At 38.9% G+C, this 143,449-nt stretch overlaps 9 protein-coding genes and 1 pseudogene across 11 annotated transcripts in view; 5 read left to right on the forward strand and 5 right to left on the reverse strand.

The window, feature by feature from the left end:
* Positions 1 to 21,430: 21,430 nt before the first annotated feature.
* Positions 21,431 to 34,118, forward strand: LOC110763536 (DNA gyrase subunit B, chloroplastic/mitochondrial-like). The gene is made up of 21 exons (XM_021966331.2): positions 21,431 to 21,654; positions 21,915 to 22,059; positions 22,304 to 22,384; positions 22,483 to 22,596; positions 23,824 to 23,880; positions 24,291 to 24,392; positions 25,166 to 25,316; positions 25,462 to 25,538; positions 25,714 to 25,824; positions 26,327 to 26,397; positions 26,590 to 26,731; positions 27,383 to 27,481; positions 27,600 to 27,728; positions 27,827 to 27,941; positions 28,991 to 29,058; positions 29,724 to 29,837; positions 29,923 to 30,039; positions 30,180 to 30,233; positions 30,316 to 30,421; positions 31,782 to 31,912; positions 33,788 to 34,118. Exons 1-21 carry the CDS (start codon positions 21,491 to 21,493, stop codon positions 33,854 to 33,856), a joined length of 2,217 nt encoding a protein of 738 aa, XP_021822023.1. The 5' UTR covers positions 21,431 to 21,490; the 3' UTR covers positions 33,857 to 34,118.
* Positions 34,119 to 35,037: 919 nt separating this feature from the next.
* On the reverse strand, positions 35,038 to 39,725 carry LOC110763530 (uncharacterized; the record flags this gene model as incomplete). The annotated part of the gene is made up of 8 exons (XM_021966322.2): positions 35,038 to 35,406; positions 35,495 to 35,611; positions 36,050 to 36,450; positions 36,964 to 37,216; positions 37,479 to 37,634; positions 37,956 to 38,171; positions 38,475 to 38,607; positions 38,704 to 39,725. Coding segments are annotated over 8 exons (2,634 nt in total), but the record flags the coding sequence as incomplete, so codon positions are not given.
* Positions 39,726 to 42,590: 2,865 nt separating this feature from the next.
* LOC110763535 (pentatricopeptide repeat-containing protein At1g80270, mitochondrial-like) lies at positions 42,591 to 48,303 on the reverse strand. Of its 2 annotated transcripts, none has more exons than XM_021966328.2 (3): positions 48,104 to 48,303; positions 46,773 to 47,367; positions 42,591 to 44,067 (listed from the first exon to the last, which is right to left on the reverse strand). In XM_021966328.2, the coding sequence occupies exons 1-3, from the start codon at positions 48,136 to 48,138 to the stop codon at positions 42,820 to 42,822; spliced, it is 1,878 nt and encodes a 625-aa protein (XP_021822020.1). In that variant the 5' UTR covers positions 48,139 to 48,303; the 3' UTR covers positions 42,591 to 42,819. The 2 variants fall into 2 exon arrangements, with proteins under 2 accessions (XP_021822020.1, XP_021822021.1); XM_021966329.2 differs by having other exon boundaries at positions 46,773 to 47,349; positions 48,104 to 48,302.
* A 198-nt stretch (positions 48,304 to 48,501) lies between these two features.
* Positions 48,502 to 54,962, forward strand: LOC110763532 (pre-mRNA-splicing factor). 2 transcript variants are annotated; one of them, XM_088256121.1, is made up of 7 exons: positions 48,502 to 48,659; positions 48,894 to 49,041; positions 49,433 to 50,323; positions 50,414 to 50,572; positions 53,724 to 53,824; positions 54,202 to 54,270; positions 54,399 to 54,962. In XM_088256121.1, the coding sequence occupies exons 2-7, from the start codon at positions 48,906 to 48,908 to the stop codon at positions 54,936 to 54,938; spliced, it is 1,896 nt and encodes a 631-aa protein (XP_088112247.1). In that variant the 5' UTR covers positions 48,502 to 48,659; positions 48,894 to 48,905; the 3' UTR covers positions 54,939 to 54,962. The 2 variants fall into 2 exon arrangements, with proteins under 2 accessions (XP_088112247.1, XP_021822016.2); XM_021966324.2 differs by having other exon boundaries at positions 54,436 to 54,823.
* Positions 54,963 to 58,320: 3,358 nt separating this feature from the next.
* LOC110763540 (F-box protein At2g26850) lies at positions 58,321 to 62,010 on the forward strand. The gene is made up of 5 exons (XM_021966334.2): positions 58,321 to 59,288; positions 59,406 to 59,485; positions 59,593 to 59,765; positions 59,959 to 60,033; positions 61,279 to 62,010. Exons 1-5 carry the CDS (start codon positions 58,488 to 58,490, stop codon positions 61,464 to 61,466), a joined length of 1,317 nt encoding a protein of 438 aa, XP_021822026.2. The 5' UTR covers positions 58,321 to 58,487; the 3' UTR covers positions 61,467 to 62,010.
* Positions 62,011 to 66,702: 4,692 nt separating this feature from the next.
* On the forward strand, positions 66,703 to 75,835 carry LOC110763537 (Ubiquitin-associated (UBA) protein). The gene is made up of 8 exons (XM_021966332.2): positions 66,703 to 66,893; positions 67,035 to 67,135; positions 69,722 to 69,862; positions 71,961 to 72,027; positions 72,782 to 72,933; positions 73,047 to 73,148; positions 74,140 to 74,262; positions 75,269 to 75,835. Exons 1-8 carry the CDS (start codon positions 66,869 to 66,871, stop codon positions 75,434 to 75,436), a joined length of 879 nt encoding a protein of 292 aa, XP_021822024.2. The 5' UTR covers positions 66,703 to 66,868; the 3' UTR covers positions 75,437 to 75,835.
* A 121-nt stretch (positions 75,836 to 75,956) lies between these two features.
* On the reverse strand, positions 75,957 to 79,681 carry LOC110763539 (uncharacterized). The gene is made up of 6 exons (XM_088243932.1): positions 79,082 to 79,681; positions 78,862 to 78,914; positions 78,382 to 78,446; positions 78,201 to 78,279; positions 77,109 to 77,405; positions 75,957 to 76,640 (listed from the first exon to the last, which is right to left on the reverse strand). Exons 1-6 carry the CDS (start codon positions 79,519 to 79,521, stop codon positions 76,486 to 76,488), a joined length of 1,089 nt encoding a protein of 362 aa, XP_088100058.1. The 5' UTR covers positions 79,522 to 79,681; the 3' UTR covers positions 75,957 to 76,485.
* A 4,684-nt stretch (positions 79,682 to 84,365) lies between these two features.
* LOC110748262 (receptor-like protein EIX1) lies at positions 84,366 to 98,479 on the forward strand (annotated as a pseudogene).
* Positions 98,480 to 107,211: 8,732 nt separating this feature from the next.
* On the reverse strand, positions 107,212 to 115,974 carry LOC110770914 (uncharacterized). Its single transcript, XM_021975147.2, has 6 exons — positions 115,631 to 115,974; positions 115,413 to 115,465; positions 115,227 to 115,291; positions 115,046 to 115,124; positions 108,119 to 108,415; positions 107,212 to 107,615 (listed from the first exon to the last, which is right to left on the reverse strand). The coding sequence occupies exons 1-6, from the start codon at positions 115,972 to 115,974 to the stop codon at positions 107,455 to 107,457; spliced, it is 999 nt and encodes a 332-aa protein (XP_021830839.1). The 3' UTR covers positions 107,212 to 107,454.
* Positions 115,975 to 135,361: 19,387 nt separating this feature from the next.
* Positions 135,362 to 143,449, reverse strand: part of LOC148293101 (putative inactive dual specificity protein phosphatase-like At4g18593) — an 11,481-nt gene continuing 3,393 nt past the window's right edge. Inside the window, exon 3 of the mRNA XM_088244587.1 lies at positions 135,362 to 135,568. Within this exon, the coding sequence (XP_088100713.1) occupies positions 135,414 to 135,568 (155 nt within the window). The 3' untranslated portion in view covers positions 135,362 to 135,413. The remainder of the gene's footprint in view (positions 135,569 to 143,449) is intronic.

The raw sequence follows: 143,449 nt of genomic DNA on the forward strand, positions 1-143,449 counted from the left end.
TTATTTATAGTTTTATGTGGTGTGGTTAGTTAGTTAGTTTTTTTTTTTTTCTTTGAGTGTTAAAAACAAACTTTATTTCACTTCAAACATTGCATTAAAAAAAAAAAAATACATTCAAGTAAATTAAAAACAACAACATCTTCATCATCTTCATCCTCATCATCATGGCATGCCTCTATTTGCTCTTACTTGTAGAATCTGCAGCAGCTCTACATGGTCTTCATTTCTCTTTTGCAGCATTTCTACATGCTGGTTGGCACTGTAGAGCCGCTTCTGCAAGTCCGCTACCTGAGCCTTCAAGGAAGCTACTTCCTCGGTCAGTGCTACACACTCATGTGTCCTCGCTAGTAGGCGCAAGCCTAGATTTGTGGCAGAGACCGCATGTTGCACGATTAAAGTGTGGGACTCCTCCACTGCCACCTTGTCCGACCGCTATGCCACATGTAGATGAACGGCCGGTGTGAGCCTTCTCACAGTCATGCCTTCCGACAGTACAGCTCTAATCGGCACTGCCTCAGAGAAATTTGAGGCCGAGCCATGATGATAAGAGGAATTTGGGAACACAGTGTTTGGAGGAGCCCTTATTTGGGCATTCGGTGGTGCAAGTGATAACTCAAGGTTGAGGTCATCAATGAGCATAGATGAGGATGCCATTGTTTTGTTTCTGGATGTTTTTTATGGTTTTCCTTGAATTTGCAGGAAGAAATGCAGGGTATCATCCGCTTGCCGAGGTGTGGTTTAAATAGACATATGCTGATGAGGGAGTCGACACCATTTTGGATTTCCCGGGCATGTGATCGGTGCATATTTACATATCATTTTGTACCCTTCTAGCTTATGATTTGGTTATGTTTTTTAGTTAAACTTGTGCTTTTAATCCTTTTTGTGTTTATCTTTCAGTTCATTAAGCTTTAGGTAATAATGAGGGCTTTGGATAGTAAATGATGCAATCCATGCATGTTAGGGCCTAATTTGGATGAATGGATGAAGAGCTTAAAGACAAACTCAATTTTGGCTACAGTCCCCTGCCAGCCCAGTTTCGTAGGTCATATTGCAAGCTTTGTTTCAGCAACCTACATAGCTCGGATGAGGCCACATTCTTCATGACAGTTGTTCCAATGGGTGTGTAATATAACATATCCAAAATTCAGCCCCATTGGATAAATATGGAGTCTGTTACCTAGCAAACACAGAGCCATGCTCAGGATGGATTTTATCAGCGCGCAAAATGAGTTAGCAATTTGTTTTGGCCTTAACTTCCTCCTCCGACCTTGGATTGGCCCAAATGATATATGGCTGGAAAGAAGACATTCTGAACTTCAAGTTTGAGTGCTTAAAGTCTTAATTTGCTTAAGGGAAGCCCAATTCGTAAGCCCTTGAAGTTGCTGGTCATGCTGACCTCAGGATGAGCTATTATTTCTGGTTGGAAGCTTGGTCATGGTGACATGAAGATGAGCTAGGGCTGCTGGTGGGATTTATTAGTGAAGTGCATCAACCATTTCAGATTTTATAATGGAAGTGTTGTATGCATTAGTGAAGTGCATCAACCATTTCAGATTTTATAAAACAAGTGTTGTATGCATTAGCCATACTTAATTCAGATTTTCAGCTTCCTTAGGCCTATATATAGTGAGGTTTCCCAAGCTTGTAAACACACCCCAAGGGGGGGAGCTCTCAAACACTTCTCTAGAGCTCCCTTCCCTTCTCTCCCTCAAATTCTCTTAGTTTCTCTTTCTAGTTTTCAATTGTTATAATGAGATCTTTGTGCTGAAATTCTCCTTAAGTTTTTCTTAGTTCCACTTTACTTTTCATTATGTAAATTCTTTTCTTTAGTTTCAAGTTTGATTAGTTTCCAAGTTTCAATTATGGTTTTTGTTCTTATTCATTATGCTTATAAGTTAATATGCTAGTTTGAATGATTGATCACCATTTAGGCTTGCATGTTAGCTATCTTGGTTTGAATTAAGAGTAGACACCATGCTTTAATTCGAATTGAACTATGAATAGGAAGAGTATGTATGGACATTCGACAACAGGGATTAGATACATGCTTGGTTGTTTAAATTGTTCTTCTATGCTTAATGGGTTCCTAATGCTTAATTTTAGGTTAGACAACAAATGATCAAATTAGGGAATTAGGAACACAAGGTTATGACCACACACCATGGCTTAATCATACTTTAGCTAGAACCAATCCATTAATCTAATTGAACTTGGGAACCTATTTGCTTGAGTTAGTTATTTCTTTCTTCCTTGTTTTATTTATTTCCTTTCTTTTTCATTTCTGTTTTGTGTAGGGAAACTAAATTGGATCATTCAATCACCAATCCCTGTGGAATCGACCTCGCACTTACATACGCTAAACTACCAACGGTTCGTGCACTTGCGAGTATCACAAGTTGAGGATGCAACTGAATCCATTTTGGTGCAGCTGTATCCACGCAACAGCATGCTCGACCTAATCACTTCAAGGGGGAGCATTTCTACTTTCACTTTACTTTTTTTTCCCCCCTGTTTTCTAGTGCTTTGTGTTTTTGCCTTTCCCTTTCGGCTGTCATCTTTGTTTTATTTAAGTTTGGGAATTGTGTTTTCTTTTCCGTTTGTCGTCTTTGTTTTATTTAATTTGGGAAGTGTGTTTTCTTTTTCTTTTTCTTTTTCCTTCTGCAACTTTACTCTTTTATTTCCGAAACAAAATAACAATAACAAAAACAACCAAAATAAAAAATAAAAACATGCACACCAATAATACATTAGAAATCACTTTTTCACAGTGCTCGGTGTCTCGACCATAGGAGCCTTTAGTTTGGCCTTCTGGATGTCCTCTTCTGGGCTTTCACGCACAGCCTCTCGGGGCTCATCACTCGAGCTCCCAAAGATCGCACTCTTAGCTTGAGCGTAACTTCTCTCGCGATTTGCTTGCTTGCGTCTAGGTCCTCCAGCTGCTTACGCATGTCTCGAGAGTACAACTCTACCATCTTTGATAGGTTTTTATTCTCGTCCCGCAATACTTCTAGCTGGTGTCGATTCACCTCCACTATCCTTGCCCTCTCCCTTTTCAAACTTTTTATAGCACTCTAACACTCTTCAACCATACTTCGCTCCGCCACCAACTGACCTTTCAGCACCTCTACCTCATGGGACTTCGTAAGTAGGTGATGACCCAAACTTGCGACTGTTGCCGTACTTTGCACGCTTAATGTTAGGGCATCGCTCATGACCCGGTTGTCATCCCTTGTCCCCAGCACAAGTATATCTTTAGGAGTCACTAAATTTCTAGCCACTCCAATGGCAACATCGTTGTCCAGGAGTATTGAGTCAGTTACTGAAACAGGCCCCGTGCGGAGGCAAAGTAGGGCATCCATACTGGTGCTGCTGCTTGGCCCCGTGTCTGAGTCAGTGGAGCTAGGTTGAGATCCAATGAAAATGGGTAGGAAGAGGCCATTTGATTTCTCACTTTCTTTTCTTCTTTCTTTTCTCTTTTGTGTGTTTATGAGCTTGTGTGTTTTCTCCCTCTTTCTCTTTCTCTTTTATAGACTTTGTTTCTGCTTAACCCTAGCCACTGCGCTTCTGAGTTCTGCACGACCCTTACGGCTTATCTCTATTTGTCGCCACACCCGTTCCCCCCCCCCCCCCCCCTCTTAATTGCATTTTCACCTTTCACCACCTTCAAAGTGAAAAAGTCGTCCCGCTTCACCCAAGAGGCCAATAATTCTATCTTGGGAATGTGTGAGGGGCCTCTGCATGTGACACGTTCCTCACTTTGTTGCCCGTGACTCACAGGAGCTGAGACATCAGGGACCACATTCTCTCTTTTCAAAAATCCTGCCTTTGCGCTCCCAATTCACGTGTCATCTTAAAAAATAAAAATAAAAAAATAAAAAAAATAAAAATTCAAAAATAAAAAAAAATTTAAAACGTGTGGGCTTCGGATTTCATTGTGGGTTGGGTTTTCACCGTTGTTTAGGTTTCAAAGTGGGTTAACTTTCTTTTGGGTTGGGCTTTCAATCGTTTGGGTTTTAGTTTGCGTAAGACTGTCTGTTTAGGGCTTACTGTTTTGAGTGTTTTACTGTTTCGTTTTTTTTTTTTTAATTTGTTTGTTTGTTTTGTAATTTTATTTTATAATTATTTTATTTTTGTATTCTTGTGTGTTTTGTGATTTTTATTTTCTTTAATACCTTCATTTTGTTATTATGACATTGCTTGTGCCTAAATTTTAAACATTGAGGACAATGTTCATTTCTAGGTTTGGGGGTATTGGAGTTTAGTAAGTAATTTTTTATTTTTTATTTTTATTATTATTATTTTATCCTTTTTATTTTGAGTCTTGTTTTGTTTTTATTTTTGAGTCACTTTCCGAACACATATGATGAGATTGTGATAAATGTTTGCATGACTTAAATGAAAATTGGATTTCATTTTATAAAAAATAAAAAAAATTTGGCATCATTCTAGCTTGATATGTTCGAAACCTTTGCACTTGCCATTTGTTTCATAATTTTCCAATTAAAGGATTTGCATGACCCAAAGAATTGTATCAAGCATAAATTAGACTTATATAACCATATAATGTGAGCTTTTGAGCCTTATGCTTCATTTCATGAGTGTTATACACATACTCTTATTTTCTTGTCATCAAAGTTGTTGTTTGATCTCATTATTCATTGATTTGGTTGAACACTTAAAAGTCATTCATTCTTATGCAATTTGATTTCATGACATTTAGGAAGTGATATTAAGGCCCTCTTTGGATCGTTTGTGCCTTTCAAGCTAACCTTATGCATGCTTAAGCATGATTTTCCATTGTTAACCATTTTGAGCCTACATGTAAACATTTTCTTTCATTTACCAATTTTATTTCCTTGTCTTAGCCCGAAAAATAAATATTTACCTTTCTAAGGAACTCATGAACTTTAATTGGGGATGTGTTTTTCACACTAAGTTTGGGAAGGGGAGTTACATTTCAAAAAATAAAAAATAAAAAATAAAAAAATAAAAAATAAAAAAAATCACACAATTGGTGAAAGAAAAGAGAAAAGTTGTGATTATGTGGTGGTTGAATGAAATTTCGTTTTTGGGTTTCCTTATTGGCCTCAAAATAAATTGTTGTTTGTTCAATTAAAGGAAATGAGTATGAATCAATGTAAATGAAGGTATAAGGAGTTTTGATCATGTAAAAGAAAAAAAAATCTAATCATGATGATTCGAAGTCTTGTAAACAATTATTTTATGCTCTTACACTGCGAGTTCCTTGGACTTTGTATTATCCATACCTTTCATTTCTTACTCACCTTATACCCTTGGCCCCATTACAACCTATCTTAAAGACCTAAATTGATCTTAAATGTCATGTGGTTGAATTGCATGCATTTTCTTACTTTTAAGTGTTTGGCATCCTTCTTGAGATCACATTAATGCAAGTTCTTCATCTTCCTATTTTGAGTAAAGTCCTTTATGGTTTTACTCTAAACTCATGTTTATAATTGAGTGATGTATTGTAGCCCTCTTCTGAGTGATTCATTTGTGAGAGGACAACTTTGGTGAGATTTGAAGTTGAATTTGTGCTTTGTATGATTTTTTAAATTGTGTGAAAAATAAGATTGGGGAATTTGTTGCATTTGGCTATCACACTACTACACTTTGAGCATGTTGTGTTTTGAACTTTGTCACCCTGTAAATATTGACCAAAAATGAGCTTCTATTGTTAAAACTTTTGAGTCATGTGCATGAGTCATTTCTCTTCAGAAAATGTTCGGGAAGATTGTTTTGAGTCTTATTTTTGTTTTGATTTTATTTCTATTTTTGTTTTTGTTTTTGTTTTTATTTTTGTTGTTTTGCTTAAAGGACTAACACAATTTTTTAAGTTTTCTAATTACTTTGTTTTACAGAGTCAATAAAATGTTTGTGGGTATCGTATCTGTTAAACCCTCAGGAGACACAACTCCTCCTACTAGGGATGCCTAGAGGTTTAAAGGCTTGTTGCATACGCTCAATGCAATCGAGTTACCTACGAAAGTGGTCTAATTAACTTCTTGTTTTACTTTTATTTTTGTTTAGCGTTGTTTTGCTCGAGGACTAGCAAAATCTAGGTTTGGGGGTATTTGATCAGTGCATATTTATATATCATTTTGTACCCTTTTAACTTATGATTTGATTATGTTTTTTAGTTAAACTTGTGCTTTTAATAAATTTTGTGTTTGTTTCAGTGTAATAAGCTTGATACTCATTAAATGCATTTTGGAGGCAAGTTAGCTCAAAACGGTTGTGCAAATCTGTCAACTTCACGGATTGGACTGTACTTGCTCAAGAAGAACCAGATGATGATCCATATATCATTGGAAAGATGCGGAAGTCTAATTTCTGGAGAATTTTACGGTTCATGATTCCGAGTCTTCTAGAGAAAGTTATGCAAGTTTTGGCAGCTTAAGGTCAAATTCGGCAACATCTGCGTTACTGGGCCAAAAATGACATTTGAAGGTCTTTCCAATTTTTTCTTGAGTTGGGCTGCATATGCTTGGAAAGATAATTCAAAGGGTTTGAAGATCCAGATTTTTCCAGATTTTGTAAGAAGGAAGATCAAGCCCAAAAAGAAAGGAAAGAAAAGATATGAAGTCAATTCAGGTCTATTTTCGGCAGTCCACTTGGAAGGCCCAAAACGTACACTTGTACTAGTTAGATGGGAATACATTCTTCATAAAAGTTGTTCCAATGGGTGTCTATTATGATATATCCAAATTTGATCCCCATTGGATACATATTGAAATCTCAGGCCTTCCTACACCAAGCCCGGTTCAGAAGAATCTTTTTTTCCAGCAACCAAAAGAAAACCCACATGGGTTGGCAGAAAAAGGCAGCCACAATTGAACACCTTTGAAATCCCATGTGAAGAAAGCTTGAGGTGCAGCAAAAGAAGTATGGGATGGAATTGATTCCAACCACACTAACATAGACAATATGAAGTGGGAGTTATGGATTGTATTAAAAGAGGAATGGTGGTGTTGGATTTCATCATGATGTTCCTCCCTCTTAGCCCTATAAATAGAGTAGTCTTCAAGCTTCATAACACATCCCCGAAAAGGGGGGAGCTCTCAAACACTTCTCTAGAGCTCCCCTCCCTTCTCTCCCTCAAATTCTCTTAGTTTCTCTTTCTAGTTTTCAATTGTTGTAATGAAATCTTTGTGTTGAAATTCTCCTTAAGTTTTTCTTAGTTCCACTTTACTTTTCATTGTTATGTAAATTCTTTTCTTTAGTTTCAAGTTTGATTAGTTTCCATGTTTCAATTATGGTTTTTGTTCTTATTCATTATGCTTATAAGTTAATATGCTAATTTGAATGATTGATCGCCATTTAGGCTTGCATGTTAGCTACCTTGGTTTGAATTAAGAGTAGACACCATGCTTTAATTCGAATTGAACTATGAATAGGAAGAGTATGTATGGACATTCGACAATAGGGATTAGATACATACTTGATTGTTTAAAATGTTCTTCTATGCTTAATGGATTCCTAATGCTTAGTTTAGGTTAGACAATAGATGATCAAATTAGGGAATTAGGAATACAAGGTTAGGACCAAACACCATGGCTTAATCGTACTTTAGCTAGAATCAATCCGTTAATCTAATTGAACTTGGGAACTTATCTGCTTGAGTTATTTTCTTTTCTTTCTTTTTTGTTTTATTTATTTTCTTTCTTGTTTTTCTGTTTTGTATAGGAAAACTGAATTGGATTATTCAATCACCAATCCCTGTGGAATCGACCTCGCACTTACATATGCTATACTACCGAATGGCTCGTGCACTTGCGAGTATCACAAGTTGAGGATGCAGCTGAATTCATTTTGGTGCAGCTGAATCGACGCAACACTTACTGGTATTACTCACACGGCAATAACTATATTCAAAAGAAGGAATAAAAGCATTTAGATTCAAGTAATCATTCTTGGAAAGTCATAACTATTAATTCCTCGTGACACCCTTGGTGACACGTCCTGCCCTGTAATCCTCGCTGGACTTAGGAGACATCTGGTCAACCTGATCCGCAATCCTCACTCCCCCGGTCCGGACATCTCTAAAACTCGGGGGGGCAAAGTATGCTAGAAATACTTGATCTATTTAATACCATATCCAATAATAAAAAGATCAAGGCAAACAACTTAAAATAAGATAAAATAAACAAGCTTCGAATACCCTGGTATCAAACTCATGTAAGGTTCATAAATAATTAATTATGTATATATTTATCCGTCTTTCTCTTGTGACATAAATATATCGATTAAGAAAATAATAGTAACTGTATAAAGTTCCTCACTTTTACTTTAAAAGCATTTCAAAGCTTAAACTCTCTCCACCTAGGCGTACCCCCATTTCTGATCCGTCAATTCCTTTAATACCGTCAATTCCATCCTCGCAGGTCTCGGAAACATAAAGTTAACCGAGCCGCATTCCTCGCAGGTGTCAGAGATAACTCTTGAGCCGCAATCCTCGCAGGTCTCAGAGATAACTCTTCAATCTGAGCCGCAATCCTCGCGGGTCTCAGAGATAACTCTTCAATCTGAGCCGCCATCCTCGCAGGTCTCGGAGATACCACTTCAATCCGAGCCGCATTCCTCGCAGGTCTCAGAGATAACACTTAAATTTGAGCCGCAATCCTCGCAGGTCTCGGAGATACCACTTCAATCCGAGCCGTATTCCTCGCACCACACGGTTTAGGCGTCCCCAAAGCTCGTGGGGCATTATCAAAATAACCAAACTGTTTCAAAGTAACTAGGGGGCACCCTTGTGGTGGGTTTGAAAACCATAACTCTTCATTTATATCAACTTATATAAAATTTACTACAATCCAACGGTTCAAACGTATTGAACCCGGAAATCGCACAATATGCAAGATCCATTCGGGGTTCAAACGTTGTCCGAATTAATATCCGCGAATTCCTATGCGCTCGTGAGGACCAAGAGATCCTTTTAGGTTCTGAAAGTGACTTCACTATGCTGCCCACGCGCCACCACACGCGCCGCCAGCGCGTGGGTGGCTTGATCAAATTCCGGCAACCGGAAATCTTCAAAACTGGAAACCCAGCTTCCTACCCTAGGTAAAACACCCTATTTGGAACCACTTTTCTTCTTGGACCTACCTGGCGGGAAGTGGCCAGAATCGGGATCCCAAAACCGGCTGAAACCCACTTCGAAAATCGAACTACCTAGGCTCAAAATTCATAGATTCCTACCCAACCATCAGCTAGATCATGAAAAATAGGTGGGAAAGCATACCTCACTCTCATGAAACGGTGGCCGGAGGAGGGAGAACGAGCTCCGTGAAATTCCACCAAAATCTGTCCAAACCGTCATGTTTCATGGCGGTTTCCGTCGATTACGGCGGCGGATCGAGGCTGGGATGGGCTGGAATTGAAAAAGGGAAGTGAGGTGGTGCGTTTGGGACCGATCATGCTTGAAATGGTCACCAGAGTTGGGAGAAATCACCTCTTGAAGTCGGCTGGTCAAGCCCCCTCAAACTGCAGAAATTCTGGGTTTAAAAAAAAACTGAACTTCGAAATATTTACGGTTATGCCATTGAACTTCTTTTGATCACCATTTCTTCGTTACAACTCCGATTCGAGTCCACAGACTCGTTTCGAAGTGCTCTACGCATCGGTCCAATCAAAATTTCCAAATTCCTTCCCGAACTTAAAATGACCTTTTTACCCCTTCTTAATATTAAATAATATTTTACTTTTCAAACACTTTAATTAATTCAAACCATTTTACTGTATTATTTATTTCAATTTATTTTCTCACTTAAACTTATTTCCTTTTATTTTAATTATTTCATCATTCCTGGGATAAAATTATCCTTTTCCTGAATAATTTAATATTTAACTATTAATTTAGGACGGGGTTGTTACACCATTTGTGTTGTCATTCATCTAATCCATGTTCAGGTTAGAGTAATACATAAAAATATCTAGGCTAATTTCGTAAGCCTTTCACTTCATATAATGGCTTGATTTTCATATGCTGTCCAATATAAAATAATAATAATAATAATAATCTCATATTTATAATGATAAAATCATTAAATATTTATCTACTATAATCAGTCATTCATATATATCCTTGTATGTTTTGAGCATAATTGCATATGCTATTCCAATCTAAATATTTCTCATAACTTTAAACATTTGAATACATTGCAACATCTTTAAATTTGAATTCAATCAAAGTACTCTCTAAGGAAATTTATACATATTAATAGTGAGTACAAATTTTTTGCTTCAGGCACATGTCCTTCAGAGACTAGCTTCATGCAATTTTAATCCTTCAGGGATTTTTTTTTAAGGGATTACACTTCATGACACATTATGTAGCTTTATACTCAACTATTTATTCCTCTTATACATCTTTAGGAAATCGCTTCTAGCGATATACTTCCATAATGCATGTGTAAAGAAAAGAAAAGATAAAGGCAATGAGAAAGTGGACTTGCCTGGGAGACTACACCCATATCTGTTTGTTCTCGTATTAAATTCATAGCATTTCAAAATATCTCATTTTTAATCTCTACAAAGTATTTAAAATGTCTCTTTTTATTAGCTAGAAAAGTAAGAAGCAAAAATAATAGGATTAACTACATTTTAGTCCCTAGAGTTTTAGGGTCAGTATTGAAATGGACTCCGAAATTTCAATTTCATCAATTTCTTACCTTACATTTCAAAATATGACCAATTTACACGGGTAGTTACATTGACCATTAGGTCTCAACGTTAAATGCTGACATGGCAGTTGTGGGACCTACCACAAAACCTATTTCTCTTCTTCCCCTTCGATATAGTTATTGTTTGCACAGTGACTGTTCTTCTTCCGAGCTACACAACGCCGCTTTCCGACCAGCTCCGACTACGAGACCGGTCAGAAAATGACCAGCTAACCATGGGAAAAAGTTTTGTTCTCAAACCCCAACCAAAAACTGATCGGAATTGGGTAAATCACGGCCAAAACAGTCGGCCATTTTGGGGGTTTTAGTCCGAACTCTCAATCATGAAATCGATCCAAACTACATATACCAACAGCAAGAACACGTGGAGGGGATGAAAAATCGTACCTTAATTGACGTCAACGGCTGCCGGAGTCTCCCGAATCGGCATCGGAAGGTGTTGTTAATATTATGTTAACTCGCAATTGTACGGGGCAATTAGTAGTATAGCAAGACAAGTACGAGGTTGTACCCACGAAGACTGAGAAGTTAAAACTAGTTATGTACTTAGATTACCAAATTCAAGAAAGTAGGAGGTTATGTCTAAAACAGAATTTAAAGCAAGAGTGGTTGTGATTGTTGAACAAAAGAAGCAAAATGAAATTTCAAACAAAAGCAAAGTAAGTAAGTGTAACAAAGAGTGGTTTTAAGAGCTGGAAAACAGATTTGGAGACTAGGGCATTCGAATCACCATAACAATTCAATTATGGGTTATAAGGCGTCAAGTAACAAGTCTAATTCATATTCAAAGATTGATTCTAGTTAAAATATGATTAGGCCATGGTGTCTGGTTCTAACCTTGTGTTCCTAATTCCCTAACTTGATCATTTGTTGTCTAACCTAAAATTAAGCATTAGGAACCCATTAAACATAGAAGAACAATTTAAACAACCAAGCATGTATCTAATCCCTGTTGTCGAATGTCCATACATACTCTTCCTATTCATAGTTCAATTTGAATCAAAGCATGGTGTATACTCTTGATTCAAACCAAGATAGCTAACATACAAGTTCTAATGTGATCAATCATTCAAACAAGCATATTAACTGATAAACATAATGAATAAGAACATGAATCATGAATCAAACTTGAAACTCCAAACTTCAAACTTATAAACCCAGAATATTCATGTTAGGTTACATCGAAGCCCTAGTTATGAAATTAGCTGCTCATAATGAAAAAGAAACTTAGATAGAAATGAGAAAACATAAGGAATACAATAAGAGTAGAAAAACCCATTTTCTGAAGTTCTTGTGGTGTCCAAGACTTCTTCAAGTGCTTCTCCAAGAGCTTCCCCACGTCTAGAATGATGTATGACAGCTAGTAGGTGATTTGGGATGCGTTTGGGGTGAGTGGTGATGGCTGAGAAAGAGGACATTTGTAGGGAAATGGAAGGGAGGTTTTCTGGAGCTGTTTTGGTGATTTTGGGGCAGTTTAGAGTATTGGGTTGATTGCTGGAGTGTTTGGGGTTGTGAGAATGTATGAGGATGATTTCTGGATGAGTTGATGGAATGATGGAAGTGTGAAGGATGGCTGGAGTGAATTTTGTAGCTTGAAAACCTCTCTATTTATAGGGCTAAGAGGGAGGAACATCATGATGAAATCCAACACCACCATTCCTCTTTTAATACAATCCATAACTCCCACTTCATCCTGTCTATGTTAGTGTGGTTGGAATCAATTACATCCCATACTTCTTTTGCTGCACCTCAAGCTTTCTTCACATGGGTTTTCAAAGCTGTTCAATTGTGGCTGCCTTTTGCTACCAACCCATGTGGGTTTTCTTTTGGTTGTTAGAAAAAACGATTCTTCTGAACCAGGCTTGGTGTACGAAGGCCTGAGGTTTCAATATGTATCCAATGGGGCTCAAATTTGGATATGTCATAATAGACACCCATTGGAACAACCTTTATGAAGAATGCATTCCCATCTGAGCAGTACAAGTGTGCGTTTTGGGCCTTACAAGTTGACTGCCGAAATAGACTGGAATGTATGGTGTGCATTTTGATGGGCCCACGGATTGGGCTTGGCTTCATCAATTGATACGTTTTAGCAGTCCATCTTGCAGTTCTGAATCTCTTCTTTCCAACCACATATTAATTGAGCCAATACAAGTTGGGAGGAGGAAGTTAAGGCCGAAACAAATTGCTAACTCAGTCTGCTCATTTTTGCACCATTTTGCATCTTTTTCTATCCAAAGCCACCATTGTTGCCTAAGGCCCAATGAACTGAATGATAAATAGAAAAGGGATTAAAAACACAAGTTTAACTCAATAATATAACCAAATCATAAGCTAGAGGGGTACAAAATGATATACAATTATGAAATGATCAGAAGGCAAAACCTTCATTCTCCCTTCCCAACCTCGCGCTGGCTTCGTGAGGAACTGGAGAGGTCGGGCCTTGGCCGAGACATGGTCGCCGGAAGTAGCCGGTCATTTTTCGACTAGTCCCGTAGTCGGAGGTGGTCGGACAACGGCGTTGTGTCACAGGGTGATAAGTCCATAAATATACTCATTTATGCACTCTTTTTACTTAGGTTTTGTAAAAGAATTTAGATTTAAAAAGGGCTTATTACTTTACCTTTCTGATTTTTAGCTTTTCTGCACTCTGAGAAGGTTTTTAAGGGAAAATCAACTTTTTGGAGGAATTTTAGCGCAAGGCTAATTGGAGATGAAAGCTAACATCTTGAAGTTCAATATGTGATTTTTCTAAAATTTTCTACCCAGCCAATTGGTATAGTATTACAAGTAAAGTTAGCTCACGTGCAGACAGGATAGTTTCGTACATGTTACATGAATGTGAAGAAACGGAAGCTTTCCCTAATTTTCCAAGTTACATGCTATATATGGTTGGAAATATTAAACATTAATCTTTCTAAAATAAATTTTTACTGATTTTTCTAGAAGGCCGAAGATCCCCAAATCGTGTGACAATTGGGCTGAGCTGTATTTACCTGTGGAGTTAGGAATTGTGATCTTTACTTTCCTATTTGGATTCCTTGTTTACCAAGACTTCTTGGACGACTTTCCAGTCAATTTTAGGGTTTAGGACTCTGATATAAGTCATATAAAAGGCCAGCCAAGGCCCCGATACAAAGGATTCACGTCTTAAGGAGATCAACCTCGCAAGAGGAGAAAGCTGCCAACGAGTTCTTTCTTTTCCATTCTTCTTTTAATTTTCATTTCTTATGTATTTATTTTTGAGTTCATCCAAGAACATGAGTAACTAATTTCTTGTTAGTTAGGGCTTAATATTGAAGCCCTAAACATGATTTCAATTCTATAAACAAGTTCGAATGGATTTTTCAGTTTCTACAAGCGTGATGATTTCAGTTTCTCTATTTTATATGAATTCTGATATTTTGTTTCTTTGAGTATCTAACTTTGAAGCATGTATTGGAATTAAATTGTTGTAGAACATAGGTCAATTGCCATATTGAATGTGTTCTTGTTTGCAACGAATAATTGGGTTAAAACTAGTTATGAGAAATCGATTCTTGAATTCCTAATAACAAATGCCATGTTTTAGGGTTTTTGTGACACTCATATTCTCTTTGATCTTCATGGATTCTTGATTGTAAATTTGAGTAAATGTCATACTGAATTTCAATTAAGAATACACTTATTGATGTAAATGCCATACACTTTACATACACTTAAGAGAGAATCATACAACTCGAGTCAAATGCCATGATCTTGTTGTGAGTGTCGTCATCATATGCTTGCTAGAAATTGATTTTCTATTATTGTTTATGGATTGATTGATTGTTTGGAGGTGGATACTATTGTTCTTGACTGATTTTAAACCAATTTCTCTTAAACTCTAATTTAAATTCTATTTTGTTTTCTTTTCCTTGTTTTGTTTTATTTACAAAATCAAATCAAAACCCCTCTTGGTGTTGGCGTGTGTGTGGAGGTCTTGTAGTTTCAATCTTTATTTTGTTTTCGTGTTTAATTGTGTTTTAGTTTTTGTTGTGTGACATTGATAAACATATCTTTAGATTACAATCTATGTGGGAACAATCCTTGCTTGTTTACTATACTATTATTTGATTTGTGCACTTGCAAGGTGTTAATATTGTTAAAAATTACCAACACAAGGAAGACGAATAGTCACTGTAAGGAGAAGAGAGATACACAGGAAAGAGAGAGAGAAATAAGTTTTGTGGTGGGTCCCACAACTGCCACGTCAGCATTTAACGTCTGACATGACGATCAATGTAACGGCCAGTGTAAAGTGGTCATATTTTGATATGTTAGGTATGAAATTGAAACTTCGCGGCCCATTTCGATACTACCATAAACCTTCATGGACTAAAATGTAGTCAATCCAAAATAATAATAAACAAAGCCCCAAATTTAAATTTGCCCTCTCGGCTTTAGCAACAAGAACGCCCCATCTAAATGGAGCCTACTGGTGGCAGCTGGCTTTCTCCATTTTGGGACTGATAAGATAAGAGACTCACTTTAAGTATATTAACCAAAAAATCGTACCACCACTCTTCAACAAGCACTGTGGTGTTATTAGTTTCCAAAAAAATATTCAAAACAAACTAATATGAATGTGCATCTAAATAATCAATGGGTAATGGCTGTTTTTCTAGTTGTGCCATCACCCTTGAATCTGATGAGAGAGAGAGAGAGAGAAGGTGGAGGGAGGTGGGTTGGCATTGTGGGGCGACAGGTTGGAAGGAAGAGGGCGAGAGAGAGTTTTTTACCTTTTTTTTAATAAAAAAATAAAAAAAACAAGTTTTAATCTTAAATTTTTTTTAAAAAATTAATTTTTTTTTAAAGCCACGTGGCTATATATTATTGGATGTGTGACCCACATATATGCCATGTCAGCTTTTTCATAAAAAATTTGACGGGAGTTGTTGGCAGGAACCATTTTGATGTGTAGAGTATAACCTTAAGAGTATCCACAGTGATAAGGTGTATATAGAGGTGAATGTCAAATATACACATTTGGTTTCCGGAATGTCCTGCAATGGGGAGGTGTATACGAATGTAAATGTACATGATAGTCGTGAGATGGGAAAAAGATGCAAATGTATATCTAATTTTACACCCAGCTAAGTGTTGGAAATTTGGCTCACCTAAGGATACAAAGTCCTCTTTTGTGTGCTATGGATTTCTACCTAAATTCCATGACATGGTTGACTCATTTCTAGAAGAATTTTGGAGTTGCCCATGTGAGTAAATATTGGCTTGCCATCTTTGTCAAAAATAGGTGACTTGTTTGGTGGCACAAAATGGTGGAATGTTTGGTAGCCATCCATGGTTAAGTTTGGTAGCCAACATTTGAATAGTGTGAGGTTGCATTCACACTCTTGCATATTTGGCTATATAAAGGGGTTTAGCATGCAAGAAGCAAATCATGGCTTAAGAGTTCTCTAGTGTATCAAAGTGTAGAGCAAGGGGTGAGAGAGAAAAGAGAGCTTGGGGAGAGAATAGAGTTCTAAGGGGGTTTCTTTGTAAACCAAAGTTGTAACTTATTCTTTCATTAGTGAATTTCTCAAGGGGATCACCAAGAGGATGTAGGCAATTGCTGAACCTCTATAAATTCTTGTGTCATTTTGTGCTCGGTTGGTTTCTCAAGTGTAGTGTGTGTGATTCATCCATAATTGTGTTTGTCACAAAGTCCATCAACAACAAGATCATTAGGGGAGGGTGAGTTGAGTTTTGTGCTCAATTCACAACACTAAGTGGGTCCCGTAACAGAAAAGTTAATAGAGAGGAGAGAGGAAAGCTGCCTAAAAGATGGGGAAGTTATTAAAATGGTGGGCCCAGAGCGCGGATGAGATTTATTGAAATGAGAAAGTTATTAAAATGATGCAAATGTACAAAGTTCTTCTCCAACAACTCTCTAATATATGGCCAGATTTTATTCAAATTGAAATATGAAACTAACAACTACACTGATCAATGGTGAAGAATAAACTCATATCAAGTTCAGATTAATTTTATTACAAATTTAGTTACATACCCAATCTTAGACATAGTCTTATAAAGAAACACTATACCGTTTAAAAACTATAAACACACCAACAACAAAAACCCAAAAATCAACAACTGTATATTTTTTTAATTTAATTAATAAGATGAAATACCTTTATTACCTTTTAACATAAAATTGGAATTCTAATCCCTTTATCTGGCGTTGAAGGTAGAGCATAGCTCATTTCAAGAGCTCCAGTCTTTCATCTTCATCTTCAACCCCAAATTTCAGTTTTTGTTCTTCCATTTCTTGTTTTGAAATCATCTTTCTCTTACACTTTTTCAAGGGACCAAGCCTCAAGTCGCCAAATCGGATCACCTCGATCTCGATCTTGGTCTCTCCAAGTTCGTTCTCCTATACTTTCTTCTTCATCATTTTGTTTTTGCTTGTAGATTTGTGGACAAAGGTATGAGGTTGAGATTATGGTGGAATTTTACAGTGATATCAAAGGAACCTCGATCTTGATCTCGACAAGTCGTCTAAGTGGAAACGATAGCCAAGGACCTGGCCGGTTGTTCAGCTACTCGTCGTCTTCAGTTGTGAAGGAAGATGAGGATTTCGCCGCGTTGTCATTGTCGTTGTTGTTTGGTTAGGTTTGGACTTGAGATTTTCGATCTTTTACTTCAATTATGTATTTCTCTTCGGATTTTAGTTGATTTGAGGAATGTATTTTAAGCTTTGATGATCGATTTATCTTTTGTTACTATTTAAGTTATGGATCTCATTTTTGTCAAGATAGTTCTATGACAGAGTATTAACAATGTACTTCTATGACATCATAGTATTAACAAGATAGTTCTATGAGAGAGTATTAACAATGTACTTCTATGAAGAGCTCCTGCTTGGTTTTCTCGATTTTTTTTAAATAAATTGTCTGGGTTGTTTTTAAACATCTGGGCTGGGCCTGTTTTGGGGGTTTTTTGTTTTTTGTTTTTTTTTTTGAGTTTTTTGTGTTGGACTTTTTTTTAAAGTTAGCAGTGGCAATCATGTAATTTATAGGAACTTCAACTCTCATTTCTTATGTAGTAAATGTGTTTTGAGTGTGTTTCTATAGTGCATTCCATGTGGTTTTTTTTTGGTTTTTTTTTTTATAATAATTTCAGCCCACATTTTTTGTATAATAGTGAGCTCCCTAACTTTATTTACATCATATGGAATGAAATTATCTCTTATCGAAATTTTAAAATTTTTAGGACAATTTGTTTAGAAAAAATAATTAAACCTAACACATAAAAAATTAACATAAAAAAAAATTTTAACACAAAAAATGAATTAATACAAGAAATTTGGATTTACATCTTTGAATTTGCATCCAACTCATTGGAGCAATAATGACATTTGTATCTCCCGGAGGTGTAAAGGAGATGTAAAGGTGGCTTTACACCTCTGATTTACACCTCCCCACTCTAGATGCTCTAAGGCCATCTTCAACCCAAGGACCTAAACCCAAAATATCCCAAATTATTGCCCCAAACCTCTCCCAACCCAAGAAAATGAAGGGGCCAAAATTTGGACCCAAATACCAGTCCACTTATTGCTTGGACCCAAAACTATTTAGTGGAGCCCACCCTGAGGTGGCACAACCCATGTGCATCAGAAAAACAGTGGGGCCCGCGCTGGGCCCAGCTCTGGTGGCTTTGTCTGCTGGGCCATCCCACGTGTCTGCTCCTAGTCAATTGGCCGTTGCAATTCAAATGCCTTTTTAAAAAAAAAAAAAAAAATCATGCAAGTAACTTCAAAAAGGAGTCTGTTTACTTTTTAAATCATGCAATTCAATTGGCCGTTGCAATTCAATCCTCCTTTTGTGTTTTTTTATGTTGTGTGTTTACTTTTGGAATAAAATTAAATTTATGAAATTTCAATTTTTTTAAGGTCAAATTGTTCAAAAAATTAAATTATGACGTTCTTTAAAAAGATAAATGAAGAAAATTTTTCCATAAAAAAAAATAATTAGACTTAAACCATTCTTAAACAATTTAATAAAGTTGCAGACTTAAAATTTGAGTCCGGAGGGTTGGAAGAAAAAACAATTTGAGTCTGGGCAAAACCTAAATAGTCACTTTTTGGAGGGGGGGAAATTTGGGTTTAGCCCCTCATGGGTTGGAGAAGGCCTGAGGACCATTAATATCACAAAAAAAATTAAGGCCCCGTTTGGGATTGCTTTTTTCGCCAAAAACCTGCTTCACTTTAAAGTTAAGCAATTTAAGGTGTTTGGTAAAAATAAAATATCCCAATTATTTTAAAAACAGTGGCCTTTTGATAGCAGCTTTTAAAAGTAGACTCTGGGTTGCTTTTCAAAGTTCTTTCAAAATAAGCAGAGATGAGCCTTTTGTCTGCCGCGCAGATCTCACGGCCTGGGTTTCCGGGCCGAGGAGATATGCGTTGACACGCGGCTTCCTGCTTTTGGGTGCGGTGCGTTTGTGCGCAGGCGTGCCAGCACGGTCTACCGTGCGTCGAGAAGTTGATGTGGATGGAAATGGTTGAGTGGTGCGCCTGTTTGGACTCGTCTTCTAATCAAACGATTGTAGCCGAGAGAGGAACTAATCTCGGCTGTTAGGTTCACGGCCTGAGCTACAAGGCCGTTTAGTGATGGTGTTGGTGGGTTTTGGGCGGTGCTCCGGCGCACTGCTCAGTGAGCGGCGGTCGGATGATATATGGGGTGAATGAATGAGTAACAGAGATGGTGCTCCGGCGCCTTGAAAGTCAAGGGTCGTATGATATATTGATGAATGAATCTTCCTTACAGTCTAGCCCTACTCCTAGGAAAACAAGTAAAGATATTGAAAGTGCATTACAGGAAAATATAAGTTGCTCCGTGGGAGGCTTTGGTTTGGTGTTTGAACCATTTGAAAGTAGTCTTGAGCCTTGTATTTATAGGAAGGGTTCCTGGAGGAGTAATCGAGGCTGAAATCCTGCATAGTGGAGTCTGATTAGAGCAAGTGGGTAGTCCAATCGACATCTAGGATCGTGAAGTATGGTGGTGTGACCCCATAAATCCTGGTGAATCTCGGCCGCTGCCTTGATCGTGGGTTCCTGCGCCTCTGGCCGTGGGGACGCATTTATTACTCTGATGGCTGGTGACCTACTCTCTCAAGCTGCAAGAATTCTTGTGAGAATGTCCACGTCTAATCACTCTTTCTTGTCGCCAAACCCTGACTTCAGTCACTTCCCACCTTCCCTCATGCATTAAATGCTTATTCGTAGCCAGTGGGTTTGCTGCAATAAACAGAGGCATTACTTCATTAAATGAAGCATGGGACCCTGCTATCACGTGATGATTTGATTCTGATATCATTGGCCGCGATTTTGTTCGGCTTCGGCCTCGGCCTATTATCGAGGCCGAGATGATCATGCCTTGGCAACGTTCCTTTTGTCTCCAGGAAGGCAAAACAACTTGGTGAAACGCTGCGTTTGAGCAAATGCCAGGGCCGAGAAAAGGGGCTCCTTTGGTCAGTTCATGGCCGTGATTTATTAGGCACAAACACCTTTAATGAATTTTTTTAATTCCCAAAATACCATAATTCATTTTAATAAAAGACACCACCTCCACTTCCACATCCAATTCCACTACTTACACCACCACATTCACTACCTCCACAACCACTGCCACCACCACCACCACCACCTCCTTCTCCTCCTTCTCCTCCTTCTCCTCCACATCCACCACCACCACCACCACCACCACCACCACAACCACCAACTCCACCTTCTTCACCACCACCTCCACTCCATCACCACCACTACCACTACTCCATCACCACCACTACCACCACATGATTAGTACATAGCACTTTCAACATCATCTATATTTTAGTCATTATTCACAGTTACAACAATTATATATTAAAATTCACCAAACGGTTTTGACACTGCTTTTTGTATTAACAACACTTTAAAAATATTGTTTACCAAACATGGAGCTGCTTTACTTTACATTTAATTATTTTCAAAGCACAACATACACAACTTTTTTAAAAAGTGACAGCAATCTCAAACTGAGCCTAAGGATGAAAGACGATAATTTTGCAAACCTCAGGAACCATTTGTGATTAAAAAAAACCTTTAAAAAAAATTCTTTTGGGGAGTTTTGAAAATTAGGATTTTTAGTCCTTATAATTTTAAAGTTAGTGTCTATAAGTTTTTCAATATTTTCTAAAGTTGTCAAAGTTTATAAATAATTAAAAAATTTGTTTTGTTTTGAGTTGTTTTGTCATGTCGACTCAAAATTTGTTCTCCTTGTATCTATCTATATATATAAAGCAAAAGATAGAGAATGGTAAAACATTCAAAATACCATAAAATGTCCTTAGTTAATGCAAACATTAAGAATTAAAATTGTTAATTAAATGGGGATAATATGATAAATTCACACTTTTTCATATTAAAAAAATTAAAATTAAAAGAAAAATCAGATAATGGATCCTATTTTTATGGAACATAACTACCCATTATCTTTTTTAGTTTTAAAATAAATTTAAACTTTTTGAAAAAAAAACCTCTCACAAGCGCGTGCGGGGAAGTCTAGTATAAAATAAAATAAAATTCTTTTTGGGAGTTTTGAAAGGAGGGAAAGAAGCTTGTGAGAGAGGTAGGGTTTTAGGAGGGAGAGGAGGGAAAGGAGGTTTATTGCGAAAAGGGTTTATCGCTTTACTCAAACAGAATTTACAAGTTTTTATTTTTATTTTTTTTAAAACAAGAGGGTCTAAAAGACAAAGAAAGTAAAACAGAGAGAAAACCAAATCCAATGGCGCTTCTTCTTCTGAGACCTCCTCCTCCTGCTTATCTTCGCTTCATGGCCTTACGCTTTCTCTCGCACTCTTCTCTTCACCCTCACTTCCCCTCCTCTTCTTCTTCTTTCTCGTCTTCCTCTCTTGCTCGTCCCTCCCTCTTGCTCAACCCACAACCCAGGTGCTTTTCCCTTTCATATTTTGCCCCTCATTTTCTGCTTTTTTTCTGTTTGGTTTCCTAGAAAATGCGGCAACTAGGGAATTAAGGCGAATCTATCAGTATTCTTGTTACAACATAACTTTTTCTTTGTTTGAATTTGAGTGATTTTATTTGTTCGTTTGTTGTTTTTGGTGATAAGATACTAGTTTTTGTATTTTGCTACTCGGGTTTTTCCTGGGAAAGTGGAAAGTGTTTAAGGGTTTTGTTATTGGTTGTGACAGGACCCATATTCCACTGAAGGGCGTTCCTAGCTGCTGTGTAGTTCGAAATGCGGTTGCTCCAAGAGCTTTTATGTCGTCCACCCCTGCAACCGAGGCTTTTCAAGGCAGCTCTGGCTCCAATGCTTATGGGTCTGATCAGATTCAGGTAAAATACTCGATTTCAAAAGGGTGTAAATCAAAGTTTTCTATTTTATGTTAGTCATTTGCTAATTTATCTGTACATCATGCTTGTTATTTTTGTTTTTGAAATAGATAAGTTTATTAAGGTGTTTATGTTTGTTGGAAATTGTTGCTTATTGATGGGTTTAGTTAGAAATTGTTGAGTGGGATTTGTACGCTGTCACTCCGACTTAGTTTTGGGTTGATGCTATAATGTCTAACATGTTCAGGTATTGGAAGGCTTAGACCCCGTTAGAAAGAGGCCAGGGATGTATATTGGGAGCACAGGACCTCGTGGTCTTCACCATTTGGTATTGCTTTTCGTCACTTTTATCTTTCCATTTTTAATGACGTGCTCTTGCTAGATTCATCTGAGTCAATAAAGAAGTTTCTAATCATGCTCTTTTAGGTCTATGAAATATTAGATAATGCTGTGGATGAGGCTCAAGCCGGATTTGCTTCAAAGATCGAGGTTGTTTTACTTGCAGATGGTTCTGTGAGCATCGCTGACAATGGTCGTGGGGTATGCTACATCTTCTATGCCTTTTAGTCAAAAGCTTCAAAAATCCTTTTTTTTTATATTATATTAAAGTAGAACAGTGTCATGATTTCTTATAAGGCTTGTTAAGATATTCTAATGTTCACATGTAGTTTGATGTGCTTTTATACCCTATCATGCCTTTCATACTTATATTTCTCATGTATGTAGTCAATATGTCTATAGTCTGTAAATTGTTCATTAAACATTGTTAAGCATGCTACGTAAATTCTGTAACGCAGTAAACATTTTGGAGCAGATAATGAAAATACCTACCAAAAACAAGCAAGAGGTGGAATACCACAAAGAGAAAGTGTACCTATTAAAAAAGCAGTTTTTGTAATAAGTACATGTTTTCTTAAATCCCAAAGCCAATCCCATAGAACAGTGAAGATTCATGTGGTCTTTCTGTCCAGGTGCTGGTAGTTCATGTCTTCACAGACATGTCTGTTTCACCGAGGCCCTCCGGTTTAGGTGGACAGCCCGGCAAATAGACCTCTACAGGAATTAGCTTATCAAATCCCCAAACCGCACTATAAGAATCGTTACTGAACATCCCCCCTGGAATTGTACGTGCTCCCATAGCATTAACATATTTCGGTTTAGGCATTTGTTCACATGTCTGGGATCCTCTGGTCGTTATACACATTCTCATTGACCAATGAGAGTTTAGTCAGTGGTATGGGCTGTGGTTTGCTCCCACATGGTCTGGGGTTTGATTTCTCAAGATACCTCTCTAGCTATTTGCTAAGTTTCCTGCCTCCCAAAGATTGTAGGGTTCGAGGGGAGGCCCCAGTTTTGGAGCCAATTCTGGGAAGTGGGTTTGGGAGGATTTGTAGGTATGGAAAAAAGTTAAATATATCTTAATTGGTATGAAATGGTGATTGCCTGTATCCTTAGTGCACTGTAAATACCCATTGCAAGAGTACTTTTAAGAGAACTGCACTTTAGATGTAGGGACCACAATATTGTGACTTAGTACCCATGCAGTGTTTCTAGATTCAGAAAACTAATTTTTATTATTATTAGTGATTATGGGAACAAATAAAAGAAAATGTGAATTTTTTTCTTCTTCTCATATTGCATTGGTAGTAATCTAGAATTTGCAACCAACCATTAGAAATTTTCCTGAATCAAGAGTTATTTACACTAACTTTAAATATATGTTGCTACTATCTTTACCTACTTTTCTTATTCTCTTGTTCATTGCAGATTCCGACTGATATGCACCCAGCAACCAAGAAATCTGCTCTGGAGACTGTGCTGACGGTATTATTGCATAAATTATCATTCTCATTTCTAATGTTTGCGTAGAGGTAGAATGCAATCCACTTCACATTGCATAGGGTTAGTTACTTTTTTCATTAAAACCAGAAAGATAATATTATATCAAAAAAATTAGGTTATAAACGATTTACAATTTCAGTTATAAAGCTGCTCTAAATAAGTCAAATACTAAGCATATGTTTCAGTGGCACTTTGAAGGTTTGAACCATGAATGATAGAAACTCAACTTCCGGGATTTCTAGTGATAGAAAGACCTTTGGAAATTGATGAGGTTTGAAGTTTTATATGTTTTTCTTAATGAATAAAATATGAAATATGCAACTTGGGAGCTACTTTAAATGCAGGAACATTTTATTGTTTTATAAATGATAGTTCTTATGAAAATTATTCAGGTTTTACATGCTGGTGGCAAATTTGGTGGTTCAAGTAGTGGGTATAGTGTCTCTGGTGGATTACATGGTGTGGGTTTATCTGTCGTCAATGCCTTGTCTGAGGTATGCATTATCTGTTCGTCTTGATTTATTTGGTAAATTTTCCTGCATTTGTGCAAATGTCAACGTTGGAGGAGACCTTCAGGGTTTGCTCGGTGAACTTTAAACCATTTAGGTTTCAACTCAAATTCAAAAATCTCTCCCTCCCTTTGTATGTGTATCTCTATCCCTCCCCTTACAATCAAATAAAACAATAGCACTCTTTTTTTTTTCCTGGAAATTTACTGTTAGTGCTATCTGCTGCATTTGCTTTTAAATCCATGTCTTATAACTCTCATTTTAATGATGTGTGAAATGGACCTGAAATATTATTTAAACTATAAGGCATTCTGGTGGGAGATCAGATTGTAACACCTTGACATTTCTTCGTGATGATGGCTAGAATGAATATATAATTACCTTCTATTCTAATTCAGTTTTAATTGTTTCTGTTATTTTTTTTGCTTATCACCTTGAATTTGTATTAATTCTTTTTTAAAATAAGAAACAAGCAGTCCCTCAAAAGTACATAAAAGATTTCTAACACCCAGCTGGCTACGCGAAATTATCACAGAAAATACATAACACAAAAACACAAACTATCTCAAGAAAGAGCATTCACCCAATCTGCATAAAGAAAGAAAAGTGGTACCTCTAGACTATTTGAAAAAAGATGCCCGCATTGAAGCCCGAAAACCCACTCTTGATCCCTCAAGAAATCCACCTCCTTCACATTTCCTTTCAATACTCTAATTGTCAGTTTCTAGCATACTAAATTGTGATGTCTGGCCTAACAGACATTGGAAGTCACTGTTTGGCGTGATGGAATGGAATATCAGCAAAAATATTCTCGTGGAAAGCCTGTGACAACTCTATCTTGTCATGTGCTTCCAATTGAATCCCAAGATCGGCAAGGAACGCGCATCAGATTTTGGCCTGACAAAGAAGGTTTTTCGTTTATCCTTCTAGTCGTAATGAATTTAATGGTCATTGGCTAAGATTTATTCTCAATTGTTTAGGGTTTAGGGTTTAGGGTGATTATTGTATTTGGTGATTTATGCTTGCTTTATCTGATTGCCATGTCTTCCTGCAGTATTCACAACTGCTATTCAGTTTGACTACAACACAATAGCTGGACGAATTAGGGAGCTAGCTTTTCTAAACCCTAATGTAAAGTCATTACTTTTAATAGTCAATTATCATGTCCTGCTATATATGTATTTATCTTTTAATACGTCTACTTATGGATTTTCATTTCTTTTAATGGTACTCTGGCAGTACAACAAAGGCTTAGTCTTTTTCTGTTCTCAACATCTTATTGTCTTCTGTTGTTTGACATTTGCAGCTCATGATCACTCTTAGACAAGAGGATACAGATCCAGAGAAGAACCATCACAATGAATACTTTTATGCAGGGGGTTTGGTTGAATATGTGAGATGGCTAAATACTGATAAGGTATGTTCGACCTAATAGCTTTGCATTTTTTTGTTCTAATTTGACCTATACATATTTACTATTACTGATGTTGCATAAAGGTTCTCAAGTGAGTGAAGTAGACATGTTAAGATTCAATATTAAACGTCCCACTTCTTTCTTTTGAACTCTGGGCTAGGGCTTCTTGTATACTTCCCGTGTACCTGGATTTGTGTATATTAAGAATTTCATTTGTAAGAAAAGAATACTTTCAGTTACTGGACATCATTCTGTTGTGATCTACATAGGGTTGGTTAGATCTTTTCACCTATATGAATATTCTATAAAAATCACATAATATCAATTTTCTTTGCAACTCTTTGGCATGTAGTTAACTACTTGGCCACATGCCCCTAAGTGGATATGATGTTATGGTATAAAGGATGCAAGCGTGTATCTGTATGGACTATTAACATTTAAAATTTATGGATTTTGGATTTCCATCATTATCTAAAGATTGTTCGTTGACAACTCTTTGATTTAGAAACCGCTTCACGATGTGGTTGGCTTTAGAAAAGAAGTGGATGGAATCACTATTGATGTAGCTCTCCAGTGGTAATTGATTTCATTATCTATTCTTATGTATTTTATGTTCCCTTCATCTAAGAAGTAAATTAAATATTTTCGTTAAGATTTCTTGTTATAAATTATGTTAAAGTGAATTTTACATGGGATAATATTTGGCGTATTGTTGACAAACATTTCTTTTATTACTTGTGATGATATGGTTTTTTCATCCTATACTAGGTGTTCTGATGCATATTCAGATACAATGCTAGGGTATGCTAATAGCATACGCACTGTTGATGGAGGAACCCATATTGATGGAACAAAGGCTTCATTAACAAGAACTCTTAATAGCCTTGGGAAAAAGTCCAAAATTATCAAGGTGCATCCCTTCTCGATTTCAGTTCATTCTTTCCCAATAGCGATAACTTCTTGTGGCTTCTCGGTTAAATTTTCCCTGTATTTACTTATTTTTATTTTCTGGAAAGGGGCTTTAAAATTTTGTTTATTATTTTTAAAACTCTCCATCATTAAACTTCTGGATTTTTAATATAAATGATCTTGGTGAGAGGGATAGAATGAATTTATAAGAGTATGAATCATAGTTATCATATTCATACCCAGACTAACCATTGACCTGCTTCGGAGTTGGGACTTTCAGTTTCATCTGTCTGTCAGGTACAAATACACTTCTATCACTTTGGGCAATACATTTCTATAATTTAATTTAAGGGCTCTCTCTCTCTGTCTCTCTCTCTCTCACACACACACACACATTTCAAAGAAGGAAGATAAAATTTTGATGTTTATCAAAGCAGATAGTCACAAACGTGAGTAATTTAGTTGTGTTTCAATTCTGTTATACATGAAATGTTGTCTCCCTAGGCTAGGTTCCTTCTATATATGAGCATTAAGCTTAGAAGATTTGATTAGCTACAATTAACTCAACTCATTAGCTAATCTAAATATTAATACAAGTATATAAATTAATTTAAAGTTTCATTATTTTGAGCCACATTATATTTTCTTCCAGGAAAAGGATATCACTTTGAGTGGTGAGCATGTAAGAGAAGGATTGACATGCGTCATCTCAGTCAAGGTTGCCAATCCGGAGTTTGAAGGCCAAACAAAGGTACTACCTGTTTATTGCAATCGTGATGTGTAATAATGATTTGGAGCCACTGTTTCTGGGGACATCTTAGGCTTTGCCATTGTATACCCTTATTGTGTTGGTTGTTCTGTTTTAAAAGACTAGGCTGGGAAATCCAGAGGTGCGAAGAGTGGTTGATCAATCTCTTCAAGAGTATCTTACAGAATACTTGGAGTTGCATCCAGATGTACTGGATTCAATCCTTTCAAAGTCTTTAAATGCTCTCAAGGTATCCTTCTTGTAAATAAGAATATCACTTTGATACATGAAGCTTACATATAATTATTCTTGAAATCTTTTCCTCATGTCTAATGTTTCTTTGTTTAGGCAGCTCTGGCTGCAAAGAGGGCAAGGGAACTAGTCAGACAAAAGAGTGTTTTGCGATCCTCTTCTCTCCCAGGAAAACTAGCTGATTGCTCATCAACAAATCCTGAAGAATCTGGTATGTCTTACACCATCTTGTATGAAACTGCTATGAGCTTCTCAAAGGAATATTCATTTGGGTTTTCAATTATTAGGTTATTAAATGCTTTTGATACTGGTAATCATGTTCTATTTCTATTCATATTTCTAAATTTTAAAATTCTTCTGGTCTTATTAATTTCACAGTTCCAAGGATGATTGAAAATGCCAATTGTTTCAGCAACATATTCCTTGTGTTACATTTTAGTAGCTAGCTTTTCTTAGTTGAGTTTATAAATTCTGAAGTCTGTTGTCACTATTGAATTTTCCAACATAAGCATCATAAACATGATATTTCAAACATGCTTTTAGGACTTTCTCTTTTCCCACTGCTCCTTTTTGGAGAAGTATTTTGTTCAAATTTGTTACATTTGCTTCTTTAGAGAACATGTTAACACTACTTAACACATTGGTTATCATTCTTTTTCCTTTACATATATTTTTTACTTTATTTTAGGAAAGATAATTTCATCAAAGAAAAACAGAACAATACAGGGGAAAAGTTGTCCACTGGTCTAACTAGAAGAATCTAGTTAAACAAAACAACAAAGCGTGCAAAATGTAGCTCAGCAACAATTATATGGGCAGCAGGCCAAGAAAGCTAGTGTACAGGAATTCCAATCATACAATTTAGCCTGAAAGGAGCTATCCCTAAATTCTGAAGCCACCAACGGCCTAAGGGTCTTCTATCTAATCTTTTTTTTTTCTTCGAAAAGAAACATAATTGTATTGAAGTAGGAAGCTAATTACAAAGAGTGGATAAGGAATCCACACTCTGGGAAAGAACAAGTAAAAACAAGAAAGTACAACTCAAAGCATCCTTTTGGAATAACCCAAGTAGCTTTTTTTTATGGTCAGAACTACTAAATAGTTTCCACTAAAACTCAAAAGATCCACCTTTTCATCTCTTGCTCCCTCAAAGATTCTTCTATTCCTCTTCATCCCTAGCACATAGTAGATGTTCTAAGGAACTTTCGCATTATTATGTTGAATATTAAAATTTTGTTCCTTGCTGTTTTATGTTTACAGAAATCTTTATAGTGGAAGGAGATTCAGCTGGTGGAAGTGCAAAACAGGGTCGTGATAGGCGCTTTCAGGTAAATTTACAACTGTGCTAGTTTGTAATTTTGACAATATTATGTCTGTCAATCACCAGATGATTTTAGAACCTTTTTAAGAGTAATAGCCTGAAATGTTGTATTTTCGTCTTTTAGAATAAACTCGTTTCAATAGTGATGTGAGTTGGTAGTTGTTGAGTTTTCCGCATTTGATGACTGATAAATGGGAATGGGATAGAAGAAAAAGTTGTTAAAAAGCTAAATCCTGATAGCATCGCTTTGAAAGCATGGATGCCATTCCATTATGATTGCAGAACCTACTAGTTCAAAAACCACTGTAAAACTACAATTATACCACTACTCTTACTGTCAACAGCAGCAATCATGCTAACTTTGGTTTTGTATCCATAAAGTGCGTTGCTGTAGCCATGACTTTTAGAATTGTATCATAATGATCAGAGAAAAATATAAGCTGATACATTATATGCATTATTTTTCTTGCACTACTCCTGTCTGTTGGCATTCTGACATTTGGCTTGACCAGAATAGTTTCTTGCTATGGCTTCTTAATGCATTGGGAATCAGATGCAATGATCAGAAAGTGAAAGCCTTCTTAGATTGGATCATGGATCTTTTCTTTATATATATATAAAAAAAAAAGTTAATGAGATAGCTGTCTAATACCACAAAATTATTTATTGCAGGCCATTCTTCCACTGAGGGGTAAAATTCTGAACATTGAAAGGAAGGATGAGGCAGCAATGTATAAAAATGAAGAGATTCAAAATCTTATTCTTGGTCTTGGACTTGGAGTGAAGGTTGAACAAAGTTTTTATTATTATTATTACAATTATCGTCATCATCATCTAAAAAGAATAAGGTATGTAATCTTCTCTGTTTCAGGGAGAGGACTTTAAGAAGGAGGCTCTACGATACCATAAGATTATCATCTTAACAGATGCTGATATAGATGGTGCTCACATCCGTACTCTGCTATTGACATTTTTCTTCAGATATCAGGTAGGGAAAGGATATTTTGTGCAATTTTTTTCCCCATGGTATGTAATAAACAGAAAAAGAGAGAAGAAAAAAAAAGAACATAACCCGACTTATTTACAATGATTTAAGATATCAAATAATGCAGTAGTTCTTGCTTGCAGAGAGCCTTATTTGATGAGGGCTACATATATGTTGGTGTTCCACCCCTTTACAAGGTTTGTATTTGTATCGGAATTAATCTTAGGGATTTTGAAGAATAGTATACAGTTAAGTCCATTGTTTTTGCTAAATGATCAGGTTGAGAGGGGAAAGCAAGCAAAATATTGCTATGATGATGCGGAACTTAAAATGCTCCAGAGTTCCTTCCCTCCAAATGCATCTTACAACATTCAGAGGTTTAAAGGTTAGTAAGAACATCATGAAACTCAGGTTTATATATGGTTCCCTGCTTATTGGTAATGCAGTTAAATACACTGCTAAGGGCATATGTATTTTGCAAGTCAGTAGGTCTTTTATGGGCATGGGCTGACCAGTGTCCACAATGGTCAGCTGACTCTCCGCATGCCTTAGACTATACTATGTTCGTGTTAACTATGATGGGGCAACTAGATAGAGGAGATGACATTGTACTAGCGACTACTAGATGACTATAATGAGTGCTAACTACATTAATGGGGCAACTTTGTGTGTAACTTTGTGCAGTTTACTAGATAAGGCCATTTGTCTCCACTAGATCGTATGTTTGATTATTAGAATTCATAGAATTATCTTTTCAACACATGTTTTGTTCCAAGCTTTTTGAAATTTGTTTATGCTAGATTTCCTGTTTGGACCAAAAGCTACCTTCTAAATTCTAGATCACCAACCATCAGGCACTCTTCTGTAGCAAGAGACAATATGAAACAGTACTAAGAACCTGCAATGATTATAGAGGAGATGATAACATTGCACGAGCAGATTACTGAATGAGTTCTTTTGATGTCGTGGTCATCTAATTTTTTATTGACCCACATGTTTAATCTGGCTTCCATTTGATTTAAAGGTGCTGAAACATTCTTTGTTTCTTTTGACTTTCTTGCACTACCACATTATGTGCGCATTCTTTATCCATTTTTGTTTGGTTTTACTCAAGCTTGGCTCATATGTTTGATAATCCTCAAAAAAGATCTCATGTTAGAACATAAACAAGCTTCTACTCATAAACTAAACATTTGCAGCTCTACACATGGGTGTTCCCAGGCATCACACCCTGGACTAGGGTTATAACTTATATCATCCAGTCCTTCAACAATCATCTGTTCTATCGAGTAATCCAAAATTTGTTCTCCGTCAAAATAAAACAATTAATCCCATATTTATAAAGCTTCTACTTAACCTGGCGGTTGGACTTGGACTCTGAATTTAGGAGACCATTAAAACTAACTAAAACCCTGGCACCATATAATCACTATTTTAATGTTTCTTCGATAAGGATAACCAGCGTTTATGCTGGCAAGGTTATAGGGCATTTGTGGATTGTGAATGAGACTGAGTTATACTGTGATATGTTGTGCCATATTTCTACTGTATAGTGGTAGAATCCCTAGTGTGACTGTAATCACTGTATTGTTACAAGTTAAAGGGGCAACATCTGTTTCTATAAAGTACATCGCTATGTTTATTCCTTGCAAAGTTATTATGTTACAGTGAATTCAAGCATAGATAACTGACCTTTCAGTTTGAACTAGCTGTTTAGTTATTATGTTGGTATGGTTTCAATGCAGGCCTAGGGGAAATGATGCCCGCACAATTATGGGAAACAACAATGAATCCTGAGCAAAGGCTTCTGAAACGATTAGGGGTTGAGGATGCTGCTGAGGCCAACATTGTCTTTTCGTCCCTTATGGGTGCTCGGGTAAGTAGGGCAAACATAAAGGTTATTGTTGAGTTATGATTCACTGAAGCTGTCTGGTGCTTATATCTGAATTCCAAGGGCTGAACTCGCTCTCTCTAAAAAACAACAAACAAAAAACCTGGCTGGCTTCCAAGGAGTACCTTTTGTTTTTCTAAATCAAAAGTGTCAATTGAGGGATCCCTCAAAGAAGCTTATTTGAGGGTATATATATATATATATATGGGTCAGGATCGGGGGATACACAAAAAGCCACAAATTTATGTACATTTTCAACCTTTAAAGCAGTTTTAATGGCTAAGAATGCATTTGAAAAAGAAAAAAAAGTCAATACCCTCAATTATATGATTAATTTGCCTTGGAATAAGCCATTCTTTCTCCTCTCTCCTCACAAATTGCAACGAGAAACATTTGGTTTAATTTAATATGTTCTCAAATGGGCTGCTCTTTGGGCATCATCTTCACTTGCTTTTAAGAATATACCCTATCCTACAATTATGCGTAATCTGCTAGCTGTAGTATCGTAAGGGGTCTCTTATGTTTGGCTGTTTTATTTTCTGTGTTGAGTGGCATTGTGTCTGCTCTTCAGGATAGTGTTTCTTTCGTTTGGTCTAAATGTTCTTATTTTACCCTTCAATTTTGAATCAAAAGTGTTTCTATTCAAAAAAAAAAAGAAATTGTTTTTAAAAAAAACACTTGGCAGTATTTTCATTTGAGCTGGAGGACGATGTGAAGTGAACAGCCATGGATTTCTTTCTTCAAAGGATGAGTTTTCATACCCATTTCTTTTTGGACCTGCAAGAAAAAGTTAGCTAAATATAAATCATTTGAGAGCATCTTCTCAATCTACTGACTCAGCGATTACCCAAATATACTTAAAGTTTTACAGACTTTTCTTATCAAGTTAAAATCTTGTTTCTAATCTGGATTTGGAAGATAAGGATATTTTCTTTTCTTTTTTAAAGTTGAAAACAAACTTATATTACAAATTTAATTTTTAATATATCGAAGATAAGGATAACTTCTTCAATTTAATTAATCTCCTCTCTCCCGTGTTTTCAGTTTTTTTTAATAGTAAAATCCTACTTCTTCTCCTTCAATTTCTTCCCTGTAAAATATGTTCTTGTGCCATTCTGGAAATGATGAAGTAATACATAGATGACATGCACACAAAACTGCAAACTTTCAATTTTCTTCTTCCTCCTTAATAAGTTAATATCTCTGTAATCCATCAGACTATTAACAAATATATTTTGGATTTGTCTTAGTTCCTGCAAGATATATCTACAGTCTGATTATCTAAGGCATGACAATCCTCTTTGGTGTGTTGTGACAATCCTCTTCTAGGCATTACAATTCTCCTTTTCTGATAACTTTCATAACACAAAAGATAAGGCAATTTTTTTTATTGGAAGTGCATATGCGGGTGGGTGAGACCACCATCTACCTCATTGTTTTTCCAGAATACAACAAGAAGGATTTTCGCAGAAAAAATAAAGGAAGAAGAAGGGTCTTGTTTTTGTCAAAGAAGAAGAAAGGTTAGGAAACATGGGAAGGAGGAAAGAGAGAGCAAAAAAAGACTTAAAAAGTTATTAAATATTGTCATTCCGAAAAGGGAAGAATACAAGAGGTGTAATAGTGAAAAAGTTATATTAGCTTTCATCTGTGTCAAAATTTGTGTTAAAAATGTGTCCCCCGATCCTGACTCTCTCTCTATATATATAAAAGGATGGTATACAGGATGGAACTGAATTGCCTTTGATTTTCTATCATCTTATACATACCCGTTTTAAGTTTCTGGTTCCCAGCTTTCATAAAGAACATATCATTGAGTGAAATGCCAGGATTGACATGAAATTGTGCTTATTTATATTTTAGGTGGACTACCGGAAAGAACTCATAAAGAATTCTGCAAGCATGGTCAACCTCGATCAATTAGATATTTAAGGGAGCCATTAATCCAGAGAAGACGAGTTGTGAAACTGTTACCAATTTGCAGACAACAGAAACTCTTATCACAGTTATCAAACGAAGGTTCTTTTGTTGTATTTTTTGATGTATGGACTTGCTCCCTTTTAGCGGGGCAGGTTTCTCCATAGTGGGGCAGAGTTTAGGTAGGTTTTTAGAGGTTTTGTTATTTAGTGTAGAGGATGCTGTTTACTTTTATATATGATTTATATTATTTGCATTGGCATGGCCACCTGTTCAATTTCTTGAAATCTTATTATTTGTCCAAATATTGCGAAATGCGAGTAAATGAGGCTAAAAAATATATTGGCATGGCAATGAAGATTTGAAGGCCAACAGTTTGAGGATGTGGTAATTTATGGATAAATACGATATACTTTTTAGAGAACTTATGTTTTTTAGAAATTTACCGAATAATACATGTACATATTTTATGTGTTATACCCGATTCGTATTGTACTAGTTGTGCTACATGTAAATGGCATGTTATGATTGCTATGTTTGAATGCCATTGTATACTAAAATGCACTGCCTTTTTTTTATTTTTTGTTGCTACAAAGAGAAAAACCAACACTCCGTCCTTGGACCTTTAATGGAGAGAATATGCTGCAAGGATTCTAATACGTTGGAAAGTAGTCTTAAAAATATGAACTCTTCCTCCTTTTGAAGAAACAAACACCACCAAAACACCGAGACTGCCCCAAAAATCAAAACACTCTTACCTCAGCGGTGCCTTGAAGGTAATCCAGTAAAGCCCTTCACCCAATTTGCCTCAATGTGAGTAGAAAACCCTTCTTGTTAGATTTTATTTTTATTTTTGTTTGAATTTGAGCATCGGAGTTCTTAACGCTTTGAACTTTAAGGTTTTCAATGCATTAGAAAGGAGGTCTTGTTTGTAATTTTCTCTATTTCATCTTCTGTGACTAAAAGTGATATGGTTTAGTTATGGGAGCTCCATTTTTTGACTGAATGACTAAGATTAACCATCAAAATTGTGTTCTGATATAAAAGATTTCAGCCATTTCTTTTGTGGCAACAGCATTTCCATTTACAAAACATTTTCTCATTTATGTTTCGATTCGATTAACATAATCAAAAGGTTGTAAGAAAAGAAATAAGCATGCCTGTGGAGAATGTGATGCACAAAATTAAAAAGTGCCTTGAGAAATGAAACCTCTTTGAGGACTGCTTTCTTAAAGAACCTTCAAATCTTTAAGATTTTTCAAAAACGTCTCTCCAACAATGGAGCCAGTCTTAACAAATACAGCAGGACAGCCAATTGGTGCTTCTACTGTGGCTTCAACACCCTGCTTTCTAAACTGTTTTCCAGTCCATATATGTTGCCAAGTACAATTTTCTCCTGTTGGAAAATAGGCCTTAACGTTATTTTTGCCCTTGTCTAGGACAGGTACCACTAGAATCTCAGTACCGACCAAAAACTGGTGGTAGCTCAAACTGTGCACATGTTCATCATCTGGGTACTGCAGAAATAGGTGGCGGCATACGGGAAGACCTTTTTGAGCGGCTTCCTGCAATGCAGAGAGTGAAGTTTGTCAGATTTTCCGGTGAAGTTACTAGATGCTATATACAATTAGTACACAAGAATTATGGAATTACCTGAACAAGCTGGACTCTGTAGAACTTCCAAGCTTTATAGATTTTAGCAAAGCGTGCAAAATGGGATAGAGTCCGGTCATTTGAGTAGAATTGACTGTTGCAAGATGGCTTGTTTCCCTAGTTGCAGAAGATATTTAAATCAGTAGCTGATAAGATCATACATGCTATTGCATTTAAGTGGAGCAATTAAAATGTTCTGACAAAAAATTCATGAAAAGCATTATTAGTTATAGCTGTCAAACCTTGCTTCTTTGTTGGCAATGTATCTACTATCACTAATTGTTTTTACATTGTAAGTGTGTGCTGAGTATTCGGCAGCTCATGCAAATTAACTGATCTATATACCAACCTTCTTTATTCTCTAATGAAAGCATAATCATGTTAGAGTTGTTAGCTTCATCTAATATCAGTCATGACAATGATACATTCAGTAAAAGGTTTGATCCAGGATGTAGCAAGATTGTAATTTTGTTTTTCTTGATTTTACTTAGTAATGGTGATGATTAATGACAATAATGATGCTTTTGTATTTCAGGTGTCAGACATTGAACTTACTTCATGCGTCCGGAAAACAGTTGTGAAAGCATTTAGCTCCATCCATCGCAAAAGCAACTCTTCACTTCTTCGGTAATTAATAAATGGTAAGTTTACAGCACAGTACCCTCCAATATCACTGTGGTTAAAAGCATACCCAGAAATTCCACTGCTGAGCAGACCAACAACAGCACTCTTTATTCCATCATGAGTCTGCCAACTTACCATTTGGTCTCCTTCCCAAAATAGCATCCCCCATTTGGGACTATCTCTGAAACCAGCCCTCATAAAAAATACCAAGGCCTCCTCTGGGTCTTCTTCCTCCTTACCCACGCGGTTAGCTTTCCATTCTTCTACAAACTCTCTGTTTATTTGAGCCCACAGCTCTGGGTATTTGTTGTGGGCTGAAATAGGATCTTCACCTGAAACGGTGAGTCATAATCATTAGAATACCCTAAATAGCTTTTGGAAATATTAAGTGCAAAACAAAACACTATTAGCTTTGATCATCTTGACAGTTTGTTAGGACTGAATTAAACTTTCAGAATATAGGGGAGAGTGAATTGACAACATACTGTTTTTCTTTGAGCTGAAAAGGGAAAAGTGAACCAACCAGTTGCAAGATGATTGAACCCCTTATTAGAAGCTCTGACAGAAAACATACTCATTCCTAATGCTTCGATTCTATGGAAGAGGCTTAACTAATAGTTTAGTAGTTAGTATGACTGTATTATAGACACAAGGAAATAACCCCTCGAGAAAATTTGTTACAAAAAATGTCAAGCCCGACTCATCGAAAAATATAAATAATTACGAATTCACTCGAGAGTCTCTAGTTTGCTCATTCTTTTGCTATTGGCATCAGAACCCAGCATGAGCAAAGTGATTGCCACTTTAAGTGGACTGTTCTGAAGAATCAAGTTGAGATATAGAACCTGAATAGAGGGTGGCATCCACAGGCAGGCCTTCACCAAAATCAGCCATCCATCCTCTGACTCCATCATCCACCATTTCCTGAAGAATCTGCTTGAACCAACTTGCAGTATCTGGATGTGTCAAGTCCAACATTCCTACATCAAAAGCTGTATTTGGAACCATGTATGGCTCTCCAAGCTTGTCTTTCACTAAAATGTCCAACTTCTTTGCTTCCTCAAAGAGGTTTCTTCTTCTATTTGGCTTCTCATGACACTGTGAAATCAAGTAAAAGCTTTCAAACAAAGTTACAGTTTTTATTCCTATCAGCTCAGATTTGGCTGCAGGAGAGACATTGCAATCATTTCACTTAAGAAGGAAAGGAGCAAGATCAGAAGAGCATGTTTGCTCTTCGGATAAATGATGGTATAAGCCTTCTTACAGTGATGTAACATATTAATTGTTAAGAGGTGAGTAATTGCGAGAATTGTATTAGAAGAGTTTATTGAGAAGCATCATTGAGGGAGACAATATTTACCGGAGCTAGACATGGGTTGCAGTATGTCATCACTTTGATATGCTGAGCACTAAGATCTTTATTTAGTTGTTGCCATCCCATATACCTTGTTGAATCTACTTCCCAATTCCACCATAGTTGTGAACCAACGAATGTCTCTCTCTGGCCTACCCAATCCTGTGCAACAATTATTACAGGGTTAAAATGTACTCGCAAAAATCTGCAACTTCCAACTACTGTAATTCTAAACTTTTCCAAAATGTACCTCCTTTGGAAGCAAACTATAATTTAAATGCATTGAATTTGAAATGGCTCAGCAATTGATATGGATATTTAGATTTGCAATACAGAAATGGGACCATTGCAAGTCTTGAGCAAATAATTGATGGAAAAAAACTATGGTTTTGCATGTTCTGGATATCTTGCTTGTGTGCATGTTTGTATGCCCGCAATATTTAAACGTATGTATATTATTTTTGGAGCAGGGACGTGCATTACCTGCAACCAAAATGCTGAAATAGGAGCATTGTAAGTCTTGAGCTCATTCCAAATATGGCGTACAGAATCTGTGCCACCCTGCATGCCAACAACAGCTCCAGAAATAATCCAGTCAGGAAGTTTAGGAGGTCTCCCAATGGTCTCAGTGAAACACTCAATGAGCTCAGATGGTGAAGTTCCGTGCAATATCCGTCCCTCAACTGAATTTCCAAGTATCTGCAAGCAACAGTATACAGAAAATGGGAAACTGCAAGTTTAAGATCTTGAATGAGACCAGTTTTGTTTTTTACTTCGAAAGAACCATGGATCATTTCTCTAGCTCTCAGATCTTTATTTATTTTAGAAACTCTTGTATTTACTCATCTGACATCATATGTAAATGCTAATCCTTCACTTGTTCTTGCTAATGACTGTTGGCCTCAAATTTTGAAAATCCAACTTTGAATTTCTTTTGTTTGGATCAATTCCAAATGTAAAATGGCATTACGACAGCAAGATGCAATAGTTATGCAACAATACCTGTATCTGAACTCTATCTTGCTTTGTTAGATCAAATATGGAATAATCATATCCTTCGAGGTAAAGAGACCTCATCTTTGAAGTCATATAGAATGGAGAAGGAGCGTAGGTCGTACTCGAATCGCCCCCAGCCCTGCATTGGCGATGAAATGTATTGAAATAAAAAATTGTCAAGTCATTAACTAATTAGAATCAGATGGTTGAATAGCTAAGCTAGCCTTCTGTTTACCTGTAGCTGATCAAGTTAGCTGCAAAGGTAATAGGTTGATCCCCTCTCCCAATACCTTGTTCCTGAACCAAAATGGGCACCCTTTTGCCTTTAAAATCCATGTGAGAGAATTGCTCCCCAAAACCATAAAATCTCTCATTTTCTTCACTTGAATATGTCAAGCAAACCCTGTTGAATTCTTTGACTTCTTCAGCCTTCAGTTCCTCTAACTCTTCCTCCGATGAGGAAACAAACACAAACCCTCTTGGCCTTCCAGAGGACCAAAACCACCTAAGCCTGCGTTTCTGGAACTGCCCCAGCCTTCTCCTAAAACCCTTGTATCTTCCTGAAGCAGCTGGAGAAGCTTTTGTGCGGAATTCAAAGTTGGGTTGTCCAAGCTTCACCTGGAACCCAATTTGATTACTGTTTTTCTGCTCAAACAAAACCCAATACCTTGCACAAGTAGAAGGTCCCTTTCCCTCAAATTGTGCATTTTCAAGAGTTCCAGATTTCTGAGAATGCTTCTTCTTCCTTCTCATGTTGAAAACCCAGCCAGTTACAAGCACCATAGGGAATTGGGTACCTTTAGAATCTGTTTTCTGGTCCACATCCAAAAACCCAGATGGAGAATCTTGATCTTGAGCCTCTAGAGAGTGATCAAACTGATCGATCACCCTTATATCCTGAATGGTTTGGTGATGGCAAACCAAATGAAGCTTTCTGTCCTTGACAACAAAGGAACCCCTGCTTTCTTCCACCTCTGTTTCTGCCAATGCTGCAGAAACAAAAGCTTGTCCTGGAATGGTGGACCAAATGGCTCTTTTGGGCTGCGATTGGTGATAAATTGAGAGAGACCCACCATTGTTGGAGCTCCAAGAGAGCTTAAAATCCTTGCCAATTGAGAAATGCTGGTGTGAAGGGACTGTTTGGGAATTGAACAAGAGGTTCCCTTGGATGAGAGGGAGAGATGCAGGCGTGGAAGGAAAAGGATTGTTGAAATGTTTGTGGTGTTTTTTGGTGATTTTGAGGGTTGTCACTTGGGATTAAAGAAATCAAGAAAGAGATGATGCTGCATCCAAATGCAATCTTAAATTCCTATGTATATTTTGTTAACTTATTGGTATAGAACGCAAAATGAGAAGATTTTTCCATGAGCTAGTTTTGTTGGAGGTGATCATTCATAGATGCACAAACGTTAGAAAAGACCTCTACTCTAACGTTTTGCAGACCGTTTTAGTCGAGGATGAGAACTGAGAAAGGTAGCCATTGACTTGTACAAGGTTTTGATTTCATGGACATGCCAACAAAAAATGTGTCCAAACTGACCAAACTACTACATGTCCAAATTGAATTTCCTGTCTTGCGCCCACCTGATGAGAGACATAGTGTCTGCTTCCTTCCTCGTCTTTTCTAACTGTGTTCCTCTATTATTATAATTTTACTTCCGTACAATATGAGATGCTTTGTTCGAATTTTCTTTCTCTCAGTATCGTTTGTATAAAAACATAATATACATCTTATTAAAAAAAAAATGGTGTTTTCTTGCTTTCTGTTGTATTTTTATTAGGTCCCAACTTTCATGGCATGGGATGAACCTTTTTTTCCACCCCATTTAGTCAGTACTACCCTGTTATTTAATTAAAGTTTTGCTTAATAATGAATTTTTCATGGATAATACATGAATGGTAATTTAGTTTAGGCCTTCTAATTTAAAGACGATATCCCCAAAGAAGTGAAATTCATGATATTGTTTTAGCACTAAGCGGGTACGAATTCGACTGTCATCCTCTATTTTTATGCATAAAAAGTTAACAAAAGGAAGTCGTAATTTTTTTTTTGGGCAAAAAGTTTAGGAGAAAATTGGCTACTCTCATCACCAACGCTAGGGCATACCCACAACCTCAAGCCGTAACCGTAATTTTTTCTTTTCACTAAGTGAAATTGATGATGTTAGTGTTTCTTTTCAATTGCCTAACAAAGAATTAAAGTCAACAATATCCAAACGAAACGTGCAAGTTGCATCTACCAAGTTTTGTTCTTTTGTGTAGCATGATTCTCTTTTGCGTGAAGCTTGAAATCACAAGAACTTACATTTTCCAAATGAAATGAATCTCAACTCCGTCGAATAGTATTTGTGCATGACAATGCATGCGGTCCTATTTATGCACTACGTTCCTTTGAATGAACCTGGACGCAAAAACAAGCACCATTCATTCCCACACACACCCATGCACAGTGCAATTTTGGTTTAACATTTTTTGTTTTCTTTGAAGAAAAATCTGTTTCGTGTTTGCAGATTGCTCATTCTATTTTCTGTCATTGAAAATGCATGCGCCCATGTTCCAGGGAAATGTACATATATTGAAATGCATGTGCACGTGCGATGAATGCTTGGCTAGCCGTCACTTTTTTATTTTAATTTTTCTTAAAAAGACAAATACAAATATACGTTTGAGAGTGCTTTTGAAAGGGTTAAAAATGATTTCTGACAACTAAAAACGTTTCTGACAGCTACATATATTGAAATGCATGTGCACGTGTGATGAATGCTTGGCTAGCCGTCACTTTTTTATTTTAATTTTTCTTAAAAAGACAAATACAAATATACGTTAGAGAGTTCTTTTGAAATGGTTAAAAGTGATTTCTGACAACTAAAAGCGTTTCTGACCGCGTTTGATAGTAGACTTTAAAAGTGCTTCTGAGTGAGTGCACTTTCTGAAAAAACACTTGAATTTCTTATGAAAATTTCAACGGTATTATAATATATAAAAAAATTATTTTCCAAAAGCATTTATGAGCAAAAGTGCTTCCCAAAAAAACAGTCCCAAACGAGCTTCATTTGTAGTCTCCGCGCTAATTAATTGCAATGCAAACCTACATGCTTCCTCACTTTAATAGAATATAATATTCCAATAATTGTAAACTTCATACTTAACCCTCCATTTCATAAGGACTAGAAGTGTGATCTCTGAGTATATCCTAAAATTGGCTCCAATTAATTATTTATCTTTTCCCTTCAAGCTCTTGACCCAACAATAGTAATTAATTAACTAGAAAACACTCCACTAAAGAATTTATTAAGCAACATTTTCCAAAAGTTAGAAGATTTTGTACAACGCCCAGCAAGACTCAGTGACGAAAACCCCACCCCTGGCATCATAAACGCGAACTATATTGGGAATGAATTAACAATTATTGCCTAATTGATGTCAAGCACATGATTATGAGATTCACATTAATATTTTTTTTATGGAAGACCACTTTAAATGTATCACGTTATATAACTAAAGGAAATTATAGAGAGAAACGAGGAGTAGAGGAAGATAGTAGAAATTAGTCTTTAAAACTTGTCATCTTCTTCTTTGCTGATCACCTATTTATAGGTTTACAATGATAAGAAGCTAACCCACAAATTATAAGTTAAAGACTACTAATTACAATTCTAATAACATAGGTTACAATATATCAAAATGTGGAGGTAATTTATGTAATAGTGGTCATCCATATTCTATGTATTTGTAACTTAGGACATATTTTATTGCATTTGGAATTGTTCATCAAGGCCAAAGACTTTGAAAGAGTTGGGTTTCCTAAAGACGTATTTTGCTGAAGGTATTGGTAAAGTAGAACAGTTGTGAAGAGGTTCTCGGGTAGATATTTGGTTCTATTACTGCACCCTGGGTAAAATGCTTTTAGTCACTTGAGATACAAGCGGCTGCATTTCGATTTTCTTCTATACCCAAAAACTGTAAAAAAATTCAACCATGCACAAAGCTGCAGTTGATGAGCAAACAGTCGAGTTATGCATTCAAATCAAGAATGACTTGAAGGGAGCTAAAGAATTATACTTCAGAATCAAAATCGCACATTCATGCCCTGCAAACCTCACAGCAGCAAGATGGTCAAACTCAAGCTCAACATCGCTAAATATCCACAAGGTTTTGCCTTACATTAAAATGATCCTCCAACATGGAAAAACTAGTTTCCGAATATAAGATTGAAATAGATGGAAAAGACAATTTTAAACCTTATATGCTGACCCTACAAATTTACTGGCAGATAGTTGCTCACGGATCAAGGATTCAAGGTAGACATCTATGGTAAACTACTGGATACCAAGAGGAGCCATCAAATTCCTCAATCAAGCAAATCAGACACCGCTGTCTTCTTAAATGGATCAACTTGTGCCAGCTGTGCCAGTAAAGATTTGTTGGGAAATATATTATCTGCCTTCATCCTCTCCCAGATTCCATAAGGTGAAGTTTTGGCATTTATATAGGCCTGAATTAGAGATTGGAACTGACGAAGTCGAGCCGTATAACCAGCCTGTCTCATCCTATAAAATATCTTTTCTGCGTTATGGGTGTCACCTTTCTTTGAATATTGCTCCATAATGGTCATGTAAGAATTGAACAGTGGCTTCATCCGGTTCGTCTGGGCAGCCTTCTGCAACATAGAGTCAGCCTTTTCAAGCTCACCTGCTCCCACATAGAGTTTCACAAGTGCATCCCAAGTTAACGGGCCGATGTCACAATTGCTATCTGCCATACGCTTAACAAGATCTTTACCCTTGGTGAGCTTCTTTCCATTTGCATAGACCTTCAAAAGCACATAATAATGCTTTGAAGAAAGTTTCTTAAATGTATTTGACATCTTCTCGAAAACTGCCTCTGCTTCTTCAATTTTATTCAACTTTCCCCAAGCTTCAATTGCAGCCATGCACTCTTGAAGCCGAGGATTTGACTCACAGACCTTCCAAACTCTCTCCACTTCATCAACCTGTCCCAACTCAGCATAAAGAGGAAGCAAAGCTTGACAAGCCCAACGGTTCTCTTTTAAGTTTCCGCCTTCCATATCTTTCAAAACTGCCTCAGCTTTTTCTTTAAGCCCGCCAGCAGCATAGTGCTTAGCCAAGGTGGCTTTTACAGTGATGTCTGGCTCAAAGCCTTCAGCCTTCATTGTCTCATAAACTTGATCCATTCCAGTCATGTCATTGCACTGGCCTTTGGTATCTATTAAGAGTTTATAAGTAAAGGCCGTCGGCTTGACATTTTCTTTCTCCATTAACAGTAATACATCTGCCATTTTCTTCTTGTCAAGCCTCTTGTAGATGAGTAGCAACTGGTTGCAAGTAAATGGTGTGACTGGGAATTCCAGGTCCTTCATTTTGTTGAAAATTTCTTCAGATTTCTTCAAATTGTGGGTAGAGACAGCGTTTGCCAACAGGGTTCGGTAAATTACCTCACCTCTAAAGGATGCTGGGATTGTCTCAATGTATTTCTCTGCCTTATAGAGGCCACGTACTTTGGCAATTAAGTCAACGCGAGATGCATAATCTCTTTCAACAAATTCAATCTGCTTATGTTCCTCCAACCACTCTGAAAGCTGCAAAGTTGACAAAGCATCACACAATATCAAGGTTCCGTGACCACGAATTCATGCTTTTAAGGAACTAGGAAGCAAATACAAGAAAAGAAGATGCACTTGTGGTCCAAGAATATTACTACCATTCTCATTATATATCTATTGAGAAAACAAAACTGAACAGGAAGTAAAACTATGAAAAATTTGTTCTGGTTTAAATCAAACTATAAGATAAACAATGGGAGCATAAGCGACCAAATGAGAATGCCATAGTCATTTCAACATAAACCACAGAATTTCATCAAAAGTATCTGACAATTCATGACTTCAATGCCGATTTTTCTTTATCTGCCATAAAAAATTAAGAAAAAGGACTCAAAACGATAAAATTAATGATGTCACCATTTAATTTATCAAAGCGATAAACAGAAAGTCTATTAACATAATCAGTACTTATATGCCATTGCATTTCGCAACCCAATTGCACTTTCTCTCGTTGCAGGGGGTAATCATACATTTTCCTTTATAGAAACGAATGAAATACTCAATAGTCAGTACTAGAACCAGAAAGCACAAACCACATTCAACATTTGAAACCCTCTTTGTAAAGCAAATTACAAGTGCTAAAAATTACTGTAAACCGATGTAGACAATAATTGTTAAACCATAATGTCTTGAACATAATAACTAGTCCTCAAGACTGTATGACAATGATATAGTAAAAGGAAAATAACATGAAACATGTGAGAAGCAAAGACTTTCACCAGACTCTGAAACAATAATGGATTTAATGGGACTATGAAATTAGAATTTAGACAAAAGTTTAAAGACAATGGTAGAAAATATATTAATCATTAAAGGTGACATATCTTAAGAAAAAGAAAGAGATTTTGGAATTAAGGACATGCTCAAACCAAACAGGGAAAGGGCAATAAGTCAAACTTTAAAAGTAAAGGTTCATAAAAAGTTCTCACTTTGAGGATGGATGATTCTAATAGTAATAGAAAACCCAGCCATGCCGTGCTACCTTCTGGTTACAAGTCCTCTACACATTCATTTTTGGGTCTGAATCCTTTTTACATACAAAAGGGCTGAACTTAGGATTATTTTCTAATAATTGATAGATTGAAAGTAACACTTCTGTTAACTTTCCAAACATAAAGATCACGAAATCGAAGTCTTGCGAAGATATAATGATTTATGAATATGATAACTCATCTGTTGGACACAAATACTTAATCTGTAAATGGACATGTTCGAGACAAAAACCATACAGTCCATTGTCTGTTTTACTTAAAAAACAAAGAAAATCCTGGTAAGCAAGAACTAAGTAGACCTGATGGAGTAGCTACAGCTTGGTTAGAAAAGCACCCTCTTTGGAAGCCTAAGAATAAGCCCATTCGGCCAACTCAAAAATTAAAACATTTGCGTCGAAAGGGAAATATCCATGGTAGTGCAAGAATCAGGAAAATAATGAAATTAATAACTGAGTCAAGAGTCTATTAATTTGGGTCTTATGAAAACACAGTGTCTTTAAGTTTTCTAGGATTCTCCTATGATTTTAATATTTCAGTGAATCATTTGCTATTTGTAGAAGTCATTGAACGTTCTATTTGAAGCCTAAAAATACGGCTATCTGTTGTGAGCAGATCAGACTGGAATGAATGGAAATTAAAGGCTTGCGGAAGGCTTGGTGCTTGGTGTGTCTTTTATCTTCTTCTCTCTCTTCTTTCTAAATTCTTCTTGATAACTCTGCCTTCTCTAAAATTACTGCAATCTCAACCTTCTTGTTCTCTATATATTTTATTTCTCCAAATTTCTATCATTCTAAACCCACACCATACTCAAACACTTACCCTTGTACTGTCCTGCATCAAGACCTGTTCAATATTTACAAACATACAGAACTAAGACTAAAGATTTGCATTATTATCTGAGATGTATAAGTTTTTTGGTGGAAACAATATGTGCATGGTGGTAGGGAGACAAGCTGTCATGGGCATATTTTATGTTGGTGTGAATGGAGAGGAGTTGAAGAATTTTTTAGTGACCATGGGATGAGGAGGTGGACCTTCCATGGGATAAAGTTAGTTTTCGGATTTCCCTTTAGGAGTTGTACCTTTAAAGGCTATAATTCTATGATTGGATTTCTGCTGCACACTACTTTTTGTTGGTCTTTTGCAATGTAAGGTTGGTTAGTCTTTGTTAAATTGTTTAGCCCGCACCTTCTACTAGAACATTGTACAACTTGTCCTCTGTATTATTCTATTATTTTACAATGAAATTCTGTTCCTAATAACTTGTACTCTGTATTATTCTATTATTTTACACTGAAATTATGTTCCTAATAGAAAAGAAAAACCAAAGTCTAAAGACAATATATTATGTACCAACACGTGGAACGTAACATTTTGGACAACAGAAAAAGACCAAGCCCTAGCTATACAAAACATTTTTGGATATTTGAGTTTGATGCAACTGCTATATTTAACAAATTCACACACAATGCTGCAGGAAGGCTCACAAAGCAGCAGCTATGTTCAGATATGTCTCTTCTGTGATAATCAGCTATGTTGTGATATATGTATAGTATTATAGTATATACACTAAAATCCAAAAGGATTTTGACAGAACAAATTTATGCAGCTAAGACCAAAGAAAAATCATTGATATTATTGTCTAATTATCAACATCTTTATGTATAGATAGAAATAAAGTCAAATCACCTGTAATGCCCTCCCAAACATTAGACGCTTGCGAAAATTGAACATGGCCAGCGATATCTCTGCCCTATTTAGATCATTTCCTGCTTTAACCCACTTATCAAGAGCTCCATGAACAGAGAACCCAGGGAAAGCTAAAATGGCCTTGAACAGTGCTGAAACATTCCTTTTCCTTGGTGATCTTTTCTCAGTTGAATCAGCCCCATTCTCTGACAACTCCAATTCATGTTGAGAAGGCTCAACTTCTTCTTCATCTTCAGAGAGTTCTGGTTCAGAAATTAATTCATCTTCATGTTGGGAAGCCTCAGCACTAGGTAGTGTTTCTAGTTCAGAAAACCCATCTTCCAAGTCATCTTCCTCTCCACTGCTTTCTGCACCAGCTTGTGAAGAAAAGCTGCGTCTATCCACTGAGAAGTTCCAAGAAACTTGTGTTGTGTAGTATAATCTCTTGGATGACAGGCATCCATCAGGCATTGATTTACAGGACTCATGGAAACAAGCATCCTCTTGTCCGTAGGTAATTGGTAGCTCCAAATTAGCACAACATGCACGAGAACTTCTTATGTTAAATGCTTGGTTCCTGGCCGTAAAAGGAAAACTAAGTATCACATTATATCACAAAACAAAATAATAGGCAACATAACGTAACCAAAAAATAAAGAATTTTACTAGCACACAGCCTGGAAAAAAGCAAAATGAAATAAATAAAAATAGCAGGGCATATATACTAAAAATGATATACATTATAAGATTCATAAGATGGTAATGGGAGTCGAGCTTCTACTAGTACAATCATATTATGAATTCCTGTGAGACAAAAGAAAGATAACATTGTATCTTTAAGAAATATTACAGAAACGATGGTAACTTCTCTGGTTGTTATTCTCTATATTAAGACATCCAGAGAGATACAACATCAGAAATTATGTTTCCATATCTCATAATCTGTAAGACAATTTTTAATAGGGTAGGATAAAAAGAAACTAACTTTCCCAGTCTCCTTCACTCCATGAATTCCATTATTTTTCCTCTGATTTTGTATTTGCTTCTAGAAAGGTAGCATGTAGAAAACATTTATTTTTAATATCCTTCAGAAAATTCTCGCTTTCATTTCCGATAGGGTTAATTAATTGCATATACAAGATAAACTAACACTAGTAAACAAAATTCTAAAATAAATAAAATAAAATAAAAACACAGACGCCCATCATCCACGCTCTTAAGTAGGAAGACCCTAAAACCTGTGAAACCCATAGTTTAAATTCCGTCCCTTAAACCTTTAAAACTACTACGATGAACACAGGAACCCTAGAACGAAAGAGGTAAATATATACCTGAGAGGAAGAGAAGCACGACGAAGAGCCCACATGGCGACAGTAAGCCAATCAGAAACCCCTAGCAGGGAAAATGGAAATGGCGGTGCTGATTTAAAGAAAAAACGAAACCTCAGCTCAGAACCTGACCCTCTCTCTCTCTCTCTCTTAAACCCTAAACCCTGTTTGGTGGGCTGGCTTGGACCGTATAGTGAGCTTCCATATTAGTAAACTAGTAAACTATATAGTGAGCTTAGCTCCCAAGAAATTAACACTTACCCATTTTTGCTTTGGGTAAAAAAAAAAAAAAATTCATAAAAACCCTATGGGCAGGAGAGAACCAAATACAGAGCCCAAATATGAGAAGGCCGAACAATGAATGAAAACAAGGTTAGCCCAAACGGATAAGGCCCAAACCAGACAGAAAAGAACCACTCCAAAAGCTAAAGACGAAGGTACTCTTCTGTTCTTCCCTGACGCACAAGAAGGAACTCTTCTGCTGTTCCTTCACGCACAAACGTTGATCCAAACAGACGAATCTGAGAGCACGATTATTTTGACGCACAGCAAAGCATTGGTGAGTCCTCTTCTTCTGTCTTCTATTGCTTCGTCTTTCTTCTCCTCAATCAAAAGCTTTGAGAAAGAAAACCCTAGCCCCCTTTTCTATTTTGTCGAACCAGGAAGGAGACAGAGGGTTGAGTTTGGGGTTAGGGTTTTGGGTATGTGTTTGGGCCTTATAAATTGCCTTAACGTGAGCTGAGTTTTAATAGTTTCATTTTCCATGCTAACCTAATGTAATTGGTGCTGTCAGGTGGTAGCCATCATGGATTCAAACTTCGACTCTCCACCCGCTGCAGACGGTGGTGATGCAAAAGCAGCATTTCGCAAGCCTGCAACTGATGCAGCCAACAGGAAGTACCGGCGCCGTTCTCCAGTTGGCGGTTCATCTCCCTCTGATGGTCAGTTTTCCAAATTTTTTGTTTCCATTTTCACAAGTTAAAATGGTGCTGAGGATTTATCGAAAGGCTTTATTTTTATAGTGAATTTGACAATTTGACTTAGCACTTGCTTAATGTATAAGTGGTGGTGCTGATTCTACTTACTGCTCTGCATATTGTAATTTGATGCTTGAAGTTACTAGAAGGACGGTTGAATCAATTGATTTCTTTCTTTCAAGTTTTCATTTTTATCAAAATGTATGCACAGTCGGGTAATCTAGTGGCTCAAAGGTGGAATGATATGGTTTTTTTTTTTTTTTCATTTTCGAGTCAAAATATGGGTCATTGTAAGAAGTCTGTTGGTGTCGTGCAAAAAAAAAAAGTTTCCATTAACATTATTTTTTTTTTCCAGGGAGTCCTATGCATGAGCATAACTGTAGCCCAAAAAATTCAAGGCAAGACCCTGGAAAAGTCTCTGAATATCAAACAAGAAGGAGAGATGATGAGAGGGAATTAGAGAGGGATTCAAACAGGAGGTATTATGGAAGAAGCAGTGATTCCTACCGGCATTCTGATAGACAATCCTCCAAAAGTTTGCATGGGTACTATAAGCATGATGACTGCATCAAACATGACAAACACGCTGATGAAGAAGATAAAAAATATCAGAAGTTATCTTCTCGTTCTGCTAGGGAGTCAAGAGGTAGTGCTCATTATGATCATATTAGGTCAAGAGACTATTCAAGAAATATGGACAAATATTCTCGTGATAAATATGATGGTTCTGGATATAGGAACAAGGATAAAGATAGAGAATCTTCATTTCCTGAGAACCAGAAATATAAAGATAAGGACTCATCATCTCTGAGAGTTGGATCTGGCAGGAGACATGGACATTTTGAAGAGATGGAAAGGGAACGAGACAGGCATGCATTGGACAGAGATGTTCAGGATGAGAAAAAGGATTACCGTAGGAATTCAGGTGATTATATAAGCGAACGGATTTTCTCATATGAAGAGTCCAAGGGGCAACGAAGTGACTCAATTTCCAGGAGAGATGAAGGTAAACATCGCATGAAAGAAGGTTACAAGAGTGAATTAAAGGAATTGGATGATGACAACGTTTCCAAAGAGCAAAGGAAGAAATATGATGATAAGGAAACTAGTAGGGGCAACCGAATTACTAGAGAACCATCAGAGCGGTCTGCAGATAAAGATTATATAAAGAGCGAAAATCAAGAATCTACTGCAAAAAGACCAAAGTTATTTAGCTCAGAGAAGGGCATTGATGGTCGAAAAGATGGTAATGGTTTATTTATGTTTCTGTATTTGATTTTAATCCTTAAAAGTGCTAGTCTAAGTCTGTTCTCCAATGATGTTACTCTTTGTTTAGTTTCAAAGTTCACAACTACAGCGGATGGAAGGGAGTCTTCAAGTTCCAAGCAAGTTCAAGAAGATGAAATGACTACTGCAAAAAGTCAGTCCAATGATGCGGAGGCTGCTAATGATATAAATGCTGCCAAAGTTGCTGCGTTGAAAGCTGCTGAATTGGGTATGTGGTACCTTTTTTAAATATTGCATCCACAGGACAACTTTTGGCATGAAACCAAATATTGACAATATACTATATGATTGTTATACATACCCATACCAAAATATATTATATTGACACATACGAACAACGCAGTTCTGTTAAGTAGCTAAAGGAGCTAACATAAGTTGTTAATCTTAGGTTGTGAGATCTTCTTTTACTAGGATCAATGACTGAAAGTGCAAGTGTTTAATCTTGAAGATTATATACTTATTTTTCCTGTTTTTTTGAATTCATTACTAGCACCTGGGTATGTGCACAGTAGATTTTTAGTGAGGACTTAAGTTGAGGTCTTGAATCTCAGAAGTTAGATTAGATATGAACTGTTGAGATGTATCTCATCCATTTTTACCCTCCATGCATCGATTTGACAATTGAGATGCAATTCCTCAAATGTATTATGTCATTAGGGTACTATGTTATGTACCTTTGGCCCAAGAACAAGGTGTCACGTCTCTTTCTAAAGAAAGAAAAATGTGTGGATGTATGTATGTATGTATGTATTGTTTAATATCGTATTATGATTAGGTGTCATTTTACATCTCTTGGCCCAAGCCTAATGTATTTGGTCTCTTGCTGAAGAAAAAGTAATAGATGCTAGATGAAAGGGACTTTGGGGTAGTTGTCTTTTTTAGATTTGCTGGTCTAAGAGAAAGATAGAGTTGTTTGTTAGGCAAACACAAAGTTTAAAAAAACTCCTAGAAGTACGACTTCAACAAAGACCCAAGTAAAAAAAGTAAATGTATCCAAAGTGCTACACAGAAACAAACTTATCAAAATTTACTGAGAGAAAAAAGAGAAACCAAAGCTGCACAACTAATAATTATGCCCATAAAAATATTTCTCGGTTAAAGTAACCTTGTCGCCAAGGCAAGTTCTGGAAATCCGCTTCAGGTTTAATGAACGTTCTTCATAGTGTTTTCTGTGGTAGTTACTTGGTGCACTAAGGCCTCTGTTATATTTTGTCTGCCTTTGCATCTCTGGGCCCTGTTTAATTTAACCAGGCTTGACCTCTAGGTCCTTCTTGACAAAGTTTGGGAAGGGAATCCAATTTATCTTTAAGGTGATAGACATGAAAGACAGTCTTTAGATTGGTGGAAGCAGGAATCTTTAGTTTGTAAGCCAGTGCTCTAATTCTTTCTAAAATCTGAAAAGGGCTGTAACCTCAAGGTGAAAGCGTAAAAGCATTGGCTATCTGTAGGCAGAAATAGACCTAATCTCCTACCAGAAAAACAAGATCTCACCGCTTCTTATCTGCAAAATTTCATGTGCCTTTGAGCTTCATGTAATCGTCTTTAAAATGGAATCAATTCCGTAGTTCTTGTCAACCTGTGGGATAGAGCTTGACCCAGTAACACAGTAACTAAGCTTTGATGGTTTGTGCCCATAAACTACTTCTAAAGGAGAGAGGCTAGTATAAGAATTAACATTAAAGTTATTCCGATAATCTGCCATAGTAAGATAGTTGAGCCAATCATTGGGAAACAACAAGTTTAGTTACTAAGCATTTTGTTTACCACTGCAGTTTGGCCATAGAGTAAGACAGTTGCTAAGGTGGATCTGAAATGGAGACTTGTTCCTTGGAGTTTGAATAGTTGTTGCTAGAAGTTGTTGGGGTAAATTCTCTATCTCAATGACTTGCAATCATCTTGGGTACTCCTTGAAATTTGGAAAGAGTATCAAAGAAAGCTTGTGCAAGTGCAACACGGGGAGCTCTTTTAAGGATGAGATAAAGCTATGAAATGTGCATCTTTAGAAAACCTATCTAAAAACAGACTTCATAGCTCCATTGCTTGGTGAGACCTCATCTCATCCTTACTAGCTGCACACTTAATAGCTTTTTCTCACCCATACGTCTCTTAGTTATAGCTTGGTAAGATTTTAACTTGGCAATTACATCTGGATGACTGAGGGAATGGTTGAGTTCTTCCATCCTTGTCCGTATGATTTGAGAAACAGAATGTAAGGTTATGTGCTTGGACACTGCATCTGCTCCTGGTCCAATGATCCATGTGGATCTATGCAGTCCTAACCCAAAAGTTTGGAGAGTCACTGTTGTGAAGGTGATGGAGGAATAAGTGGAAACAAACTTTAAAACTTTACCTCAAATAAGTTGTTTGTTCCTGTGGACATCTTGTCCATTGTTTTGTTTCTTTTTTACAGAACTTTTGTTTCATCTATATGTATATATATACACATTCCTTTATGTCTAGGATTGATGGATTGGGTAGATTTTTGGTATTAATATGGCTTGATTGTATGATTGAGAGTCATGAATTACATACCGCATTCAGCCTAGTAGAACTCTATATATAGGCATGAAAGAAATTTGGGGACGTGAATAAATTTACAGAAATTTTCAGCAAGCATATGCTTCTATAGGATTATGTGATGCAACGTAACTCCTGTTGTGATGCATACGGTCTCTAGCAATTCTTAAAATCGTGCTAGTGTGATTCTAGTAGCGTCTATCATTTTCTTGTAATTATCTCCTGTCATCCTTGACTTTTCCTGTTGTTCTTTGCCTATAACAATTTGCAGCAACGATAAAAGCCCAAATTAAGCAATATCAAATTTGGTTTAGGTCAATAAATATTTTCATAATTCGGGTTTAGTCAATGAATATTTTATTTTTCAACATAGGTCAATAAATCGATATTTTATTTTCAACTTAAGTCAACATTCCACTTGCCATCTAGTCAAGCACCAACTCCAAGGCAGCAATAATTCCAGCACATTGACCTGTTCCTTATCTCAGTAAGTATTTAATTTTTAAACAAAACAACACATGTGAGTGTAACACGAATTTTTGCTCCTGTCCTACTTAGTGAAATGGCAATCCATATTTTCTTCACATTCTCACAAATGTCCTGCAAAAGGTGGTAAAACTTGTGAAGTGGAATGTGTTCCTGTAGATTTGATGACATAGCTAAGCTGAGCTGATCCATCTTTGTCAATTAAAAAATCTGTCTCAAGTATCATAATTTTATATTGATGTGACATTCAACTTTGATGAGTAATCAGAAATTGGACACTAAATTATAAACGGAATATAGATTCCCCAGATTTAAACTCCCTGGCTACACGTGAAAATCTGTTTGTGTATATGCAGTTAATAGGAACCTTATCGGTGTTGGCCCTGTGGGATGCATGACTGCTGACCAGAAGAAAAAGCTGCTGTGGGGAAACAAAAAGAGCACAACAGCAGAAGAGGTACCTCCTATGGTCTGTTATTTTTAGTTTCCTCAAATAACACCCCCAAAGTTACAATTCCAACATTCAAGCTTATTATCACACACTTTGCATTTGAAGCACTTTCATAGGAAAAATGTTATGTTGAATATAGCACTTGTAAATACCTATCAATTATTATTTTTATTTACTACAAAATAACGGGGTTATGCAACATACAATATCTTTTTTCTTGAACAACACAAAAAATATCCGAAGTCCTTGCTGAGAAAAAAGTGCTATATATTTTAATTTTATTTTGGAACTTGTACACCATTAATGTTATTGGTTTTATTGAGCTGTTGGGTCTAGCTTCTCTTTGTGTAAATTGTTAGATGCCCCTTTTTCCGTTTTTACAGGTTGGCCACCGTTGGGATACAACTTTGTTTCCTGACCGGGAAAGACAAGAAAAATTCAACAAACTCATGGTAAACCTCCATTCCATTTATTTTATTTTGTGTAAGTACGATTAATATAAAATTGAACCTTTCTTTTTTGGTTCCTAAATGACTGGCTTAGCCCTATAGAGTTTCTTCACCTACTAACACAATTTTAGAGTCTGAGGTTGCCTTGGTGCCTATGGCCAATTGTAGGGTGTGAAGGGCGAAGTAAAGGTGGAACAGAAACCCGAGAACGAAGATCAGAAGCAGAAGGAACTCCAAATGGATTTAGAGAAGCAGTACACTGCTGGACTGCGAAGAAGAGATGGCCGTACTGTTGGATTAGGTCTTTAAGCATCCTCAAATTCCTTCGTACTGTGAAGACATTGGGATATTCTGTTGTACTCTTGTGCAAGAGTCACATTTATGATTCTATGCTAATTTTCTTATTGGGAGTTGTAGATCTTCAAGGAAAAATGGTTTCACATGACAATCTAACATTGTGTAAAGCTAGAAAATTCGATTGCAATATGCTCGGTATGAACTCAAGTGCCATTTTCCTATTGCTTTCCAGCCATCTTAATTCATGTGCATTTGTTCATCTGCGGTCTGTTTTACTCGCTTTACAGCAACTTTGTATGTGTGTGTTTGCAAGTTGGACCCTCTTACAGAAAACAATGTTTCTCTTTGGCGACAAGCCATTAAGGCTTGTTTGATAACTATTTTGTTTTTAGGTTTTAGATTTTGTTAGAAATAGAGAGCAAATACTGGGGAGAAGAGAGGATGAGCAAGGGTGGAGGAAGAATGGCTGGAAGGAAATGGTAAAAATGCATATGGAATGAGGCAAAAAATGAAAACTAGGTCTGCATTTCTCACCACCTAGTTTTTGCTACACACGTTCTCCTCTCGCCACCTTTCTTCATTGCTTATTACCTAATATACTTTCCCTGTACCTTTAGCAAGAAAAAAAAATTAAAACTGAAAGCTAGAAAGCAAATAGTTCTCAAAACAATTCCAATTTTGGTTCATGCATTTTGTTCTTGTAGTTTCAATATTGTCAAGCGTGTAACGATTGCTGGGGTTCAGCCATGGACTCAGTCTATGGCTGGGGTTGGCTGCAACCCGCCTCACTTAGGAGGAACCATAGCTTCACAGCCCATGTCTTCTCTATTAGGAAGAAACGTGCCACTAGACGAACTGCTAGTTAAGTATGAGTATAATCAGAACGGAAAATGATCAAAACTATAAGAACCATAGCTTCACAGCCCATGTCTTCTCTTTTGGTCTTCCAACTTTGTTAAAATTGTTGGATTTGGATGGGCATGTCATAGATTGTGATGCTGCAGGGAGGCTGAATACTCCAAACTAATCAACATCCCATTGATATTAGTGACGATGGGGGGCTAATATCACTGCGGGAGAATTCTACTAACAACATTCTTTGTCCTGTTCAGGCTCCATTGTGATTCTGTGAATACTTTAGCCAAAGAAACAGAACAAGGAAGAAAAGAGAAAAAGGTTTTGCATTGTAGCGCTCATGGGTATAATCGCCCTCTCAATTGCTAATTTAAACACACTTTCTTTATTGAACCAATGCGATGGGAAAATTAAAGAAATGAATAGATAAGTGTCGCTTAAGTTAAACACGCGGGCAATTCATATGTGATGACGAGCCTAACATGTGAATAACCTTGTTCTGATACGATGATAGATTTAAAACACCTAAACCAAAACTAATTGAAAATTAGGCATGAGCACAAAGTCCTTAAAAATTACTATGCAAAACTTCCAATCATTATCCTTATCAATAGAAAGAATAAAAATATTTTGAAATTGTGGAAGCTCAACCACTGTCATGGTTGTTCTTTTTCCATTATGCTTTGCTTTTGTCTCTACAATCAAACAAGCTTTTAGGCTTTTTTGACATAATTGGCACAAAACAATCACCAACTACCAATTGTAAAAGGCTTCATATTTTAGCTTTGCTAATGGAAATACATTTTCACTTAAAAAGAAAAAAAGAAAGGTGAAGTAGTGGAATTGAGTTCATATAATAATTGGGTGGTGTTGGACCACCCCCACCCCTCCTGAGTTTGATCCAACTTCCACCACACTAGTTGCCCAACTCTTTTTCATAAGACCCCACCTGATCTCAAGGTCTTTAACTCATTGTTTCTTCCTAGTCCCCTCCCATGCCAACACAATTCTTTTTGGACAATTTATTATTATTATTATTATTTACAAAAACAATTTAATATTGCCCCTTTCTCTTTTGGTGGCCCAGCAAAATCTTAATGCTGACACCTTAAGATCATAACCATTAGCCCCCTGCCTCAATAATGGTGGTTGTTTAAGAGATGGTGCCCTGCTTGAGATGATTTTGAGGCTATTGCTTGCTTGGGCATATAATGCTATGTGCACCAGAAGATTTGGAGGATAATATCAGAGGGCACTTTATGGCTAGACCAAGATTACATGTAGCCCTAGACTCAGATACCATCTCATTAGCCCATATCATTAAAGAGCTAATGAGGTGATTTTGGTATCTCCAACATCCAATTTATTTTTAGTGCCTCTAGTTCTTTTTACTTTAAACTTTTCAAATACTATTTGGTGGGGGATTTTTTTTTTTTTGGGGTGAGGTTTGTTCTTATCACGCGATAATATTGAGTATTAGAAAAATTCAATTAGAATATCTGGAATGTGATTTTTTTTTTTTCCAATGAATATGGCATGTGCTAAAGAAATAAAAATTCATTATTAAGTTTGTACACATGTTATTTTCTAACGTGACTGGTTTGCCGCTCTATAGAAACGGACCACGTGAACAAATTTAGTGCATAGTTGTTATTGGTAGACAGTCACCCCTTGATTATATCAGTCCTTACCATGACATACATAAGATGAAGCTACAATTGCAAATAAAATAATGTCCCATTTTTGGTCTCATTCCTTCTAAGTTGTGGACAAAAAACTAGGAATTTCAGATTGACTGTTTAAAATAAATAAAAGTGATTTTTTTTATATTAAAAAAAAAGTTAGGAATTTGAACATAGATGATATCTCTTAAGTTTGAGTAAAATACAAGGTATGTTTATATTAATATTATTAATGGTATTTAAAATAATAAAAGTAGAAAAAGGTGGAAGTGTCAGTGTACCAAAGCTCATGGCGTAAGAAGAAAAAAAACATGGAAGGACATTGGAAGCATCTGAGGCAACAAGGCCAAGACACAGAGTCCCATGCATGTCTTTTTGTGATCGATTGGTATTCACAAATTTCAATTCAACAAAGTCATAAAACGTCACGTCGTCTGTCTTTAATGGGCCATTTTGGCACCATTTGTGCCGGCAACATTATTGCATGGTTGTTGTGGTCCGGAGGTGTTGGAGTTGGGTGGAAGTTAGGCAAGTAATCTGGTTGAGGCTCTAATGATCTTCTTGTCTTGTGACATCTCTTACCAAAAAAGTGCCACCAATCCCTATCTAAGTATAAACCCCCAAGACTCATTAACGAGATAAGAATTTTACTATCGTTCATAATTTTTTTGTTAAGATTAGTCGCGCACACATTAATAAGCGATTTTTCACCGTTGATGAACTGCAAACCTCATATATGTGAATGGATATAAACAAAAGGGAGTTGTTATGAAAATTGGATAAAACAAGGAGGACTCACACTCAACTTCAGGTTCATCCACATGTGAATCATCAAAAATTCTGCTACAAACTTGGGTACTTTTCTTCTTTATTAGTTTGCCAATTTTAGCAGTAACCTTTGTGTTAATTCACCTAATTCTGATCTAGTTCCACCTAGTCACCTACCATTGTTATTATTACAATTAGGCCTTGTGTTAATTCACCTAACTTCAGAATTTTTGATGACATGTGGCTCTCTCAATCCAAAACTCACATGAAGATTGAGGGCTAGGATTATATATTCTTACTTGCCTCTCAAATCCTTTCAATCTGTTAACTGACAGCTGTCCCCCACCCACTTCTCTGTACAATTTGGTTCTCCTGCTGGTGGGTTTTCACTGTGTCTGGATGCCATTTCATTTCATCTTAAAGTGGAATTTTAGCTACCCAGCAGCAGCCAGTTGCAGTGTGTGAATTAACTTCTCTGAATTTAAAGGGCCACTCCAAGAGCCTACCCATTAATTCTGGGCAACCTATAGCAAATAACTACATTCTCAACTTCCATTGGTTCCCATAAAAAATTTTAAAAAATGAAAAAAGTTTCATTGCTTCATCTTTCTTTGTCAAATGAGAAAAGAGAAAAATAATAGCTGTCATTTTTACCCCTTGTCTCATCTCCCACATTATATATTTGCATTCACCATTGCTTCACTTGCAACATTTTATGCCAATCTCCAATCAATCAATCAAATGCTTTACCTCCTGATTTCTTTTGTCTCATTCATCCTTATTTCCAAGTCCTTCACTCACAAGCCAATACAATCATGGGAGGGTAAGCTAAAATTGAGTTCTTTTTGGTTTTGGTGTGAGTTATTAAGTTTTCTTGTGTCCTGGTTCCAGAAAAGTAGGCTTGCTATTGATTTGTTCCAACCCATCATCTGCAAATTGAAAAAGATGATGACTTTTAGTTCAAGAGTAGAGAATGTGGAGGAGAGAGACAGTCTATCTCTCCTGGATTTGCCTGACTTGACCTTGGAATGCATTCTTGAGAGGCTTTCCCCATCTGGGTTGTGCACTATGGGAGGAGTTTGTACTTCTTTGAGGGAGAGGTGCAGAGATGATCGTTTATGGGAGAGGCACATGAAGGAGAAATGGGGTAGACTGATTGGGGCTGCTGCTTATAGAGAATGGCAATTACATGTGGCCTCAAGAAGCAGAGTCAGAAATATCTCTGATCAAACCAAGAAAAAAGGTCTATTTGAGTCTCTTGTCGTGAGTAAAATTTGGCCTTTTTCATGGATCAGACCAAAATTAGCAAGTTCTGATTGCAAAGTGAGGACTAGTTTACCGGTCGAGTCAGTCATGTCTCTGTATCTTTCGCTTGAAAGTGGCAAGTTCTGGTTCCCAGCTCAGGTCTATAACCGTGAGGTATGGCTGCAATTTGATTCTTTGAAGTCAAATTTTTAATTTGCACAATTTTTTTATTTGATGTTGTTTTTTTGTTATTTAACAATTCAGTGAAAACCTTATTTTCTTTTCCTGCAGAATGGTAATGTAGGCTTTATGCTGTCTTGTTATGATGCACAAGTGAGCTATGATTCAAGGACAAACACATTTCAAGCAAGGTACAGGGAGAGTAATTGATGTTAAGATATAAGACTGAACTTAGATTCTGGAAAGGTTTATTTTTGGATGGTCCTCTCTTAAATTCAAATTGGATTCTGTTTTGCAGGTATTCACCTTATGGGAGGAGGGCAACAGAGGATAATATTCCATGGGATAGACTGAGAGCGGCTCCAGTTGATACTCCCTCACATAAGCTTCATGTCTCTGATTGTCTACATGACTTGAAACCCGGTGATCATATTGAAATCCAGTGGAGAAGAAACAAAGAATTCCCTTATGGTGTGTTCCCAAATCCCACCTTCAATCCTGGCTCAATTTTATACTAGAGTTTGAATTTTACTGAAACTCGAGTGTTGGATGTTTAATGGTTCACGATGTGTTAAATGTTCATTGTATGCCGATACTGATTTTCAAAAATTTCCTTTACTTTGTAGACAAATATAAAAATAATTTGGATTTTTATGTATTTTAGGTTGGTGGTATGGTGTCATTGGTCACTTGGAGTTGTGTGATGGGCATGAGAATCGCTGCCGTTGTCACTACAGTGGTGAGAAAATCATTTCAGTTTCTGCAATTCTCATGATTTTTCTACATTTCATTTTCATTACTGGGAAATACGAACTTTTTTCTCATGTCAATAAGTAAACAACTAAGCATAGAGCATGTGATCACATTAATGCCTCCATGTATAAATCTAGGGTATTTAGGATAACCATTCCTCTGAATTGTTTGGAATGCAAGCACTTTCAGCATGGGGTTTCTTTTCATATGTCCTGCACCAGTTTAGACACTTTAAGAAGGTTCACTTTTGCTCCAAATGTTAGAAAAAGTACATGTGAATCATAGCTTTTCACTATGGAATGATTTATTACTCTTTTTAACTGACTCGTGATATGATGCATCCATCTGTTGTGATGATCATGCACTGCCTTTATTTCTATGTTTGTATAATTATGTCCTTTTAGCTGCTACCTTGGTGGCTGACATACCTTTCTTATTCTTTCTATTTTTCCATTTCTGTTAGCACTTTGAGGAGCAATCCTGTTTTAAAACCAAGCTGGCATGTTCATGCCCATGAAATAGTGAACTTGGACTGGATCAAACTCTAAATCTAGACATATAGATGGCCTGAGGCTGAAACTTTCTTCTCTGTTTCTTACAATTGAGGGATTTCCCTTTTTGCACCTTGAAGCGCAATCCTGCTTTGGAAGCAAGGTTGGATGTTCATGCCCATGAATTAGTGAACTTGGACTGGATCTAACTCTAAATCTAGACATATAGATGACCCGAGGCTGAAACTTACTTCTCTGTTTCCAACGATTGAGTGGTTTCCCTTTCTATTTGCACCTTGAAGTGCAGTCCTGCTTTGAAGCAAGGTTGGATGTTCATGCCCATGAATTAGTGAACTTAGAGTGGATCAAATTCTAAATCTAGACTATAGATGACTTGAGGCTGAAACTTCTCTGTTTTTCAAGTTTGAGGAACATGAGGCACATTAATCATGATAAAATCTGAAATCTTACATGTCTAACTAAAGATTTTCCCTAACAGCTAAGCTTTGTTGAATTCAATTTTCTCATATCATCACAACACCAACTACTTAATATTATGCACATATGCAAACACTCATTTAAATGCTTTCTTTGTTTCTACTATTTATTTGTTTGTATATTTGAAGGAAGTAGTTTTCATAGTATGCTTTTCCCAGACTATTTTTCTGTACTGCTGCTGGTAGTTGAAGAAGTTGTTATAACATATAAGTTTCTGACAAAGACGTACTCTTCCTCAACAGATACAGTAACACTGGAGTTCAGTCAGTACACTCCTGGATCCAGATGGAGACAAGTGACGATAAACAGGAAAGATCATCGAGAAGAAGGCAATGAAGCAGATGGCTTCTATGGGGGGATCCGAAAGCTTTACAATGAGGAGGAAATTGCAAGGTGGAAGCGCCTATGGCCTACCCAAGTCCTTGAATAAGCCTTCCACTCTTATTCATGATTGCTCTGTAAATAATTGAGTCCCCCTCCCCCTTTTTTTGTTGCTCTTTAGCTGTGAATGAAGAGCTTAGTCATATAGAAGTCATTCTAAGAGGATGAAAATAATACTCCATGATTTTGTTCCCAGAGTAGGAATCTCTAACAGGCATAGTTGTTGAAGCCCACATCGGAAAATGGAAGCCTTGCATCAAAAAAATTTGGGCCTCGTCACCCAATATTTGTTGTCGGTTTTGAGTTGGATGCTCTAATTCTTATTAGTCACAGTCACATACATGTTATGTAACTCCCTGCTTCACATGTTTCTCATAGTTCACTGGCTAGTTTTTCTGTGTGTTTAACATGCCTCTAAGGAAATATCTTATGTTCTGTTAGTAGAAAACTTGCTGGTTCTCATTTGGACCATACTCATGCGTTCATGAGCTTCCCACAAATGAACGGATGACCCAAGAATTTGAAACTTGTACATGGATAATCTAAAAATGCATATTATATATCTGAATAAATTCGAAATGCATATTCTAGAAGAGTTTATTATTTTGATTTTCGACTTTTAGCTTCTTGTCGAAGTTGTTTCCTTACACTTCACGTTTGGTCTCTCTAAATGAGCTGCCTTTATTCAGAGAAATGAAGAAGGGAATAGGAATGACTTGGGGACATTCTAATTGTCTAGCAATGAAGTTGGAATGATGAACTTCTGCCCCAGAATGAGAGAAAACTTAAAACCTCTATAATTTCCTCAACCTGATCAACACAACATTACAGAGAATCAACATTATAGTTTCTTTCTTTCTTTCCAATATAATGAAGGTATCGGGAACTTAGCTAGGCAGGTGAAGCTTAATATCATTGAATTCCTTTCTTGCTATAGGATCATGAGTTAAACCTTGGAAGGGACTGATTTCGGATGAACCTCATTCTAATCTTTTAAAACGCTAAGACATAAAGCGAAGTATTTTAAAGATTATTTCACCACACGTAAGCCTTGTCCCGTTGAGGCATAGGCCTTGTGTGCGTTGAATTATTATAATAAAATATATATTATAATATAATGTAGAAAAATATTCATTGTCATTCATCCATAGGTGCTTTTTCCTCCTTCCCCTTCTGTGGAGTTTTTCTTTAGGACTCACACAAAGAGAGCAACGAGGGTTTTTCTGTGTGAAGACTATTCTGATTAATTCTGAGGGCTTCCACAAGCCATGAGACCTAGCAACATGTCTTGGCTACCAAACTACGTAGAATATTAGAGAACCTATTCAGTTAAAATTATAATGCAATTCGATGGTTCCCTAAGCCTAATTCCATTTTAAGACGGTTTGGTTCGGTCGATACATGCCTAAGCCCAATTCTTTTTCCTTTCACAATTTTTCAAAATTATTAACCCAATTGTAACAAAAATAAAAATAAAAATAAAAATCAGAACTTACTACTTTTTTTTTCTTTTCATTTTCTAGCATATCAAATAATCCTAAAACTCTACATGCCATAAAACTTCATAGTCATTGTAGGTATTATTACAGGCACCTTCATGATTGCCATTACAAATGACAAAGAAAGTGATGATTATCGCACAATTCATAATGAGTTGGGTATTATCCCTACAATTCACCTCCCACTTGTCTTATCCTCATCGAGAAAATGTAACATATGTTCACTTGTTATCAGACAAAAAAAAATATATGTACATTGTTATTGTTAGGATGTTGACTATTGTAGGGGTCTTTTTGTTCCAGCAGCCTGACGAATGGGCTTGGGCTGCTGTGAGAAGAAAAAGAACAAAAACCCCCTGTTGCCTGAGTTCAAGAACCATACTCCCAAAAGAGTTTTTTAAAAGGCTTGCTAAAACCTTAGAAGAAACACTTTCAGGTTCTTTTCACTAAGAAGCATGACAAGCTGATAAAGGACTTGGCTTGAGGAGCTTGTGGCATGGGAGCTGAGTCTTCTCTAGTTTAGCAATTTGAGAAAGAGAAGCGTGGACTTCTTACAGAGAAGAGAAGAAAAAGTTCAGAGCAAGGAAAGAAGAAAATTAGGAGGATTTTAATGAGAAAATAAGGAGGACAATGGAGGGAGAGGCGTCTAGAGTAAATTCCAGTTTGCTTGACGAAGCTTGGTCGAGCTCTGGAATGGTGTGTGTTTGCTGGGTAGAGGGAGCTTTCTTTTATAGGCGCTTAGGACTCTAATTCTATCATCTTCCATTCTCACTTTTCCTTCGCTTATCTCCATTCACTCCTTTTGGTGAAATCTCTTCCACCGGAGTGCAGGCCCCTTTGAGTTCCAAGGTTTTCTATACAGTTGGGCCTCCCCATGGGGGTGAGGCGCCACTTGCTTTCTCCCTTGGTTTTCAAACCGGAGCTCGCAGAGGAAAGGAGAGAATGGATGAAGTCATTTGTCCAGTGGGTATTCCTTCTAGATACATAGATTTCCTTTGGTCCCTGCTATGGCTCCTCGTTGACCACCTTGGAGTTCTAACGAGGGTGGAACACGATGCTGGATTTTTATAGAGCGCTGGGCTGGGCTTATAGTATTGGGTTATTGGTGTTTTCTTTTCCAGCGGCCTGCATGTTTTCGTCAAGCTGCTGGAAATGGCCTATTTGTTTTTGGGCGTTCTAACTAACATGGGTTTGCCTAAGTGCTACATAAACCTATGGGATGCTCTCCTAAGGCATTGGACCCCATTTTTCTCTCTCTCATGCTAACCCATGTATTTGGGCCCGGGGAATGGGCTTGAGTTTTAGTGCTCCCAAGTGGCCTAAAACTTCCATTCCTTGGTCCCTCAATGGGCCCTGTGAGTGCTCGTACCCATCAATGCCACAACCTTCTCAGCAAGCCCCAGGTAACTACGTGGCTTGGGCCCACTTGAGCTCGTAGCACGGCTTGACGGCATTGCGTGTTTATTTATCATGCTTGTGCTTGAGTTTTATTGCGCCATAATAAGCCATGATTGGACCAAATAGCACCGCATAGGTTGGCGAGTGTGAATTTATAAAGCTGGTGTGTTTCTTGGCCCCTTTCGCGCATGCTTGCTTGGCGTGACACATGACCCATGGCTTATGTAGGTGCGTCCTACAATTTCTCTTTATTCCCCGATCGGGCTTCTTTTGCGATTAATTATTTGTGCTGGGCCAAGAATAAGTTTGGGCCTGGCCCTTGGATTTTTGGGCCTCAACAACTATGAATATGGTTGCAATAGGCTTGTAACTCAAGTAGTTAAGAGTATTTTACCTATGCACTTAGACGTCCTAGGTTTGATTCCCCCCTCTCTTCACATTACTTGTGTGAAAGCAAATATTCGCAGATCCTATGTCAAATAATTAATCCAATCAATTTGGGAATTATTTGATTCTTACCATAATTGGGGATTTGATTTTAATCACATCCTAATTAAATCAATCACTCCAAAATTGGGGAAGAATAATTTCTTTTCTTGTGTGGAATTATTCTTTTGAAACCTAGCCTCTGAGGCTCCTATAAATAGAGGGCTACGCACATGGTTTGAGGTACATCTAAAACTTTGCAGAAATCCCCTCTCACAAACCCTAGCCACCACTCTCTCTCTCTCTCTCTCTCAAGGCTCTGACCACCGAGTTCTTCCTAAAAGAAATCTTCATACACTTTGTTAGCTACTATTTTTCCTATACACAGTTGCCCTAACTTAGGCATCAGAGGGCCTTTGGGCAACACCCCCGAGTGTGATCTTTTCACTCCGTGTTGTTTTTGTAGGGAGAAAGAGAAGCGAAGAGGAAGAGGAGATCTCGAGACGAATGTTCTCTAGGGACGAAAGCACCAATTTGTGGGAGTGATTTTCCTCCCTAGAGAATATTCATCTCGAGATCCCTTCTTCCTCTTCGCTTCTCTTTCTCCCTGTAAAACAACATGAAGTGAAAAGACCACAGTTGGGGGTGTTGGCCAAAGGCCCTCCGATGCCTAAGTTCGGTCGACTATGTGTAGGAAAAATAGTAGCTAACAAAGTGTACGGAGATTTCTCTCGGGGAGAACTGGGTGGCCGGAGCCTTGTAAGAGAGAGAGAGAGAGAGAGAGAGAGAGAGAGAGTGGCAGCTAGTGTTTGTGAGAGGGGATTTCTGCAAAGTTTCAGATGTAGGTTTAGAATTACTTCAGACCTTGTGCGTAGCCATGTATTTATAGGAGTCTCGGAGGCTAGGGTTTGGGAAGAATAATCCACACATGGAATGAATTATTCTTCCCAAATTTGGAGAGATTGATTTAATTAGGAATTTGATTAAAATCAAATCCTCAATTATGGTAAGAATCAAATATTTCTCAAATTAATTGGATTAATTATTTGACCTAGAATCTGTGAATATTTGCTTCCACAACTTGTATAAAAATAAAAATAAAAACTCTAAATCTTGTTTATTTTGTTGGTCAATGAAGTTAATTATTTATAGTAAATAATAAAATGTTTCTAATCCAAAATTTTTATTTTATTTTATTACAAAGTGCAATAAAAATTTGGTAACTACAATTTTTCATTTTATTTTTTATACAAAGCAATAATTTAAACTATCATTAATTTATTTTGGGCGTTGATTTTCCTACTCCCTCTTTCTCCACTTACACTTCCTTTTACTTTTTAATTAATATTGTTCTTTCTCTTTCCAATTTTACCCTTACCCTACATTAAGGTTTTCATAACTAAAATTAAGAAAAGTTAACAGAAAATAAAACAGAAACAAAAATAAATTTTGGAAATGGATAGAAATGTAATTATTTATATGCCAAATTCTTTGTTTTTTTTACCAAGTATGTGAGTACTATTTATCTTTGTTGTAGTTAATAGATAATAAATTTTTTGGGCTAACATATTCACAAGTCGAAGAACCAAATAATGCTACTAATCACACTGTCATTAGGAGTTTAGATATGTAGAGAGCAAGGTATGCATAATAGTCAAGAATTTTATTCTTTCATAATGTTAATAAGTGACTGTATATGTCTTCTTATTAAAGGGAATTGTAGGATAAAAATAGAATAAGAAAGAGAAAGAACAAAATTGATTAAAAAATATTAAAAAGCAAAAATAAGTATAAGTGGAGAAAATGAAAATGGGACAATCACTAATTGACGAAAAATGAGATTCAAACTTAAGTGCAAAAATAACAACTTATGATTAATCCAGAAAATTCCAGATAAAAACTCCTATGAGTATTTCATAAAAAAGATAGTTATTCAATTTTTGTCAAGCAAAATTTAAAAACAAAAAGGAAATAGAAAACAGTAGGAAAAAGGAAAGAAGAAAGAGAGTTTGGAAAGCAAGACAAAATCAAAATTAAAACCACAACCAAACGCCTAAGAAATTACAACAAGAAGAAGAGATTGTCAACTGCGAAGGTCGTTGTTGCTTCTTCCTGTTTCACTGAGAAGATGAACGGCGGCCCCTCTGGTTTCCGTACGTACCGTCTCCTCCCCGAATTACCCTCAACCCTCAACCTTCATCTTATATTACGTTTCATGCCCTTCTCTCTCTGTTTTTCTCGCGATTCTCTTTGTATTGCATGACCCAAATGCTTTGTCGTTTCTTTTGTCACAGACAATGCTCCTGTTACCAGAGCCTTCGTCATTGCTAGCGCTCTCTTTACCGTCTTCTTCGGGTTCCAGGGCCGTTCTAGCAAGCTTGGATTGTCGTATCTGGTGCTCTTTCTCTTAAATTTTTAGTTAATTGTAATTTTCCATGAATTTGTTTATTTTTAATGTTAAAAATTGACGAATTACTGTGTTTTAAGATGATTGCGAGCGGGTTTTGTCCCAAATTTACTTTTTTAGTTCTGTTATTGATTGTGCTGTTAAATGTTCTGTTGAATCTTAGTCTGATTTTATGGATCATTCTTGCTTTTTCATCAGCATCACGATGAACTGTTGCTTTATTGTATTTTTCAAATGCTAAGGGAGTTAATATTCTTTTCCTTTTTTTTAGTAGAAATACCTGATGGTCAACATCATGGAATTTTTGGCTCATAATGCGTAGTTAAGCACCATTTTTTTTTTCCCTTGAAGGGGAAGGGGGGAATCGGAAATAGATTTTACTCATCTGTAGAGGTACCTTAAAATGGAATTGATTGCATGTGATGTCACCGTTTTGTCAATTGCTATGTGCTTTATTTTTAGTTTGTGTTTTTCTAATGGGTGGCACCATTATTTTTCTAATCACTGTTAGCCATTCCTTGTCGCTTGTCAATTACACTTGGATTTTGGTTATTCACTCTACTGTTTGGAAAACTCAATATGAGGTGAAAAACCTAAAACTACCGTGCCCTGCTATTTCTGGATTTCTTTCAAGTAGGGTTTGAATACTTGGCTTGAATTCTGTTGTGATCCTACGTTACTTCACTATCTCTGTGAATGTACTTTCAAAGTATTATAAAACCAGATTTGTCTAGATGTTTGGGGATGAGTTGAATTGGGATTGTGTAGACAACTTTAGTTTTGGTTGAACTCTCCCACCTGGAGATTGGAAAATGTTACATTTCAAGGATCTGAGAGCTTATGGAGATCTCCAATGATTACTGCACCTGAACTCTCCTATCATGCAGGTCTTCTTGTATGTTAGAGGAACCTAGGTTGATTAGGGCTGTTACTTGTTGGATTTGATTTCACCTCGACCAGCCTAAAGTTCAGTTGTATAGTAACCAAACTAAAAGTATATAACCCAAAGAAACCTACCAGCGTTTGGTTTTGATTTTGGAATTAAACTTATGTCTATCAAGATGAGAAATTTTTTTGGAACTGGTCCAACCAGTATTAAACGGTTCTTTGTTTTATTAATCTTGGTCCAACCAATACCTCCTAAGAACCTATTTCTGGTCCAATTTCTTCAGTATGGTTACTTCTTTAGTGAAATTCCCCAATCAAAATATGATATGTGATTATTATAGTCGACTATGAATCTTGTGAGAGATATTTTTGGGTATTTATCTCATAGAGGTAGGCAAAGGATTGCAGACTGGCAATGAAGTAAGCCCTAATCGATTTAACTGGGGTTCGCCACATGTGTTAATTTTTTTTTTTCATACGTTTAGCTTGAGTGGAGGTTATATTTGATCTTGAATATTTTACTATTTCAAGTGGAAGTGTTGGTCTTCAAGGAAGAAGTGAAATGGAGGTACAGAGGAAATGTCAAATGAATTAGAAATGAGGATGGAAACACTAAATTTTTTCACAAGATAGTTAGTGGAAGAAGGAAGATAAATTTTATAAAAAGATTGGAAGCAGAAGACTCTGGAGTAGTAGGTAATAAAGGGGAAATAGAACAGGAAGTGGTAAAATTCCTGAAGCTGATGTACTCTAGCAATGAAGATTCAAAAAGCATTATTTTATAGTGGCAAGGATAAGTCATTCATTTTTGTTGTTTCAGAATGCTGGGATTTGCTGAAAAGTGTGATCTTGAAGGTGATGGAGGAATTTTCCAAGAATGGGATCATTAACGCAGTGACTAATGAAAGTTGTATGTGTCTAGTTCCAGAAAAAACAAAAAAACAGATTCCTTGAAAATAAGGGACTTTAGGCCTATAAGGCTAATGACACGTTTATGTAAGGTGGTGGCAAAAGTTCTGGCAGCATGCTTAAGGGAGGTTATGGGAAGCACGATCTCTCATTCTCAGGGAGCTTTTCAGAAAGAAAGACAAATTTTTAATGCAGTACTCGTAGCAAATGAGGTCATAGAGGAGGTGAGGCAGAAATGGGAGGAAGGGTTGGTGTTCAAGATTGATTTTGAAAAGACTTACGATTATGTGGAGTGGAGGTTTTTGGAAGAAGTATTGGAGCACTGCCATTTTTGCAGTTTTTCCTGACTAATTTGATGACATTAAGGTGTAGAAGAAACTCTAGGGCGCCTTAAACCCCAAACCAAACTTTACCTAATCCCCAAACAGAAGAAAACACAAATGATATGATTGGGCATTGGAACACTATGCTATATATATGTTCACAAAATTGTTGACTGTGTTGACTGCATGATCAGATGATCCATGGTGTTCAGTGGTGTCTTGCATAGTTGAAACACACTTATATTTATATGATATAAATTGCAGTAGCATGACGAGGATGCACAATGCTCTTTGGTCAAACTGATTCATTGCATAGTGTATGTGCTCAATGGCATCTGATATCTGTGATGTCTTGCAGATAGAAAGTTTCGTATATATGTATTATGTCTTTCTTTTTTAATTAGTGAAACTCTTAAATGAATTCTTACCCGATACCTTTTTGTCTTTTTGACAGGATATATTTGGGAAGTTTCGCCTTTGGAAGTTAATCGTGTCAATTTTTGCCTTTTCATCTACGCCAGAACTGATGTTTGGGCTGTATCTACTATATTACTTCAGGGTCTTTGAGAGACAGATAGGTTCCAATAAGTACTCGGTGAGTAACCAAGCTTAAACTCTTCATGACTTCTCCTTTGATGTTTATTTGGAATTCCTGGTTCAGATGTTATATCACAAATATCTTGTACCTAAAGAAAGGACTAAGCTGTTGCCATACTTACTGTCTTGTGACTCTTGTCATGTTATTGCAAATCTTAAAGAATTTCATCAGTATGGATGAGTTATAAAAAATATGAAGAATATGCTTGGAATTTTCTGAAGGGGACCGGGTTGCTCTTATTTGGATTACATAATAATTAAAAAGATATAGAGCCTGTCTGGATGTTTGTTAATAAAATACTGTTCTTGTTTGAAAGAGGCATTTTGAACAATTTTTTATAGTTTCCAACAAAATAAAGAAAGCATTTAAGAAACAGCAACACCCAAGTGCACTATCAACTTGACCATTATCAGCATCACCGCCCAACAGTGCCTAGTGCATAACTTTCACTGTAATCTGGCTATTAAACAATGAAAGAAAGGAAGTTTCGAAAAATTGAGTTGTGACTTGACAGTTTATATTACACTGCAACAAGGATATGGCCTCTATTACACTGGCTGCACTACTTTTTTCACCTCTTGGATTCCACTAACACTGCTTCAGTTATTCTTAATTCTGCCTATCATTGTAATATGTAACATTTTGTCTGGGGGGCTGTTGTCATTAGTGCTCATACCACAACCACTATACTCCTCCTTTCCACCTTACTGCCATAATTACTTCTTCCTCGCTCCTAGTTGCCATCTGTACCATCACAAAAATGCAGAAAACCTCCAACAATAATTCTGTTGCAACACAGCCGCATTCTTCAGCGAACTGCTATAATCTCCACTTCCACATAAGCCATGCTACAATGGCAAGTACCAATATCCATGTAGTATCTCCACCTCTGGTGTGCTATCTCTGTGCTTACTGCTCCAGCACAGAGACTACCAATTAAGTTTTTGTGGAATAAATTGCTTTACTTGGGTTTCTGAGTAAGGTTTGCTAGGGTTGTCAAAATGCTTGTATAATCTTAAAAGTTTAGAATTACGAAATCCAATTACTTTAATTGGTACAAAGTAACTTACAATAACTAAATTTCAGTTAGTGGGATTTCTGGTATGATAACATTGGATGTTTTCATATCCTACAATATTGCTTTCTGGCCCACTTAAGTTTTCACCTTTCCAATATTTTTCCTCAATTTTATTATTATTGTTATATTCTTCTTGCATACCTGGGTGGCAAAAAAGGAAAAAAAGTTTCACATTGTGTCTTTAGCCACTTAAACTAACTCTACTAGGTGCTGTTCTCATCATCTGTGGCTCACATTTGATGTAACAGAACTATAATCGTTAAAAGGGACAATGTCCTAGTGTCAAAATTTTCTTTCATACCCTAAGTGGTGATGAATGTGCTAACAAAAAGATGATAATATTCCTTTTGCTTATTCGTGGAGTTGTATTTAGTACCTCTAAGAAACATGATTTACCACTGTTGGCCAGTTATGGGGGTTGGCCTGGATTACTTAGTGTTGCGTGGGGACTAAAGTAGATAAACATGATAAATTACTAGGCTGTTTTCAAATTGCAAGGGGGCCAGCTCTGCCACCCTCCCAGTCCCCACCCCCAACCCCCAACCAAAAAAAATAAAAAATTATATATATATATACACACAGTCCCCTTTCATTGAGGGATCCCACAAATAATATTTGAGGGACGCCCTTTACTGTGAATTTTTTTCCAACGATCCAAACCATCTATTTTTTAAGTCTACATTCATAGATCATCCTTGCAAAAAATTAGACACATCGGAAACCTTTTTGATAACACAATTGAGTGGTCAAACGATATCGGATTCAAGTGATTTTTTTGTAGAGATGATCTTTGAATGATTATCTAAAACATAGATGGTTTGGATTAGTGAAATACAATGCGAAGTGGGCCCTACAAAGGTGTCTCTTAAATAAGCTAATTTGAGAGATCCCTCAATGGAAGCTCTCTGTATATATGACCTGTTCGTTAAGTACTGATGTTGTCTTACTTCTGTCATTCAACAATAAAAATACAAAAAAGAATGTAATAGATGATTTTTTTTCCTCTTATATGTGCAGGTGTTTATTTTGTTCTCTGTGACTGTATCATTACTCTTTGAGATCCTTGCTCTAGCATATCTTAAAGGTGCATATTGTTTCTTCAGTTCTATTTTACTCTTCTTAGTTGTAAATTTATGTTTCATTATTGTCTTGTCTTTTGGTTCTTCTTTTCCCTATCTCTATGCCGCTTATCCATAGTTACCTTGTTTTCTTGCATGCACTGCCCTATTTTGTACTGGACATTACCTTGATTTTCTGGAAAATCTCAAGTTCTATTACGAAGATATGATTCTGGCAAGTTCTATCACGAGACCTCTTGCATGTATTTGACTAGTTCACCCTTTTCCTGCCCATCACTTTTTGTGATGTTTGTTGAGGTTTGCGGAATCTGAACTGTAATCCTCTCTAATGGAAACCCTTCATATAATTTGGCCTTGGAGAAAGGTCTTCTGGAGTTGCACTGTGGCCAGTTTGTTGCTTTGCCAAACCTTACCTCCTTATGAAGTTGTTGAATGCCAATTAGGAAAAAAGGAATCTTCTATATTTTACAGCATGATATGATGAATAGATAGTTGTCTTCCTTTCTAATGCAATAGTTACTGCAACTCTGAATATCATGGCATCTTGATGTGAGCTGTGGCAGCATCAGTGCTCCTACTGGTGGTTGCTTAGCTGAACTGGCCCTTCTGCCAAGTTTCATTTTTGTAGGGAATTTACAGAAAACTATGTACAGTTCAAGTATTATATTGCAGACTGTTTCGTTGTTTCTTTCTTTTTTCTGTTTTTTAATTTGTGTTTTGCACTGATAAAGTTGGAGTCAAATCACTTGTCTTTTGCAGATCCTGCAGTAAACCTGGTGACGTCCGGACCTTATGGTCTTATATTTGCATCTTTTGTACCCTTTTTCTTTGACATTCCAGTTTCAACACGCTTTCGTGTATTTGGTGTGCGCTTCTCGGATAAGTCTTTCATATATCTAGCTGGTCTACAGGTAAAAAGTGTGCGATAAAGTATACCATCTAACCATCTATGTTGCATGACAAGTACATAGCTGTTCTTTCCTTCCCCTATACATTTAATCTAATTTTGGTTTCTCTCTTGCAGCTCCTTTTATCATCCTGGAAAAGATCAATCTTACCAGGGGTATTTGGCATCCTTTGTGGTTCCTTATATCATCTAAATGTCTTCCATATCCGCAAAGCAAAGGTTATTTTTCAATCTGATCTTTGAGGTTCACTTAAAATCCAAGCAAAACAAGAAACCATGCATTTTTTTTTTTTTTTTTTCTGCACTGTATTTCTAGATGCAGCCGATAGCTTTACGTTCTGTTCAAACAGTAAATAATGTTTTCCTCACCTCTCTGAACCCTCATAACAGAAGATATGCATTGGCCATATAAAAGGAAATCTGCTAAGAGGCTAAGGGGAGGTAGTAGGGGTGTCGTCAGAGGGATAACAAAAACCTAAAAACAGAAGTCTCCATCTAATTTTCTTAATGTGTTCAATTACGAGCTCTTCAGCCCTTTCACATTCTGGGCCACTCCGTGTCCACATTCATTTATGTGCTCTGTCCTGTCCCTAACTTATGTTAACTGTCATTTAAGATAAATTATTTTCCTGAACAAAGGGTGTTTGATAAACCATATTACCAATGCCGCTATTAAAGTTTCGCTTTCTCACTCTGAAATATGGTGGTTTTTTCAGTAACTGGACATACTTTATTTTGGACTTTAATATCAGTTACAGATCACACAGCAGTTTCAGTCAGAATCACTTTTGCTTCAATTCTTAGTAGTGCATTGTATACAATGTAACTAAGTTAAAACCATCTTTTTAGACTTTACACTCTTTTAAGGAAGAATGCATTTTTCTGCGTATGTGCTTGTGCTTGTGCTCGTGTCGTGTGTGTCACTGTCTGCATGGATACATGTACTTATGGAATATGATTCAGTCATGCATTCTGCTAAGTTACTTTTAGCACAATATGGTTCGGTCATGTATTCTACCGAGTTAATTTTAGTGGGGAAAAGTAGTGTAATTAAGACAGCCTGCTGAATGTACTTTTCCCCCCTCTTAATTTCTCACATTTACAAAACTGTTTACTTAAGCATGTATGAGTCAATTTAGTTGCAGATTTTGCAATTGAGATTTTTAATTAATGTAATTCATGGCTTTGCATGTCTCTTCTCATATTACAGTTCCCAGAAGTCATTGCTTCTTTCTTTTCACGGATTTCTTGGCCATCAACGGGGAGTCCACCAGCAGCGCCAGCTAGAAATATTGTGGGAAGTGCAACACCATTCACAGCTCGGCAAGTAGAGGCAAGAATTCTTTGTTTTCCCTCAATGCTTTGGATCTGCGATTGGCTTCAGTACATATAATTTTTCCGAATTGTAGATAGCCATAAGTTCTGTGTTGGATGCAGTACTCATACTGCAAATTATGATCAAGAATTACTCTATCAACCACCATCTACTTCAGAAATCCCTCATGAAATATTTTTCAAATATAAAAGTTCAGTAGCTTCCCACGAAAGTTAGATGGACACCTGACTGAGTAATCTCTATTATCTGTGAATGACGAAAGCTTTCTAAACAAAATATTAACTTCATGGGAAGAACATGGTTGTTAAAGGGTCTAGACAATGCAGGACTAAGACTGAGCATATTGAATGCAAGTTTCGTCAAACTGGGATAGGGACCAGAATGTTTCCCTTGGGTCTAGAGGAGTAGATGAATGTAGTTAGCGTACAGATTTGTGTGCACAGAGGTACATATATAACATGTGTCAAGTTAGGGAAAAATTTATGGACCCTATATGGAATGTTGGCCAGCAAAAACATGCAGGCAAAATGAGGGTAGTTGGGACATATATGTTTAAGATGGATTGGTGGTAGTAAGAATTAGGGATGAAACAATTCGCTCAGGTGGGTGTGGCACTAATCAAAGAGATGATGGGTCTCATTTGCGATGGTTCCAGTTATGTACAATGAAGAGAGTAATATGCAAGTTCAAAAGAGTAACTTGATCCAGGAAAATAAGAAATAAATAAATAGGTAGGTACTGGTATGATTATTGAGGACGTCATGGAATGAATTGCAGAAAAGAAATAATGTTAAGAGCCTCAAGCAATTAGGAAAAACGGTCACATTAAAAAAAGAAAAAAGAAAAAGGAAAAACGACTTTTGTAAAGTTCTTTCGCTTGATATATAGGAGTGCATATATTTATTCCTGTCGCTATAGGCTTTGGACTTGCACTATGCCATATTATGTACTGGTCTGAACTGAAATTTCCATCCACATCATCAATTTTGTTGTTTGGTTTCAGAGAAATTATCCCTCTGCCTTGGCTTCTGCCACAGAGCCAACGGAGGCTTCCATTGCGACTCTGGTTTCTATGGGCTTTGATAGGAACTCTGCCAGACAGGCACTGGTGCAGGCTAGAAATGACGTCAACGTAGCTACAAACATCCTTCTAGAAGCGCAGGCCCACTGATTCCAAAACTATAGTTCTGTGAAGACGAACCTGAATATTTTTGAATTGAGGGATGGAAGATCCATCCATATCCAAGGGTGGCAATACAAATTTGCACATTCAGAGGACCAGAGATGATGATGTGCTCGCAGAAATCCATTAAGGCATTTGCAGTATCTTAGTCAAGGATTACTATTTTATTTCTTTTACTCTTTAGTTTCCTTGTAGCTATCACGTTCGGGATATGTATTTATACTCGATTTATGCAAAAGTAGGAGGCTGTAGAATTGTCTGCATCATATTGGAATTTGGAAGCGTCCATACTCTCTTTGAAAGAAAACCAGAGATGTACAGTTGCAGTATATTGCATAGGACTGTTAAATATATGGGAGCCCTCTTTTGACTTGGCCGGTCATTCTTGCTTTACATTCCACTTTCTTTGGCCGTCACTTGGTATAACTAAATTTTCTTAGATTCTTAGATGTGCATACCTTTGTAAATCTGGTAAACTGTCATTTCAAATTAACAAAAGAAAAAAAACTAGAAACGACATAAAGGATACAATTCATATATAACATATGAAAGAGTAATTACTTCCCCAATCTAGGGATTTTGTTCATATTATACAGTTAAAACTCGACTTCTATAACAGCTTATCCTGTTGTTATGCAACTGGATAGTTGTAACAGGACCTTATACAGTATATGCGATCTCCATTGTAACTCAGTTTATAATCATAACAATTCATGCCAAAATACCTCCAACACAACATTTTCAGTCACCTAAACTAAGTTCGCATTGGAAGAAGAGAAAAACCAAAACCCAAGTCCCCGAAATCTCATATAACACAAATCAAGGCAACATTTTCTCTATAACTGCAGCTGCTCAATTTTGATCTGGGTAGACAGTATGAAAAACTCCATAAACTTAGCATCCTTTTCGTCTATGGTTGCTGATTGTCTTGGAGACTTTATACCTTGTTAAATAGTAGACTTTGAAATGATCGTTTTGAGGGGTTTTGGACCCTTTATCCTGATGGGGGCACAACTCAGGCTTTGCCTTGACAAATATTAGACAGTGCTGACGTCCACACGGCTTCTATGAAGCTGGAAGGCAGGGGTGATCCAACTCCCGCAACTGCATTGGATGCCTGACCAATTGAAGTAACCCAAGCGAGCTTCACAATGTGCACATGACAACTTGCCCTCCAGTGCTCCTTCTTCAACTGTGTAATGAGAGAACATATGAAGGATTAAATTATTGTGTAAATCACATTGAACAAAAGATGCCTCCAAAAGAAATAACTTCTACTTCGTTTAAGTTAAGGTATAAGGAAACCAAAATAAGCTTAAGAAAAATAAAGAAAAGGAAAACATCAAGAAATGCCATATAGGTTCAGAAATAGGAATGTGAAAAGGATGTGGATCCTGTCTGAGTGTCAAAAACCATATTTGAATTTTTTTTCATTATTCATAATACCACACTTGAACAATTGGTCAGTAAGAAAAATCAATTTTCAGTTGACATGTAATCTCAAGTGACAATTTGATCACATAATATCCCAGTTAAACAACTGTTAGCATTTATTATATAACAATAAAATGAAACAACTCAAGGAATCCCTTTTGACAAGAGAGGTCTTCAACTGCTATGGAAAAGGTAAACCGTAAAGTTATAAATATGGCACAGTTACCTGCTGTCATCCACCTTAGAGGCTCAACAAAAATGGATGAACATTCAGAATCCTCAGACAAGTTGCTACTTTTTCGCTTTCGCCACTCAAATGATTTTTCACCCTCTCCTGGAATGTGATCCACAACATTGTCCTGCAATGCAACAACTCTTCGGCATTTCTTGCAGCGGAATGCTGGTGTACCAGTTTTTCCTCCATTTTGAGCTGATTCTACTCCAGAGGCAACTTCAATAGGCAACCCAGGATCTGCCCCAAATTTAGAACTGTCTATTTTATCCCCACGATGATAAGATTCGCCTGAAAGAATGGGATAAAATATATCTATTATAGCAGCGAAAACAGAAATTCACATTTGCCACTCAATTTGAAACCTCCAGTGAAATGAGTAGGCATATGTTATAATGTCTCCTATGCTGAGCCAAATAACTTTTCATATAGTAATATACATCAAGAACATTGCCATGCAATTGCTACACCTTCCACAGTTGTCACTGCTGTTCTGGTAAGCATTTCTTTTTCTCTTCTCCTAACATGTTATGTACGGTAGAGGATAACGGCAAACAATTTAAAAATTAAAAGATCCAGAGGTACGGTTCATGGATACAGTAGCACCATTGTAGCAGTTTTTTGTGTTAGTTTCCCGAAGCTAATTTGACAGGTGATATTATTTTTATTTTAAGGTCTACAATTCAACTCAATTAGGGTTTTCTTGAGATTCTAACATTAATAAATAGAGTGAACTAAATTGAGACAATCTTGTTTCTGGAGTTCTAAACATTTGGCATTTTTGGGTTCAATCTAGAACCTTGGAAGCTTTTCTAAGGGATTTCTCATAACCCAGCAGTGTCTCCATGCTCAATCCCAAAGAATTTCAACCCTCTCGCTTGTCGAAAAAACATTCTAGTTCGATGATATACAACCAATCTGGTAAGCCAATGCTCCTTAATGCCTTCCTATTAATGAACTTTTCATACAGTAATCTATTACCAAAACTTGGAAAACTAAAATATGAAAGCATGAATGCAAGATGTACAATCAATACCCCTAAATTTAGAGGGAGGGGAAGATGTAGAAGAAAAAAAAAACTTGTACCCAATACTTTCAGGCGAAAAGACTTATATATGGGGCTGGCACGATCAACCTTGAAGCCCATTTCCTCGTACATTTTGAGCTGCAACACCATAAAAGTAAAGAGTAAAATTCACTATGGGCTGGATTAGCAGAAATTAATGTTATCTTGTACAAGATGTGATATAAGAGCGCCTTGCATCACCTGATCTAGAAAACCATCATTGGGGCAAACAAACTCACAGCTTTGCCTCAGGGATCCTAGTGCATCTGGAGGATTGCATAAGAGGAAGATAAAGACTTAAGCAGTTAAGCATTTGTAACCCACTATTCTTTTTTTTCAATTCAATTGCTCATATATTTTGAAGGGTGATGATTTTGGCACTCCAACACCTCCCACAATCCTCCACTCTCTCACACAAGAGGACTATATGAGGGTTCCAAAATCAGCCTAAAAAAGGCTGATGCACTCCTCTTGTGTGAGAGAGTAGAGGAGTGTGGGATGTGACATTTGGAGTGTCAAAATCATCTCCCATTTTTAAAGTCATACAAGCTTGTGAAACTAATTTTAATCTAAACTGAAGAAGAAAGAAAAGCAGCTATATGGATTCCAAAAATATAACAGCAACGTGAATTTATATACGAAGACTGGCGATACTTAAAACAAGCAATGATTTGTTCACACCTTGTTGTGATAAATGTTCTGTTCTCATCAGATATGCTGTAATGATAGCTGCACTGCAACAAACACATGCAAACAAACAAGGGTGTAAACCCTTTAAACTTGACAATTCAGAAAACTGGAAAAGCTTTCAGAATGTAAGCTCCGAATACTTTCGACATTATTAGTAGACTCTTGTTATTCTAAAAACTGAAAATTATAAAACTGAGAGAACAATATGTACCTTCTGGAAACACCAGCAAAGCAATGCACCAAAACAGACCCTTCTTTTCTACTCTTATCAATAAAATCCAAACAGACATCCAAATAATCCAATAAATTCTCATTCTCCATATCTCTCAGCGGAACCCCCATCCTCACCAGCTTCAAATCCTTGCCTGCATATTCCAACAAGTACAAAAGCTTATCTGAGAGCAAACAACTTTTCGACCCATCACCAGAATCCTCCACAGAAGCCGACCCACCAACAGACCCGCCAGTATACACCTTCTTGATTTCCTTAGTGGGAATTGTAAGACCCCTCTTCCATTCAGAGAAAAACGAGATTGATGCAGAACTCAGAACCGAGAGAATGTGTGTGATCTCTGTGCTGCCATTTTGGAGAACCTCTGCTGCATCGCCGATGTTGCCGATGAATAGATTCTCACGAACAAGATACGGCATGACCACTGAAGAAGATTTGATTTTTTCCTAAACCCAAGATTATCAAAGCAAGAAATCCTTGTTCTCCCCCTTTATTTAGGTTAGCTAGTGTGTGTGTGAGAGAGAGAGAGGGAAGGGGATGAGTCTTAGGTTTTTATTTTTTATTTTTTTCTGAATAGATCAAAGGTATATTCTGAAAAATGAAAAAATTATCCTGATAGGTGAAGGCCCTTCACTGAAGGGGATGATGGTGGGTATTGGGCTGTTTTCTTTTTAATTTTTTAAAATAATTTTTAATACTTCAAAAGTATTTTTTTTTCCTCAAGATTGAAAAAATTATCCTATAAACGTGAACATGTGCGAATCATGTGACATTCCTTTTAAAGAACCAGAAATTGATTAGCCTCACCTTAAATTAGGGATGGGCACAATTTCGGGTCAATCAGATTAAACCGCCTAATTCGATCAGAGTGGGTTGGGTTGGTCTAAAAATAAGCAGGTCATGAGTTAAAAAAATCATAAATCTCTATGTACGGGTTGGAACTAAAATTTAAAGTAAATTTAATTTTGAGTTAATCCAATCGAACCACCCAATCCAATCATAGTAGGTTGAGTTGGCCTAAAAATGACCAGGTCTTAAGTTTAAAAAAACCATAAACCGCTATGTATGAGTTGAAATCAAAACTCAAAAGTATGCTTAATTTTGAGTTAACCCGACCAAACCGCCTAACCCTATCACAAAAACTTCGAGTTAAGCTGAGTTGGCCTAATAATGAGCGAATTTTGAGTCCAATAATTCATAAAAAACAATATATCATGTTAGGACTAACACTACCCATACCCACCCCACCCTAAAACCTTTTGAGGCTTGTAGCTAATGAGTGTTCTTGGGCCAGCCACACTCTGCTTTGTGTATTTATAGTAAATGGAGATCACAGATTTACAGTTAACTAGCCACAGAGTGCAATAGGTTAAATTGGCTAATAGGTAATGTAATAGGCTAAGCTAGTCAACAAATTAATGATGTCATATAATTATTTGATTCTGCAAGCTAGCTAGCTATGCTACTCCTCCTTTACATCAAATAGAAGAAAAACTTTCATGTAGCTGATGCCACACACGTTAGTGGTATGCCAAGTTAATCACGTGTTGAAAAACTAAAGCATGTGGCAGTGTGTGATTTGTGAAATGACATCTCAGTGGGCATAGAGGCCAGAAAACCAGAACACTGAGCCGCACCAGACCGAAAAAATCAGAAAAAATACGAACAGGCACCAAATTGGATCAAATCGGTTTCAGTGCCGATTTCACGCCTTACAAAATCGAACTGGACCAGATTGGCTGTGTATTTTTTTAAAATTATTTAAGTCCAATACTAAATTTCTAATCCTATAACTAATATTTCCCCAACACCTATTTTTTCTAGGCACAATCTCTCTCTTTGCATGAAATTGGGTTTTTTGTAAATTTTTAAGTCCAAAAAATAAAATTTTAGTTGAAATTGTAAAAAAATATATATTTAAAAAAATCCGGTCCAAAACCGGAAATCGCACCAAAATCGATTTAAAATGGACCGATCGATTTCATAAATATTTTTCACCAAAATTAAACCGAACCGTACTGATTAAATAGTACCGTTTCGAATTCCGGTGTGAGGTAAAAACTAAACCGAACTGAACCGCGCCCTTCCCTAATCCCAAATGCAAAGAAGTTCTTCTCCTATCTCGTAAGGACTTGGACATAGTTTAACAACTGAGATTTATTAGAAACCTCTCAAGCATGCCTAGAAAGTGGTTTTTCCATAACAACAATTCTTGACACTGGCTCTTTAATTGCATGTAAACTGTATTTCTCCTTACAAATCAATCACAATTTGATGAGGCGTGTGGGCTGATCAAGTTGAATTGCTCATTAAGAACAGAAAAAGAAAAAAGCACATGACAAAATAAGAAAAAAAAAAACACACTTCAAATTGTAATTGGTTCGTAAAGAGAAAATAAAAAAGAAGAAAAGGAAAACACAAAAAAGGAGTGCTAAGCATCAAAATAATTCATGATGGGTAGGTGCATGAGATTTCTGTTGCACCTAAAAAATGTGACTAGAGAGAGAGGAACACCCTTTAACATGAATTTTACATATTTAAATCACAGCAAACTTAAATCTTAAAAAAAGACTTTTTGTAAACATGAAGTGAGAGAAGTGTTTGGTGGGTTATTTTGTGGCCATGGTTCTCATAATAATTACAGGAGGGCAAGTCACCCCTGAGATCGAAACACCACATTCTGCACCAATTCTTGATGTGAAGAGGGGGATTGAGGAGCGTTTGAATGTTGAGGTGGAGAGGCAGACCCTGTGGCTAGACGAAATAATGCTGCAGGACGAGGACATAGTTGGAAATTACTTCCCCCAACGATATGGTGTTTTAAGACTCAGTGTGACACCTTTGCCTGGAGAACCAAAATGCATTATTTGGGTGAGGTATAAAAACGAACATTTAGGGTTTGTGAGAATTAGAGAAACAATCATGGTGGTTGATCTGAGAAGCAAAATTGAGAGGCGTTGGGGGATTCTGAGTAACATGACTTTGTTCCATCTTGATACGGAAATGATCGATGACCGTCCTCTTTCTGCGTATTATATAACAGAGAATTCTGTAGTTGAAATTAAAATTGAGATTGAACCTCGTTAATTGAGGTATTTTAAGATGATATGGTGATAGTTAAAAATAAGTCTTTGGTTTTTTTGGTTAGAAGGAAGCTTGATATAATATGGAGAAGTTCAAAAATAGATAAAATATTTATGCGATACAAATATTGAAGAACAATTAGCCAAACTTATAACAAAAAACACATTCTTCCAACTCATAATACTAATCTTCCTTCTTTATGTTCCCTTCATCTAAAAACTATTAGCCCCCTCACAGAAGTTGCAGCATCATCATCCTATAAATTAAATCCTCTGGCCTTTTAATCCCCCAGGTCTTTGCTGAGTCACCATTTCTTTGGGCCACCAAAGCCTCTGCCAATCCAATTGGAAAAAATTATTAGAAACCAAAAAAAAATAGACATGCTCTGCCTCTGCAGATAGGCAAAGCCTCCTCTACACCGAAAGCCTCCTCTGCAACTCAGAATTTTGTTCAAGACTTTCCGACCCGTGTCTTGACCATAGTTTGACGCAGGAGTGTCTTGAACGTCCAAGGCGTTGACTGTGTCCAACGAGTGTCCCAGGCATGTCCATGCCATGTCCGAGTGTCGGAGGACACGCGGACATTCCACCTTATTGCAGTGTTCGTGCAACATAGTTTTTTTTTATAAAGGGAGATTCACTATTATACCCAATATAGGAGCCCAAATTATAAAAATATCCTATATGAAATGAATTTTAAAAACACACCAAAAGCCCATTTATAAAATAACAAAAAGGCTTTTAACTTCTTTTAAAGTACAAAACTGCCATTGATTTCTTAAAACAAACCCAACCCTAAAACCTCATAAAAAAGCCTAAAACACTCAATAGGGCATCAAAGTAATTTAATAATCAAAATTAAATTCAATAGGGACAGCTATCATTTTTTGGATTTGTTTATAGAAATTAATTTGTTTACGGTTTATTTATAGTTTTAGTGCTAAGAATGGGTATATGACTAAATATCTCTTTTATAAAGTCCTTATATGAAAGTTGTAGGATTTGAAAATGTTTAAAATACATATATAGCAGGACCTCTTGTTCCATTTCTATGACCACGTCTAATAGTTTGTTTGAAAAATATGCGACACAAGTATTCTTTTGACTGAAACTGCTACTTTCAACTAAAAATAATCTATTTGTATTGAATTATTTGATACAAGAGGTTTTATAATACATGTGAGGAAACAAAGTTCCGAGAAACATTGACTTATGTAGGCCTCATCATTTGGCCCGTGGGCTCATGGGCCTATGGGGGCCTGCTCGGCCCATCGAAAAAAAGCCCGGCCCGGCCCGTTATGGGCTTTGAGAGGGCTCGGCCCGCTTGGGCTTGGGCTTAGGTGTTTGAAGCCCGGCCCAGCCCGATTAAGCCCATGAAAGCCTGGTCCGGCCCGCCCACAAAAGCCCGGCCCGTTAGGCCCGCATACATTTATAATTATGTATAAATAAGGGTTTAGGATTAGGATTACATCACTTGAATGACAAATCCCCCTCTTTCATTTTTGTGTGTGTGTGTTACTTGTTTGAAAAATTGTGTTTCTATTGAATTCTACTCATTCCTAGTTTATAATTGGATGATTAGCACATTAATTTGTGTCATTTATTAATACAACAATTATATATATATATATATATAAAATAAGACGAACAATATATCATATCTCCAAACATAATCATATCACTAAATATAATCATACTTTTCTTTAACATATCACCAAACATTTGCATATTTATTCATACCATCCTTATAAAAAAAATAAATTTTTTTTACACTTATTATTTTTTAGGCCCATTTCGGCCCAGCCCGGCCCGGCCTGACCCAAGCCCATTAAATTTGGGCTGGCCTAGCCCAACCCGGCCCATTGACGAGCCCTAGACTTATGCACCAAACAAGAATCAATCAAGCTCCTTAATACATGGGAACTGCATAAAAGAACTTGGGAGAATGCAATTTGCCTGGAATGCTGCCTTCAGTGATAATGACTCATTTTACTTCATGCTTTAACAAAAGTCATCTGGTTGAACTGTTAATGGGGTTGAACCATTTACCCCGCAACTCAAATTGACTTGGAAGTTTTTGCATAATTTCGAACTATCTAGAGTATGAAAGCTCAACCATCTGAATTCTCATTGACTCCTATATACAGGGCATCTCTATTTCATCCCATTGCATATGAATCATGGGTCACTGCAGTGCTTCCATCCAACTTGTCTTACTAATTATACTATCAGGAATTTTATCCCTTAAAACCATTCAACTTGGTTTCTGCAGTGTTGATCATAATGTGGGATGCATAGATATAGATAGGGCTCATCAATGGGCCGGGCCGGGCTTTAAAGAGGAGGGAGAAAATATCGGGCCGGGCCGGGCCGGGCCTTTTTAGAAAATTCCAAGCCCAAGCCCATCTCATGGGCCGGGCCGGGCCGAAATGGGCCAAAAAAATAATAAGTGTAAAAAAAATTTATTTATTTTTATAAGAATAGTATGAATAAATATGCAAATGTTTGGTGGTGTAAAAGAAAAGTATGATTATATTTGGTGGTATGATTATGTTTGGTGATATGATATGTTGTTCGTCTTATTATATATATTTATATAATTGTTGTATTAATAAATGACACAAATTAATGTGGTAATCATCCAATTATAAACTAGGAATGAGTAGAATTCAATAGAAACACAATTTTTCAAACAAGTAACACACACACACACACAAAAATGAAAGAGGGGGATTTGTCATTCAAGTGATGTAATCCTAATCCTAAACCCTTATTTATACATAATTATATATGTATGCGGGCCTAACGGGCTGGGCTTTTGTGGGCGGGCCGGACCAGGCTTTCATGGGCTTAATCGGGCCAGGCCGGGCTTCAAACACCCAAGCCCAAGCCTTGCCCAACCCAAGCGGGTCGGGCCCTCTCAAAGCCCATAACGGGCCGAGCCGGGCTTTTTTTCGATGGGCCGGGCGGGCCCTCATAGGCCCATGAGCCCGTGGGCCAAATGATGAGGCCTAGATATAGAGAGGAAAGCCGTTCTCAAGCTCAAACAAGGCCTCACAGATCCTTCCAACCGACTTTTGTCTTGGGTGGGAGAAGATTGCTGCAAATGGAGTGGTGTAGGCTGCAACAACATAACTGGACGTGTCAACATGCTCGATCTTCGCAATCGCGATGGGTATGCTGACAAAGCAACAGATCACGCATTTGGTGATGAGATCAACCCTTCTTTGCTTGTTTTGAAATATTTGGTTTACTTGGATTTGAGCATGAATAACTTTGGAGGTGTCCAACTTCCAAATTTCTTTTGATCACTAGAGAAACTCAAATACCTCAATCTCTCTAGTGCATCTTTTGGTGGAATCATTCCCCACAATCTTGGAAACCTCTTAGGGTTGCTTTATCTTGATCCTAGTAATAACGTTGTTGAACCAATTGAGAATGACCTTCATTGGCTTGCAACTCTTTCTTCCTTAAAATACCTTAACTTGGAAGGAGTGAACCTTGCTAAGACTACATCCTATTGGCTTCCCACTGTTAATATGCTCCCTTCATTTGTTGAATTGCATTTGCCCTCTTGTAGACTTCCCATGCTACCTCTCACTCTTCCTTCCATCAATTTCACATCCCTTTTAGTTCTTGATCTCTCTGACAATAAATTCACCTCCACGATACCTCCTTGGTTGTTCAATCTCACTGAACTAGAGATGTTGGATTTGACAGATAACAATCTGACAGGAAAACTGCCTGATTCTTTGGGATATCTTAAAAGCTTGAGATACCTCGACTTGTCGTATAACTCATTTCAGGGTTCAATCCCAAAATCGATTGGAAATTTAACATCTTTGGAGGAGTTTGACCTTGCATGGAATCAAATGAGTGGGATCATCCCAGAAAGTCTTGGGAAGCTCTCATCGCTGGTTTCACTTGATATCTATGGCAACCAACACATGGGAAGGTGCCATTATAGAAGCTCATTTCGCGAAACTTGGAGGCCTGAGAAGAGTATCGATTGTGTTTACACCCAAAATGAACATCCAATGAGAACAAGACACGTGGAAGAAATTGTGCCTGGTCAGAGATGCCTTCGACATCCTACCTCCCGATCGTTCCATTAGGGCAACGCCCTCTCCTGGGACACATGGCATGCTCCCAAGCAACATCCACAGTCCCACATCGAAATTATCAACAAAATGCACACCTCCCAATGCCTATAAAAGAAGCCAACCACCCCAAAATAGAGGTAATCAGAACTTACGGCATACAAGCCTATTGATCTGTCAGTTGAACTTTCTAAATCCCGAACTTACTCAAGCATCGGAGAGCCTTCGGCCGGTACCACACCGGTGCCTTGGATCTTACCGTGCGTTTGCTCATATTGCAAATCACGCTCCCTACCGAGGCATTGAGGATACCGAAGGTATAAAATTACTAAGTTGACCCTCTAAGTCAGAGAACCACTTTTTGGCGCCAACAGTTTGGCGCCGTCTGTGGGGAACGATAAACAAATCGACCCTTTATCCCAAACATATGGGGACCAACTCGAAAACTACGTTCCTACCGCAGGAGGGGTTGTCATACGGTATGCCGGGCGGAGCTAGCCCGGCGCCCCCATACACCCCGGCAACTAATCCACCTGTACTCCGACCCGCTGAAAACACGGAGCTTTTAGCCCAAGTCGTGTCCCTTCGGCAGGACATGGCTAGGTTACAAGAACACAACAATTTCCTCTCATCCAAGGTGGACGAAACACAACAGCTGCTGAACCAGCAGCAAACGCAAAACATCCAGACCGATCGATCCTCCGAGAGCCTACAGACTCGCCGTCGGCAGAGGAAGGGTAAAAAAGTGGCCGAGGCTGCGCCTGCACCATCTAAACCCTTGGTAGTCCCGGCACCAAAAAATAAGCCTTATGTGCCGAAGAAAGTCTATTCCGATTGTCGCCATAGGCTATTGGATTGGGAGGCCGAACGACAAACCGAGCGACAGGGGTCGCCGATCAGGATAAAGGCGCGCCTGGATGACCCCCGGCTGAGAAGTCTGGGAAGGAGGTCGCCGATACGGAGGATACAAGTCTTGGAGTCAACGGCAGAGTCCGACCAAGAATACGCCCCTTCCACGAATCGGACATCATCCTACCGTTCGGCAACGCCAACAAAGTTCTCTGAGGTTAACCCTGTCAGATCCCAGCAGCGGTCAGTGCATCAAAACGCTGAGGAGATACCGGACAGGGACCCTGTCATTCGCCTTCTCCTTTAGAGGGTACAGAAAATGGAGGACGATCGAACTCGCTCGCTAGAGCCTGACTGGGGAAGGCTTCGGCCAAGACCCTTCACCGAGCGCATAAGGCACTCACGGTAGGATAGGGATGTACAGCCCCTACGCATTACCGCTTACACAGGAGTGGAAGACCCCCTGACGCACCTCCACTCTTTCCAATCAGCTGTAGGGTGCCGAGGGCTAAGCAACGAAGGACTGTGCCTACTGTTCCCATCTTCGCTCACAGAGGCGGCTCTGAATTGGTTCTACCGTTTGGAACCGGGAATGGTCGATTCCTTCGACGAGCTGAAGCAGATCTTCCTGAACCACTTCATGATTCAGACAGACAGACTGTACTCTGCCGACGACCTATATACCATCCGGCAGAGGGATGGCACGATTCAGCCATGAATACTCGAGATGTTTGGATACCGACGACAGGGCAGCCTACGGCGCCTTCAAGAGTGGCCTACGGTCCTCACACTTTCGGTATCTGGTACACAGCAGTAATTGGCGTACGTACGACGAACTCATGAAGCAAGCGGCAATCCACGCCAAGGCCGAATACTTCAACTCAAGGGCCGAGCCCACGGCTCGGCAGAGCGAACCCATACAGCGGTCCTCCACGGCACAGGCGTCGCCGTTCGCGCCAGCGGCACAAGCTGCCGGACACCCTGAGAGCCACAAGCGCAAAGATACCGGAAGCTCCCAAAAGGGGCATTCCAAGAAAAACAAGAGCAGGTACGGTAGGGACAGCTACCGGGCACCGTTACCAGCGCATAACCAAGGAACGGAGGTGTTCACCCTGCTCAACGCCTCCTACGAGGCAGTGCTGATGAATGAAAATGAGATAATCCCGAAGCCAGCGTTCCGAAAGCCTAATCGGCAAGACGGCAGGGATACAGGGAAATTCTGTCGATACCATCAGCAGAACAGCCACAATACCGAGGATTGCATAAGCTTGCGGAAGATCGTCGAGCGGTTAATTCGGGAAGGCAAACTGGATCAGTACATAGCCAGGCCACAGCAGGCGCCAGTACCGAACGCCAATCGACAAATCAACATGATCAGCACGATCAGCGGAGGCCCAACTCTCGCCGGGGCATAACCGGTCAATGAAGCAGTATGTCAGGGCGACGCAGTACCCCCAAGTCCTCGGCATTGAAAGTAGCCGGCACACCAAGATGCCGAAGGTCAGATGGGAACCCATCACCTTCTCCGAGGAAGAAGAGGAAGGGATCATCTACCCACATGACGACCCTATGATCATCTGAGCTGAGATCGCCGAATTCGATGTCGGACGAATTCTGATCAACACTGGAAGTTCGGTAAACATCATTTTTGCCGATGCATTCACAGAACTCGGAGTAGATAGCAGCCAGGTCAACCTACAACTTTCGCCTCTCCTCAGCTTTTCCGGAGACTTGGTCCAGCCAATCGACAATGTTAGATTGCCAATCGCATTCAACATAGCCCCACGAAGGACCATGGTTTACGACCAGTTCCTTGTGGTGGACTGTCCGATGGCATACAACGTTATTATCGGCCGAACGGCACTCACGGCAATAAAGGCCCACTTGTCCCCCCACATGCTGCTCATGAAGTTCCTAACTTGCTACGGCACGGGGGCAATCAGGGGCGACCAGCTGAGCGCCCGGAACTGCTACGCCACGGCGCTAAAGTCGACAGCTCCTCAAAAGCAGAAAGAGACCTTCATGGTAGTGGACTTCCCGAACGGCAACGACCCAGTAGATGACTCGAGGGAGAAAACGCCTATTCCGGTGGCACAACCTGCCGAGGATCTCAAAATCGTGGCGCTGGACGAGAGTCAGCCGGACCTGTGCGTACGAATCGGCACCATGCTAAACGCCACCCTCCGCGCCGAATTTATCCAGTTCCTTCGGTGAAACTCGGAAGTCTTTGCATGGTCTTACAACGACATGCCGGGCATATCCCCCGACATCATCAGCCACAAACTGAGCATCTCACCGGCTTTCAAGCCTATCAGGCAAAAGCGCCGATCCTACGATGCCGAACGGTATGAAGCTATGAAGAACGAAGTAGACAAACTCATGACCATAGGCTTCATCCGGGAGGTTGTATACCCGGACTGGTTGGCAAACTCTGTCATGGTTCGGAAGGCAAAAGGTGGATGGCGAATGTGCCAAGACTACACCGATCTGAACAAAGCCTGTCCAAAGGACAGCTTCCCGTTGCCACGCATCGATCAGCTGGTCGACGCCACTGCCGGTCACGAACTGCTCAGCTTCATGGACGCCTACTCTGGATACAACCAGATCTTCATGCACCCTGCCGACAGCGAACACACGGCGTTCATAACCGACAAAGGCTTATACTGCTATAACATCATGCCGCTCGGATTAAAGAATGCGGGGGCAACCTACCAGAGACTGGTCAACCGAATCTTCGCTGAGCAGATCGGCAGTACAATGGAAGTCTATGTGGATGACATGCTAGTAAAGAGCCGAACAGCAGATGAACATCTGGCGAACTTAGCCCTCATGTTCGGCATCTTGAAGGATTACCGAATGAGACTTAACCCAACGAAGTGCGCCTTCGGCGTATCTTCGGGAAGATTCCTCGGTTTCATGATCAGCCAAAGGGATATCGAGGCAAACCCCGATAAAATAAAGGCCATAATCGATATGGAGGTGCCGAAGACACAGAAGGACATCCAGAGCCTTACCGGACGAGTGGCAGCCCTCACTCGCTTCATCTCCAAAGCCACAGACAAGTGTGCACCGTTCTTCAAAGCCTTGAAAGGGGGCAAACACCATATAGAGTGGACTGCCGAATGCGATAAGGCGTTTCAAGACTTAAAAGACTACATGGGCAGAGCTCCGCTACTGTCAAAACCACTCCCAGGAGAATTTCTCTCTCTGTATCTATCGGTATCCAACACTGCCGTCAGCTCAATATTAGTACGAATACCGGAGAAGGCAGAGCTACTAATTTTCTACGTCAGTAAGGTCCTACAAGGGGCAGAGTCTCGGTACCCCCCACTTGAGCAGCTGGCTTTGGCTCTGGTAGTCTCTGGCCGGCGGTTGCGGCCCTATTTTCAGGCCCATACTATCGTCGTCCTAACCAATCAGCCTCTTCGGCAGGTTTTTCAAAAGCCAGAAACATCCGGTAGGCTGGTAAAATGGGTGATCGAGTTAGGAGAATTCGACGTACAGTTCAAACCCAGACCTGCCGAAAAAGGACAAGCCGTGGCAGACTTCATCGCTGAACTAACACCTTCGGAGGCATCAGAACCCGGGAAAACCCCTCCACCGGAAGGCCTACCGAACGGTAGCCGGTTAGACCAGTCAATTCCCATTTGGATCCTACACGTGGACGGCTCGGCAAACCAACAAGGGTACGGAGCTGGCTTGGTACTCACCGCCCCCGATTGAACCAAGATGGAATATGCCATCAGATTTAGTTTCCGAACATCCAATAACGAGGCTGAGTACGAAGCCTTCGTAGCTGGCCTTCGGCTAGCAAAGAGCATGGGAGCTAAGCAGGTCAGCATACACAGCGATTCGCAACTCATCGTCAACCAGGTTACTGCCGATTTCGCCGCAAAGGACGCATCAATGACAGCCTACTTGTCATCGGCACATCTACTACTCCAGCAGTTCCAGGCCTACGAAATCCGACAGGTTCCAAGGTCAGAGAACAGCCATGCCGATGCATTAGCCAGACTTGCATCGGCAATTAACGACAAGATTGGCCGAAAGGTCCTTGTCGAGATCTTGGCCCAGCCAAGCACCACCTCTGTCGATGTATGCACCATACAGTATGAGGACACCTGGATGTCGCCAATATACATATACTTAACGAACGGCACCCTCCCAGAAGACAAGTCACAAGCAAGGAAGCTGCGTTACCGATCGGCAAGGTACATTGTCATCAATGACATCCTGTACAAATGCGGCTACACGACCCCTTACATGAAATGCGTTACCGAAGAGCAGGGCGAATACATTCTTCGGGAAATCCACAGTGGTGTTTGCGGCGATCATTCCGGCTCCAGATCCTTGGCCCACAAAGCCTTCCGGCAAGGCTACTATTGGCCGTCCATGCATAGGGATGCAATTGCGAAGGTGAAGAGGTGCGACAAATGCCAGCGGTTCGGCAATATTCCGCACTTACCTGTCGAACCTCTTACGCCGATCGTGAGCCCATGGCCATTCGCCCAGTGGGGACTTGACCTAATCGGGCCCATGCCGCAAGGCAAGGGACATGTTAAATATGCAATCGTTGCCGTGGACTATTTCACGAAATGGGTCGAAGCCGAAGCCCTAGCCACCATAACGGCGGCAAGGGTCGAGGAGTTTGTCTGGACCAACATCTGTTGCCGCTTCGGCATCCCCTACGCCATCATCACTGATAATGGCAGACAGTTTGATTCGGAACTCTTCAGGCAGTTCTGCACTCGCCTCAAAATTAACCTATTCTTCGCCTCCCCAGCTCACCCTCAGTCGAACGGTCAGGTAGAAGCCGTGAACAAAATTATCAAGACACTCTTGAAACGGCAACTCAACAGTGCCAAGGGTGCCTGGCTGGAGAAGCTTCCCGAAGCTCTGTGGGCCATCCGAACGTCCTACCGAACTTCAACAGGGGAGACTCCCTTCAGCCTCGCATTCGGCTCAGAAGCTGTCATCCCAGTCGAGATCGGCGAGTCCTCCTACCGAACGGAAGTTTTCGAGCCAAAGGTAAACGAGGCTGCACTCGCGTTGAGCCTGGATTTAATCGAGGAACGCCAAACGGCAGCCAACCTTCGGAACGAAGCATACAAACAGCGCGTCTCTCGGTATTACGACTCAAGGGTCAAACCTCGCTTCTTCAGAATTGGGGACTGGGTTATGCGCAAGGTTTCGCTCGCAACCAAAAACCCAACGGAAGGAACCCTCGGACCTTCCTGGGAAGGGCCCTATGAAGTCATCGGCGTCCTTAGATCCGGCACCTACAGGCTCCGAGGCACAGATGGGAAGACCCTCGGTCACCCATGGATTGTGGATCACCTCAAGAGTTATTTTAAATAAAGCCCCCTAGCCAACGGCAGGGTGGAATATGTATTTTTTGCCTACGGCACTTATATAAAATGAGATTATCCAAAGTTATACATGTTTGGAGCATTATAGCCTATCAGCAACTTTTCAAAAAAAATGTTTCGGTAGGGCTCATTATATACGAGCCACAGCAGCATTGCATACGGCAATCAAAAGCTACACTCTATGTGTTCACTACCGATTCCAAGATGCCTTCAATTTTACAAGTTTCTTGGCAACAAGCGTTGGGTACGAGCCAACGACAGTACCATGCTCTAGAATCACCTACGGTATTCTCATCACACGGATTACTTAACTCCAGTACGGTACCCTAGACTTGCCCACGGCATCTCTATAGAGAAAGGGCTACTGGAATTTGTTACTTACCGTGTATGAGCCAATGGCGGTACCACGGCAACGTTGGGTTTATCTACCGAAGGTAGAGACACTTTGCTAATCCAAAGCAAATCAACTCCTAAGTGGCCAACGGCCCAATCAGTAATTATCCTAAGCAGTTATTAGCCTACGGTAGTAACAAGCATGGATAGAATTCAAACAAAAAATAAGCAAAAACGCACGAGTTTGAAGAGAAAAATTACTTAAAATAAAGACGCCCTCGGCATCAATGTGTTCGGAAGGACCGCCTTAGAGCGGATACATACAAAAATAACGGTAGGAAATAAATTACAATGCTAAGTAGAAGTGGCAGGCCCCCCTTCGGCAGCTTCTTTGGCAGCGGCAGGCTCCCCCTCGGCAGCAGTATCACCTCCAGAAGCATCCTCCCCTTCATAGTCCTCGATCATTTCTTCGGTGATGCCTTCCGGTAGAGGAGGGGGGTCAGCAGCAAAGTTCAGGTTCAGCTTTAGCCCGGGGTTGTACCGTTTGAAACGGTAAAGCAGGTCCACCATCTCCGAACCCACTTCGCTATCTAGAAGCGCGGTGAACTCGTCGGACAATCGGTAATCCTTTATAGCCCCCCGAACGGCCGCTTCGATTTCCAAAGCCTTGGCTCGCTCGGATTCTTCCAGCGCAACCTGCACCGCCTCCTTCGCAGCCTCGGCATCTCTTGCCGCCGCCGTTACAGTCTCCAGAGCCGCTCCGGTTTCGGCCAGCTTGGTCTCCAGAGCCTTCACTTGCCGCTCAGCAGCCTGCATGTCCAGCGCAAGGTTGGCGTGATCTTGGAGGACTTTGCCAGCTTCCGCCACCTTGGCTCGGCCATCCTCGAACAGCTTCCTTGAACGCTCGGCAGAGGCGATGGCTCGCTTCATGCAAAGCCACATGTCCATGGACGCTCGTAAGGGGACCAGTCAGTAAGTGATGTAGGAAATGGAAGCCAAAGGAGGAGACGAAAGGAAACATACCGATGCTTGGAGACGGAAGGCTCGCCAAGCCTCGTCCCGAAGCTGCCTCTTCGGAAGCTCGTCTATCTCGGACAGCTCCATTTGTGAACCAAGAATCATGTGGTTCGCGAACTGAACTGTCTTCGGCGGGCAAGCTATTGTGACAGGATCGGTAGGGCCGCCCTCATCCTCAGCAACAAGTGTCGCCTTCGGTATCTCAGTAGGCCGAGAGCGCTTAGGCGTCGTCTCGGTATCCAGGTCAACGGTCGCGTGCCGCTTCCCCGAGGACTTGGAGGCGGTAGCCTCAACGCTCGGCCCGCTCCTGGGCACGGACGGAGTCTCAGGCGCCCGCCTGACTGGCACCTCTGCACTCTGCTCCCATCGCCGCTCGGGATGGGTCTGACCCCGCGGTTCGGATGTCTTCGATGCGGTTACCGATCCTGCCTCTTGCCGATTCTTTTTCTTCCCCTGCAGCCCCATCGCGAGCCGCTCTTGGAAGAGTCGTTCATCTTCTTGGCCTCAGAGGTCTTCCTGGAGTCGGTCACTGCACAAGGAATTCCTTCGGTAAGATAGGATCGACGAGAAATGAACGAAAGAAAAGCCAAGTGTGCTTACTCTCAGCAGGGTAGACGAGTCGGGCTCGGATCAAATTCTCGGTGAAAAGAAACTGCGGGTAGACTCTGGAACCGACATGGATTTTCTCCCTCACCCTATCAATCTGCCGAATCTCGGCCTGGGAGGGAGTCGGCTGCTTCAACTTGCCTGCAAAAACAACAAAAAGAAATTTAAAGTCCGTCAGACAGGAATGACCGTCTGCCTACCGATCGGTAGTGCGGGAACCTACCGGTAATCTGGAAGGTGGTAGGAACGTGAAACCTAACGGGGACTCCTGAAGGAGACTCCCAGTCTCCCGATAATATCACCCTCCGATTTCTCCAGGACTTCTGAGAAGTTGGCACGGCACTCACGAAATGCCCCCTCTCAAAGGCCCTGAGACAATTAGCCTGAACCCAACCGCCGCGATCGGCACTCTTCGACTTCGTGACACTGTAGAGGAAGGAGAACTGTTCATACGATGGTTCCCCTTCCCCAGCCATACCGAACGCGGTGATTACCCCCATCAGGGCCACCCAGAAGTTGGGATTGAACTGGCCAGGGGCATACCCTATCTGGGCAAGAATCCGCTGAACCGCAGGTTGGAACGGTAGCCTGAAGCCCTGCTGAAGAACGTTGGTGAAGAAGGCCACCTCTCCATCCTTCGGGTTGCTCAAAGATTCGGTAGGGCCTGGGATCCTCATCCCTACCGAGTTGGGGATCATAAACTCTGCACGGATCCTGGCCAACTCACGGTAGGTCATCTTATTAGGGTCCAGGTAGTCTACAGCAAACAAGACTTCCTTCGGCACCCCTATTGGAACCTTGGGATTCCCACGGTTGACTATTGTGACCTTCGGCAGGGAGGAAGGCCCAGCCGAAGCTTCATCCTGGCAAGATGTGGAAGCTTCCGATCGGTATCCAGCTTGCTGACCTGGAACCCGGATATCTTCCTCCTGGGCTTCGAAGTGAGGGTGCGGGCTAATTTGCCTACAGTCACTGTAGACAACCCTCAATGGCAGGGGCTGACTGGTCATAAGCCCCTTGCCGATCCCATGGGTAGGCGTTCACCTAACCCTCTCACCAATAACTTCAACATCGGAGCCACTACAACTCTCGGTATCTTGGCCCAACTCCTCACTTTCGGTACCCATCTCTCTGTCTGGAGACTCCCCATCATAGGCGTTGGGCTCGCTCTCGAACCCAGACTCGCTATCAGACATTTACAAAAGCAAGGGAAAAGGCTAAGGGCATTACCGAGGAACTATCCTACCGATGCCCAAGTCTCTACCTATGGCAACTAGACTACCGAACCACACCCAACTTGCATAAAGTTCTAGTCTAGTTCAAACCAAGGAAGGACGTACGCAAGGAAAGAAAAGAGAAATTTGCAAAGTTACCGAACGGTACCTTGTGTGAACGGAAGTGTAAGGACGAAAATCGCTTTGCCTTCCGGAAATAGCCTCTGATACCGTTTGCTGTTGCCGAAAATCGCCTCTATTACCGTTTGCTCTCGTCAGAAATCGCCTGGACAGAGCTCTCGCCTTACTCACAAATGCAAAGTGAGTTTCGCCTCAGAGACCCCTTCTATTTATATGGCGAAAGTTGCAACAGTACGCCTCGAAAAACCAAACGGCGCATTGATGGTGCCGCTCCGCGTGATTTGACACACCACGTGTCATACGCTGAGTGGAATCTCTGACAGCACGCTGGGTACAGAAGACGAAGCGTCACCCTGTCCCATCACTCCTCTTCCCAGCGAGAGGGTCGTGAAGGAAAAATCAAACTCCCCCAAGTTAACAAGTAATCGGCAGTGCATTCTCGGAACCCCTCGAACGGGCCAGGGCTACCGAACGGTAACCCCCAAAGTAACGACTCTTGGGCTCCTGGGCAAATTTGTGAAGGAATCAGCACTAGGGCAAGTTCCCAGCGCGCCTCCTTGAAGAGCTACCGAACAGTAGAACAACCTAGCGGCTACCGAAGAACAAACAAGTCCCCAACCGAGAAATCTCAGCTGAGAACTTGGGGGACTCCTATTTACACCCAAAATGAACATCCAATGAGAACAAGACACGTGGAAGAAATCGTGCCTGGTCAGAGATGCCTTCGGCATCCTACCTCCCGATCGTTCCATTAGGGCAACGCCCTCTCCTGGGACACGTGGCATGCTCCCAAGCGTCATCCACATTCCCACATCGAAATTATCAACAAAATGCACACCTCCCAATGCTTATAAAAGAGGCCAACCACCCCAAAATAGAGGTAATCAGAACTTACGGCATACAAGCCTATTGATCTGTCAGTTGAACTTTCTAAATCCCGAACTTACTCAAGCATCGGAAAGCCTTCGGCCGGTACCACACCGGTGCCTTGGATCTTACCGTGCGTTTGCTCATATTGCAGATCACGCTCCCTACCGAGGCATTAAGAATACCGAAGGTATAAAATTACTAAGTTGACCCTCTAAGTCAGAGAACCACTTTTTGGCGTCAACAGATTGAAAACAATTCCCCAAACATTTCCTTGGTTTTCAACATAACTTTTGGTTGGATACCTCCTTTCAAATTAAGATCCTTGTACATTAGATCATGCCAACTGGGTCCCAAATTTCCTACATGGCTTAGAAATTAGACTGAGTTGACCACGGTGGCACTCAATAATGCTAGGCTTTCAGACACCATACTAGATTGGTTTTGGCAGTTGGATTTGCAATTAGATTATCTAGATGTCTCTTATAATCAACTAAGCGGCATGGTACCCAATTCATTAAGATTTAACTTTTCTTCAGTTGTTGATTTGAGTTCAAACCGCTATGAGGGCCCACTCCCACTCTGGTCCTCAAACATTACCATGCTATTTCTTAGAGACAATCTATTTTCAGGGCCAATTCCTCATAACATTGGTCAAGTGATGCCCAATTTGACACATCTGGACATTTCTAGGAACTCTTTGAGTGGAAGCATTCCTCATTTTTGGAACAATATAGCATCGTTGTACATTGTAGACATGTCAAACAACAATGTCTCTAGTACAAACCCAAGATCCTTAGGCTCTCTTACTTCACTCAGAGTCTTGTTCCTCTCTAGTAACAACTTTTCAGGTGAAGTTCCTTCCTTGAAAAACTGCACTGACATGAAGATTCTTGACCTTGGTGATAACAAGTTTTCTGGCCTGATTCCATCTTTCATTGGTGAAAGCATGCTCTCTTTAAAGATTTTAAGCTTGAGGTCCAACTCATTTACTGGAAGCATCCCTATACAATTATGTGGCCTTTCCACTCTCCATATATTGGACTTATCACACAATAATCTTTTCGGAAATATTCCCCACTGCATAGGTAATTTGAGTGGCTTGAAATCTGAATTCACAGACAAAGATACAAAAGTTTATGGGCACGAGGGAAGATTGGAGGTGGTGTCAAAAGGAAGAGTGCTTGAATATGACTCCATCCTTTACCTTGTTAATAGCATTGATCTCTCGGACAATAACTTGTCAGGAGAGATACCTATGAGGATAACAAGCCTAATAAAGTTGGGCACCTTAAATTTGTCCATGAATCATTTGATAGGAAATATCCCAGCAAATATCGGAAACTTGGGTTTGTTAGAAACTCTTGATCTATCAATGAACAAACTTTTAGGTTCAATTCCACAGAGCATGGTTTCTTTAACATTTCTGAGTCATCTGAACTTGTCATACAATAACTTGTCCTGGAAAATTCCAACAGGTAACCAGTTTCAGACCTTTGTTGACCCGTCAATTTATGAGGGCAATGCAGGTCTTAGCGGGTGTCCATTACCAATTGGTTGCCAAGACAATGAAGAAGCACTTCAAATTCCAAGTGGAGATGGAGGAGAGGATGATGACAGTAAACTTGAAAAGCTACAGTTCGTCATTAGCATGGTGATAGGTTTCTGGGGAGTTTTTGGGACATTGGCCATGAAGAGGTCTTGAAAACATGCCTATTTTCACTTCCTTGACAAAGTGAAAGATGCTGTCCTTGATTTTGTCTCAGCCATTGGTACTTATCTGCAGAAAAGATCGTAGAGCACAAAACAAGATGCATATGTGAAACAGAGTGTTACCCAGTTGAACAAGGTGTAATAAGGCAGCACATGTGGGTACAGAATGGTTATTTGATATCCTAGCAAAATGTAAACCTTGATATTTTTTTGAATGAATTTTTTCCCAACGTTTGTCAAGACTTAGAAATAATTAAAATTATGTTTTGTTTTGAGTTGTTTTATCGTGCCAACCCACAACCCAGGTGCTCGTATATTTCTTTTGTACTAAATTTCAAGGAAACTTGACATGATAACTCGGTTTACCATAAGGCTGCGTTTGGTTCATGGGAAAGGAATCTTGGGCATGGGAAATCAATTCCTTTCCCATGTTTGGTAAGTCAGGCATGGGAAAGCGATTCCTAGCACATGGGAAAGTAGGAGGGAAAGTGAATCCTTCCTTACTCCTTGGGTTTCACTTTCCCTTCCCATGGGAAAGTAAAACTAGCATTAAATACAATTTTTTTTTGACTAATTTGTCCTTACTAACAATTCATAATTACAATTTTTATCCAACAATTATTGGTATTCTTTTTTTTTTTTTTAATAGGGGTACAATTGGGAAACTAAACAAAATTTGTTTTCCATTCCTACTCAAAACAAACATGGGAAAGGAAATAAAGTGATATTTCCGGATCACTTTCCCCGCATTACCAAACATGGGAAAGGAATCAACATTTCCCATCCCTTGGGAAATGACATGGGAAATGATTTCCCATCAAATTCATTCCGTGAACCAAACGGGGCCTAAATGTAAATTGGCAAGGAAGAGGATGACGTTAAATCAATACAGCTTTTAGGCTATACATAGAATTTTCCAAAAATGGGTTTACTAGGTTGATGGCAAAAAGGTTTTGTGCAGACAAGTGCTAGAGTTACTCATGCTTTCCTAAGTTTTGTCCCCAGTCTTGATATAATTTCCTAGAGATAAGCATCACAAGGATTTGTGCTATCCAACCCTTGTATGAAATATTCTTCCTCATCGTTCAAAGTAATAATATCGTCATCACAAACAAAATTTGAAGTCTTTTATATGAATTAATCTGATAGTTTCTCATTTACTTTTAGCAAATATTTAGGCTTAGTTTGGGATCGCTGTGCTTCTTTTTGAAGCAGCTTTTATTTATTTATTTATAATTTATAATTTATAATTTTTTTTAAAAAGATTTGTTTTTCAAAATTAGGGGTCATGCGCAGCAGTTTTTAAAAGCTGGTGAGAGGCTGCTTCTAAAAACTGCTGCGCGAAGAAGCATGCAGAGCAGAGGAGTTTTCAGATTTCCCATATTGTCCTTATTTGTTTCAACAAATTACATACTCTATCCTTCTCCTTTTCACGATCTATTCCTTCTCATTTGACTGTCGTTCCTCCTGGGTATTGAAATTACCCAACAAAGCATGAACCTTTCACTTCAACAAAATTGAGATTGAAAAAACTGAAGGTCCAAGATCTGATTGGACCAAACAGCAAAAGAACCTAAATTATACATTATTTATTTTTTAATGATAATTTTAGTTTTTTTTAAAAAAACTTTCATCATCATACTCTTTTTTGTCATTGTACACTGTCACAGCAATTCTATACAAAAATTTACCAAATACTTTGACACTTCTTTTCATACTCATAACACTTTTACAAATATAGATTACCAAACGCTAAACTATTTTCCTTTATAGCTGATTTTTCTCACAGCAAATTTAAAAGTAATTATTTTCATAGCATAGCAATGCCAAACTAGCCCTTAGTTACTTCATTTCACAACTGTTTATTCTCGTAGCACAACATAAGCAGTTTTTTTAAGCACAGTAATGCCAAATCTAGCCCTCAGTGTCCTTGAGATTGGACCTCATCACATAGTTACTTTTTCTCTCCTCCAATTTTGATCCTCTTATTCTTATAAAAGTAATTGGCTTTTCTTCTTTCTTCTTTTTTTGTTTTGTGTTGGGAGTTATCGACAAGAACCATCGTTCTTGAGATCCATTTAAATTGCTTTTCATATGCATGCCAGGAAAGACATTGTCGATGTACAGTTGCAGTATATTGCATTCGGACTGTTAAATATATGGGAGTCCCTTTTTGACTTAGCCTGTCATTTTTGCTTTACATTCCACTTTCTTTGGCCATCACTTGGTATAACTAAATTTTCTAAGATGTGCATACCTTTGTAAATCTCGTAAACTGAAGAACATGAGACACAAATTCAATGCAGTTTGATTGGTCATATCCTACCAAGGGCTAATACTTTTCCATCGTTAGAAAAAATAAAAAAAGAAGAAGCTAGAAACAACATAAAGCAAAATGGTACTTTTGGCTGAAGGTCAAAACTCAACTTATTCAATAACAACTTATCCTGTTATGCAGAAAGTAGAACTGGATAGTTGTAATGGGCCCTTAAATTCATGCCGAACATACCTCCAACACAACAATATTTTCGGCCTCTAAACTAAGTTCACAATGAAAAATGAGAAAATATTGCTCATAATCCAGTTCAACATAATCGAACTAAACGTGTTGAGGTGGATAGACATTTCATCAAAGAAAAAATTAAGAACAAGATCATCTGTCTACCCTTTGTAAAATAATAAGATCAATTAGTGGATGTCTTAATAAAAGTTGTCCGTGGACGAGTGCTTTATGACTCACTTACCAAGTTGGGCATTGGTGACTTGTATGCACCAACTTGAGGAGGAGTATTGACGTGAGTTAACCTACTAAATCAAAGAGATTTATTTCCTGAGTTAATTAGGTGATTTACTTCCTTGTTTTATATAGTTTACACATCCTTGTATAATTAGGAGATATTTTCCTAATTAATTACTATATCTATTTTCTTGTAAAGCACCCTCATGAATTCTTATATATCTCTTTATAGAGAAGAATACTATTAACCTAAAGTATTCAAACCATATTCATATTTTAGCAGTCATGAGGGCTATGCTCGTATCAGAAACTCCTCCGATACTATGTGCATCCAAGGCTTTTTGGTTATGTTGACCATCCCATACGAGGATACTGCCGAGGTTATTTCTTTAAGCTATTATTTGTTTCAACAGATGAGATGACCATGGATGCAAATTTAAATAATGTCTTAATGCATTTTCACAACTCAAAGACATATAGGCATTGGTGAAGCCAATTAAGGCCCACAAGTGTCACTTGACTCTTCTCAACATTTTGAAAATATTATATTTATCTATGTTATCCAAATTGTTTTATAGCTATACTTACTATTGACCATTCTCACAATATAAATTTTCTACAATGAACATGAATATGATCTATATTTGTTTTCACGTCTTCATATGTCATTTATATGTGTGTCATGGATTTTATTTGATTTTCTCATTCTATCTAAAATCAACTTTTGATACTCTTTAATTATTTTTAGGTTGCTAGAATTTGGGTTATACTTACTAAGATATTAAATTCGTGATATTGAAATTTAATCATTATAATGAGTTCTTATATATATTTTCCTATAAAAACTAAGTTCATTGTAATTATAAAGCTATTTAAAGTTGACCCTCTTTGATAGAATTCCTAGCTCCACCACTGCAGATAGGGGACACAGTCCTAAATGAAGCAAGCTACAAATCTCATCAGATTCTCAGATTGGTATGACCAGTTGTTTTTTCCTAACAAACTGAATTTGTAAATGTCACATTGTTTTGCTTACCAATTATGCTAAATTACCCTATTGGTCAATTATGTTTGTGGTTTTATCAGGTTATAGAAAGTTCAGCACGTGAGTTTCTTGGCTATGACAAATCAAGCTCCCTTATAGCTGTTGTGGTATGTACTATTATTTTTAGAGGAAGAATATGAGTTTCAAAATGAGTTTTAAAAAAAAATCAATGACAGTTTTGTAATTTAAAAAAAGTTAAAAGCCTTTTTGATGTTATATTGTAAATGGGCTTTGGGTGTGTTTCTAAAGTCCATTTCATATATGGTTTTTGTATAATTTGGGCCCCTATATTGGGTATAATAGTGAATCTCCCTTTTAAAAAAACCATCGAAGGGAAAACGGATAACAACAGAATGATACAATTCCTTTTGGTACAGAACTTCGTCGATCTTGCCGGAAGTGAGCGTGCATCCCAGACACTATCAGCTGGCACAAGGTTGAAAGAGGGTTGCCATATAAATCACAGTCTACTAACTCTGGGCACTGTTATTCGCAAGCTCAGGTCAGCTTGTGCAGCTTATTTTTAAATTTTAATTTTCAGAAGTTACGGTCTTTTGCCAAAACCTATTCTACTATGTGCCATTGTTATGTTGTGTCTTAACTTTTGCTTCTTTCTGTTAGTCTTTGTGCAATTGAACTTCTAGCATAACACGAATTGTTATATCTGATACTAATTTGTGCAATACTCATGCAGCAAGGGAAGAAATGGGCATGTTCCTTACCGAGATTCGAAGCTAACCCGCATTCTGCAGTCCTCCTTGGGAGGAATTAATGCTAGAACTGCCATCATTTGTACCACGAGTCCTGCACATAGCCATGTTGAACAATCAAGAAATACCCTTTTGCTTGCAAGCTGTGCTAAAGAAGCGACAACAAATGCACAGGTTAATGTAGTCATGTCGGATAAAGCATTGGTGAAGCATTTGCAAAGAGCATTGACTAGATATTAGAGAATGAGTTGAGAGCTTCAGGACCAAAAACTGTTCCAGCTGATTCTTCAACATTATTGAAAAAATATGTTATTCTCTTCAGTCAATTTTTTTTTTTTTTTTTAACATATTGTTTTTTAACTCAAGTGAATATCCAAAACTGGGCAAAGAAGCACAGAACAGAGGCCGACAGATTTGCTGACCTCTTAAAAGATCACCAAATAAAAATATAAATTCCGCTAATGGGAAGCAGGAATTTTCTCCTTAATATGTTTTGACCTTTAATTATTTTCTTTCAGGTCTTTTCACAATTTGATCAAGCAGGTTTCTCCATGTTCTTTACTTTTAATTCTGTCTCATGATTCTTGAGTCGTAAAATGGCAATCTCTGAAAATCTTCATTGTGCTTACCTTGGAAATTTCTTTTCTATGTTCTTTCTTTCTTCTCCATGGTTCTCGTATGTAAGAGGACATAGTACAGTTTTTCCTGTTCATGTTTCATGCAGCATCCTTTTCTTGTCTAAAAAACAATATCATTAAGCCTCTCATCTGTAAGCCAGACTGAGTATTAAAATCCCACTCCAAACTCCGAAGACTAAGACATTGATAATAACAAAGAGCTGGATTATTCAAGAAAGGACAAACCTGGTTTGGCCAAATCTGATAAGCCAAAATCAATGGGTTTCAACTGTGAATTCTCATCCTTAGCGGAATACAAAAAGTTCTGACAGAAAAATGAAAATAGTGTTGTGAATTAGAATGACTAACTCACTGCCCTTTTAAGATCTTGTTGTTGATGGACTTTTAGACAAAGAACTCAATGATGGATGAGTCTTACACACACACACAGAAATTAACCAAGCACAAATGACACAAGTGTTTATAGAGGTTCAGCAAATTGCCTACATCCTCTTTGGTGATCACCTTGAGAAATTTCACTAATGAAGATAGGTTACAACTTTGGTTTACAAAGGAAACCCCCCTAGAACACTACCCTCACAATCTGTTTCTCTCACACCCTTGCTCAACACCTTGATACACTTAGAGAACTCTCTTGCTCTCACCCTTGGCTTTTCTGAAACTCTCACAGGAAAAACTCTTACATGTTTCCAGCTTTTGCCACTACATATGTTCAACATGCTTTCTCCCTTGTGTTATCTTACTTCATCCCATTACCTACACAGGCCAATGGACAAGAGATAGGATATCTGATTGTCCTCCACGTTCTTTCCTTTTAGTCACCACTTAGACTAAGGGTCAGATCAGGTAGGTAATACAATCCCACTTAGCCACCTCCATTAAACCAGAAAATGGAGAGGAGATTAATCAAAATAGGATAACCAATTAGCCATGAGTGCTCTCCCAACTATCCAGCAGGTAGTCAACCCTCTTTTACCTCAGAAGTGATCCATTAAGCACCTGCAAACTTGTGGAAAGCGATAGCCATTGAAAAGACAGTTGAAAATACGTAAGCAAAACATCACAGCACGACTGGAGCGACCGGTCGTCAGGAATGGGCGACCGGTCGCCAGAAGTTTTCCCTCCAGACTTTGAATCTGCTTCTAAGCGACCGGTCGCAAATGTCGGGCGACCGGTCGCTCGTGCTTCATGCGACCGGTCGCAAAGAACTGGCGACCGGTCGCTCCTTGGTTTAGCTCCAGACCTCGAATCTGCTTCAAAACGACCGGTCGCAAATGCCCAGCGACCGGTCGCTTTTAGGCAGTTTCAAATTCTTCCTTTGAGCGCCAAAACCTTTGTATCCTTTAGGTGAGCCATTTTTTCCAACAAATAGAACATTAGTTTAACACAAATATAATTACATACAGAAAGCACAATCAATATATCAAGTTGACCACAACTTCTAGCTTTAATGATGGATATCTTGCACATCAATATGGAGAGACATCAATCTTCTTGTGAACTAGTTTTAAATTGTTTGGAGGAAACCCTACACTTTCCGCATAAAACGTCTTTTGAAACAAAGCCACAAAAGATACCATATGGACCAAGCAAATATAGGTCAAGACTCAGATTTTTTCTTCATCAGTTCTTCAAAAACACCTGTTACAGAAAACAGGTGAGAACCAACTACAGCCCCGTTCAGCAATGACATCAAATGATGGCAGGCCAAAGAGATTGATAGGATTTTCATCATGCTTACCAATTCTTAATCAATTAAAAATATTCTTTGTGTCATTCCACAGTAGGTTTGCCAATTGCAGTCTCCTATTCTTTGAATGTAGCCCAATACCCCACTTTAGGTACAGGTTATTTCTTTTGTCTGCAGAGAGCCGCCTCCGCCTTTGCTTGGTCAGCATGTGTCTCTCACTAGACGAAGCCTTCAAGCTATTTATAGAATGAAACATGTTTAAGTTCAGACAATGCACATACAAGATAACCAAGCAAATCTGCAACCTTCTAATCTAGATCAGATGTGGTAAAATACCGTGAAGCGGGTGTTATAATTTGACCATCTTCCAAAGTTTGATTGCCCCGAGCAAACGTATCTTTGAGGAAGGACAATCTCCTGTGCTTTCCATGTAAATATAATCACTCGGATCACCTTTAAATAGGAGAAAAGAAGTAAGTCCTGTGAACCAATGACACGTTGCAGGCCTCCCAAAGTTCAATGATCTCTCTTTGCAGCCCGTTGAATTCTGAAGGCCACATTGAAGGGCTTTCCTCATCACTATGAACTGGGTCCAAGCCAACATCTTTTACATCCCTTGCAGATGGTACGGGCTTCAAATCCATCCCTGGTACCTGTCATACGATAAAATCCTTGTTAGAAATGTAATTAGTTAGATTGTCTACAACTTGGCTTCTTTATTTCTCAATGGCTACATTTGAAGAGAAAAGGAATAACTGGTTGTATATCTTACTAAAATCCCTATAATTCCTGCAAGAATTGTGCATAAATCAGATATTGCATAATTTTCAGTTTAGTTTCACCAGTGTGAAACAAAGTGAAGGGTCCTTCCTTTTTCATTCTTCCAACTGGATGTCCATCTTACTAATTGCCCTTTTTCTTCTCTTCATCAATACACCATTAAGACGAGTGGCCTACTCTAAAGAAATGATGACAAAATAAAAAAACTCACCGTACGATCAAGAAGTTGAGTATTGCATTGGGTATCAGTCATTTCCTCTGTTCCTTCAGCTAAAGTACTGCACTCAGTACTCTTGTCATCAGTTGTGAATGTGGTATTTTGTGCTTTACACTCATCAACAGTAGCACTTCGCAGAAGCCTAAGAGCCATTTCTTGATAGCCTCTCCCTCTCATTCTCACCTCCATAGTTCAATGAAGGAAGTTTCTTTTGGACACTCTCAGGCCTTCCTGTAAAACTTTTCTCAAAATCAATTGGAGGAGGTGTTCTCTCATTCTTCTCTAGCCTAAAATAAAAGAATTGTACTCAAGACAGTGACGAGTCTTGTACTTGTAGGGTAACTAAGACGACCACAGATTTACTTAAGACCCTAGTGAAGAGTCTTCTAGAGTACAACTTTATGAGGGCCTAAAATCATGTTTAAGCTTTGGGCTAAAAAAACAAATTCTTCTACTCATAATACTAATCTTCCTTCTTTTCTGTTCCCTTCATCACTTTTCTTCCATCAATTGCAACATCTCCACCAATTTTGATCCTCTTATTGCTTTTCATATGCACGCCAGGAAAGACATTTCAACAAATTTGTCAATGTACAGTTGCAGTATATTGCATTCGGACTGATATATGGGAGTTCCCTTTTGACTTAGCCTGTCATTTTTGCATTACGTTTTGGCCATCACTTGGTATAACTAAATTTTCTTAGATGTGCATACCTTTGTGTATCTCATAAACTGAAGAACATGAGACACAAATTCAATACAGTTTCATTCGGCATAGCCTATAACAATAACTAATACTTTCTTTAAATAAAAAAAAAATATATAAAAACTATTAAAAAAAAAAAACTAAAAGGAAACTGGTACTAATGGCTGATGGTCATAGCACTTGTCAATGATCAAATGCAATTCATATATAACAGATGAAAGAGTAATTACATTCCCAATCAGGGATTTTGTTCATATTATATGGTCAAAACTCAACTTATCCTGTTATGCAGAACGTTATTTTCAGCACCTATACTAAGTTCGCATTGGAAAATGAGAAAAACAAAACCCGAATCCCCAAAATCTCATATAACACAGATCAAGGAAGCATTTTCTCTAGCTGCAGCTGCTCAATTTTGATCTGGGTAGACAGTATGAGAAACTCCATGAACTTAGCATCCTTTTCGTCGATTGCTTAGAGGGGTTTTGGATACTTTATCCTGATAGGGGCTCAACTGAAGCTCTGCCTTGACAGATATTAGACAGTGCTGACGTCCACACGGCTTCTATGAAGCTGGAAGGAAGGAGTGATCCAACTCCCGCAACTGCATTGGCTGCCTGACCAATTGAAGTAACCCAAGCGAGCTTCACAATGTCCACATGACAACTTGCCCTTGCCCTCCAGTGCTCCTTCTTCAACTGTGTAATGAGAAAACATATGAAAGATTAAATTATATCATGTTTCCATGACAAATCACATTGAACAAAAGATGCCTCCAAATGAAATAACTTCTACTTCATTCAAGTTAAGGTATAAGGAAACCAAAATCAGCTGAACAAAAATAATGGAAAAGATCAAGAAAAGCGCTATAGGTCCAAAAATAGGAATGTGAAAAGGATGTGGATTCTGTCTGAGTGTCAAAGTCTATATTCGATACTTTTTTCAATGTTTAAAATACCATCATTTGTCAACAAACTGGATTAACTGGTCAACAAGAAAAATCAATTCGCAGCTGACATGTAATCTCAAGTGACAATTTGATCATATAATATCCCAGTTAAACAACTGTAGAGCATTTAAATTATAACAATCAAATCAAAGAACCCAAGGAAACTCTTTTGACAAGAGAGCTCTGTTGCATGATTAACCATTACTGCAATGGAAAAGGTAAGCCATACAGTTATAAATATGACACAGTTACCTGCTGTCATCCACCTTTGAGGCTCAACAAAAATGGATGAACATTCAGAATCCTCAGACAAGTTGCTATTTCTTTGCTTTCGCCACTCAAACGATTTCTCACCCTCGCCTGGAATGTGATCCACAACATTGTCCTGCAATGCAACAATTCTTCGGCATTTCTTGCAGCGGAATGCTGGTGTACCAGTTTTTCCTCCATTTTGAGCTGTTTTTACTCCAGAGGCAACTTCACCAGGCAACCCAGGATCTGCCCCAAATTTAGAACTGTCTATTTTATCCCCATGATGATAAGATTCACCTGAAAGGATGGATAAAATATTTCTATTATAGCAGCGAAAACAGAAATTCACATTTGCCACTCAATTTGAAACCTCCAGTGAAAATGAGTAGGCATAACTTATAATGTCTCCTATGCTGAGACAAACAACTTTTCACAGTAATAAACATCAAGAACATTTGCCATGCAGTTGCTACACCCTTCACAGTTGTCACTGCTGTTCTGGTAAGCATTTCTTTTTCTTTTTCTTTTTCTCTTCTGCTAAAATGTTATGTAAGGTAGAGGAGAATGGAAAACAATATAAAAAACAGATTGGGAAGTATAGTTCATGGATACCATAGCAGCATTGTAGCCATTTTTTGTGTTAGTTTCCCTAAGCTAATTTGACAAGTGAGATTATTTTTATTCTGAGTGCTACAATTTAACTCTATACGGTTTTCTCGAGATTCTGTCATGTATAAATAGAGTGAACTAAATTGAGACAATCTTGTTTCTGGAATTCTAAACCTTTGGCATTTTTGAGTTCCTTTCAGAACCTTGGAAGCTTCGCGATTTCTCATAATCCAGCAGTGTCTCCATGCTCAATTCAGACCCTCTCGCTTCTCAAAATAACATTCTTTGAGCAATAACCCCACCAAAAGCTGGACCAACCATCTCACATCCTACTTCAATGATATATAATACAACCAATTTGGTAAGCAATGGCTCCTTAATACCTTCCTATCAATGAATTTTTCATAGAGTCCTAGGCACACCAACTCATATACAAACTGATGTGGTAGTACTTCATTTGTTTAAATTTGAGCCTCATTTATTTACAAACAGTAAGCGAGTACCATATTATGTGCCTCATCAGTTGGTATTAAAAAGCTGGGATAAGAGTTGGTGCCTAAAGCCCACGTACAACAATTTCTTGTCAGTCAACGGCGTAAGAATTATAGCCTAGTCTCTATGTCCCATGGAGCACTTTCATCATCTCATATATTACCAAAACTTGAAAAACTAAAATATGAAAGCATGAATGCAAGATGTTAAATCAAAAACAATAAATTTAGAGGGAGGGGAATGTTGATTGTTGGCTCAAGGAAGTCAAAAAGGTGAAATTCACTTTCTGCTAGTTATTGTTGTAGTTGGCTGTTTGCCTTGGTATTTGGTTGATTGGTTACTTTCGGCTGTTTGTCTTGGTTGATTGGCAGACAAATTGCATGGGCACATTAAGTGTTGGACGTTGGCTAATTAATTGGTTTGACTTCAGTAGTTGGCCTTCACCCGTTGGCTTCTCTATAAATAGAGAAGCATGGCAGCAGCAAGTGAGTAGAGCAGAGACAGAAGTTGGCAGAGAGAAGTGAGAGAGGAAAAATAAGAGTTGGGCAGCAAAACAATTGTTGCTGTCGTTTGTTATTTTTCCCTTTTTCAATTGTACTCAATTTGTATTCCCTTTATATTCTTGAGTGTGTGAGCTTGGGTATATTTGGGGCTTGGGTTTCTGAGTGTTAAACACTATTGTATTCTCTCATTTGATTATAGTGGAATACTCCGTCGTCTCCAAACTGGATGTAGGCATTGCCGAACCAGTATAAATCTTGGTGTTCTTGTTGGTGTTATTTTGTGTTCATTATTTTATCTCTTGCCAGTTGTTGTTTATTTTTCACTCACAGTTGGTTGACGCTTCCGCACAACAAGTGGTATCAGAGCTCCAGTTTTTCGACTGGGGTTCGTAGGAGTGAAAAATTTGCTGGAGCTACAGTGGCGTGAATAGTGCTGTGCTACAGTGGTGAATAGTGCCGGTGCTACAGTTCCGTGAACAGTGAACTGCTATAGTATCTGTGAACAGTGCCGTATTTGTGAATAGTGCCGAGTGGATTTGATGGCTGGAGATAAAGATGAACTTGTGAAGGAGAAGGAGTCGACATCGTCTTCGTCGGCACCTATATCCAATAGACATCCTATCGCTACTACAAGGTTAGAAGTTGATAAATTCAATGGTTCTAATAATTTTGGTATGTGGCAATGTGAAGTTATGGATGTGTTGTATCAACAAGAGTTGGATATGGTTCTAGAGGATAAACCAGAAGATATTGATGACAAGCAGTGGACGCGAATTAATCTTCATGCTTGTGCTGCTATTCGATCGTTCCTTGATAAGGAGTTGAAATACCCGTATATGAAGGAAACTTCTGCTAAGGAGTTTTGGACGAAATTGGAGGAGAAGTATATGACCAAGAGCGCAGGAAATCGGCTCTTCTTGAAGAAGCGACTCTTCCGATTTCAGTATCGTCCAAGTATTTCTATGCATGAACACCTCAATGATTATAATAAAATACTTGCTGATTTAGCAAACCTTGACGTGAAAATTCCTGACGAGGATAAGGCACTATGTTTGTTAAATTCATTGCCTGATGATTATGATCATTTGACAACTACTTTGTTGTATGGAAAATCCGAGGTGAAACTTGAGGAGGTGTCTGCGGCGTTGGTGAATCATGAGTGTCGTAAGAAGGAATTGAAGACTCAAAATTCACAAACCGAGGCACTTGTTGCAAGGGGTCGAACAGAGGAAAGAAAATCTGGGAAGCGGGGAAAATCTCGTTCAAAGTCACGAGGGAAGTTTCCTGCTAAAGATGAATGTGCCTTTTGTCGCCAAAAGGGTCATTGGAAGAAAGACTGCCCCAAATTGAAGAACAAAGAGAAAGAGAAAGCGAGTTCTGAAGCAAATGTTGCAAAATCTGGAGATGATGATTTCGAGTTTGCTTTGGCTAGTTCATCTGCTGATGGTCACTCCGAGGAGTGGATTTTGGATTCAGGTTGCACCTATCATATGTGTCCCATTCGGGAATGGTTTTCTAGTTTCGAGGAGCTGGATGGTGGAGTTGTTTTGATGGGCAATAATAATGCCTGCAAAACACAAGGGATAGGCAAAATTTGTTTGAAGATGCATGATGGAACAGTCAGAGAATTGAGTGATGTTCGGTATGTACCGGATATGAAGAAGAATCTCATCTCATTGGGCGCTTTGGAATCCAAGGGTCTCAAGATCACCATGGAGGGTGGAGTTCTTAAAGCTGTGTACGGGGCACTGGTGGTGATGAAAGGTACAAGAAGAAATAACTTGTATTTCTTACAGGGGAATACAATTATTGGTGGAGCAGCTGTCACCGAAGCTGCTGACGCAGATAGCACAGACACCACGAGGCTATGGCATATGCGTCTTGGGCATGCTGGGGAAAAAGCGTTGCAAGGATTGGTGAAGCAAGGCTTATTGAAAGGTGCGAAGGCATGCAAATTGGAATTTTGTGAACACTGTGTGCTGGGTAAGCAAACTAGAGTGAAATTTGGCACCGCTATTCACCACACTAAAGGCATTCTAGATTATGTTCACACTGATGTTTGGGGACCTTCCAAGAATGCATCTTGGGGAGGTAGCCATTATTTTGTCTCCTTTGTTGATGACTTCTCTAGAAGAATATGGGTGTACACCATGAAGCGTAAAGATGAAGTCTTGAAGATATTCCTGAAGTGGAAAAAGATGATTGAAACGCAAAGCGGTCGAAAGATCAAGACTCTCAGATCAGACAATGGGGGTGAATATAAGTCCGATCCTTTCTTGAAAGTTTGTCAAGATGAGGGTATTGTGAGGCACTTCACGGTTAGGGAGACACCGCAACAAAATGGGGTGGCGGAGCGCATGAACCGTACTTTGCTTGAGAAAGTCCGGTGTATGTTGTCTAATGCTGGTTTAGGCAAGGCGTTTTGGGCTGAGGCGATTACTTATGCAAGCCATCTCATTAATCGGTTGCCTGCTGCTGCGAACGAGGGCAAAACTCCCATGGAGGTATGGTCTGGTAAACCTTGTACTGATTACAAGTATTTGCACATATTTGGTTGTTCTGCTTACTATCATGTCAGAGAAAGCAAGTTGGATCCAAGAGCAAAGAAAGCTCTATTTATGGGCTTTAGCACTAGCGTGAAGGGATACCGACTCTGGTGTCCAGATGAGAAGAAATTTGTTGTAAGCAGAGATGTGACTTTTGATGAGGCTGCTATGGTTAATCAGAACAAGCATGAAGGTGAAACAGAAGAAACCAAGACCATGAGTAGTTCGAAGCAGGTGGAGTTATTGAAGACTCCAGTTGTTCCAGTAAGGTTTGATGTTACAGACACTAGTCCTATAGTTAATTCTGATGATGAGGACAAGGATGATGAAGAGGAGGCACCTACCCAAGAGCCTCCACAGCAACAAGATTACATTGCAAACAGAAGATCGAGAAGGGAAATTCGGAAGCCTGCTCGGTTTACTGATATTGTGGCATATGCACTTCCCGTTATTGAAGATGATATTCCATCCGCCTACAAAGAAGCTGTCATGAGTTCAGAAAGCGTGGAGTGGAAGAAATCTATGGATGAGGAGATGAAATCTCTTCATAAAAATGAGACTTGGAAGCTGGTTCAGTTACCAAAAGGGAAGAAAGTAATTGGTTGTAAATGGGTGTATGCCAAGAAGATGGAATCTTTGGGAAAAGACAATGTAAGATTCAAAGCCAGATTGGTAGCTAAAGGCTACGCTCAGAAGGAAGGCATTGACTACAATGAGGTATTTTCTCCTATAGTAAAACATTCTTCTATTCGTATTCTGTTGGCTTTGGTTGCACAGTTTGACCTTGAGTTGGCTCAACTTGATGTCAAGACTGCATTCTTACATGGTGATTTGGAGGAAGAGATTTATATGTCTCAGCCAGAAGGTTTTAAGGTTGCTAGAAAGGAAAATTGGGTTTGCAAATTGCAGAAATCATTGTATGGCTTGAAGCAGTCTCCAAGACAATGGTACAAGCGATTTGATAGGTTTATGATTGGGCAAAAGTACACAAGAAGTCACTATGACCATTGTGTATACTTTCGCAAGCTACAAGATGGAACCTTCATTTATCTGCTTTTATATGTTGATGATATGCTGATAGCATGTAAGAGCAAAGTGGAGATTGAAAGGTTGAAGACTCAACTAAGTAATGAATTTGAGATGAAGGACTTGGGAGAAGCTCGGAAGATACTAGGTATGGAAATTGAAAGAGATAGAGCGAAGGGCAAGATTAGTCTGTGTCAGAAGCAGTATTTGAAGAAGGTACTACAGCGGTTCGGGATGAATGAAAATTCAAAACCGGTTAGTACACCTCTTGCCCCTCATTTCAAACTTAGTGCTTCTATGTCTCCTAGCACTGACGAGGAGAGTCATTACATGGCTCAAATTCCATATGCAAGTGCTGTTGGTAGTTTGATGTATGCTATGGTGTGTACAAGGCCTGATATTTCACAAGCTGTTAGTATTGTCAGTAGATATATGCATAATCCAGGAAAAGGGCATTGGCAAGCTGTGAAATGGATTCTACGGTATATTCTGGGTACTGTGGATGTTGGTTTATTGTTTCAGCAGGATAAAGTTACTGGTCAATGTGTTGTTGGATATGTGGATTCTGATTACGCAGGTGATTTGGACAAGCGTAGGTCCACTACAGGTTTTGTATTCACTATTGCTGGAGGTCCAGTAAGTTGGAGGTCGATTCTGCAATCTACAGTTGCTTTGTCGACTACTGAGGCTGAATACATGGCGGTAACAGAAGCTATTAAGGAAGCCATCTGGCTTCAAGGGTTGCTTGATGACTTGGGGGTCCAACAGGACCATGTGGATGTTTATTGTGACAGTCAGAGTGCTATTTATTTAGCAAAGAATCAAGTTCATCATGCACGTACGAAACACATTGACGTGAGGTTCCATTTTGTTCGTGAGATTATTGATGAGGGAGATATTCTTCTTCAAAAGATTGGGACCGCTGACAATCCTGCGGATATGTTGACAAAGCCAGTTTCGTTGCTCAAGTTTAAGCACTGCTTATACTTGATTGGCATTTGTTAAATTTGTTGATTGCCCCATGGGGGATTGGGAGACGACTATTGGGAGTTCTACTTCGAGGGTTTGAGCCAAGGTGGAGATTGTTGATTGTTGGCTCAAGGAAGTCAAAAAGGTGAAATTCACTTTCTGCTAGTTATTGTTGTAGTTGGCTGTTTGCCTTGGTATTTGGTTGATTGGTTACTTTCGGCTGTTTGTCTTGGTTGATTGGCAGACAAATTGCATGGGCACATTAAGTGTTGGACGTTGGCTAATTAATTGGTTTGACTTCAGTAGTTGGCCTCATAACTGAAGTAGTTGGCCTTCACCCGTTGGCTTCTCTATAAATAGAGAAGCATGGCAGCAGCAAGTGAGTAGAGCAGAGACAGAAGTTGGCAGAGAGAAGTGAGAGAGGAAAAATAAGAGTTGGGCAGCAAAACAATTGTTGCTGTCGTTTGTTATTTTTCCCTTTTTCAATTGTACTCAATTTGTATTCCCTTTATATTCTTGAGTGTGTGAGCTTGGGTATATTTGGGGCTTGGGTTTCTGAGTGTTAAACACTATTGTATTCTCTCATTTGATTATAGTGGAATACTCCGTCGTCTCCAAACTGGATGTAGGCATTGCCGAACCAGTATAAATCTTGGTGTTCTTGTTGGTGTTATTTTGTGTTCATTATTTTATCTCTTGCCAGTTGTTGTTTATTTTTCACTCACAGTTGGTTGACGCTTCCGCACAACAGGGAAGATGGAGAAGAAAAAATAAAACTGTACCCAATACTTTCAGGCGAAAAGACTTATATATGGGGCTGGCACGATCAACCTTGAAGCCCATTTCCTCGTACATTTTGAGCTGCAACACGATAAAAGAAAAGAGTAAAATTCACTATGGGCTGGCTTAGCAGAAAGTAATCTAACCTTGTACTAGATGTTACATAAGAGTGCCTTGAATCACCTGATCTAGAAAACCATCATTGGGGCAGACAAACTCACAGCTTTGCCTCAGGGATCCGAGTGCATCTGTAGGATTAAGAGGAAGATAAAGACTAAAGCAGCTATTTGGATTCCAAAAATTTAACAGCAACATGTAGTTATATTCGAAGACTGGCGATACTTAAAACAAGCAATGATTTGTTCACACCTTCTTGTGACAAATGTTCTGTTCTCATCAGATATGTTGTAATGATAGATGCACTGCAACAAACACATGCAAACAAGGGTGTAAACACTTTAAACTTGACAATTCAGAAAACTGAAAAAGCTATCAGAATGTAAGCCTGTTCCGAATAATTTCGACATTATTAGTAGACTCTTGTTATTCTAGAACTGAAAATCATAAACTGAGAAAGCAATATGTACCTTCTGGAAACACCAGCTAAGCAATGCACCAAAACAGAACCCTTTTTTCTACCGTTATCAATAAAATCCACACACGCATCCAAATAATCCAATAAATTCTCATCGTCCATGTCTCTTAGCGGAACCCCCATCCTCACCAGCTTCAAATCCTTGCCTGCACGAAAGCTTATCGACCCATCACCAACAGAAGCTGACCCACCAACAGACCCGCCAGCATAGACCTTGATTTCCTTTGTGGGAATTGCACAGAGAATATGTGTGATCTCTTTGCTGCCATTTCGGATAACCTCTGCCGCATCGCCGATGTTGCCGAGGAATAGATTCTCACGAACAAGATACGGCATGATGACTGAAAAATATTTGAATTTTTCCTTAACCCAAGATTATCAAAGCAAGAAAGTGTTAGCGAGATATCCTAGCCCTATTAGGATATTTCCTTCTTATTATATTAGGATTTTATTTATTTCCTTTTGTATAGATGTAATTAGGATTCCACTTATTTTCCTAGTTTAACCCTACTAGGGTTTGTAACCTTGTATTATAAATACCTATTTTTGGAGAATGAAATATATCTGAAAATATTCTATCATATTGTTTGACTTGGCATCAGAGCCGACTTTCTGGTGACCTGTGTGTGTTGTGCCCACCTATGTTCTACTGTGTGCTCTAATTTCTTTTAGAGTTCTTGTGCCTGTGCCTTTGCCGTGTTCCGCTGTGTGCTCTGTCGTATTCGTGCCTTTATTTCCTGTGCCTTTGTTGTGTTCCGTTGTGTGCTCTGTCGTGTTCGTGCCTCTACTGTGTGCCTCTACTGTCTTCGTGCATCTGCCTTTACTGTGTTTGTGCCTCTACTGTCTTCGTGCATCTGCCTCTAGTGTCTTCATACATCTGCCGGATTTGTGTATGTGCTGTGTTCTGTTGTATACTCTGCGTGATTTGTTGGGTTTCTGCTACAATCATGGGTGATAATTCCATTGTTGGTGCTGCTGCTGCTTCTGCAAATTTGCATGTTTCTGACTCTATTCCAGGTACTAGCTCCAATACTTGGATAATTGACACTGGTGCTTCTGATCATATGACTTATGATGCTAAATTTTTTGATGAGTTGTCTATTAACACCCGTAACCCATACATAACTAGTGCTAATGGCTTGCCCTCTCTAATTACTGGCGAGGGCACCATTTCTCTCACCTCAACTCTGTCCTTGTCTCATGTATTATTAGTTCCCAATATCCATTGTAACTTGTTATCTGTTGGTCGCTCATTTGATACACTTAATGCTTCTGCTACTTTCTATCCTACCCATTGCTCTTTTCTGGATCTCAAGACTCACGAGATGATTGGGCATGGTAAACGGATAGGGGGTTATATTATTTAACATTGCCTTTTGCACCAGTTCGTGATCGTGTCGTTAATACTGTTCAAAGTTGCAGTGTCAAAGACAAACAGCAAATTTGGTTATGGCATCGTCGCTTGGGACACCCATCATTTGGCTACCTTAAGCGTCTGTTTCCATCTTTATTCCGCTCCTGTGATGAGTCCAGTTTTAAGTGTAAGACATGTATTTTGGCCAAGAGCCATCGCACTGTGTTTCCTTTAAGTGACAGTAAAGCTGCAAAGCCTTTTGATTTAGTGCATTCTGATGTGTGGGGTCCGGCTCGCGTTACTTTGAACAGATTTCGTTGGTTCGTCACCTTTATTGATGATTGTACCCGACTTGCTTGGGTTTTCTTGCTGAAAAATAAACATGATGTTGTTTCCATCCTTCTAGAGTTTTGTACTATGGTGTCTACTCAGTTTCATGCTCGGGTCAAAGTATTTCGGATAGACAACGGAGGTGAATATATGAATAATACTTTGGCGTCTTTCTTCCGTGCTCAAGGTATTATTCACCAAACGACAACACCTTTTACTCCTCAACTAAATGGTGTGTTTGAAAGAAAGAACCGACACCTGCTTGAAGTTGCCCGCTCACTCATGTTGGATATGTCTGTCCCCCATCACTTTTGGGGGCATGCTGTGCTGTCTGCTGCCTATTTGATTAATCATACTCCTAGCCGGGTTCTTGATTTCAAGACTCCGCATGATGTGTTTGGTGACCATGTTTCCCCAGTCTCCGTTTCCAAGTTGCCCCTTAAAGTTTTTGGGTGTGTTGCTTATGTTCATGTCTTTTCTCATCAACGGAGTAAACTTGATCCTTGTGCTCTGCGATGTGTCTTTATTGGTTATTCTTCTACTCAGAAGGGTTATAAGTTCTATTATCCACATACCTAGAAGGTGCATGTTACTTTGAATGTGACTTTCCATGAAGAAGTGCCTTATTATGTATCTCCCTCCTCTCTAATTCAAGGGGAGAGGGGGAGTGAATTGAAGAGTTTTGGAGTGGAAAATGTGGAAGATGTTGGACCTGAAGAAGGAATTTCTGAAGAACAGGAAGTGACCGGTTGCATGGAGGAAGCGACCGGTCGTGAATGAATCTGCCTTGATATGACCGGTCGCCTGCCTCGACGAGCGACGACAATGACGATACGAGTGAAGCGACCGGTCGCCAGGTGATATTTTGAAATTTTTTGAGCCTCTCTCAGAAGGACATAACAGTGATACTAGCGACTCTCGTACAAATGAAACTGATACAAGACCCCCCTCTGCCCTGCCACTGCCCCAATCAACTCGTGATAATGAGGTACTTTCTAGTGATGTGCCTACTTATTCATTGCCCCCACGCACTACCCGTTGGAAACCTAAAGTACAATATTCTCCTGATATACATGCCAAGTCCAAATATCCCATTAACCATTATATGTCAACTCATCGTTTATCTAAGTCATATGCATAATATTTGTGTCAATTATCTAGTGTATGTGTGCCAACTAAGTTGGAGGATGCTCTATCTGATCAAAACTGGGTAGATGCAATGCATATTGAGATGGAAGCCTTGAACAAGAATGCTACTTGGGAGTTAGTTCCTTTCCCAAAAGGAAAAAAGGCAGTTAGGTGCAGATGAGTGTTTACTTTGAAGCATAAGGCAGATGGTTCTATTGACCGTTATTAGGCAAGATTGGTAGCAAAATGGTATACTCAGACCTATAGAGTGGATTACACGGAGACTTTCGCTCTAGTAGCCAAGCCCAACACTGTACGCGTACTCTTGTCCTTAGCTGCTAATCATGATTGGCCGCTGTTACAATTTGATGTCAAGAATGCATTCCTCCATGGTGACCTCAAAGAAGAAATATACATGGATCCTCCACCGGGTATCCTTGTGACCTATAAGGAGGGTATGATGTGTAAGTTACGGAAATCATTGTATGAACTAAAGTAGTCTCCAAGAGCTTGGTTCGGGAGGTTTGCTGCAGCTATGAGGAAGTCTGGGTATGTACAAAGTAACTCGGATTATACTTTGTTTCTGAAACATCGCAGAGGTAAATTGACAGCTTTAATAATTTATATTGATGATATGATTGTAACTGGAGATGATCATGCAGAAATACAAAGTCTTCAGAAATATATTGCGTCTGAATTTGAGATGAAATCATTAGGTGACTTGAAATACTTTCTTGGGATTGAAGTTGCCAAATCTAAGCATGGTATTTTTCTGTCCCAAAGAAAGTTTGTTTTGGATTTGCTTGCAGAAACTGGAATGTTGGATTGTAAACCCATTGATACTCCTAGTGAACAGAATCACAAGTTGGGGTTGTATCCTGATCAAGCTCCTACTGATAAGGAGTGCTATCAACAGCTTGTGGGAAAATTAATTTATTTGGCTCATACACGTCCTGATATTGCATATGCAGTGAGTGTAGTGAGTCAGTTTATGCACTCACCTAGTGAAGATCATATGGGTGCCGTGACACGTATTTTGAGATACCTCAAAGGGACTCCTGACAAGGGGTTAATGTTTTCCAAGTATGGTCATACAGATGTGGAAGGGTACACAGATGCTGATTAGGCTAGTTCAGCTACAAATAGGCACTCGACATCTGGGTATTTTATGTTTGTTGGTGGCAATCTTGTTACATGGAGGAGCAAGAAACAAAAGATGGTGTCTCGGTCTAGTGCTGAGGCCGAGTATCGGGGAATGACCCATGGTGTATCTGAGTTACTATGGTTGAGGAGATTGTTGAGAGACCTTGGTTTTGGGCCTAAGAAACCCATGGATTTTATATTGTGTCAATACGGCTACGATTGCAATTGCTCATAACCCTGTACAACATGATCGTACAAAGTATGTGGAGGTTGATCGAAATTTCATTAAAGAAAAGTTGGATGCGGAGATTGTTTCCTTTCCGTTCATCCGTTCTGAGTACCAGTTAGCTGATGTTCTTACGAAAGCTGTTTCTACAAGTATCTTCTCAACTCACTTGACAAGTTGGGCATGCATGACGTCTTTGCTCCAACTTGAGAGCGAGTGTTAGCGAGATATTCTAGCCCTATTAGGATATTTCCTTCTTATTCTATTAGGATTTTATTTATTTCCTTTTGTATATATATTATGTAATTAGGATTCCACTTATTTTCCTAGTTTAACCTTACTGGGGTTTGTAACCTTGTATTATAAATACATCTTTTTGGAGAATGGAATATATCTGAAAATATTATACCATATTGTTTGACTAAAAGTTCGAACAATATGAGGCAATTTACAGAGATTACAAGAGTGTTTTATAAGTCAGTCTTACTTGACAAGAAATCCTATTTATACCGTGAATAAAAAAAGGACATTATTTACACCGTCAATAAAAAAGGAAACAAGATAATAAAACACCACGAGAAATCTTTGTTCTTTACCTTTATTTAGGTCATCGTGAGAGAGAGAGAGAGAGAGAGAGAGAGAGAGAGAGAGAGAGAGAGAGAGAAGGGGATGCGTCTTAAGTTTTTCTTTTTAAATTTTTTTATCTGATGAAAGTATTTTATTTTGAAAACGAAAAAATTATCCTGATAGGCGTGAGAGGACGGTTTTGGGTTGGTTTCTTATTAATGTTTTAAAATATTTTTTAATTTTTTTTTTCTCAAAATTTAAAAAATTATGAGAGATTCACTATTATACTCAATATAGGGGCCTAAATTTTTAAAAAATAATATATAAAATGGACTTTAAAAAGAAACTAAAAGCATTTACAACATAACAAGTAGGCTTTTTTTTTGTGTGGATAAAATTGGAAGGGGGGGGGGGGGGGGGAACTCAAAAAAACAGAACGCCTAACCAATACAAATCAAACTGCCACGAGCAAAAAAGAAAAATCAGCAATCGCAGAGCTAGCCTAGATAGGAGCTAAAACAAAAAACTGAATATCCAAGTCTATATTATGGCTCCATTTGGTTAGGCAATCTGCCAAACCATTCTTCTCTCTTAAAATATGCTGGATATTCCAACTCTTAAAATGCCTAAGCATCTTCCCACAGTTTGAAAGCAAAGCAGATAGAGGATGATAACATAGAGAATCCCTTTGTTGGAAAAGATTCACAGCACTCTCAGAATCCATTTATATGAGGATCCTAGTGAAGCTCTTTTCCACTGCTAATCTGAGGCCAAAAAATAAACCCTATGTTTCAGCATCCAGAATATGCCCCTTCCCCAAATTCAAAGCAAAACCTCCACACCACTCCCCAAAGCAATCCCTAATCACACCACCAACACCAATCTTTATACAAGCATTCATGCAAGTGCCATCCACATTGAGCTTAACCCACCCACTGCCAGGCGGCTCCCACCTTAACATAACCTGTAATCTGGGCACATTCCTACAATTCACACTAGAGGCCTTAACCCAATCTAAAACAGCAGCACAAATAATCTTCCTAGGATCACAAGGCAAGACCTCAGCATCATTAAAAAAATGTTGGTTACACCACTTCCATACATACCAACAAATGAAAACAAACACGATATTCCAAGGGGACCTCCCTTCCCACTTAGCTTTAGAAAAGAGATTGCTCTGAAGCCAAGAAGGAAAATCATATAAGAAAAAACCATGTGAAATTGGTACTTAGGTGACGAGGGGTAAAATTACACGACACTCAAACAAAACACAACAATCTTCACACACTTTAGACCTTGACCAAATATACTTATGACTAGTCAACTGCTAGTCATGAATAACCATAATCAAGAACACACATAGAGCATACCAATATGTACCTACAAGCCTAGAAGATTACTAGTAACAACCTAGGCACTTAGAAAGACCCGTCAATCTAGGCATCCCCTGTGCTAGCAACAACTATGGTGAAAGTGTGTGAAGGCATCATAATCAAGTAAACACCAAACAACAAATAATGATGACTAGTCAACTGCAAGAACACAAACCCAGAAATACATGAACACCATGCAATGACTAGTCAACAATCAAGAACACAAACTTGGAAATTACAGAGATGCAAACCAAAAATTGTTCACCCAGAAACCCACCATTGGAAAAACCTGGGAGTCATCAACTAACTAGGCAATCCACTAAGCAAAAAAGATTCTTACAAAGAAACACAAGAAAGCTCAAGAAATCCTAGATCTATTTAGGAAGATAAGCTATACCTCCTTTGTGCAATCTTCTTCTCCAGCTTAGCAAAACCAGCAGCTTAGTCCTTCATGGCAATGACAACTCCTTCTTCAGCTCTTTCATCTCATGGCACCAGCTAGCTAGCTCAAACTTAGACAAAACTAAAATTTGGATTCAAGGAGAAAATGACCAATTTCTTCAAGAAACTATACTCTTGAAGAAATCAATCTTGAATCTGACCTAGATGTATATGAGAGAGTGTTTGTTCGAGTTAGATGCATATTCCATATTTCAGAAGCAGTTTTCGAAAAATCAATTTGGAAAACTCATAGATGAAAAATGAGATGGTTTTCTCTTGAGGAAGAAGAAGAGAAAGTTTGCAAGAAAACTTTCCAAAACTTACACTCAAATGAGACGGCTACCAAATGAGGAATTCTTTGGCTTTTACCCAAAAATTCCTAAGTCAGAAAGTACACATGGCAGCAGAGAGAAATCGCAAAATAGGACAAAAAAGTTGGTTTGTATGCAGCTGGAAATCAGTGAGCTGGAAATCCTACTAATGCAAAGGTTGACTAGTCATAAGAAAGAAAAATGACTAGTCATAATCTCAAGAAATTTAGTGAATGAAATATGATGCAATGCAGAAATTACCTTTGTCAAACACGTTGATTATCCATCAGATTGTAGCCAGATAAGAACGCTTAGAGAAGTAATTCTTAATCTAAACTAGAAATACAATGATTGACCTATTACAAAATTGTCAAGGGAAGCCAAAAGAAAATCACAAAATGAATACACTTACACCATGGAATTTACTTAGAGGCAAAACAGTAAGCCACACCTCCTTAGCATGCCCACAGCCAAATATCTCCTAACTCTTTGCTCTTTAGTTAGGATCTTACATTGGAAAACAAGCCATAAGAAAACTTTCAACTTAGGAGGGAGAGACATACTCCACAGACCCTTCCAACACGAATCAGACCATTTATGCATAACCAAGTATTGACCAGCAATGATCCATGGTCCCCTAGTCAAAATGAAAATGAACCACAAAGTAATCATTAACCAAATCAACCAGTTTCCACCCTCCATTTAGGCTCCACTTTTGTTGAAGTCGAGCATGGAGATAGTTGTACATATGTGATCACCCAAGGAGCTTGATAATAAGAGCATTCTGCCAAGGTTTGCACAATTCGAAAACTGGATACACAGCCCACGATCTCCGCAAGAAATAGTCACATCCTCATTGTCATTCAAACCCTCATACTCTGCCTCCAAAGAATTAACATCAATTCCAACATTTCAAACCAAATTTACCCTATTCATGAGCTTATCCTTGAAACTCTTAAAACCAGAAGTCGATTTGGGTAGCACCGTGTCCGCAGATGGCGGTGCAGCTATCTTGGGTGTAGACATCATCTCACTCTTCGCATCCTCAACGTCCATAGCGCGACTCCACTTGGGTAACCTATAAACCTTAAGAAAAACTCCAGCCGAGCCTTTCTCCATGGAGAAATGAAACCCAAAACCATAACAAACAACAAAAAATGATCAGATTAACACCGGGAAACCGCCTTAGAAGGCAGTTCCCAGTCGGTAGCGAAGGAAAACGAAAATTCAGAAAACTGGGCTCACGCGTGAGGCGTGTGTCAAAATCGCTGATCTTTGAGCTCATAAGTAAAGTATACCAAAGAGGCTTTTAACTTCTTATAAATTATAAAACTACCATCGATTTCTTAAAACAAGTCCAACCCTATATATACCATGCTAAAATAAGATTCCTCAAATTCATATATCAAATTCCTCAAATCACATTCCTCAAATTCTCAAATAAACTCCTTATCCACAAACACACACTCATATCTACTCTTACTTCTATTGCAATGTCAGGACCCCTTACGATTCACTCCCTCCTTGCAGACTCACAGAAGCATGCGGTCACTCCTGCTGAACTAGCTACCCAGGCTCATGCTCCTATCACTACCATTGAAGGTTTTGCTTTTTATACATCCTCTCCAAAGTCCATATGGATTATTGATTCGGGTGTTACAGATCACATGACATTTAATCCTAGCCAACTTATTAGTCGCAAACCAACCACTTAGTCGATGATGTTTAATGCTAATGGTACCCCCTTCTTGTGGTTGGGGATAGTTCTCTATCTCTCTCTAACTCCATACATCTGGATTCTGTATTGCTTGTTTCCTCCTTGGACCACAACTTGTTGTCTGTTACACAACTTACTACTATTTTGGGGTGTACTGTAACATTTTGGCTGAATCATTGTGTTTTTCAAGGCATCCTCACGGGGAAGACGATTGGTTGTGGTTAGGCAGGGCAAACTCTACTACTTGGACTGGGCATCAGATAGTGAGACCAAGGTTGATCCAACTTTCACAACAAGTGGAGCTAGTTCTGAGAGGCTGAGAGACAAAGTTTGGTTATGGCATAAACGTCTTGGGCATGCCTCGTTCGGTTATCTGAAGAAGTTGTTTCCATCATTATTTTTCAATTTTGATGTTTCCAACTTTCAGTGTGATACGTGTGAATTGGCTAAGAGTCATCATGTCCCTTTCCCAATAAGTACAAATAAAAGTTTGGTTCCCTTCTTCCTTATTCATTCTGATGTTTGGGGGCCTTCTCAAATCGATACTCCGGCTAAAGTTCAATGGTTTGTCACTTTCATTGATTATTGCACCCAAATGACCTGGGTTTCCCTTCTCAAAACCAAAGGGGAAGTCAGTTTAATGTTTCAATAGTTCCATAAAATGGTGGCGACTCAGTTTCATGCCCAAATACAGGTTCTCCATTTTGACAATGGCGGCGAATTTCCTAATCATGATCTCAAAAAATTCTTACAGGATCATGGCATTATACATCAATGGTTGTGTCTATATACTGCCCAACAAAATGGGGTGGCTGAGCGAAAGAACCGACATTTATTGGAAGTTGTTCGTGCATTGTTATTTGGTGCTAACATGCCTCAATCTTTTTGGGGCCAGGCCATCCTTTCTGCATCTTACTTTATAAATAGGATTCCCTCAAGTGTCTTAAATTTACAAACTCCTCTTCAAACACTTCACCACCATCTTCAAATACCTCACACACCAAACCTTGAACCAGATTTCCGCCTGTGTTGTATTCGTACACTTACATAATCACCAACGCAACAAATTGGATCCCCACACAAAAAAGTGTGTTTTCATTGGCTATGCCCCTCATCAGAAAGGCTACTGATGTTATCACCCTCAAAGTAAAAAGGTATATACCTTCGTGGATGTAATGTTTCGGGAACACGACATATATTTTTCAGAAACACAGGAGGAGAATCTACAGCCAAACATCCCGACTTTTTTGGACTATTTCACATTGGAAGAGATTTAGCATCAAAACGAAAGTTGCCCTCTTTATTCCTTCACAGGCAGAGCCACTGTATCAAAACGACCGTCGCTTTGTCTTTTTTTTTTTTTCCAAACATTGAGCCTATGTGGCCAATGGAAAATGACCAGTCCACTCCACCCTGCCAAAATAGGAAGGAGGAAGTTGAACTATTTTTTGAGGTTTTGTCCACTCCGGACCCGCATTCAGCTATAGTACCGTACCAATCCCCTTATGAGGAAGTCATTCAGGTAACATATCACCTTGAAACTGATAACACTAATGAAATAAACCATTATGATTTGATTTCAGTAAGCATAAAGGATACATATACCCCCATATATCAACTTCCATAAATGAAGAACCATGGTAAACCTCGAGTACAGTACGAAGCATATCTTAAAGCCAAAGGGAAATACCCAATCAATAATTATATATCTCTAAGCATATTAGTAGAGTCACATATGCATTTTGTGAAGCAGTTGGCCAAAATATTTGTCCCAAATAGTTTGAAAGAAGCACTAGAAGACTCAAAATAAAAAGAAGCCATGAATGAAGAAATGCGAGCCCTCCAGAAGAATGCCACATGGGAGCTCGTTCCTTTACCTCACGGAAAGAAGACGGTGGGATGCAGGTGGATCTATATTGTTAAACTCAAAGGAGATGGATCTATTGAAAGATATAAAGCTAGATTGGTGGCGAAGGGGTACACACAGAGATATGAGATGGATTACTAAGAGACCTTTGCCCCAGTAGCCAAGATCAACACTACCGAAGTCCTACTGTCTCTAGTAGCAAATTTAGATTGACAACTACATAAGTTCGATGTTAAAAATGTCTTCTTACATGGAGACTTGGAAGAAGAGGTATACATGGATTTACCACTAGGATGTAATATAGCTCATGACAAGAAAAATTAAGTCTGCAAGCTCAAAAAATCATTATATGGGTTAAAACAATCTCCCACGAAATGGTTTGGCAGATTTACTAAGTTCATGAAGAATTTTGGATACACTCAAAGTAATTCAGACCATATCCTATTCTTGAAGCGTGATGGAAGAAAAATCACTACATTAATTGTTTATGTGGATGACATGCGAAACTAGGAACGACATTGGAGAGCAATAGAAGGTATAAAAATATTTGTCTCAGGAATTTGAGATAAAGGATTTTGGTGCTCTGAAATACTTCCTCAGAATTGAAGTAGCAAGGTCAAAAAATGGTATAAGGAAGTATGCGATGGATCTACTCACTGAAATAGGAATGCTTGGATGTAAGTCTACTAACACACCTATTGAGAGGAATCACAAGTTGTGTGAAGACATGGACCAATTGCCAACCAATAAGGAACAATACCAGCGCCTTGTTGGAAGATTGATATATTTGGCACACACAAGACCAGATATTGCATATGTTGTGAGTGTGGTTAGTCAGTTTATGCATTCACCCAGTGTTTCTCATAGAAATGCAGTTAATCAGATCTTAAGATACGTAAAGTCAGCCCCTGGAAAGGCATTAATGTTCTCAAAGAATGGAAATCTTGAAGTTGTTGGATATAAAGATGCTGATTAGGCTAGTTCCATTACAAATAGACGCTCTACATCGGGTTATTTTACATTCGTTGAAGGTAACCTAGTCACTTGGAGGAGTTAAAAACAAAATGTGGTTTCTTGATCTAGTGTAGAAGCAGAGTATCAAGGAATGGCTCAAGGAGTTTGTAAATTATTGTGGATCAGAAGACTCCTGACAAAATTGGGTTTCAAAGAGAGAAGCCGATGGAGTTACATTGTGATAACAAGTCAACTATTGATATTGCTCATAACCTAGTTCAACATGATCAAACTAAACATGTTGAGGTGGATAGATATTTCATAACAAATAAATTGAGAACAAGATCATCTGTCTACCCTTTGTAAAATTAGAAGACCAATTAGCAGATCTCTTAACAAATGTTGTAGATGGATGAGCGTTTTATGACTCACTTACCAAGTTGGGCATTGGTGATGTATATGCACCAACTTGAGGAGGAGTGTTGACATGAGTTAACCTATTAAATCAAGGAGATTTATTTCCTAAGTTAATTAGGTGATTTACTTCCTTGTTTTATATAGTTGACACATCCTTGTATAATTAGGAGATATTCTCCTAATTAAATACTATATCTATTTCCTTGTAAATCACTCTTGTAAACTCCTATATATACCTCCTTATGGAGAAGAAAACAATTAACTTAAAATATTCAAACCAAATTCATATTTTAGCAGTTCCTTCCCAAATATAAACAAACATACATAAATGCATGCCAGCCCGTCAGCATTCATGAGTGTACGTTCTCATCATATATATGCAGCTTCTTGGACAATCGATCATGTCAGCTTTCGATGATTCAATACAATGAACTTGTAAATAGGTTAACACGCACTTCTATTATGGTAATTCAATCCAAACACAAAGAAAATTCAAGCACAGCTGTTTGGAATCTAACTTGTACGTACACACTTGGATAGATATAAATCAAAATCCACAAGCCCTTCATGTTTGGAGGAGTCGTGGAACATTTAGGTTGTACAAATTACATCAAAGAGATGGCACAGTGTTGTGAAAATATTGCAAGCGCACAATCTGCACAAGTTATATAGATATAAGTGCAGTGTTGTAACTAAGCAGGACATTAAAGAGATTGGTTGTTTGAACAAATCCTTATCAAGTAAGATGTGATGCTCTTAGACCGTTCACTACGGTGAAGTCACACAAAGCACTCTCTCTACCCTCAGGTAAGTACGGCCACCCAACCGAAATGGGCGGGTAGGAAACCCAAAACTCTAAAAATTCGATTGGGGTTGTTTGGTACCAAAAAAAAAACTTGGACCCCAACCGCACAGATCAAGAGCCATTACAATTTACACCTCAACGTGCTGCCTGGCTTGGCCTCTCATCACACAATCACTTTTTGTCTCTTCCTTTCTCTCCCAACTTCCAAAACAACATATATATATATATATATTATGTTCTTTCATTTGTTGCAACTTAATAAATAAATAAATTGGTTCAGTTTCTAATTTTATTTATTTATAATTATTGGATGAATTATACCTACGATCGAGATGATCAGAAGTGTAACATCCCGGTCCTAAAAAAGAAGTAAAATAAAATGTTTTGAATTAATTAAGGTTTTTGAAAATTTAAAATATTATTTAATTTAAAAAGGGGCAAAAAGGTCATTTTAAGTTCGGGAAGCAATTTGGGAATTCCGATTGTACCGTTGCGTAGAGCACATCGAAACGAGTCCGTAGACACGTAACGGACTCAAATCCGAGTTCTAACGAGAGAGATACGAGAAAAATTGAAGGAGGGGCAATTTTGTAATTTTGAAAAACTGGTTTTAAAACCAGAATTTCTCTCCCTCTCTCTCTTCCTCCCTCTGGTTTTCACGACAGCAGCCCCCCCCCCTTTTATTTTTGGAAACAGCCGGTGGCTTCCAAGAGCCACCGCCGCCGCCACACCGGACCACCGGCCACGAGACCGGTCCCAATCGAACCGCCACCTCCTCCTCTCTCTTCCCCGGCCAGCACAGCCCTCGGAGCCGATGAATCCCGCCGGAAAACGCAGAAAATCGCAGTGTTTTTGACAGATTTTCCAAGGCTTCGTTCTCCCTCGTTTCTCCACCAAATTGGACGAGTGAGGTATGGTTTTTGGACTAATTTTCGTGCTCTAGCTGCCCATGGGATAAGATTCCAGAAATTTTGAGAGTTTGTAGTCCGTTTTTTTGAATTTAAATTCTGCCGGTTTTCAGTTAGAATTTCCGGCCACTTCCGGCCACTTTTTGGCCTTAGCCCAAGAACAAAAGTGACTCCAAATTAGGTGTATTACCTAGAGTAGGAGTTCGGAGTCAAGATGTTAAGTTTTTCCGGCGAGTGGTTATCGCTTTGGACACCCACGTGCTGTCGGCGCGTGTGGTGTGGCACTGTAGCAGAGAGACATTTTTTATCCTAAAATGATCTCCTGGTTGTCACGAGCGCGTAGGAATTTACGGAACTAAATTCGGATAACGTTTGAACCCCGAACGGATTTTACATATTGTGTGAATTCCGGGTTCGATATGTTAGAACCGTTGGATCACTTCCAAATTAATATATGTTGATTTAGACATTCCTAGGATCGTGTAGGAATTCGCGGATCGGGAATCGGAGTCCCGGATGTTCCGATTTAAATAGTTAAAGTTTGTGTTTTACGTTAACCGTCCGGTCGTGCGATCGCGAGTGATCTAACCGTCCAATCCGGACCAAACTTGCAGGACGTGTATCCTAGTCCTTGAGGAACCCTTAGGGACGTTCGGATCATAAAACGGAGCGTGGGCCCCGCGGGCCCGGTTGACCAAATTTAGAAAGTTTGACTCTCGGTTGACCGTGAGTCTTCCGAGGTAGTTTCATACTTCGAAAAGTATTAGGATGACCTTGTAAACGAGTGTTCATTGTTATTTGAGTTATTTGGATTATATTGGGAGTATGAGCTTGTTTATAATATCCTATGGGATTCTTGGATAATATTTGATAATTGAAATTATGAAATGAATAATTATGGGATACTCGATTCGTAGAGTTGTGAAAGTGAGTCTTGGGACTCGGTTATGATTATTAGGAAAAGAATGGGTATGGTTTCAAATAAATGGCATGGTTTTAAGATGGAAATGTTATGCATATGAATTAAATGGTTTATTGTAATGCACTTTATATTTAATAGTCGAGATTATTATTTTGTAAAGTATTTGTGATATATTTGTGGATTTGATATGTTCGAGGGTCTTGGAGTTTATATATATAATATTTGAGAAAACACTATCTTAGGTACTTCCCCGGTTATGGGTTTTATGTTTGAGAGTTATTTGTCTACTATGAATATGTATTTTGTTTTGGGAAAATTGAACTAAGGATGGGAATATTATTTATATAATATTTATATAAGGATTACGAACTCCACCATCATACGTACCTCCCCCTTGGATGATGATATTTGGAAACAGTGGATATGGACACTGGGATACATGGAAATGGATATGTTTTGGATATACTATTCACACGTGCCGGGTTTCGGGCGTGTGGGCTTTATTGGTCATGGATCCTGGAATTTTGGGATGCCGGAAAAATTGTGGATATGGTTTGGATATGATGGGACCCTTAATTGGGTAGTCTGCGCGTGTAGGACTGTTTACAGGCGTACGGGTCTTGATTCTTCGTCCGTACGTGCTGGCTGAGAGTTAGTCCCCCAGTTGGACAGCTCGTCCCTAGCCACATAGTCCGTTTGAGGGCTGATAATTGTGAGCTAGTCAACAATCCCCTGTTGGATTGTTTTCCCCTGGTACATGATGATGGTGAGAGGTGGGTGTGTTTATGTATATATATAATTATTCTTTTCTTGTTATACATATTACATATATGTATATGTGGTTTTGATTCTGGTTTGAGATTTGTGAGCCTGCACATGTATGAACGTATAAGCCCTGGATTTGGGCAGTGTTGTTTGGCGCCATACGCCTTGGATAGGGTATGGGTGCGGGATTGAACTGTTAAAAGGGGAATAATTGGATAATGTGTTTAATGTACATACGCCTTGAATAGGGTATGGTTACGAATTTGAACTGATACAGAGGAAGAGTTTGAGAATGTGTTCATTGTGTTTTTGTCGAATTTGAAATTGTGATGGATCTGAAATGTGTACTTGGTTATGTTGTGAATGATTGTTTATTTTCGGAATTGTGACCGTTGAGATGAGAACTACGTGTGGCTTGATCCCTTGTCCAAGGGTACGTAGGCAGCCTGGGGTCTCGTCAGGCGCAGCCGCGAAATATGATTGTGTTTAAAAGGTTTGATCGATTCTGCGTATGTGATTTTCGATGTGATTGTCGGATTTGAATCTAGTTTAATGGTTTCCGTGGTATTCATAAAGTTATTTGAGACCATTAGTTGTTTGGTTTATGTATTGTTCGACTTAAGAATATTGTTGGTTTGTTTCGAGTTATCTGAAGGCCGAGGGCCGATTTAATGAATCGCATGAGATTAAATTGTGCGTGCTGCCTGTTGGGATATTAAAATGTGAATTTTATGCAGGTTGAAAATTTGGGAAATGTTCGATTTACAGCGGAGATTCTGCCGAAATTTCGGTAGGAACTCTCGTGCCCTTAATCCTTTATGGGAAAAGAGGATATAGTTTCAATGAGTAGGCCTGACATCGGGTGATGTCGGGAATTCTACAGGATTCGTCTCGGATTTCGAGAAATTCGGGGCGGGTCCTGTCAAGAAGGCTGCACAAAGACAGTTATCTGTTCTTATTAGTTTAATATCTAATTTCTTTGGGGGGAGTGCCCACAACAGTAGCTTGTTACTAGGGCTCTCAAGTGTCGCCCAAGCGTTGCACTAGTGCATGGGCCTAACGCACCCCACCAAATCAAATAATCCTTCTGCCTTTTATTGAGGTGTCAAGAGCTGGTTTTGTAATTGTTTCTATATAAGTGATTTTGGTGACTCAGGGCTCGTTTGGGAGTGCTTTTGGAGCAGTAAAAAGTACTTCTAAATGGGTGAAAGCCAGGGATGGACCTAGGATTTCAAATTAGGGTGGGCTAGATTTACCTTACGTACAAGCCATGAAAGGAGGAACATAATCAATGAAATCGACTTGTATAGATTTCCAATTAAAAAAAAAAAACACAAAACCTATATTAATTAACCAAAACAAAAACTCACACTAACCAACAAAAGGAATAAACTCATACTAATTAAATAATTACTAATGTAGAAGCTATTTTTTTCTTTCCAAAAATGTAGAAATTATTAGGATTAAGGGTTTATGGCGTAAAACATGAATGATTATAATTAAAAATATATTGGAATTTTAAGGGACTATAAGGGGCTGACCTACTTTCATTTGTATATTTTTAATTACAAAACCTGTACAATCAAATGTTTTGGCCAAGCCAAAAAAAAAAAAAATTTACATAGATTTTTTTTAAATAAAAATTATAAATCCCTAATTGATACTTCATAAACTCTAAAAAGTCCCAAATTTCAACATCAACAAATTAAGACAATAAAAGAAGATTAATAATTGAAGAATAATTTGGTTTGCTTTAATTAATCATTGAAGGGCGTGTAACAGGAGAGATGATTGGCTCTTTCTTCAATTTGTTTTTTCTCAGCGTGCATTAGCTAAGGGTTTGTGGGGTCTGATTGGGTGGGCTGGGAGTGTTACTATAGGCTAGAACAAATCAAGACACCTGGGCTATAGCCCAGGTTAGCTTGGGAATGGGTCCGTCCCTGGTGAAAGCGCTTCTGTCTTTTAAAAATTATGTTTGGCAAAAATAGCAAAAGTGTTGGGTGAGATCCAAAAGCACTTGGAGTGGTTTTGGAAGAAGCACTTGAGAGGTGCTTCTTCTAAAAAGCGTTGCAGGACAAAAACACGAGAAGCACTTGGCTCCCTTTAATGAAACTTTTAAAATGCCAAAAATACCCCTATTTAATTTTTTAAAATGCCCAAATACCCTTTCTTTTTTTTTAAAATTACAAAGAGCTGTTTGTGTGCATCGTTTGGCAGCCATGGATGATCGTTTTGTAAATTCACTCGTTTGGCTCCCTACTTCAAGTCTCTGTTGTGACCAGAGTTGCTGTGCAATATGGAACCAGTTTTTGACTGAATATAAAGTACTATTACATATACAACTTCTTGTCTTTTCCTTCATCTTTAACATTTTGATTGATTTTGTAAATTTTTAGAGTTTGGATGAAGATGAAAAACTATTGAGCATAGGTTGCAAATTATGATCTAAATTCACCAATAATCTTTACAATAGCAATTTCCATCTACAAACCGATGGAATCTGTAATTATCCCTGATAACAATTTCTCTGTTGTAGGCCTGAGATATTAGTTTCATGGCTGAATGGCAATCCCTACAAATCTGCAGATTATTAACTACACGGATAGGAGTTCTTGGGGGGTTGTTTAAAAGACCAAAAGCGACAGCCAATCTTTCACTATGATGAGATGATGTTTCTACTAGGTCCTGTTTTTGCAATCTACCCTTTATCTCATCCAACATAGCATAAATTTCAGCAGATTGAGGGTTTGAGAAATCCCAAGCTGTAAATTCATGCACAACCCTATTTTATTCTATTAGACTACATCCTGGTTGCTTCCTCACTCCTAGTTCATGCAACTTCTTTCTTGCCCAGCTCACATCACTCCTAGTTCAGTCTACCAACATGGAAGTGCTTTTGCGCATAAGTTCTTTTGATGTTATTTGTAGGGTTTGGCTACCTAAGATCGAAGGAAGATGCACTTTCACAGTTGAAGAAATTTTTTAGAGTCCCATCTCAAAAAACACTCAATGAATGCTTACTCTAAAGAAGTGATGACAAAATAAAATAAAAAAAAACTCACCGTACGATCAGCAAGTTGAGTATTGCATTGGGTATCAGTCATTTCCTCTGTTCCTTCCGATAAAGTACTGCATTCAGTACTCTTGTCATCAGTTGTGAATGTGGTATTTTGTGCTTTAAACTCATCAACAGTAGCACTTCTTGCAGAAGCCTGAGAGCCATTTCTTGATAGCCTCTCATTGTCACCTCCATAGTTCAATGAAGGAAGTTTCTTTTGGACACCCTCAGGCCTTCCTGTAAAACTTTTCTCAAAATCAATTGGAGGAGGTGTGCTCTCATTCTTCTCTACCCTAAAATAAAAGAATTGAACTTATGACAGTGAAGAGTCTTGTACTTGTAGGGTAACTAAGACGACCACAAATTTACTTAAGACCATAGTGAAGAGTTTTCCCTTATGAGTGCCTAAAATCATGTTTAAGCTTTGTGTTAAAAAAAAAACACATTCTTCTACTCATAATACTAATCTTCCTTCTGTTCTGTTCCCTTCATCTAAAAACTATTAGCCCCCCCACAGAAGCTGCAGCATCATCCTCCTAAAAAAAGTGAGGTGAGGTGGTGGTAGCTCAATCCCACAATCACTCTCTCCAGCTCCTCCCATCTTGAACCTCTTATTCTTATACAAAAGTACTTGTTTTTCTTCCATCAATTGCAACATCTCCACCAATTTTGATCCTTTTATTCTCATAAAAGTACTTTATTGTTTTTTTTGTTTTTGGTTTTGCGTTGGGAGTTATCTACAACAACCATCGTTCGTGAGATCCATTTAAATTGCTTTTCATATGCACGCCAGGAAAGACATTTGAACAAAGTGGTCGATGTACAGTTGCAGTATATTGCATTCGGACTGTTAAATATATGGGAGTCCCCTTTTGACTTAGCCTGTAATTTTTGCTTTACGTTTTGGCCATCACTTGGTATAACTAAATTTTGCTAAGATGTGCATACCTTTGTAAATCTCATAAACTGAAGAACATGAGACACAAATTCAATACAGTTTCATTCGGCATAGCCTATAACAATAACTAATAATTTTCTTTAAATAAAAAATATATACAAAAAACTTGAAAAAAAAAACAAAAAGAAAACTGGTACTTCTGGCTGATGGTCATAGAACTTGTCAATGATCAAATGCAATTCATATATAACAGATGAAAGAGTAATTACTTTCCCAATCAGGGATTTTGTTCATATTATATGGTCAAAACTCAACTTATCCTATAACAACTTATCCTGTTATGCAGAACGATATTTTCAGCACCTAAACTAAGTTTGCATTGGAAAATGAGAAAAACAAAACCCGAATCCCCAAAATCTCATATAACACAGATCAAGGAAGCATTTTCTCTAGCTGCAGCTGCTCAATTTTGATCTGGGTACACAGTGTGAGAAACTCCATAAACTTAGCATCCTTTTCGTCGATTGCTTAGAGGGGTTTTGGACACTTTATCCTGATAGGGGCTCAACTCAAGCTTTGCCTTGACGGATATTAGGCAGTGCTGACGTCCACATGGCTTCTATGAAGCTGAAAGGCAGGAGTGATCCAACTCCCGCAACTGCATTGGCTGCCTGACCAATTGAAGTAACCCAAGCGAGCTTTACAATGTGCACATGACAACTTGCCCTCCAGTGCTCCTTCTTCAACTGTGTAATGAGAAAACATATGAAAGATTAAATTATATCATGTTTCTATGACAAATCACATTGAACAAAAGATGCCTCCAAATGAAATAACTTCTGCTTCATTCAAGTTAAGGTATAAGGAAACCAAAATCAGCTGAAGAAAAATAAAGAAAGGAAAAGATCAAGAAAAGCCCTATAGGTTCAGAAATAGGAATGTGAAAAGGATGTGGATTGTGTCCAAGTGTCAAAGTCTATATTCGATACTTTTTCTGTAACATCCCGACCCAAAATATTATTAAGTTTGGTTTTAATTTAATTAAAATTTGGAATTTCCAATTTTGCCTTCGAAGTGGGGGCAAAAAGGGTCATTTTTATCCGGAGAGAGTTTGGGGCAGCAAGTGGTGTTTTTAGAAAGGTGGTACTGAGCCGAGTCCGTAGACACGCGGTAGGCTCGATTCGGATTTGAAACGAAGAAGTTATGGTCGAAAAACCGTTAAGGGCTTAATTGGAAATTTTCAGAAATGAATTTTGTTAAAATCAGAAAATCTGATTATTTCTCATTTCTCTCTCTCTCTCCCGTGCGTCTCTTCCTCTCCGGTTTGCCCAGCCACCTTCTCACCTTCGCAGCCACCATCACCGGCCGCCACCTGAGCCAAGACCGGACTCGATCGAACCGCCACCTCCTCCTCTCTCTTCCCCGGCCAGCACCGCACCTGGAGTCGTCGACAGCCGCCGGAAATCGCAGAAAACAGGCCGGAAAATCGTGGAACTTCAACACCTTCGTTCTCCTTCGTTTCTCAACCAAATTGGACGAGTGAGGTATGAAATTTCATCTATTTTTCGTGCTCTAGCTGCCTGTTGGTTAGGTTTCCAGAAATTTTGAGAGTTTACAAGTTAAATTTCGAAGTTTAGCTACAGCCGATTTTCAGTCGAAATTTCCGGCCACTTCCGGCCATTTTCTGGCCTTCACCCAAGAAGAAAAGTGGTTCCAAATTAGGTGTATTACCTAGGTTAGGAGTTTGGAGCCAAAATACTAAGTTTTTCCGGTCACCGGAATTGTGATCAAGCCACCCGCGTGCGGCAGCGCGTGGGGCGGCGCGTGGGCAGTCCGGCAGAGGCCACATTTTATCCTAGAATGATCCTTACGTTGTCACGAGCGCGTAGGAGTTTACGGATCTCAATTTGGATATCGTTTGGGCCTCGAACGAATTTTACCTAATCTGTGATTTTTGGGTTCGATGTGTTTGGCCCGTTGGATCAAACCCAATTTCACGTATGTTGTTCCAGGTATTCCTAGGATCGCATAGGAATTCACGGATTGTGAATCGGAACCCCGGATGTTCCGGTTCAATGATTTAAAGTTTAAGATTTACGATAACCGTTCGATCGTGAGTTTTGACCGTCCGGTTGACCGAGTGTCTTCCGAGACTTTTTCAGCGTTTGAAACTCTTAGGTGGACCCTAGGAGTGTCTCGTTCCTCGTGCGTACTAGAAACCCGGGAAAATTAGGATTTTATTTTAAAGTCTTATTTTGAAGAGTTGGATTTTTATATCGTATTCCTATTCTGAAATAGGTAATCCGACTCCGCCTTCGGAGCAGGCAGGACCCTCTCGGGGTCACGCAGCTTGGGACTACTTGTGAGTGGACTTTGTTTTCAAATAAATAGCATGGATTTATCTTGGAAATTGCATGTATAAGAATTTAAGGATTTACTGACAGTTAATTTGTGCTTTAAAGTGAAACTAATATGTTCGTAAGTATTTGGTACATTTTCTGGGTTTTGATATTCTAAGTATCTTGAGTATATATAAATTGATATATGTGAATTGTTATCTATCTTTGAGGGCTATGTGTGGGAAGTACGGGGTTGTTTTATGAGTTGTGGAAAGATGTGGTATAGATTGTCAGTTTGAAGTGCTATAAGCACTACCCCGTGTACCTCCCCCTGGATTTGTGAATGGATTATGGAAATGTGATACTTGGAAATATCGGAACCCGGGGCATACCTTAACGGGGTGTCGCTGTAGACCCTTAATTGGGTAGTCTGCGCGCGTAGGACTGTTTACAGGCGTACGGGTCTTGATTCTTCGTCCGTACGTGCTGGCTGAGAGTTAGTCCCCCAGTTGGACGGCTTGTCCCTAGCCACATAGTCCGTTTGAGGGCTGATAATTGTGAGCTAGTCAACAATCCCCTGCTGGATTGTTTCCCCGGTACAATTAGGTGTGTCTTATATATATATATATAGTGTATCTCTCATATTTTAGTATTATGCAATTGTTCTTATTTTTGAGCGAGGATACTTCCCCGCTCGTCGTGCCGGTGGGCACGGGTTTCGAGAGTTTGATTTGAGTTTTGTAAGGAAAGGTTTGGATGGGTTGATTTGCAAGTTTCACTGAATTTCGGATTTAGCTCGGGTTGAGCAAACTATATATGTATGAATATAATGGTTTTTAATGTATTGAGTTCATGCATGGTTTTCTAACAGTGGGGTTATATTACTTTGGTTTAAATTGAACTAAACTTTGTTTTGTCCACTCACAATTTTCTGTTTTGCGCCCCACAGCCAGTAGTGACTGGTACGAGCAGCAGAGCTGTGTCGTGTGCCCTTGAACCGTGAACTTTGGTGCTCTGAGCTTTGGTAGAGCTTCGGTACCCTGTTAACTCGTAAAACTCTATTCTTACTGGTTGGTTGAATTCTGTTAGATGCTCTGTTATTGCCCAGTTAGAATTTGGTATTTTGAGGCCGGAGGCCATGGTTTGTAACACTAAGCTTTGTGTATATTTTACGCTGGCTGTTGGGTTGAATAAATATCTGTGTTTTTGACAGGTTGAAATTTTTTGGGTTATGTCCTGTTTACAGGGGAGACTGCCAAAATTTTGGTAGAAAGTCTCGGGTTTTAGTACATGGGCCCGGCATCTGCGGAATGCCGGATATTTAGGCGGGATCCGACCCGGGTTCCGAGGAAATCCGGGGCGGGTCCTGTCAGCTTGGTATCAGAGCATTAGGTTTCTTTTCTTGGGACTATCATGCTTCTTTTGCGTGTTGGTACTAATGATTTGGTGGTTTCTTGGGTTTAGAATCATGCATCGTCGTGGTGCTCGAATTAGAGGTCGTGGTCGTACTCAGAGATATGGACCCAATCCTCCACCTCCATCTCCATCTCCACCACCCTCTCCACCACCACCACCTGTTGGAGAGCAAGCTGGTGAGAATATGTTGGATTGGCAACAAGTGATGAACCAGTTCACTAATCAGTTTACCACACAGCTTGCCCAAAATATGGCTACCGCCATGCAAGGAACCATGCAAGGGAGACGAGAGCAGGAAGGTTCAGACATCAAAAGAGTCAAAGATATGGGAGCTAAAGAGTTCTTTGGTAGCTCTGATCCTACGGAAGCCGAGGCTTGGCTCACGGATTTGGAAAGAGTTTTTGAGGTTCTACAATGTCCGGAAGGGGATGAAGTGAGATTGGCGGTTTTTCTACTGAAAGGGAATGCGTATCATTGGTGGAAAACTGTTAGGAGAGCTGATATGACTTGGGAGGATTTCCAGCGCGTCTTCTTCGTGCAGTTCTACCCGCATTCTTACCGGAATGCGAAGAAGATTGAATTTCAGCAATTGACTCAAGGAAATATGACCGTGTTTGAGTATGAGCAGAAATTCAATGAGTTATCAAGGTTTGCACCGGACATGGTAGCCACTGAAGAAGAGAAGTGTATGCGATTTGAATATGGTTTATGGTTGGAGATTCAGGGTAAGGTTACTGCTACTCCACATACTTCTATGAGGGCACTGGCTGAAGCTGCTGATAGAGTGGAAAGAACAATTAGATTGACTGCTGGTAGACGAAGTAGAGACATGTCAGGAATTGGTGGACCGAGTCAGGGTCCATCAAAGAGAGGATCCAGCTCCAGTTCAGCAGGTAGTAGCTGGTCCGGTGGACGGAGGTCTAGCTCCAGCAGTGGTCGGTCTAGCGCTCGACCAGTGTGGGGCCAGCATTCAGGACAGCAGTCGGTGGCCGGTACAAGTTGCTATATCTGTGGACAGACAGGACATCTCAGGAGGGATTGTCCATTACGTGGGCAGACTAGTGGTCCCACCCAGAGGAGCGGAGTTACCTGTTTTCAGTGTGGACAGCCTGGGCACTATAGGAGTGAGTGTCCACTTCTCACTGTTGGTGCTACTACGGGATAGGTGATTGGGGCCCAGCAGGGGCAAAGCGGTAGAGGACATGGTCAGACCCGGGGCGGGGCATCTTCTTCTGCAGCCGGTTCTTCTTCGAGTAGCGGAGTTCAGTCCACCTTCCGTGGACGAGGTGGTAGGAGTCAGAGGGGTCAGTCAGGGCGTGCTACTACTCAGGCCCGTGTTTTCTCTATGACCCAGCAGGAGGCCCAGGCCACACCGGATGTTATCACTGGTATGGTTCCTATTTTTGATTACCTTGCACGTGTATTGATAGATCCCGGGGCTACCCATTCATTCATTTCAAGTAGCTTTGTTCCTTATGCCAGTGTTAGACCCACACCCATGGCAGGAAGTTTTAGTATTTCTTTACCTACTGGGGACGTCCTGTTTGCGGACATGGTGTTTAAAGGTTGTTATGTTCAAGTGGGAGATGCAATGTTGGACGCGAATTTGATTCCCTTGGATTTGGTAGATCTTGACATTATCTTGGGAATGGATTGGTTAGAAAAGCATCGTGCATCGGTAGATTGTTTCAGGAAGGAGGTAGTGTTTAGAAGTCCAGGACAACCTGAAGTTGTGTTCTGTGGAGAGCGTAGAGTTCTTCCTTCTTGTCTTATCTCCGCCATCACGGCAAAAAGGTTACTTAAGAAGGGATGTGTGGGGTACTTAGCCCACATCATTGATACTCAGGAGATCACTTTGAATCTGGAAGATGTTCCTATTGTTCGTGAGTTTCCAGATGTCTTTCCGGATGATCTTCCTGGTTTACCTCCTCAGAGAGAAACCGAGTTCACTATCGAACTCCTTCCAGGCACGAACCCAATTTATCAAGCTCCTTATAGGATGGCACCAGCAGAGTTGCGAGAGTTAAAGATTCAATTGCAGGAGTTGGTTGATCTTGGGTTCATTCGACCTAGTGTTTCCCCTTGGGGTGCACCGGTGTTGTTTGTAAAGAAGAAGGATGGAACCATGAGGCTATGTATTGATTACAGACAATTGAACAAGGTGACAGTGCGTAACCGATATCCTTTGCCTCGAATCGATGATTTGTTTGATCAATTAAAGGGTGCCAAGTATTTCTCTAAGATCGATCTGAGATCGGGTTACCATCAACTCAGAGTACGAGAGGAGGATGTTTCGAAGACAGCATTCAGGACTCGTTACGGCCATTATGAGTTCTTGGTGATGCCTTTCGGATTGACTAATGCTCCAGCAGCGTTTATGGATCTCATGAACAGAGTGTTCCGACCTTACTTGGATCGCTTTGTGATTGTATTCATAGACGACATCCTTGTCTATTCCAGAACTTTGGAGGGTCATAAGAAGCATCTGAGGTTGGTATTGAAGACTTTGAGAAGAAAGCAGTTGTATGCCAAGTTCAGTAAGTGTCAGTTTTGGTTGGACAGAGTGGACTTTCTCGGGCATGTGATATCAGCAGAAGGAATCTATGTGGACCCTCGGAAAATAGAAGCAGTTGTAAATTGGGTGCAACCCACCAGTGTGACAGAAGTACGGAGTTTCCTGGGGTTAGCAGGTTATTATCGTCGGCTTGTAGAAGGGTTCTCAGTGATAGCAGCACCTCTTTCACGGTTAACGAGAAAAGATGTTCAGTATGAGTGGACGGAGGAGTGTGAACAGAGTTTTCAAGAGTTGAAGACGCGGTTAACCACCGCACCTGTTTTAGCTCTTCCAGACAATTCAGGGAACTTTGTGATCTTTAGTGATGCATCATTACAAGGTCTGGGATGTGTTTTGATGCAGCATGATCGGGTGATTGCTTATGCCTCAAGGCAACTCAAGAAGCATGAGCAGAATTATCCTACACACGACTTGGAACTTGCTGCAGTGGTGTTTGCTCTCAAAATTTGGCGACACTACTTGTATGGTGAGACGTGTCAGATCTTCACTGATCACAAGAGCCTCAAGTACATTTTCACTCAGAAGGAGTTGAACCTGAGACAACGACGTTGGATGGAGTTGATTAAGGATTACGACTGTACGATTGAGTATCATCCCGGTCGAGCTAATGTAGTAGCTGATGCTTTGAGTAGGAGTATTAATGTGAGTTTAGCTCATTTTAAAGGGGTTTATATTCCGTTGATGGGGGAACTACGGAAGGAAGAGGTAGAGTTGGAATGGAGTCAACAGGGTGCAATACTTGCTAGTTTGTATGTGAGGCCTATCCTGATTGAGAGGGTGATTGCAGCACAACTGGAAGATCCTAATCTTTGTGTAATAAGATCAGAAGTAGAAAGTGGTATACGGAGGGATTATGCAATAAGAGAAGACGGAGCCTTAGTAGCTGGAACTCGTCTTTGTGTACCTAAGAAAGACGACGACCTGAAAAAAGAAATCTTGGAGGAAGCTCACTGTTCAACTTATTCTATGCATCCGGGTGGTACTAAGATGTATCGGACTCTACGGGAGTACTACTCGTGGCCGCATATGAAGGGTGACATTGCTAAGTATGTGAGCAGGTGTTTGGTGTGCCAACAAGTGAAAGCGGAGCGACAGAAGCCTTCTGGGCTTATGCAGCCACTCCCGATCCCTGAATGGAAGTGGGAGCATATTACAATGGATTTCGTTTTTAAACTTCCACGTTCTGCTAATGGGTATGACGGAATTTGGGTGATAGTTGATCGACTCACCAAATCAGCTCACTTCCTACCTGTAAAGGAAACCTATTCTTTGACGAAGCTGGCGAAGCTCTTTGTAGGTGAGATAGTGAGATTGCATGGAGCTCCTGTGTCCATTGTATCGGACAGGGACGCTAGGTTTACCTCTCGATTCTGGAAGTGCTTGCATGAGGCTATGGGCACCAGGTTACGTTTTAGTACTGCTTTCCACCCACAGACTGATGGACAGTCGGAAAGAACCATTCAGACTCTGGAGGACATGTTGAGATCTTGTGGGTTACAGTTAAAAGGTAGTTGGGATACTCACCTTGCTTTGGTGGAGTTTGCGTATAATAACAGTTATCATTCGAGCATTGAGATGGCTCCGTATGAGGCTTTATATGGGAGGATGTGTAGAACTCCAGTCTGTTGGAATGAGGTGGGTGACAGGAAAGTGGAAAAAGTGGATAGTATTCGGGACACGACTGAAAAGGTAAAGATGATTCGAGAGAAGCTTAAGACCGCACAAGATAGACAGAAGAGTTATGCGGACAACCGGTCCAAGGATCTTGAGTTTGCAGTTGGAGACTGGGTATTTTTGAAGTTATCTCCTTGGAAAGGTGTGATGAGATTTGGTAAACGTGGGAAGCTAAGTCCTCGTTATATTGGACCGTATGAGATCACAGAGCGTATCGGACCAGTTGCCTACAGACTTGCCTTACCTTCGGAACTATCTCGGATCCATGACGTTTTCCATGTATCCATGCTACGGAGGTACATGCCTGATCCTTCTCACATTTTAGAACAGCAACCCATGGAGTTGAGAGAAGATTTGTCGTATGATGAGGAACCCGTACAAATCCTGGATAGAAAAGAGCAAGTGTTGCGCTCCATATCTATCCCAATGGTGAAAGTGTTGTGGAGGAGTCAGACTGTAGAGGAAGCTACTTGGGAACCCGAGGAGCAGATGCGGGCCCAGTATCCTTACCTCTTCTTTTGACAGGTACGTAAATTTCGAGGACGAAATTCTTTAAGGGGGGTAGATTGTAACATCCCGACCCAAAATATTATTAAGTTTGGTTTTAATTTAATTAAAATTTG

This window comes from Prunus avium, chromosome 7 (assembly GCF_965620075.1).
Source record: "Prunus avium chromosome 7, drPruAviu1.hap1.1, whole genome shotgun sequence".
Classification (NCBI taxonomy): Eukaryota; Viridiplantae; Streptophyta; class Magnoliopsida; order Rosales; family Rosaceae; genus Prunus; species Prunus avium.

Bases quoted from the DNA above. Each gene is read 5' to 3' on its own strand.
- LOC110763539 (XM_088243932.1), bottom strand. From the start codon at position 79,521: ATGCCGTATCTTGTTCGTGAGAATCTATTCATCGGCAACATCGGCGAT. The intron at 78,280-78,381 runs GTGATGCAAGGC...ATGGTGTTGCAG, and splicing joins ATGATGGTTTTCTAGATCAG to CTCAAAATGTACGAGGAAAT. The intron at 77,406-78,200 runs GTACAAGTTTTT...CCATTCTTTCAG, and splicing joins TTTTCGCCTGAAAGTATTGG to GCGAATCTTATCATCGTGGG.
- LOC110763537 (XM_021966332.2), top strand. From the start codon at position 66,869: ATGAACGGCGGCCCCTCTGGTTTCC. The intron at 72,028-72,781 runs GTGCATATTGTT...TGTCTTTTGCAG, and splicing joins TGCTCTAGCATATCTTAAAG to ATCCTGCAGTAAACCTGGTG. The intron at 72,934-73,046 runs GTAAAAAGTGTG...TCTCTCTTGCAG, and splicing joins TATATCTAGCTGGTCTACAG to CTCCTTTTATCATCCTGGAA.
- LOC110763536 (XM_021966331.2), top strand. From the start codon at position 21,491: ATGGCGCTTCTTCTTCTGAGACCTCCTCCTCCTGCTTATCTTCGCTTC. The intron at 22,597-23,823 runs GTATGCTACATC...TGTTCATTGCAG, and splicing joins TCGCTGACAATGGTCGTGGG to ATTCCGACTGATATGCACCC. The intron at 26,732-27,382 runs GTGCATCCCTTC...ATTTTCTTCCAG, and splicing joins AAAAGTCCAAAATTATCAAG to GAAAAGGATATCACTTTGAG.
- LOC110763540 (XM_021966334.2), top strand. From the start codon at position 58,488: ATGAGAAAAGAGAAAAATAATAGCTGTCATTTTTACCCCTTGTCTCAT. The intron at 59,486-59,592 runs GTACAGGGAGAG...TCTGTTTTGCAG, and splicing joins ACAAACACATTTCAAGCAAG to GTATTCACCTTATGGGAGGA. The intron at 60,034-61,278 runs GTGAGAAAATCA...CTTCCTCAACAG, and splicing joins CTGCCGTTGTCACTACAGTG to ATACAGTAACACTGGAGTTC.
- LOC110770914 (XM_021975147.2), bottom strand. From the start codon at position 115,974: ATGCCGTATCTTGTTCGTGAGAATCTATTCCTCGGCAACATCGGCGAT. The intron at 115,292-115,412 runs GTGTGAACAAAT...TTAATCCTACAG, and splicing joins AGAACATTTGTCACAAGAAG to ATGCACTCGGATCCCTGAGG. The intron at 108,416-115,045 runs GTACAGTTTTAT...CCATCCTTTCAG, and splicing joins TTTTCGCCTGAAAGTATTGG to GTGAATCTTATCATCATGGG.
- LOC110763535 (XM_021966328.2), bottom strand. From the start codon at position 48,138: ATGTGGGCTCTTCGTCGTGCTTCTCTTCCTCTCAG. The intron at 47,368-48,103 runs GTATATATTTAC...TGTGATACTTAG, and splicing joins CGTGCTTCTCTTCCTCTCAG to TTTTCCTTTTACGGCCAGGA. The intron at 44,068-46,772 runs GTGATTTGACTT...TCAACTTTGCAG, and splicing joins TGTTTGGGAGGGCATTACAG to CTTTCAGAGTGGTTGGAGGA.
- LOC110763532 (XM_088256121.1), top strand. From the start codon at position 48,906: ATGGATTCAAACTTCGACTCTCCACCCGCTGCAGACGGTGGTGATGCA. The intron at 50,324-50,413 runs GTAATGGTTTAT...CTCTTTGTTTAG, and splicing joins CATTGATGGTCGAAAAGATG to TTTCAAAGTTCACAACTACA. The intron at 50,573-53,723 runs GTATGTGGTACC...GTGTATATGCAG, and splicing joins GTTGAAAGCTGCTGAATTGG to TTAATAGGAACCTTATCGGT.